The 122329-nt window shown below is 32.6% G+C and overlaps 5 protein-coding genes across 8 annotated transcripts; 2 read left to right on the plus strand and 3 right to left on the minus strand.

The window, feature by feature from the left end:
* The first annotated feature begins 559 nt into the window (after positions 1–559).
* Positions 560–36653, plus strand: LOC128167348 (cadherin-23-like). Its single transcript, XM_052833024.1, has 36 exons — positions 560–621; positions 908–972; positions 3065–3142; positions 3804–3961; positions 4087–4146; positions 4236–4325; positions 4417–4506; positions 4601–4612; positions 5151–5267; positions 6308–6433; positions 6565–6640; positions 6942–7078; positions 7174–7365; positions 7742–7885; positions 10456–10617; positions 10783–10844; positions 11097–11391; positions 11578–11802; positions 11928–12000; positions 12385–12824; positions 12942–13074; positions 23915–24124; positions 24338–24645; positions 24807–25328; positions 27845–28045; positions 28221–28437; positions 28524–28828; positions 29292–29546; positions 30464–30552; positions 30690–30776; positions 30923–30991; positions 31185–31254; positions 31414–31547; positions 34299–34333; positions 34440–34476; positions 34807–36653. The coding sequence occupies exons 2-36, from the start codon at positions 930–932 to the stop codon at positions 34934–34936; spliced, it is 5382 nt and encodes a 1793-aa protein (XP_052688984.1). The 5' UTR covers positions 560–621; positions 908–929; the 3' UTR covers positions 34937–36653.
* On the minus strand, positions 17165–18721 carry LOC128167350 (uncharacterized). Its single transcript, XM_052833028.1, has 2 exons — positions 17396–18721; positions 17165–17290 (listed from the first exon to the last, which is right to left on the minus strand). The coding sequence occupies exons 1-2, from the start codon at positions 18719–18721 to the stop codon at positions 17192–17194; spliced, it is 1425 nt and encodes a 474-aa protein (XP_052688988.1). The 3' UTR covers positions 17165–17191.
* On the minus strand, positions 18756–23366 carry LOC128167351 (uncharacterized). Of its 2 annotated transcripts, XM_052833030.1 has the most exons (2): positions 23117–23366; positions 18756–19749 (listed from the first exon to the last, which is right to left on the minus strand). In XM_052833030.1, the coding sequence occupies exon 2, from the start codon at positions 19746–19748 to the stop codon at positions 18783–18785; it is 966 nt and encodes a 321-aa protein (XP_052688990.1). In that variant the 5' UTR covers position 19749; positions 23117–23366; the 3' UTR covers positions 18756–18782. The 2 variants fall into 2 exon arrangements, with proteins under 2 accessions (XP_052688990.1, XP_052688989.1); XM_052833029.1 differs by lacking the exon at positions 23117–23366 and having other exon boundaries at positions 18756–20406.
* A 3236-nt stretch (positions 36654–39889) lies between the features above and the next one.
* On the plus strand, positions 39890–71024 carry LOC128167349 (cadherin-23-like). 2 transcript variants are annotated; one of them, XM_052833027.1, is made up of 33 exons: positions 39890–40005; positions 40681–40868; positions 44205–44291; positions 44471–44643; positions 51814–51873; positions 54844–54933; positions 55063–55155; positions 56374–56385; positions 56501–56614; positions 56748–56879; positions 57893–57965; positions 58135–58253; positions 58367–58552; positions 58683–58844; positions 59131–59292; positions 59630–59694; positions 59992–60280; positions 60398–60655; positions 60764–60833; positions 61026–61477; positions 61775–61913; positions 62106–62224; positions 62441–62668; positions 63174–63262; positions 63392–63478; positions 63624–63692; positions 63923–63989; positions 64098–64228; positions 65738–65778; positions 66821–66881; positions 68628–68708; positions 70343–70622; positions 70807–71024. In XM_052833027.1, exons 2-32 carry the CDS (start codon positions 40823–40825, stop codon positions 70617–70619), a joined length of 4032 nt encoding a protein of 1343 aa, XP_052688987.1. In that variant the 5' UTR covers positions 39890–40005; positions 40681–40822; the 3' UTR covers positions 70620–70622; positions 70807–71024. The 2 variants fall into 2 exon arrangements, with proteins under 2 accessions (XP_052688987.1, XP_052688985.1); XM_052833025.1 differs by having other exon boundaries at positions 70343–71024.
* A 58-nt stretch (positions 71025–71082) lies between these two features.
* LOC128167353 (uncharacterized) lies at positions 71083–86052 on the minus strand. 2 transcript variants are annotated; one of them, XM_052833032.1, is made up of 6 exons: positions 85903–86052; positions 76885–76965; positions 75827–75856; positions 75088–75182; positions 74503–74616; positions 71083–72430 (listed from the first exon to the last, which is right to left on the minus strand). In XM_052833032.1, the coding sequence occupies exons 2-6, from the start codon at positions 76925–76927 to the stop codon at positions 72203–72205; spliced, it is 510 nt and encodes a 169-aa protein (XP_052688992.1). In that variant the 5' UTR covers positions 76928–76965; positions 85903–86052; the 3' UTR covers positions 71083–72202. The 2 variants fall into 2 exon arrangements, with proteins under 2 accessions (XP_052688992.1, XP_052688993.1); XM_052833033.1 differs by lacking the exon at positions 85903–86052 and adding an exon at positions 77059–77127.
* Between the last annotated feature and the right edge of the window lie 36277 nt (positions 86053–122329).

Raw genomic sequence — 122329 nt, forward strand, 5'->3', positions numbered from 1 at the left:
CCAAAAGTATTGTTTATGTTTGAAACTTGATTTGCTCTTAACATTTGAAAAATATTCAATGACAGGTGTATAGAATTTATCTTGTTCAATGATTTTAATAGACACTGACAGAAATAAAATTAAATAACATTGTTCTCTTATTGTTGATGACAATCTAAACATTTTTTAAAGCATTAAAAAGGTATTTCATGTGATTTTTTTTATTCATTATAAATATTAAAAAATTAAACCTCCAAGTAATCATCGAGAAATTTATCTTCTAATTCCTAGAATACTTGGCCCCACAAGATAAGGAAATTTAGATAAGGGAAAACAAATTAAACATCAACTAATTCAACAATAGAATACTTGTTCAAACAAATTGACAATTTGAGTGCTTTTCGGAATAAAGGTTTATTCATGTAGTGTCAAAAGGACTGTTAGAAGATACCTACTGATATGCAAACACTTTAGATTGCCTATAATAAAAGAACTATGATAAAAGTCAAGTTTGATAAAAACAGTTTACTATCTAGATTTGAGGTATTGAGACACACTTGGACGGACAAACTAGTAGATTGTATATTCAAAGTTTTATCATTTATGTAAAGTTAGGCCTTTGTTACAATCCAACAACATTTGGTAAGCAGAATTAAATGACAATTTAAAGACAACAATTTTGTTTCTGTTTTCGAATGCTTAACTCTATAGTTATGAGTTTAGATGTTTAAATGTTAATAACGTTAATATGCTAAGTGTAACTGTGTTTTATAATTTTAAAATCCACAGCTTTGCCATTTTTTCAATAATATATTTGTTATCATAAAAAGGATTGGTGTGTAATATTTCTTTCAATATTCTCAAGAAAACATCAACGGGTTAACGGGGGTAAGCTCATTTCAACACCAATCCCCAACTTTTTTTTCAGGCCTTTTGATGAAAGCTACAAGATGATTTCAGGAATACAGACGTGCTGTTTACTAATGCTCATATGTAAGTACTCTATAGAATATTCTACACTTTACAAAAGGTGTGTCCTTTGGCAGCCACTTTTGGGGGAAAACCCATTGATTTTTCAAAGTAGCCTTTGTAGTTTAAAGGTTTGTAACTTTTTCATTAGATATCAAAATATACTTTCATTTCTACTTTGATTATCCCAAGATGGCGTAACTCACACGTTAAAGGAATAAATTAAATTCAAAGAGATTTTACACAAGACGCCAACATATTTGGTTGCAAAAAAGGAGAACGATAGGTTTTTCCTTTTTTGGTTGGCCTACAAGGGAAATAATGTTTGCCAAGTGTGGATTGGTCTATTACTTTTGCTCTGTAAACATTAAATTACTTGAGATTTTCAATTTTCAAAACGTAATGAGTGCTGAATGGTGGTCTTCTTCCCATCTTAAGGCTAAAATTACCTCCGTATGAAGAAGAGCTCTGTATAAAGATATAGGTTAATGTTTATCTTTAAAGCTAAACTATCGATATATTTTTAATAAATATTAGTTACATTTATTATCCCAAATCATCACATCTAAAAGTTAAAACAGATCCGATAGTTAATTTGTTGACCATTTTAACATCAGTTTTTTTATATATGAGAAATGAAGAGTACCAAATCAGATTCAGACTACTTTACTATGTGCTGATATTTCGTTGTGCGAATTTAATTTAAGTTTAAAATGTAAATTACACATTTTTATTTGTGATAGATTATGTCTTAAATCCACATAATCGCGTTCACTTAATTTGATAATAAAATACTAGGACTGTCTTTTTAAAGAAACAGTTTGTTTGCAGAAGAAGGTATTCAAAACATTGTAACGTGATTGGCAATCTTATTTATTATGACTGTAAAAATCTGTGAACATGACATACAAGTTTTCTATCTAATATAAAATTTGTATTTGAGATCATAACATTTTGTTCTACACCTACCATTAGGATTTCATATGCCTAATGTCTTTTTCATTCGTTTTAGATGATGCAGTATCTTATCATCGTTAATCTCTTATCCATCCCTGTACTTGTTTATCAGTCTTGCCTGTACTTGTTTATCAGTCTTGCCCTTACGTGCCCAGCGCATTGTATAAACCATTTTCAAATAGCGGAAAAACACAAGCAAATTAATCTTATATTAAACTATTGAACTTTTGTGACACTCAAATTAGACGATAAGTAATCGTTTAGCATCATATATTGAGTTTTTCTAAACTTTAAGGCCCTATTTATTTCAGATTTGTTTAAGGATTGTTTAAGTTTTTACAATTTATTCTTAATATTTATGTGTGGTTTTAATATTACTGAGGGTCATATAGGTGTCACTACAAAAGTGGCTATGATTTTGTCTTACTTTGTCCTTAAAAGTCAATGTTTTATAGTTTAGATTGAGAATGATCAATAAAATCAGTATCTTTTGTTGATGATTTAATTAACAGTATACATGTATGACATTACAAAACACCAAACAAATGTTTTCTACTTATGCTTTTTTTATCTTATTTTAAGCACCACTTTATTATCATTGTCTTATCACTTTGTTTCATCATTTGTTTAGTACCACATTGTTAATGATATTCTTTTGTCACTTTGTTTCGGCATTTGTTTAGTGCCACGTTTTTATAATATGTTTTATCCCTTTGTTTCGGTATTTGTTTAGCAGCACGCTATTTATGACAGTGTTTAATCTCTTTGTTGAGTTAATTATGGTGTACCACGTTGTTTATGATATTCGTTTATCACTTTTCTCCGTATCTGTTTAGTGCCAGAATTTTATAATATTTTTTATCCCTTTGTTTCGGTATTTATTTAGTTACACGCTATTTATGATAGTGTATAACCCCTATGTTGGGTTATTTATGTATTATCACATTGTTTGTGGTAATGTCTAACCCCTTTGTTTCGTTAATTGTTTAGTACCACATTGTTTATAATATTGTATTGTCACTTTCTTGCCTTATTTGTGTAGTACAACGTTGTTGATAATATTGTCTTATTAATTTGCTTCGTTATTGTTTAGTTCCATGTTGTTTAAAAAATTGTATAATCACTTTGTTGTGTTACTTTTTATGTCTACTTTTTACAGGCAACAGTCTTTCTTCATTGACGTTACCAAATATAAAACCTGACAGAAATATTACAGAAATCGATGAAGGGAATTCAAGTAAGTGCATTTTCAATTATTGATGTAAATCTAGGCATGATCAGATCTGTTGTTTTGTTTTGAAATATGCCTTTTTAAACCAATTATAGTTCTTTAAATTCATATCGGAGAGTTGTATTGTATTTTATTTACACAACAGTGTTTAAAAAGACATGATTTACATTTTTAAAGATCCTTTTTAATAAGAACACCTTGCAAACATTGTAGTCATTTTCATTCATATCGCTGTATTCAAACAATTATCGTTATACGTTTGTTTTCTTGATTGATCTTCATACTTTTTGCAACAATGGGCTAACGTCAGTTTTTTAAAATATAAAGTATGGTTCCCTTTCAATGCATACATGTATCATAATACTGTAGACATAGTTACTTTTGGCATGGTTTTTTGCCTTTAGCCTTTCTACACTTGCAAACGGTTTCATCTCATTTTGAACACTGATACAGTTGTGTCATAGATGCTACTTCTGATTTCCACAGTAAATTGCAAATTACATCGAATTGCCTAGATTTAAATCTACTTGTATCAATAACCACTTGCGCTTACATCCGTGCTAAAGAGAATTATTAATTTAAAAATTGTTATAACTTGTTTATTAGTCGCTGTAAAAAAAATAATAATGTTCATTTCAGTTCAGTTTCACTCTATTTTTTCCTATAGCTATGAAAATATTTACAATCAGTGCCTCAGAAGAAAATGGTGGAACTGTTCAAATAGTCGCAGCCGGCCAAACCAATGATATTGTAAATTTAAATTCAACAATGATCGGAAGCAACACCACTGTAGATGTTTACCTTAAAGAACCACTTGATAGAGAGGTTGAATTTTTAATGAACAACAAAGGAAATTTAATATTGAATACCCCCTAATAATTCATTGTTTGATTTTTTTTATTATAAACCTGCAAATTGTTTTTATACGTTATTCGACTGTTTTCTTTTAGACACAGTCGAACTACACACTGAGATTTATAGCAATAAGCAATTTCACAAGTCTTCGGTTGGTAAGTTACAATATTTCCTAAACAAAAGACCATTTCACTAAAATTATTCCCCGTATTTGATTTATCGATCGTTTATACCGCAATTACAGAGTGAAGTCGAGGTGAGTCTAATTGTACTGGACATCAACGACACACCTCCTAAATTCAGTCAACTGACCTATATATTAGAGCTTGAAGAGGTACGTTAATAACTGATAACACAAACAGATAATTAAAAAACAATGAATTTTTTGTTGGAAATATAAAGAGGTATTTATTGATTTCTACCAGGATACGCCATTTTCCAGTATTCTCAATGCGAGTATATGCGCCGATGATCCTGACAGTGGACAGGGAGGATTAGTGAACTATAGCTTACAGGTTATATATAATTGGCAATATAAACAAACGTATGGATTACTTAAAGAAAGTATATAGCCCCACAAAACAATAATTTCTTTTTATTCTTCTTCAGGCTGCTGGTCAGGTACTATTTTTTATTTCTAAAGATAAATTTGAATAATAAAAGAAAAAGTGAAAAAAATAAAGTTATAATGTGAATATGTACATTAATATATAATCTATTTTCTCTATTGATTATAGAACTTAATTTATCGCTGGCTTAACACAATTTGTTGATGAATATAAAATTATATCCAATTTCATTTTCGTTTTTTTAAAGCTCTAAGCAAAGCTCAGCGCTTTATTGTTGTTAGACTTCTACTTCCGGTGCATCGAATAACCGCATTCTATGAGCAGAAGTATAAATCATTTAAACTGGTTAGGGAACCAGTTTTAGGGTTTAATGCAAATAACTGCACGGGCTATAGTGCGTATACAGAAGCTAAACTGTTATATTCATATATCTGTTATATACATACAGAAGCTGGGTTAGCGCTTTTCAGTACTATCAGTACTTTGATTTTTTATTGTAGGCAAACTTTAACTGATAAGAACCAACCAACTATCAGCAAATCTCTTTTGATGTGAATGTCATGAGAATTAATTGAAAAAACTTTTTTAAGGATTCCAGATTTTATAATAACACCTTTGAAATCGATCAAAGAAATGGAAGTATACAACTGTTACAGCCTCTTGATTACGAGAAACGGACTTTCTACCGATATAGGATAATTGCAACTGTAAGTTAATGAAATGATGGTGAATACGGAAATGTTGATAATGTTGTGTTCTTTGCCACATAAACCTCTTTTCTCGCTTGACGTTTAACAGCGCCAGTCAGTGCAATGGAGTTATTTAATTTTCTATTATGTTTAATTCTATGTATGTAAATATGTCAACAAACGTTATTAGAATAAAAACTCTACAGATGATTTTACGATTCTCAAGTTAACTCGTTGGTGTTCAAACGTGTAATGCTTTTATATTTATTTTTTCAAATGTAAATATGTGAACAACGTAACAAAACGATTAAATATGATAAAAGCATTACAGATTTTACCATCAAAGAATCTACTTTAAAATTATCATTCACGAGAGAAAATGAATCATGAAAACATACCATCTGTGGAGTTTTCATTCTAATGACATTTAATGCCAGTATTAAACTTATGTAAAACATTGATTTGGATAAATTCCAATCAGAAGATTGCAAAATGTTATAAAACCCTGAACAAATTTAATTTATATTTTATAGAAAATTCTTGCTGTATTGCACTTTGCACACCCCTGCTTAATCAGATATGTCTGATCAACAGACTTTATAAACCTTAACACCTTAACATAAATTAACTTATATGTAGAACAACACAAGGAGATTCCGAAAAAATAGAATCGAATTAAAATAAAGAATGTATGCTACATGTATCATATAAGCACGTTACGTCCTGAAGCTATAAAACCGATTTGATTTTAGTTTCGATATGCATTTGATGATTTTAAACAAACGATGTACAGCTTTTTTTTAAGTTTAAGAAAATTGTGATTGCATTTTATGCCAGAAGCAGTTTTAGCTAGAGTTGTTGAGTGATAAAAGCAAAAGTTCGAAAAAATTTGAAAATTTCATACTCATTTCAACATTACAACAACCTGTAACACAAGCTAAAATGATCAACAAAATCTGTTTAATAAGATCTATCTATCTATCTATCTATCTATCTATCTATCTATCTATCTATCTATCTATCTATCTATCTATCTATCTATCTATCTATCTATCTAGGATGGCGGAGATCCTAAATTAAACAGTACGGCAGACCTTCTCATTATGGTGAAGGACGTCCAAGATACACCGCCCATATTTCAGCGACTGCCGTTCATGACAACCATTTCAGAAACCACGCCAATAGTACGTATGTCGTATTTGTTCAAAAACGTTACATTCATTCAACATTGCAAGATATCTGACTTTCCAGTTACATATGGTTTTATTGATTATGTTGATTAATATAATTATGTTTACCTATTACTTTTGCTTAGGGGACAAGCATTTATAAGATTTTTGCTACCGATGGAGATACTGGTATCCCAGATAACATTACATACAGCTTAACATGTAAGATATTACCCTTCATTTACAATATAGAGTTCATTAACTTATCGTTATGTACAAATGTGTGTATATGCGCGTGTTTGTTTTTCTATATGAACGAAAAATCATTCATTCACCCAGCTTTTTGAATAATTTTAATACGGAGAGAGAGAGAGAGAGAGAGAGAGAGAGAGAAAGAGAGACACAGACAGACAGACAGACAGACAGAGTGGGGGTAGAGGTGTATAGGGAGTAGGGAAGGAAAAGGAGATTAATAGAAGTTTATTCCTGACATAGCTCCTGAAACAATTATAACACATTTTAGATCAATCAAATGAGACAGCATGTGACAACTTTCTACGGATCAATAGCAGCACTGGTGTGATAAGTATCAAACAACTAATGGACAGAGATGGCGGAACAATTAAACGTCTTAACGGAATCTGTATTGTAAATGTTACTGTAGGTATATTATTTTGGACTTTCATCGGTTTGACTTTGTTAAAAAAAAAATCATTCGATTGATTTAAAGAACATATATCTGGAAATACTTTCAGGCATCGGAAATTACAAATGCAACTGCCAACAAAAACAGTCAAACAACGAAGCCATTCACAATTACTGTACAAGATGAGAATGATAATCGACCAAAGTTCAGCAAAAAACAATATGAAGGTTCCGTGAAAGAAAACATGAGAGATATCACAATATCGATTCCTGGAAACATACAGGTTTTTGACATAGACCAGGTACTGCTAGAAAGAATACTTTTATTTGGTTAGGAATATTGAATGGTTGAGCAAACATAGACAATTAAATAAATATATAAATCAATAAGTTAAAATATATAAAGATACATAAATCATATATTGATGAATAGATAGATATGTTTACATATATTGTATTATATATGTTACGATATTTTGTTGTGTTTGAAAATGTTAAGTCATCCCTCTAATAAAATCTTTCACAGGTATTCTGTATGAAAATATGCATTTTACATACAAAAGTTTGAGATTGTCACAAAATTTACGTTGCTCAAACAATAGATTACTAATACCAGAAAATGAAAATAGATGACAAGATTTAACTTTTAATCTTATGATATCCTACGATTATTAACAGAAGGGATATAACAATATAAAGCTGACGGTACTAAATAGGACAGACGTTGTACCCTCACCAGATTCTGTAATCTACAATGGAACAGTTCTTCTTCGTCTTACTAGTCCACTAGATTATGAAAATGAGAAAAATATTACGTTCTTGGTAGGTATTTTACTATTTTTTCTTTAATAATACAATAATGTATTGTTTAAAAAAAACCTGTAATACTGAATCATAGATTGCTTATTTGATATCAGAGATTCAAATTTATTGCAAACAAGGAAATGTTAAGTTCATGCTTACAGTGATATACGTGTGAATACAAATTGACTAACATGATTTTCAACGAATGATCTACTTGCATTTCAATGTAATATCTAACATGATATATCAAAGAAAAAAACAGAAAATCAGATTTACTAATGTGTTGTGTAAAAAATATAAATATTTTTTAATGTAGATATAATATAGATATAGATATAGTGTCTGATCATTTGTTACTTCATTTTTTAAGCGGATGCTTGGTTGAAGCACTTCCTATGATAAACCAAAGTATTGAGAGTACAGAAATCTGGGCCTGTTTGATCATAAATTTTATACAAAACAAAAAAATTAAGCTAAAAATAATGATTGCTATTTCAAAACAAACAAACGTTTACTGATTTTTTTATTAAGAGCTGGGCAATGAAACGATAAAAATAACCGGATCAATAGTTTGAACAAAAATTTAGAGAAAATTAATATGTTTGCGGCATGCAAGGACATCGTCCTCTGGATCTGATTGAAGTAAAAAAAAGTTTGTAATAAAATTAAGGTAATTTTAGCTTTAGTAAAATGGGCACACAATGACCAGCCTACCGTTTTAGCTCACCTGAGCAAAAGGCTCAAATGAACTTTTCTGATTAAATTATCCGTTGCCCATCGTCGTCGTCCTTTTTGGTGTAAACATTTTGCATTTTTTATCGTCTACTTAATTTTCCATTATAACTTAGCCAATCTCCACTTAACTTGGCATAAAGCATTTCCAGGTGAAGGGGATTCAGTTTGTTCAAAAGCCATGCCTACCTAAAAGGGGAGATACTTAATCATTAATGAATATGTAGTGACATTTAAAAATGATATTCTCCTTAACTACCATACAATATTTCGAAACTCCCTCATGTAGTGTAAATTTTAGTTTTTTTTATTACACAATGATACCCGGGTTATGAGAAGCTGCAATGCTACGATTGTTTCATTGTATAGATATTATACTTGCTCTTTTAAAAAAAAGGTCGGGTACATTCTTGTTGCCCTGTTCCGTCTGTCCGTCTGTCTGTCAGTCAGTCACGTTTTACTCTTTCAAACTGCTTTAACATCTTATAAACCAGCTCCTTGAGTTTGATTGGGGGTGTCATGTTGTTTTGTAAAAAGGTTTAACAATTCTCTGGTAGTCCTGGTGGTCAAATAAGTAATACAAAAATGACGGGTTTTTTTCACATAAAAACCTCCTCCCTCGAACTCCAATTACATTTTTAACAATAGACAAATCATCTCTTAGAATATGTTTTTTGGTATCGGTATCTGTCATGTAAATTTTGATTTACTGGGTGGCTGTAAATACAAAATTTACTACAGTAAATTTTGTATAACACCTACCCTGTAAATTAAAAATTTACAACATGACATATACAATGTACCTTAGATGCACAATAAGGTTTTGGAAATTTTGGTTTTGTCCTGGGGTCATTTGGTGGCTTAAAAATGACATTTTATTCATAAAAAATCTGGTTTCCAAACGTCAACATTTTTTGAAGTAGAAAATGATCTTCTAGAATATGATTGGGGGTAACATTTTTGAAGAGTGATCAGGTTTCAGAATTTTTTTTATCACGGGGATCGGTGGGCAATCAAAAAGTATGATTCGCAGAACTCCTCTTACAATTTTTGGAGTAGCTACGGTATCTTTTGGATTTGGCTAGGTGTTGTTTTATAAATAAATGTGCAATAAGGTTTCAAAAATTAAAATTTCATCCCGGAAGTCAAATAATAGCAAATAATTGACGTTTATCACAAAACAATTTCAGAACTCTTTTTATGATTTAATGATTAGACACATCATATCTCGTGATATGATAGGGGCTGTCTGATAGATGTGCAATAAGGTTTTAATTATCTAAATTTCATTCGGGGAGTCAAATAATAGCACGGAATTCATGTTTATCACTTACGAAAACCCTAGATACCAGAGTTCTTAAGATTTAATGAATAGACACGTCACATCTTGAGATTTAATTATGGCTGGCCTATAGATGTGCAATAATGTTTTGAAAAATTAAATTTAATACTGGTAGCCAAATAGTAGCGGAAAATTAACATTTATCCCATGCAAAGATTTGTAGCCGGTAACAGCCAAGGAGAAATAATTTTGTTTTTAATAATCATATAGACCATACTTTCTATGACATGAAATGTTCAGATTATAATTTAACTTAAAATTCACATGTAAATGAAGGTTCAATCCCAAATTGTACATAAAGGGCCGCTTATGTGTATTATGGGATGGAATCTCATCCTTTATGAAAATCATGATTTTTAAAAATTACCGGAAATTGCATTTAGCCTTCACTTTTACCAAACACTTGGTGTGGGTATTACTGTCTAAAGACAGCATTTGGTTTGATTTACAAAAGATGGATAAATGCAAACGTTTATGTGAATAAAATACATTGTAATTGTTAATCATTGTTTAGATTAAAGCAGAGGACACCAATAATCCCAGCTTTGTCAAAAATTCTACAGTCATCGTAAAAATAAACGATACCAACGACAATGATCCTGTTTTCCAAAGCAGAGACAATGACCTCTTCTTGCCAGAAAACAGTTGTTTTAACACAACAGTTGGAAAGATAAAGGTAAAAATCAACTATATTGAATTAATAATGACCAGAAATTTACCAGTTATCTATGTTACCTGTGTGCAAATGCTAACCATCATAGAACTGAAAATTACTTAATTTATGCCAAAAAAAAGATTGGATACTCTTTACTAAGACTTAACTTTTCTGCACAATTTGTAGGCGACTGATATAGACTCTGGAAATTATGGAAAAATAGAATATCGTCTGGATAGGAATAGCAGGTAGGGAGGAGAGTATCATGTGACACAAAGTCGTCATTATATGAAGCATGACGTAAAAAATACATAAAAGACAAAATGATTGCTATATTAATTATAGGTTTATTTTAATTTGGTATGGAGTATATGAAAAACGTATTATCCACTGTGTCTCAACTTGAATAATTATTTCAAAACTCTTAAGAACTCTTATATTTCTAATTTTTAAAACAAAATTTAGAAGCATAATATACTCAAGGTACCTATTTGTTTCAGTTTTAAAATTGAAGCCACCACTGGTCGTGTTTATGTCTCATGTAAAAACAGCTGCGCAAGGGGATGCAATAACTCTCTCTGTGACAACAGTTGTCTGGACAGGGAGAAGAAGGACAGGTACTACTTGACAGTTTCGGCGATTGATGGAGGAGGGAGAAGAACCTCCCTTCCAATCACCATATACTTGAACGATACAAATGACAATAGGCCAAAGTTTCGTTATAATTCCTATCAAATAGGACTTCTAGAAAACAGAAAGACATTTTCGGATGGAAAAGAGGACTTAGAAATACAGGTAAATAAATATATGTATATTGCAACTTACATACTACAAAATGAGGAATTCGCAATATATATTGCAATTTACATTGTAATTCCTGTATTGAAAGCAATGCTTGTGAATATAGACAATACTCTTATCATATATGTTTTATGAACTTGGATCTGATTTTCAATTATTTATTTTTATCGACATGAAAAGGCGGACGATGTAGACCTCTCAGAAAACAAAACGATCAGTTACAAATTACTTCAGAACTCTCCTCATTTTCACATCAACGAGTCAACCGGAAAAATAACAATTACTAAAGAAGTAGATTATGAAAACTTAACTGAGGCCAACGGCTATATCAACCTGACAATCATAGCCTCTGACCATGGGAAACCGCAACAAAGTTCGTCCGTTCAGTTAACGATTCAAGTCAAGGTATATTTGTCGAAATTAGTTTTTTAAGTTAACGTATATAATACATTAAGATCATTAGAAATATGAATGTTCCAAATAATATTGATATTCTTGGGTTTCTAAAAACCATGCTGTGTAATTTGTAGGATTTAAACGACAATAGACCAGAATTTAGAGGGAAAACATACAACGCCAGTGTATGTGAGAATGCTGCTAGTGGTAAGAGACATCTAACTTAAAATTCATTACTGTGCTGATTTTTAATCAAATGATGAAATGATGAAGATATTCTGTTGCCCTGTTGTCAGGTTTGTTGCATTTCAACACTAACGCAAACGAATTAAAACATTATAGAAGATTGGTGAACAAATACACGTTGGTTATACGATAATAAGAAAACAATAGTGATATCAAACTTTAAAGTTTTTAAAGTTTGATTGTTCAAGGATATACTAAGTTTTCAGGTTTGATTTGACAGCAAAGTGTAGAAAATGATAATTTTTTTTGATATTTTGTATTCTTACAAATATATCATTTTGGATGTAAATTATCTTATAAAATATAATGTCCAAATTTAACACATTACATTTTTTTTGATTTCAGGTACCAATGTTACAGTTGTCTCTGCAACAGATGCCGATAAAACAGCTCCGAATAATAAATATTCCTACTTTATTGAAAAGGGTGGGTCAGATCAATTCACTTTAAATGGCAAGACAGGAGAAATAAGCGTTCAAGTGGGAGCAAACCTTGACAGGGAAATCAAATCTAAATACACTCTAACAGTAATTGCAATAGACAAAGGGGATCCTCAGAATACTGGAACAACTACAGTGTTTATTAGTTTGACCGATGAAAATGATACTCCTCCTCGTTGGTTGAACTTACCCAACACAACTACCGTAAAGGAAAATACTACAGAACCCGCTATATTCAAATGTATAGGAGATGACTCCGACATCAACCATACTTTAGTCTACTCAATTAGGATAAAAGAAGCATTAGATAGCAATGGCAATCTTGTAAATCTCTCTTTGATTAAGGTAGGATGCATGGGTTTTATTTTGTTTTTGTTTTGCCTTAATATTTGAAATCCAGTAGAATGAAAGAAAAAAAGAAATATTGGTAATTATCTAAATTTTTTTTTACTGATTCTGCAGGGAAAGATCTCTATCAACAGTACCACGGGGATTATGTCTGTGAATAATTTAGATGCAGAAGTGGCAGTGACAATAAGGCTTACAGTTACTGTCAACGACACTTCAACAACAAAAAATGACCCAAATGCCACAAGTATGTTGAAAATGTTTTGATTTAAAACGATGAAGGGTACTGGAAACTGTTTATGCAATAGAATAAACAAATACTTATCATTACTATAACCGACAGTTAAATTAAATGGATATAAACTATAACATAAAATTTTATTCACCTCCACACCCGAACGTTTGTCGTTGAACGATTGATTTTCTAATCCTGATTCAATGTTCTCAACAAAATAAATTATTAACACACTTCTTAACAAGTATGAATATACTTACTTCATTAGCAACGATGAGTATTTCTATGTACATTTTAATATATTTCTGTTTGTGTTGAATCATTTATCAACAGAATTTAAGAGACCACATAGTAGGCTTTTAAGCAAAACATCAGACAATGCTCCTAGTTTATATATATATATATATATATATATATATATATATATATATATATATATATATATATATATATATATATATATATATATATAAAAAGCACAAAGAAATTCACTTTGTTGGAGCTCCACCTCCGCCCCGGTTGGGGCTTGAACTCACGACCTCTGGAACCCATTCTCCTAGCAGTGAGCGGCCACCGCGCTAACCACTGGGCCATCTAGGCAAGACAAAAATCTTGCTTTCGATGACGAAGGGAACCTAGCGCGCTGGTCGCTCACTACACGGTCGTTTGAGATACAGGTGGAATGCAGTTAACCGACAATTTGAGAGGATCGGGACGATACACATTGCATAGATATATACATATAATAAGCACAAACATTGCAATAACTCTCAAATTGACATATACCTGCCCATAGTGAATGATAAAGATATACATAAAGCACAAAGAAATTCACTTTGTTGGAACTCCACCTCCGCCCCGGCCGGGGCTTGAACTCACGACCTCTGGAACCCATTCTCCTAGCAGTGAGCGGCCACCGCGCTAACCACTGGGCCATCTAGGCAAGACAAAAATCTTGCTTTCGATGCAATGTGTATCGTCCCGATCCTCTCAAATTGTAAAATGTATATAAATGTATTACGAAAAACATTCTTCAAATCAATTGTATTATAAAAGACAACAGTATTTTTTTATTTTTATTGGCTAAAAGTACACCCCCTGACATTTGTCCATTTCTGATAACTACGCTAAAACGCGGCCGCAGAATATAATATTGCAGTACAAAATGGTAGCATATTGTAGAAACTAAATACCAAATGAAATTTCAAAAAGATAAACAGAAAATAATATTTAAGAAAAAAATTTAATATCACTTTATGTGCTCTTAAATCCTGGTAACCCTACATTACTATTACCGCTGAATATAACCTGAAGCACATTTGCAGCTCTGTTCTGCTGCTACCTTGATAAAGAAAAACTATGGCTTGTGTGAAGAGCATTTATTAAAAATGCCAGATGAAGTTATACTGAATATAAGAATGAAAATGTGAGACTGCATACATTTAGTAAATTATCAACAATGCAGCAGAAGGTGGGGCCCAAAAAATAACCCACACCTTTTACAAAAGGAAGTTATCCATACCAATCAAACAAAAATAATAATTATAATATTTAGTAAGGAGGATAGAAGGGGTGGAGGTGGGCAAAACTTCCGATGCAAGCTAATTTGGAGCCAAAATTGAAATATTTAGGATCAGGCTAATAGCCTGAAAATGCTCTTACCGGTATGAGTATAAAAACCCCAAAAGACCCTTTAAATCCTCATACTGTACAAATATGACTAATTAAATGTAACATAGTAGAAAACTATATAATACCTAAACTATAAGTATTTAGGTCACATAAATTCCTTTATATACATGTACATAAATACACTTATGTGCTCTTAAATCCTGGTAACCCTACATTACTATTACTGCTGAATATAACCTGAAGCACATTTGCAGCTCTGTTCTGCTGCTACCTTGATAAAGAAAAACTATGGCTTGTGTGAAGAGCATTTATTAAAAATGCCAGATGAAGTTATACTGAATATAAGAATGAAAATGTGAGACTGCATACATTTAGTAAATTATCAACAATGCAGCAGAAGGTGGGGCCCAAAAAATAACCCACTAGAGGAACACTGAACTGCATGAGAAGTGTCCCTCGCCCCACCCAAAAATGTGCTTCGTTTAACAGTAAAGATTCTAGTAGAGAATCAAAATTTAAAGTAGAAATTAGTCTATCCCAACTTATGAAAATATTTCCTAAGAACATTAAGAACAGTGGTTAACTAAATTTACAGCAAAAAAGAGATGCAATAACATGTGTTAATTTTGACATGCATGCTCACTGTGAAATGAAATACATTATTATTGCCCTAGATAACCCATTTCAATAATCATAAAGTTTATTAACTAAGACATATTTGGAATGCATCCAAATTTAAAATGTTCATGTTTAAACTGAAACAATTGCTGTAACAATGCAAAACAAGCCCCTAAATGTCTATATATCTAAACATGTAAACATCCATGTACACTTCCCTTGACAACCTTAGGTGCCACCTCAGTTAGTCACCTCCCAAGCAATGCTAATTAAGTGATCATGAAATATGTCAGCCCTTTTAAAAGCTGGAGGTAAACAATTGTTCTACTGAAAAATATTCTTCACACATTTCTTGCCAAAGAAACAAAATTAAAAACACGTGAACACACCTACATCTTGATGTTAAATACCTTGTAACACCCGTTACACATCTTACAACTTAATCCCAATTACTTTTTCGAATATGGGGGTGCCACCTCAGATAGTCGCCCCTTAATATTAAAATTAAACCTGGAACATGATAAATCTTTGTCATAAGACTTGTTAAAATAAAACCTGAAAAGGATATAAACTATCAAGATGATAAATCATTAACTCGCAACACTTAGGGTCTCATGCCCTATATTGTAAACATCTATTACTTCAATACAATGTACTTCTTCCCACTTTACTCTAATAAAACAAAAGGAAATTGCAAGATTTCAACATCATGAAAATAAAGAGCCACCGATAATGGATACTGCCTCAGTCAGTTATCCATTATCAGTAGACCCTATATGACAAATATCCTACATTGTATATGTGTTAATCTTGTAAAACAGCAAACCTGACAATATGAGATTTATTAAAACCTCATACAGACACCTGAATGTTAAAAAGACTCAAATACATAGCAAGTAATAATGGATACCGCCTCAGCCAGTTATCCATTATTACTGGACCCTAAAAAACAAATATCCCAGAACATTATTGTGATATAGAAACTACAATGTTGGAAACAAGGACACCCTGATATATCTCTAAAATGACTCGGAGTGCCATCTTCCCATAACTCTTATTTGTGAATCTGAGAAGCCCTGCAGGTGAGCCTGAGTTGCTGCTCCTATTCTGAAACTGTGTGCTTTGAATTTATGACTGTCCAACTTTGAGAACTTCAGAGCCGATTTCAGCACCTTGCAGAATTCTGAACGGGATATAGGCCTTCCAGGGCCATAGCAAAACAGAGGTCCATCCTTCACACCTCTCACTTTGAGATAACTCTTCATGATTTGCACAGGACAAAATTTGCGGATTGGGTGAGGTTTGATTTCCAGATGCACAGGATTTTTCCCCAGATTATGCTTGAAGTTGGTCATTGTTATGATCATACAACTTGCTTTGGCTATTGTCTTGAAGGATACATTACTCAAAAGCAGCAAGTTTGGGTTAGAATGGGAGCGAACTGTGATTTCTCCTACTCGGAGGAAAGCATAAAATGCTATTATAAACATAGCCATGAACAAACATCTTTGGTAACTAGAATTGGCTACATGAGGCACGGCTACTAAAAGGTTTTCCAGGATATCCAGAGTAATAGGCTGCCTCACATCAGGAGAGCTGGCCAGACGCTTTGCCCCACTTAACATTTTCTTTATCAAGAAATGATTTGAAAAGTCTGGAATATTAGACATTTTAAAATAATATGCCAGCGCTGCCAAGTATGTTGTTATCGAGCTTGGTGCTTTGCCTATACTAAATAGATAGGAAACGAAACTAATAATGTGTTCGAGAGAAACATCCTTAATACTGCATGTATTGTAATAACTTTGCATGAATGTCTGAAAACAATTTAGGGCCTGCTTGTAGACAATCTTTGTATTAGGGGCTAAAGCTGCCTCAATCAAGGTAACAGCTGTGTTTTGGATAGCTGCAAAAGGTGGCTTGGTATGGCTGTTGGTTCGTCCTCGCTGTCCAATGACACCTCCAGAAATTTTTTGACCTGTAACCGTGAAAGTAAATCAGGTAGAGTATTGAACAAACCTGGAATGTGTTCTGCAGAAAACAATATATTGTACTTCATAAGTGCCAACACTAGTCTTCTAACCAAAATCATGATTTTCGAATCCTTTGATGTCTGTGCATTTACTATGTTGACCACTGCAGCATTATCAGAATGGAAAATCACACATGAATTCTGCAAAACGCGGCCCCATACTTCCACAGCTACAACAATTGGAAATAATTCTTTTAGAGTAATATTATATTCTTTCATACTCTCTGGCCAAGCTCCATAGAACCATTTTCTTCCAAACACAGCTCCAAAACCCCAAGAGCCAGCAGCGTCAGTATATAAATGTAACTGCTCTGATGTCTTCCAAATGTGTTTAAACAATATGGATTTCCCATTGAAATGATTGATGAATAATGACCAAGCCGCTAAATCTTGCCTACTCTCTTTAGTAAGATCCTTGTGATGATGTGGCTTTGCAATACCTTTAGTAAGGTCTATAAGTCGTCTTAAGAAAGTGTGTCCTGGTATAATCACCAGACATGCAAAATTAAGCAGTCCTATTAAAGACTGAAGTTCTCTTAGGCAAACTTTGCGTTTGTATTTCACTGCATCTATCGCTTTTTGTAGCTTAACCAATTTGTCCTCAGGAAGCCTAATCTCCATCGCCACAGTGTCAATCTCAATACCCAAGAACACTAAATTTGTATTTGCCTGAAATGTCTTTTCCTCCTTTAAATAAACACCTAAGCTCTCACAAATAAGTCTGAAAACTAACAAACTCTGATTACAAATTTCTGATCCAGGTGGACCGATAAATAAGAAATCATCCAAAACATGTACTATGTGTGGAATGTGACCCTTTACCCTACCAATCCATTCTAGTCCTGAGGAAAATTTCTCAAAAATAGAACAAGAACTAGCGCAACCCATGGGTAAGCATTTATCAAAGTAAAAGCAACCATCCCACTGAAAACCCAGCAATTCATGATCCTCTCTGCAAACAGGTACGATGCGAAAAGCTGATTCAATGTCAGTTTTGGCAATCAGGCAACCCTTACCCAATGAAACAATAATATTCATAGCATCATCAAGAGTAGCATAATGGACTTTTGTAAACACTTCTGGTATAAAATCATTAATAGAACTGTTTTCAGGAAAAGATAAATGGTGTATGAGCCTAAACTGACCCTTTTCTTTTTTTGGCACAATACCAATAGGGGAAATTTGGAGATTATCAAAAGGGAGTGTAACAAAAGGTCCCACTATTCTGTGAGCCTCAAGCTCTTTTTGTAGTTTTTTGTTCACAATAACAGGGTTCTGCAAAGCCGACAAAAGATTTTTAGATGACCTGAATTGTCTTGGTCCCTCATAATGCAATTCAAACCCGTAGGTAAAACCTGCCACCAGATAATCTGCCATAGCAGTATCATAGCCCTTTAAAAAATACTTCAAAACTTCGGGTCTTACTGGGGTTACAATTTTATTGTTGTTTTGTTGTTCCCAAAGAGGAGTTGACACTTTGGTTCTTAACGACTGCTTGGGTTCTGCATTTTGTTTTAGGGTGGTTTTTCTTACATTCTGTACAGATGTGCTGAAATTTGCAGCGCTCAAGCTTGCATCCTCCCTCTCTATTGTAAGACCAGCAGATACCTCTTGGTAATTGGTTTGTAAAAGCTGATCTTTGTCCAGGCCTTGTACGAAAGGAACGAAAGGACTGCTTGTTTTCTTGTCTGGATCTCTGGGCCTGCAGCATGAACTCTACATTAATTTTACCCCATGGAGTACCCCTTATCTGTCTATCCATTCTTATTTGCTTATCATATGTTTGCCATGACACATTTCCCGATGCAGCCATGTCACGTACTGTCTCTGCATGTTTTATGAGATTTGGTGTTACATTTGGAAATTTCTCAGCATATATGGCAACAAAGCGCAAGAAAGCTGTCGTCCATTGAAAAATGGAGTTAATAGACTGTTTTGCCTTTTTTGGTACTACCGATATGTTGTCATTCTTCTCGAGTTTAAATGTATAGTTGCTACTCTCTGGACCAGGAACCAAGTTATTAGGGAGCAGTACCGCGAGATCAATAAACTGATCCTCCCATATTTTCTGTTTCAACTTCTGAGGAACCATAGCCGAAATAGGGGTTGACCAAGTAAAAGTATCTATTGCCTCACTGGAAGCATACTCATCATTTGACCTTTCTATCTCTTTAAATGTAATCTCTGAATCAGACTCACCATCCAAACTCTGGGGGGACTCGCTCCTGTCTGGAATGGCGGGGACAGCTCTGTCCTCTAATGCTTCCAACACCGCCTGTGTTACTCTCTCTACCAAAGTTTCCTCCTGATGATCAGAGCTCTGATCTTTTTTGGACTTTGCTCCTTTTCTTTCCGCCGAACCAGCTCTTTTTCTTTTCACACCAACTTTTGGTCTAGGCATCATGCTGTAAAAAACTGTACCCTACAGCTGAAGTTTTCTATGACTTAATGTAACCAACCCTTATTCTTGATACATTGCCTTATCAATAACAGTAAATTCCTACAGGATCTAAAACCCAACTTGAACTTTATCCTAAACCCCAGTGAGTCCTTCCAATGTGTGAACAGAGATTAAAATTTTTGGATTTATTTGTGCCTATTCATGCCTTTTAACAATTGGAATCACACCATCAAACCTAAATTTATAATACATCAAAAATTTTATGTCATTCAGTAATGACTTAAACCATTGAAAAATGTAATGTAAGTACAAAAGTAATGGCAAGTACATGTACATTGGCTCCGTTAACCACAAGTTTCTGACCTACAATCCAAGGCACAAATATGCTAAACCAAATATGCTATTAAACACATATCCCATGATTCAAAATAATGGTTACCAAACATATATATTAAACCAAACTTTTAGAAATTGATAACCTACAACTATACCATACATGTAGACCTAGCAGCTTACCATAAAAGAACTCAAAATTTAAACCTATCTATACATCTTTGTTCACAAAGCTAACCAAACTTGTACTGCAAACTCAATATGCATGCAAAGTATGTATAACTCACCCCACATTAAGGTAACCACCTAACACTCAACCATGTAGAAGCTAATTTTCTAAACACCTCATAGACTAGTCACACTGGATATGATAACTGATCACTAAGCCATATGGTGACCAATAAGTAAACATATCATAACACCACCACACTGGATATAACATCATAGGTAAACCGCCAAACATAATCCAACTACATCAGATATTACAACGTTGCACCTAAACCATAAAGGGGCTCCTTGGTAAGCCATATATCATAATCCAACCGTACTGGACATGACAACATAGCACCCAACCATAAGGGGGCTAAATGGTTACCAGAAGATCCAAGCATGCTGGACATAACAATATAGCACCCAACAATATAGGGGCTCTTTGGTAAGCCATACACATGTATATCATAATCCAACCAGACTGGATATGAAAACAGAGCACCCAACCATATAGGGGCTAAACGGCTACCATATGATCCAAGCATACCGGATATTACATAACATAGCACCCAACAAACTAGGGGCTATTTGGTTTACCAAGTATCATAGTCCAACCATGGGGGATATCACCATATAACACGCAATAGTATAGGAGCTAAACCGTCCATCATATATTAGTACATACAGATATTGGCCAAAACAACTAACCTACACTCAAGCCTATAGCAATGGACCATGCGCAACACCTGAGTCCAAACGATAGTAACTATTTTGTATCAACAACATGAACAATATGATTAAAGTCATTAAAATTTAACCCTACTTGGTATAATACCTATGTTCAGGGTATGTCGTACTAGAACAAACTGCGAATATCAACTGTGAATCTAAACTTATATATTTGAACCCTTTATGTTTGTGACATTTTATATACTATTTTTCTCCAGCACTAAACACTGAGCTTTCATTTTCCACAAACTAATGAAGCTATAGGCTATTAATTCCTGAAACCACTGATGCTCTGACACTGTTGTAATACTTAGGGTAGCCCTGAGTCTCATTCAAATGCACACCATCCTCACAAAAAACCATAGCTTTATTTTCAGGTGACCAAAAGCCAGCATGGCGCCAGAATCTGACTCCTGACAAAAAATCTCTTCCTAGCCTCTCATCCAAAAGCCTGTTAACTAAATCTACCCTAGAATTGAACCACTCTGAGTCAACAGCAAATCTACCTGGTTTAGTGGGAGGCTTCCTGTGCAGGATTTGGTATACGCATACTCTGCGCACTCCCCGACCTCGAAGCATCTCTGTAAAGTCAACTATTTTATCAACTAAATCATGTACTTCTAAATCAATACTGCAGAGATCGTTAGAGCCTATTTGCAAACACACTAAAGCTGGTTTAAACTTATCCACCTCCCGGATACCTCTCTGAGAAAGTCTATCAATCGTGCAACCCGAATAACCTCTGTACACAACGTGTTCACGGTTAAGTCCTAAGTTAGTTCTAAAATTCACTGAGTGATTCAAAAACCTATGCAAGCGCACGATGAATGAATGTCCGAGAAACAAAATTGTATTCTGCATGTCCCCAAAAAATTTAAATACAGTGGTAACAACGTTATTGTTGACCAGCCAATCGTGTTAAATAGTTCGTGTAACGTGGGTGATCGTTCGAGTAACGTGCGGGATCGTGCGTGTATCAGGAAAATTGGTTTGCGTTTTTCATCGTGCGTGTTCGTGCGTGATCGTGCGGTTTTTTCGTTTTGTAACTTTTTTTACGGAATGCCAGGATTTATTCTCAAAACAAAGACAAGAAGTTTTTGTAAAACAATGTGAATTTAATAAAAAAAAATTATATAAGAACATTGACAGTTGTTAACATTCATTCTCTCTTTCGTCGTTTAATACATTTTTGTATTTCCATAGCTCATTCAATCCTTTTTTCGGTCGAGTTAGTTTTGCTTAATTTTATAATCAGCCTATATCAAGCATCAATTGTGTCTTGACAAATAATTTCAATCATATAAGCAAAAGCGACACGTTGAATGAAAGTGGCCAGTCTTACCCATTCCCCGTTTTAAACTAAACGATTATTCCCAACGTTTTTCTTTCAAATGATAATACGATACGCATTATTATCTAATAGAGTGTATACACATTTGTTTGAAATAAAATTTATTTAGACGCTTTAAAATTTAGAATAATTAGAAATAAATCAGTTATGTACTGTAAATTATGAAAATAATGGATGTGAAAAATCGAAATTCTATGGAACAAGGTAACAAATTTACCTGTATCCCGCATAATTAAATCGTACGTAAGAGAATTAAATTACATAAACAGTCAACTCTTACGTAAATAATTTTGTGTAGTTTATGCATTATCTTCATTTCTATTACATGTAATTTTCTTTAACTTATGATAGAAGTTAATATTCGTTAAGGAAACAAAAAAATAATTTGTGTGTGAATCCTTTATATTTGTGTATGGATGTGTAAAAGTGTTAACTCGTAAAATACAAAACAGTGCATGACTAAAGTACATGCCGCTTTTCAAAAACATACAAATATAAAGCAATACAAATTAAAGTAATACGTTTCCTGAATTCAAATCTTAAAAATTAATTTTGATTTTGCGTGTTTAATGGTGTAGAATCGTTCGGTTGCGTGTTTAATCGTTTTTGTTCGTGTATCGTGAAGATTCAGTAAGTTAGTGATCGTCCGTGTATCGTGCGTGATCGTTCGTGTATCGTGCGTGATCGTTCGTGTATCAGAATCGTGCGTGTTGTTTGTCAACAATAACGTTGCTACCACTGTACTCACAAAAAAGAACAACACCTGCCAAAACTTCCGATGCAAGCTAATTTGGAGCCAAAATTGAAATATTTAGGATCAGGCTAATAGCCTGAAAATGCTCTTACCGGTATGAGTATAAAAACCCCAAAAGACCCTTTAAATCCTCATACTGTACAAATATGACTAATTAAATGTAACATAGTAGAAAACTATATAATACCTAAACTATAAGTATTTAGATCACATAAATTCCTTTATATACATGTACATAAATACACTTATGCATGTGCGTTGATATATCTTGACATGAGTCCACGTTACAACAATTTGACTTGCAATAAAGTTGATAATTGTAAAATATTATGTTTCAGTGTAAAATACATTGTTTTATACGATGCTCTTTCTAATTGGTCTTTATGCAATATACATTTACTTATTACAGCCAGCAGACTTATCCTACTGCAGATTTTTGAAAATTAAACAAACAACTAAGAACGCGTTAAAAATGCAAAATTAAATGCAAAATTAGAATTCAAAATGTAAGATCCTGTATGTTGTAATATACCCGCTAGATAATTGTTTTAATTTAAACATTTATTTCAATCAAGAAAGTTGTTGTAATTCCACTTTATTTTGATAAAAACATCTTGTATTCAGTTATCATGGATTTGATGAATGCAAATTGCATTTATTTTCATCTTAAAAGACAAACCTAACACATGTTAATTCACTTTTATGCAGATAATTGATGTAACAATGTTATCAATGATGTTTTTCACCATTAAAATACATAATTTTATTGACATTTTATGTTTCAAATTTCAGGCGAACTTATAATAAAGATCACAGACGAGAACGATAATCCACCAGTTTTTCAAAATGCATTATATACATCTGTTATTTTGGAGAATGCTCCTAACAACACATTTCTAGTATCCGTGACAGCTACCGACATTGACATCAGCAAAAAATATACAACGATTAGATACTACATAGATGACAAACAATGTCCATTCTCAATAAATCCAAAGACAGGTACTTTAAAAAAGAAAATATTCAACAATTACACAGTCTATGTCATTTGGGAAAAAAACCCATAATGGCTATTTGTGCTAAATTGTTTCAATTATTTGTTTGAGCAATGTTAACAATGGTAAACCTCCAAATAATGAAACACGATCATATTAAAAGATTACATTTTACATTTTCCAACACGTTGTTTTTCTATATATTATGTTTATGTCACAGGTGGTGTCATTAAGACACGAAAACTTGATCGGGAGACGAAACCATTTTGGATAATAACAATTCGAGCATCAGATGACTCCAAATATAACGCTACAGCTGAACTTAATGTCACTGTCTTAGACTTTAATGACAATACGCCGTTTTTTCTTAATGAATCATACCTATTTAGTGTGACGGAACAAAATTACAGTCAAACACAAATTGGACAGTTATATGCAAAGGATCTTGATGCCGGTCCCAACCAGAAAATTACTTACAAGATCACAAGAGGCAATGCTGAATCATATTTTCATATTTCAGATGTAAATGTAAGTAACGTTTATAATCATGATCTTTTGACTGTTAAAGAAATAACTTGTGAATAAAATATGAATATTTCAAAAATATCAACGATGATTATTTTTGAAGCAATATTAATACTTAAAGTGGCAAACAATAAGTTCATGTATGTTTCATATTTATATTTCAGGGAAGCCTATTTATAAACGGTAATATTGATAGAGAAACTATGCCAAAATATGAGCTAGTGGTTACAATAAATGACAACCCAATAGAGAAAGCAGATACAAAACTAAATTCAGCACACGTGATCGTGAATATTCTAGACGTTAATGATAACGCACCAGTTTTTACTTCTAATTCTAAACAACAAATTAGAGTGAAGGAAACCACAAATTTAGGAACCGTGGTCGGAACAGTATCAGCGACAGACAAAGACTTTGGCAATAATGGTACTGTGTATTACAGAATTGGAAGTAACGGGAATGTGTCTAATGGGTTATTTGTTATAGATAATGACACAGGTGTAATACATGTGGATGGAAGTATAAAAAACAAGGTTGGTATATACACATTGGAAGTCCTGGCTATTGACAAGGGGTCTCCGCCCATGAACTCATCTGTGTTGTTAGATATTTTCATCTTAGACGAAAACATTCACAGACCAGAATTCACGGTGTTACCAAAGAATGGAATCATCAGTATTAATAAGGTATGAATTCCAAAAAAGAAAGAAAAACTGGAGGACAATATGCATACAAAGACATTAAGTTCTTAAATCATTTTATTTTGAGTGGAATTGCAAGGGAAAAGGATTAACAATATTTTTAAACATATTTCTAAATAGCAAGCACCTTAAAATCGAATCGCGTTTACTAATCAAAGTACTGAAGAACTGACGGGAGTTGATTTTGTCGATGTTTGTTTATCTAAAATCAATGATATGATATTTTGCATGACAAGTACATGTAGCTTCTAATTTTTTTTTGAATTACGCACATTTTTTTAATATGAACTTTTGGACATTTTCGACTAGAATGTTGAGAACCCCCATATGAATCATGTTTAATAATATTTAGAGTAAAATTAATTCAATCAAACTATGTATCAGTAATACAAAATGTTTCTCAAAAATTGTATGGATCCAAGCAATATTGAACACTAGTCTCGTTCAACCAAACGCTCGGCTGACACCGTAAATCTCCGACAAGCATTTGCGGAGACAGCCGAGCGTCCATTTGAACGAGACTATATTGAACTCTGGCGTAGGAATACATACGACTACAAAAAATATTTAAATTGTTCGTACCATTTAAAATCTGACCATTTTCAAGGTATTTATAAATAAGTTTCCTTGAAAAACAATGCTTAAGCATACATTACATCGATCGAATTCATCAATCATTTTCAAGAACTAAGTCTTGTCAGGAGCAATGATTTGTGCTGAGGTCCAAACACTTTCACTTTGTGTTTGTCTGAGTAACCGCATAGGAGAGTTGATTAAAATCAACTCCCAAAAAGGGGGTTTATTTCAATCTTGAAGTGTCTGAAAAACAGATGAAGGTTTATAACATAGAAAAGTTTCAAAACTCATATTATAATTTTAATTTAAGTGGTAGCGCTTTTTGGCCACAAACATTAATCGTCATATGAATTATCAACATGATGATTGTGTTTGTGTTCGTGATCAGTTATCGTAAAAAATTTTTTAGGCAAGGATGTTATTTCAATTTATATTGCAATTTTTTGAGATTTGACAAAATTAAAATCACCAAAGGACTTCTTGTAGTATTTGTTGACAAGGATGTACTTTTGAAATTTATTTTATCAAACATTTCTCAAAATATGTGATCGTGATAAAAGGAACAAAATTGTTTCATGCATAGCCAGTTATAGATACAAATGAATATTTACTCATAGTCAACAAGAAAATGAATTTGAATAAAAATATAATTATAATACTGTACATAAGAAATTAATTGTAAACAACATTTTACCTGTGTAATTAACCCCAGTGGCAAGGATTTTATATTGGGTTATTAAGTAGACATAACACATTATCAACTCGGGTTCAGATGGTGATCAAATTAATGACCTCTTTGTTATTTATACTACATTAAAATTGATTGTTACTAACATTTTATTAGTAAGATATACTTTTATAATGCACATATTATTAAGTGTTTGTATCCAGAAGCAGACATCAACAGCCTTGTGATGGCAGCGTATGATTTTTACTCAAGTACATATCTCTCTAAATGTTGAAAATAAACTTTATAATGAATGGAAAACGTATCACCAAATTATGTCCTGATAAAATTAATGGTATACACTGTACGCCCATATCCACCAAAAACAATTGTGGCATGCTTTCCCCCTTCCCCAATAATAACTTTGGCTATTATGGAAAGCCAAAAACTTCAATATTTTTTCTATATTGTTATTTTTTTCTGAATGCGTTATTCGTTAAATGTAAATGTAAATGAAAAAGTACTAAGTTTTAATTCTGTAATTAATCTTCGAACATTTCTATGATTTCTGGGTTTTTCGGTATATTGTGTTATTATAATCCATTCAAATCAACTCTGGTATTTGCACTTACGTCATTCGTTATTTGTATTTTCTAAATTCTTGTAATTGTTTTGACCATGCTCGGTTGCATGAAATATTTTCTTCTTTTCTTTTTTACTTTTTCTCATTGTTTGCTTTACCTAAAAAAGCAATCGTGAAAAGATTCTCTATCTAGGGATGGGATAAACTCTACCGGTTATGGATTATCTTAGGTACATGTTTACATAATGCCTTGGTTCTATAGTCTAATTCCCGTAAGATTGGACATACTTGTAGTGTGCGCCCCCTGTCGTCTTAATTGTCGTCATTACATTAAAGTCACCTTTGACGCAAATACAATATTAAACTTGCATCGAATGGTTTGTGAATCAATATTTTACCGATAGCCAAGAAATCTTACAAATGATAATTAATAAATGGTTATATACATGTACAATGTCCGATGAATCAAAAATAAATAAAAGTTAACATTTTGTAATTTAAATTTAACGAACAACGCATTTAGAGATCACAAATACATAATTTTATAGATTGAGTACTAAAACCTTTTGCTTTACATAGGCTATTGCTAATATTTTGTATTGATAATATATTTTTTTTCTTTGATGTTTATTAATATTAGGCTATAATATATAGTAATTGAGGACTTTTTTGTAGTGTGTGAAAAAAGGAACAACTTTGACAAAAATTCAGGCAACAGACAAAGACATGGATTTTAATAATCAACTTGTTAATTATGAGTTCTTTTATTCAAATGCATCAACTGGACAGCGATTTGAGTTATTTCATATTGATAACATAACCGGAGAAATCAAACTCATAAGAGATCTAAGTTATGGAATTAAACAATTTTTCAAGGTATGTTATTGTGAATTATGAATACATTTTAATTAGTTTATAAATTTCACCTTTGACATACTAAATGTCTATTAAACTATATATAGTTTGACTGTTTTAAAACCTTTTTATTAATACACCATTTAAAGAGCAAATTATACCTGTTTTAAAGTTTATTGTTGTATATTAATTACAGATATACGTAATATGCACAGACAGTGGGTTTCCCCCTTTATCTAGCATAACGCCAGAACTAACAATCCAGATCACAGATGTCATTGATAATCCTCCTGAGTTTCTTACGAATATTACGAAAGTTGGCGTTAAGGAAAATCAGAATAGAACCATTCTCCTCACAACGGTTTCTGCTGTTGAAAAAGATTCAACGGCAGTGATCGAGTTTAAAATAAAAGGTAACATTAATTAGATTTTGAAAGTCAAAAAAACAGTTTCTTTAATAGCACAATACTTAAACACTTTAACACCTCATATTTTTCAGATGGTAATTATTCAAGTTTCTTTGGAATTAATAGCAGCTCTGGGGAAATATCAACAACAAAGCCTTTGGATCGAGAAATCATGAACGAGATTACTTTGGTTGTAGAAGCAACTGATGTCAGTAAACCTGAGATAATATCAGATCAGTGCAATAACACACATGTGCAAAATAATGCAAATTCGCTAATGAAAGTTATTGTCACTGTGCAGGATCTCAACGACAATCCTCCAATTTTCAGAGATACAGAGATTTCTAAATTTATTATGCATAACACAGTGATAAATGCAATTGTGATGGATCTTTCGGTGAGATATTTATGCTTTATTTTATAGAATTTGAACATTTCAGAGGATATATAACTTATAAATCATTTTATTAAATGTGCACGGAAAATATGTTAGTTTAGATATCGTATTATAACAAAAGCAAATAAAATGAGAATACTGTTCTATAATTCCATGGTTTTATTCTCGATTATAATTCTGTTTAATTAATATTTATCACATAAAGCAAGTAATTAGAACAATACCATTTAAATGGTCAGAATATATGTATTCTAATCAAATGACTTGTAGAAAGATGTTTTTGTCACTAAGATATAGTTATTCTTTATTAGTGGACCGAAAGTTAATAGAAAAAAATCTTTATTCTTTATTCTCAGAGAGTTTAACTTGAATTGACAATTAATGATTGAAAAAATATTATGAATGTAATAAAAAAAAGATACTATTAAATCTTTGGTAAGGATTCCATACCTTGTTTTAACAGGAAATCGTTGTGGACAAAGACAGCTCCATTGAAAACCGTAAACACAACTTTTATGCAACAAACATATCTTATACTGGAGCATTGAAAAATGAACTCAAAGACAAAATCATCAAAGCCAACTGCGGTCAGTTGTTCTGCGTTCATCCTAATGGTACAGTTGTGACCAATTTTGTATTCTCTAAAAAAATGAAAGGACAAGCGAAACTTCAAGTAGCTGCAAATGACTCTGCAGGAAATACAACAGCCTTATTAAAGGTAATTTATGCTTTCCAATTTAAACGGACTCACAATTTAAACTAGGAGTGGTGCCATTTATGTTGAGGGAAACGAATGGCCATCGTGTTTAATATGTGGAGCAAAATGTAAGCATTTCATAATCTAACGCAGATTGCTTACACAATTACAGAAAATGCTTTTGTCGATTGCTTAGAACTGTACAGCTGCAGACTTAAATTGAAGATTTGTTGAGAAAAAGAAAAGGGTACTTCATTCTTATCAGTTGACAGAGCTTTTATTTTCAAAACATGAACAACTCTTGTCTATACTTAGAACTCCCGTGTCTTTGACGTTTCATTTTCAACGTAAAAATATATGTCAATTCGTAAAAACATGTTTGGAATGAAACAGACATGTTTATACCATCATTGTTTGGGTTTTTTAACAGTTCTATATGTATAAATTCTTTCAAGAATCGAGGTTGGGGTCAAAAAATTAATTGATCTAAATATAAAATATCCATATATTTTTCAATGAAAAAATAACTTCAATGTACCTCCATAGACTACACAGACAAATATATCTCGTGCAAACTGATAGTTTCTGAGATCCATTTAACAATAAGATATCCTACTTTGAGCCAAAGCTACCACTGTTAATGAACAAATTTAAACGTTTTTCACAACAAATGGTTTTAGAAAAGACACCAATGCAAATTTTAGATATTTCGTGTTTCAGATCTTTAAATGTTTAATTTAAGTCTGCAGTTTTTAGTGAATAAAAATGCATTGTTATATTCTTATATATGTTATCTACATACAAAACAACAAAACCAAACCCTCATACTACTTGCTTTTTTTCTTTTGACAACAGTTTTGTTCAGTGTTTTGCCAGTTTAAGAAATGTTTATCCCCTGTTTATCCCCTTCAATGTTTCTCTCTTTACTAACTTTGCAGTTTTATATCTACGATTATTCGCACGTTGTGGCAATGCACATCATTAAGAAGGCATCAGAGGTTGATGGAATAAAACTTGAAATTTTAAGGTAAACAGAACTAGATTCTAAAATGAATTTACTGTAAATGAAATTCATGGGGATGTTACTTTTATAATCTAGGTTTGCTTATGAATTAATTCATGTTCTTTTAGAGGCTGATACATGTATTCTATTTGTATTGACAGCATGTTTTCAAATATAACTGGATATGATTGCATATTTCACAAAATGGATATCTATAAAGGAATAGATGGGGAATCTGACCCGTTCACGTAGGTTATTCATTGGTATTGAAATGTTCTAATGAGTGTAAATGGTGTAAACTTTACAATAGCCGAGAAAGTAATGAAGATTAATTCAAAGATTTGGTTTCATTCAAAATATCATTAAATTAAATCCTTATTTGTATTTCCTTTAGGACATTAGTTAAATTTTATGTTGTGGACCGAGAAACCGACGAGGTTTTGGAAGCAAGCGATGTGGTGACGTATGTATTTTGTGTTATATGTAAAACCGTAAACATTAGAAATTTTGAAATAAGTACACCCCTCCCAAAAAGGAGAACCTAGTTAAATTAAAATTGACAAGCGTAATTGGCAATTACTTGTTTATAGTTTACCGCAGCCTGTCCACCAAATTATTAATTTAATATCAAACTTTACATTTTTTACTTTTTTCAGACAATTTGACGATGTGAACAATGATTCTCTAGCAAGAGTCAGGAACAGATACTCAATCCGATCTTTAAGTGTGAGATATCGTTTTCAGCACTTTTAGTACAAATGCTTACTAGAAATGAAGAAATTGCGTTCAGATGAAGAAATTGCGTTCAGGTTATTTTTATACTGGTTTAGTCTAATATATATGTATTGGTGTATTAATATATGTATCACAACTTTCTTTTTTCAGGATTTGCAATATCAAAGTGAAGGTATTGACAAACCATCCACAGATAAGATGGTTTATATCCTGATCGCTGTCATAGCTCTGATGGTTGTAGTTCTGGGCATAATTACTTTCTTATATATACGAAATACACTAAGGTATGTGAAGTCACTAATAAAGGAAATGTTTCTTACCAATACCATTAAGTACTAACACTTAAGTTTAAAATTAATATTAAAATTCTTCTTCCAAAAACAACTTTATTCTAATAGAAATTACCATTTGAATAAAGCAATTGATAGAGAGAGTCACAAGATATTATCGTAGCATATTTTGCTTGATTGTCATAAAAATCATTCGAAAATTTCTAAAAATAGTTTAAAATAGATAATTCCTTTGAAACGCCCCTTAAATTTTCTGCTCTTCATACACAGGTACAAATAAAAAGTATACGTTGGATTTGCGTTGCAAGCAACATGATATTTCTCGGATGATAATTTTTCAATATTTTTAGCGATGTTTTAGCGACTAAAAGACGGGGTCTTGAAAGTTTGATTTTGTAATTGTCCTGTATTTCATCGAATATGCTTCCAAAATTTATGAGTTTGAATTAGTTGTTACAATCTATGTTAATTCGGCTTTTTTGCAATTGTCTGATACTTTGTCTAAATTTTACTCAATCCCGGACGGTATCCGTAATAAAGGTTTTATGAAAACCCCGAAAACTCTAAAACTGTTGAATTACCAAACAAAGTGAACATTTGTATACCGATAACAAACACAGGCACCTGACGTTAGAAATATTTTTTTTTACAATAAGATTCCAAGAACTTTGACAATAAAAAGATTTGTCACGGTCGCCATTTTGATTTTTAAGACCGACTTATCTGATATGATTTTCTTCATTTGCGACTCATGCAAAATTAATTGGTAAAAATAAATCCGTTCGCCAGTTACTACTTTTTGTGTAAACCAGTGCATCACCTACACGAATTACGATACAACCGTTCCTTTCATTAAAAATCATACTCCGAAAATCAGAGACATAAATAAAAGAGATTGTCAACTCCGCCATTAGCGTGTAAATATTACGGGACCAACCTTACTTTGAGAACTACAAGTGCAACATCAATCTTGTATAACTTATTTAATTTGAACCTGATAGTGAACATGAACATGAACCTGTAAATATTTTAAGCATATTTTATTTATGAAATACATGTATTTACAACATCTCTTTATTTAGTTTTTAAGTTACTTTTTTTAAACTTATTAACTTTTCACAAAGTAAATAAATGGTAAAGCATTACTTTACTCATGTAATGGTAATGTAATGCATTACTTCAAGAAAATTAAGTAATGGTAATGGTTATTTAATGCTATAATTCATGAAGTAATGGTAATGTAATGCATTATTTTACAATGTAATTCACCCCAAGCCTGATTCCAACGAAGCCAGAAAACATGAACATTAACATTTAACTTGGTTCTTCAATCGATAAGATTGAATATATTATATGATGAATAAGTCTTCCAAAATGTATAATCTATTATAGACTTTGCTTACAATGCATTGTTTAAAATTTAAATTCAGTTTAATCAACTAAAGAGCCAACGAACGATAAGGCAAATTCAGACTTGTTTTTATTTTCTTTGTACAAAATTCCTTTAGAGACGAACAGCAGTCATACTGCAAGTAGACTGGAAACACCTATATTTAATTTGTAAAACATCTGTGTATAATCCGTCCCGATTTTAACTTCAGCTTGCCTATGAAGTTTGTTCGTATTCAGGTGAAAGATTGTCAAAATAAAATTCACAACTTTCCAAAAATGGCACATTGCGTTTGGGAACTTTGATTTCGATTCCACCATCAACCTCTTCTATTGATTAATGAGATCGTACACCAACTGAATCGTCAATGGCCTGTACAGTCAGTTACGTAACTCATTCCACATTTGAAACCGAGCAAGAATATTTTGATCAATAAAACTATTTGTTTATTTTCTAAATAGAATTTTGTTTATACACAGAGGACTTGAAAAGATTTAATGCGTGTTTTTATGATACATATTTACTGAAATGCATTAAAACTTGCTGCACTATTTTCTTACGCGTAGACTTAATTCATGTGTTCTACGCGTGCCATCCGGTTTGAGACTTCGCCTGACAGTAAACCAATAGACGGGGTCACGTGACCCCGTCTAAAAACAATTTCAAAATTTCTATTAAGAACCACATTAAAAATCAGCTTTCGTTTCCGTTAGTATTTGTAAAAATATAAAATGAATCAGAAATAAATTTCTGATTTCATCCTTTCTATTGATTTTAATTGTATATATGTGAAAAATATACGCTTTTTTACTTTAATATCGTCAAATGTGACGAGAAACGATAACTTGGGACTGAATGTAGTTACATGAAGAGAAGAAAACAATTTGTTAGTTCAGTAATTTAAAAAAAAAGAACTCGTTTTGTACAAAATCGTTTGAAAAAAGTGAACAAACAATAACATATATAGTTTTATTTGTTGTATTTTGTCATAACTAAAGGCCAAGATGTATTGAATGGAAAAGCCTACATCTTTCCTTTTCTGTTGTAGCGACAGCTTATTTTTCTTTGGCAATAATGAAAAATGTATAATATTTCATTTGTTTACAATAATTTATTGATTTGATATAATAGTTTTTGAAGCCATCACAACTTAACGGAATTGTAATATTTGTAAATTAAAAGCACACTGGGTTCAATATAAAACATGACCGTACTTTTTAAAAAGTTAGGGTTTAAAGGCATACGTTGACAGAAACATAAAATCCTAACATAATCTTTCCCAAAAAATTCATCAATAACAACACCTAGCCTTTTTCAAAAAACACAAATTTAAAAAAGAAATCTTGAATTTGTAGGTACAAGATGGAGGTAAATCCAGAGTCTACAGTGGGTATGCATATTAAATTGATTTTTATTGAGAATATCATTTTCTATGAGTTTTCATTCTGTAAATTTCATTTATGATTATCTTTAACGCTATTTAATGTCAATTTTAGATCGTGAAGAAGACAAGAACAAATCTTCATGTCCAGGGTAATGTTGTTCATTTAGGCGAACTACCTTCATTTTAAAAGTGCTTTGCAATGACATTGATTTTTAACAAACTTTTGATTAAGCTATTTACTTCGTTTTTATTTTCATATTTCACATTTGAGATCCTAAGAAACTCTTCATATGTCCATTTATTACTTGATGAAGTCATTCCACAATATCTCATCCTGACTATGACAAACAAATTTGAAGAAAAAACCCCCACCAATTATCCTAATATTGTTATTTACAGGGAAATGTTTAATCTTTTAAATTTGATATTGCAGGCAAGCAAATGAAAGTAAACATTTTTTCTTCTTTTTTAAAGTACAGAAAGGTCGTCGATGAACAAAGACGAGGAAGAAACAGAAGTGATTATAGATTTGAAAGATGTTTAGTAAAGATGGTTAACTCTGGCCAAACAGGGTCTTTGCAAGAAAGAAAAATGGTAGAAAATTTGTGACTGTTCAATATGTTGAGAAAAATTTCCTATGGCTGCCTCTGCTGATTGATTTTGAAATTCATTTGATTCTTCTTTGGTTGTTTATTCAGAAACCTTTAAGATAATTTTTTGGTAGGATTTTACTAGAAAATATGTATCCTCTTTTACGATTACATATTTATAGCTGTGAATCAGGGAAATTGGGGATTATAACAAAAACGTACGTAGATTAATCATACGCATACATGTACGTGCTCCCGAAATGTGATGAAATTAACGCTATCAATATAAAATATCAAGATGATCGACGGTATTCTAATAGGGAGAAAAAAGAATTCTTTAAGTTTGATAATGGCAAAAATCTTTAATATTAATTTAATGCAAATTTATCATGTTTTTATAAAAACTACAACAAACAAACGATGTTTCGATGTTTTATGTACAAATTATGATCTTGAGTGTAGTAAAAAATTTAATTACTTAGCTCTGCATTTGAAACAGAACTGCATTTAATATATCGACTGTGAATTTAGAGTTTAAAATGCTATGTAATGGAAAGAAAGAGGCATAACAAACAAAGACACCGTATCGCATTGAGTCAAATAACGATTCTGAAATTCTTTTTCACTGTCAGCCTTTTATTACATGATTACCTCCCTTCCCAATCCAAATGAGTCACAGCTGAAATATTGAGATTGTGAAGTCAACTTCATTTTTATCTATTTATTTATTTTTTCTGCACTAGGAAGTTTTCACAATGAATCCTATTGGAGGAGGCTGTTCTTATTATAAAACAAAGATATATCTTTTAATATGATTAACATAAATTATTGTGTATTTAGGCATTTTGAATGAAGAAAATAATACATCTACTTCAATTAATTGTCAAGTTCAATTAAGTATGGACTACATGTATGTGAAAATAAACTTGCCGTTTCAAATGGTGAATTGGGAGCCCGTAATTAAACCTAAATAAAGGATCTATCTATCTATCTTTCTATCTATCTATCTATCTATCTATCTATCTATCTATCTATCTATCTATCTATCTATCTATCTATCTATCTATCTATCTATCGATACTACTCGCCCTCAATTCTGAGTACTCTGAGTAGGGTGCGCAGCTGGTTATTTAATCGTGTCTCTACTTATGTCATAATTCCATTATTATAATTACAAATTAGCTCTTAAGTCCTGTAATCGATGCATATATTGTTATATATTGTTATATGCTTGTAACGTCTGATGTGTGATGATAATTCTCTCTCTCTCTCTCTCTCTCTCTCTCTCTCTCTCTCTCTCTCTCTCTCTCTCTCTCTCTCAATGATCAATATATTATGTGATAACAAATGCTGTCAAATGAATATCTGAATTAAAGTGATTTTGATAGTGTCGGATTTAGTTTTATTTCAACAGGATCTAGTTTGTAATAATTCTTTCTTAAAATAAGATGATATGCATTTTGCAAATTTATTGCAAACGTTTATAATATTCTATGGTGTATTGTAAGTATTATTATTGTGGTGATTCAATTAGTGATGTAATGATAAAATAATGCATTTTATATTTTTGGTCACTAGTTTTGTTTTCTTTTTTTCTTTCTTTTCTTTTTTTGGCTTAAAATAAAACATATGATATAATATTAACTGAAATTTACCACTGAGTACTTTCTTAATTTGCGTTGATTTTTTTTCAATGTAGATCATTTTTATATGCTATATTTCGTTTAATCAAAATGTATACTTTTACATGTATACAAAAGAATTTTGTAAAGATGTAAATATTGACCATTATATGTAATAAACACATACACAACATTTTTTGTTACCCAGTATTTAAACGTTATCTATGATACACAGTATTGGTTGCTAAATCTAAAGATTTATAATCCTAATATAGGTGACATAAAAGTAGTCTTCGATTTAATTTTTTTTTTACAGTAAATAACAAATAACAAATAGATGCCACAATAAAACTCATCCCTTGCTTAAAGATATTCCCAATATAATTGTATTTTACGAAATTTCGTGTAAACTCAATTCCTTTTGAAGATCGACTAAACATTCCTGAGGTATCATCCTCACTTCCTATGAAGGCCCAAATATGGGATACAGGGTACAAGTCATCACGTTCACCTTGAAAGATATTCCCAATATCACTGTATTATACGAAATTTCCTATTTTCTCCAGGCTAGCTAAGCCTGTTAATGGTCGTGTTAACCCAATTCCTTTTGGGGGTCGACTGGACATGATCAGAGCCCCATCCCCTCCAATTATGAAGGCTCAAATATGGGATACAGGGTGCTAGCCAACCCCTTAAAGATTTTCCCATTATACAATATAATTGATTATACGAAATTTCCTATTTTCACTAGGCTAGCTAAGCCTGTTAATGGTCGTGTAAATATAGTTCCTTTTGAGGGCCAACTGGACATTCCCGGAGACCCATTACCTCCAGATATGAAGGCCTAAATATGGGTTGATACAGGGTGCAAGCCAGCCCCTGAAAAGATATTTCCATTATTATAACTGAATGTACGAAATTTCGAATCTATTTTCACCAGGCTACAATCTAGCTTAGCCTGTTAATTGCCGTGTAAACATGATTGCTTTTGAGGGTCGATGGGACATTTCCTGGGCCTATCCTCGCCAAATATGATGGCCCAAATGTGGGATACAGTGCGTTAGCCAGACGTCGGTCGACCCTTGAATACTATTCTCAATGAAACAAAATATGATAGTATTTATACCTTCTCGCCAGGCTAGCTAATTCTGTCAATGATTAGGTCAGGTCAGCGGGTAATAGTTTTTACTATTTAACTGTTTCTTTCGATTGAAAAGAGGAGTTAAAATATGGAATTTTGAATGTAAGTTTATTAGCATGTTTACGGCTATTGGAAAAGTGAATAGCGAAAAGCAAATAGAACTCCAAGTCGAAATGCCTTTTTATCAATGTTTCCATAAAACGATTAAACATGGTTCCCAGGCGTGGATAATCTTTAACAATTGACCATAAACAAACTGGGTGACTATATACAATCATAATAAATGACGTCAGCACACCGACCATTTAGCTTCCTCTTTTCAAAAAACACGTTATTTACTGCATGTAATTGTTTTAAATGCATAGTTTTGCTACAAACAATATTAAATGAAACTTTTAAAAATTAAATTTATTCACATTTTTTCTGAACAAATTACGAAACACGGTATATTTATTTAAGAATTGTATCAGACGATTAGATATGATAAATTTGTAACAGAAATGTTCGCTCTAACCGACCAATTTAGTTCAGGACGACATATTCATAATCTACATTGACCATGCGCCTAGAAGTTAGAGAAGAAGATATAATAATTTTTTGAGGAACCCTAAATGATCGTTGAGAAATGCTATATGAGTAAAATTGTAATTTCTTGCAGATCATTTTCGTAAAATTAGGCCAAAGTTTGCATGAATGAGAAAAAAGAATGTATTTGGGAACTTTTAACATCAACACTGCATATTTTTTAAAAGAGATTCCGTACGTATGTTTGAATTTGAAAATGTAAAAAAAAATACATTTTTTCTCATTTTATTTTTCTTGTAAAAAAAATAAAAATTAATGCTAAACATGTGACACGAGTAAATACATCAGTCTCATTCAGTGCAAAAAAGTACCTTACACAAATCAAGATTTGCCGAAAACCACGATCAAGCTTGATGTTTTAATAAAATACTTGAAAAAAGACGAAGCTTTGAGAAGCCTTTTTTTACAATTAAATTTCAGATCGATTTCATTATCACAAATTGAAAAAGGAACCCGCAAAACTAAATATTTTTTGCACACAATCAATGGATATGTGGAATTATTACTAAATTCTACATTTTTTATTCATTACAACATATAACCATGAGCTATCCGCCATACTTTAAAAAAAAACCCGGCGATTTAAAATCCACGCCGGTCTTTCAAATCCGAATGTTATCCGGTCAAAAGAAGCAGAAAGGCGGGTTATCCGGGCTCAATCGACGAATTCGGCTTACGCCGATTTAGCGGTCCTATTAATATTATTTAAGATAAATCAGAGGATCAGATACATGTATTAGCATGTATAAGAGCATTGGATACTGTGACTGTGTTGAAATCCATTTCTTCCAAACGATTTTCATTCCTAAGAACCAACTAGGATTATGCATATTAAAAACTTACATAAACCATGGATTGGCTTTTGGTATGTTAGTAGGATTATATAATGTTTTATTTACAGTCTCCATTATTTTTTTTTAATTTGACTACCGCGAACTTCTTTTAAAGCCAACCAAACTACCCCACGTCCAAACATAAAGCTCCGTGTTATAATTCTGAAAATAAACTTAAAGACTTGTCACGTTCAGAAGTAGATCCGAGATTTTTTTTTACGTAATCCTCTATATATTTACGTAACTTTATCTGGAAGGGTAAGAAGAAGCGAAAGGGAGTAACTCAACTGTAGAAGTTAGTAATTGAAATTCCGGTCCTCACACTCCTTCTTTAGATTCACTCATTCAATGGCGGCAAACATGGTCAACAGATACACTACACGGTCTGTTTTCTTACCTGAAAACATGTCTGTGCATTAACTATCAACAACGCTTAAGTTTTATCTTTGTTTATTTAACGAACAATTGAAATTTACTTGGCCTTTTTTATTTGAAACATTTTATTAAGGTAAGTTGATGTCTGTCATAAAAAAAAAAGAAAATATTCTACATTCAGTTTAGATAATGTTACAAAAATTAATGCACTGTTAGTATTTCTAACTGAGACTTTCTAACAATAATTATTTTTATGAAAAAATCCTAAACAGTTTTATATATGCGTGTGTGTATGTGAGAGAGAGAGAGAGAGAGAGAGAGAGAGAGAGAGAGAGAGAGAGAGAGAGAGAGAGAGAGAGAGAGAGAGAGAGAGAGCCTTATCAATCACGTGACTTTTAAAATCAATACCTCAATAGATTTTTGATATGTTCGCAACAGGAAGTGCAGATTACGAATCCACTGGTCATCACACAAATATGTACAAGTAGGTACTGTCTGATGAAAAGTTTTGAAAAACGATATAGCGACCAAGGTAAGAAATAATACTTTATTTACCATGCTGTCCAATTTTTCTAGGTATTTCCGCTGTTCATTTGATTCATGTGTTTAGAGCGGTGCGATATGACATTGAAGATAAGACCTTTATTTACGTTCATGCACGCTGTTTACAAAATTGGCTTTATTTGAATTGAATTAAGAATTGTAATATTGATTTCAATATTTAGAGGTTTTGCTGTTTACGTGTTCGTATACTCATGTATTGTTACATACCTGACAGATCATGATTCTCTCGTAATGCTTTAAATGAAAAAAAAAAAACGTTTTAGATTACTGCATGGTTTTATCGAATTTTCGGATCAATCACGGGAAATTCGATAAACTTCAAACTTGTTACCACTGTATGCCATCCATTTTGTCACAAGATTAACTGGTTGACAAGAAAGTAAATACAATACTTTGTTAAAAAATAAACAAAATTACCTTCTATCATTTCTTAAAAAAGGTTTAGCTGGGAAAGTTTTATTGCTTTATTGTTTCAAACTACATGTATTCGATTATATTGATAATGTGCAAAATAAATCGAGTCAAATGTTATATGTTTTACCTGTAGGTACTTATGCATACCTATAGATGTGCAATAAAACTACGAAAATATCTTCCTGATATTGCATTATCTTTTACGCATGTATTCCACCTGTGGTTTTAGGTAATAAATCACTGAATAGGAACAGACATTTACGATATCAAGAGTGGCAAGTGTCAGACTTAATTAAAAAAAAAAAATCATTGTCGATCGGCGGGTGGAGTCTTGAATCACTGAAAACGATAGACGACATCGGTGGACCAGAATGACGTCCATTTATCTCTTCTGTGTTGCGAGTGTGATCATCTCTTGTAAGTTAAACACTAATCAGAGCTCAAACTCATCAGGTAATTCATTCTGATGATGTTACATGTATGTAGTGTAAATATATATCATTTTGTATTTTTAATTATAATTTTTAAATTCTCAGCCAAAATTCATTTTAATTAAGAAGTTCCGCTTTGCTTCCTGGATTCATTTCTTCATTTTTTCTAATGTTGTGAAGTCGTGATTTCTTGTTTTATAGTTATAAATTTGCAACAATTCATTCTTCATATTTTTATATATATATATATATATATATATATATATATATATATATATATATATATATATATATATATATATATATATATATATATATGATTGAGAGTGTAAGAAACACAAATATAAACTAAATATTAGTTAGTTACAGCAAACTACATTGAAGCGTTTAATAGGGGCAAACTCCAGAAAAGTTTCTACGTAATGTTTTGACTGACCTTTGTCCAATCAGATCGTAGCTGGGCGGAGTTAAGCCATTGTCGCTCGTGACTTGGATGAGAGAGAGAGAGAGAGAGAGAGAGTAAATTATAAGTGGTGCAGATGAAGAAATTATCATTAGTTATAAACTTGCAAACAAATCAATTAAGGTCTGAATATAAAAACTACATGTATATCCTATGTTGGTATAAATTTAAAGCGTTTTAAAGAACGATTTTGAAAATTTCTTTTCTTGCCGCGCGCCGTCGACAACATGTACATGTATAACAAACCAACTAAGTTTCCTAGCATGGAGTCCGAGAATACGGGCATTAAATATTTTGAAATGCAAATGATCATATATGAATTTGGATGTAGTGAAAAGGAATGGTAACGGAGGCGGATGCTTAGTGGAAAAATAAAACAATGGCGGACTAATTCATCCTAAGGTAAAGAATGTTCCACACTGAGTAACCATGAAGAAAGTTTTTATACAAAGTAAATGTTTAATTCTAGGAAGATTCAGCAAACTTTGATTTGAATATTAATGGTAACACTTGCAATAAAAACAGTTTCTTAAATATTCGTACAGTCTTCGATGTTTGACAGTACGTACCTCATCACATTATCTATACATAGACATCGCTGTTTCCCGAATTTAAAAACCCTTCAAAGTTTCATGAATTAAATAGATACACTAGGCCTTGATTTGTCACTTTATACAACTATTTTTGATAGATAGTTCGCTTATCTGCTTCAACTAGGCTATAATTTACTCCATTAACCAGTCAACTCTCTCTCTCTCTCTCTCTCTCTCTCTCTCTCATTCAAGTCACGAGCGGTAATGTCTCAACTCCGCCCAGCTACGATCTGATTGGACAAAGGTCAGTCAAAACAGACACTTTTTTGGAGTAAGCCCCTATTAAACGCTTCAATGTAGTTTGCTGTATGTCTATTACGACTGATATAACCCTGTAACTTTCAAAAAAATGTTTCTTCGATAACAATTTCTTATCCAGGTTGCACAATTCGTTATTGTGAAAATAGAAGAAAAGTTTGATCATCAAATTTCTTAAAATTTCAATAATTATGATGGACAATTATTTGAATATAGTTTTGATATTTTGATAAGTAAAATTTTAAGCATCATACTAGAGCAACGTCGGAAAAGATTTACAGGCAAAGGCATGTTTATAATTTATAAACAGTTTGCATTTTAATTTATTTATGCAGGTATAGATTGCTCCTACTACGCGTTGTAAAAATTCGTCAACCTCTTGCCGAACGATTTTATTTTCTTAAAAAGTAAAAAATACTAACGATAAACAGATTGACCAAGGTACTCAGTGATAATGACAGTAAATATATGCATGCAATTTTTATGGTACGTGTAAGTTTTAATAGTATAGAAATCTATTGATACTTAGATTATATATTTGATAGAATACATACACGCTAAACATAAAAATTCATTAAAATTAGGAAATCAACACTTCTGATAGAAACCGGTGTTGATATCTAATAGCAGCCGTTACATACGATCTTTCGAGTAACATATTTATTGTTCTTTGATAAACGATTAAAATGGGAAAATTTGAGAAGCAAGCTATACAGAAATACTAATATCAATTCAAGTAATCTGGCGTTTCAACATCTTTGAAGTGTTTTTAAATATGGAGCATTCAAGTTCAAAAGACATGAATGAGAATCAACGACAGTTATTCGCTTAGTTTAATGTAAATTCCTTATAATGTAGAAAAATAGACTAATACTTTAGTGTTCAAATGCATTCTGAAAAATTTTGGAACGAAAAATAGAGTTCCCGATTTTATGTTGCATAAAAGCATCTGCATAGATATTACCTTATGTTGTGTTGCATATATATGATTAAAGGGATATATTTGATGAAGGGTTTTAAGTTTCTTCAATCGAAGGACCAGATCTTCTTTAAAGGGGAGATAATTTGGAATTTTTGAAAATTTGTTGGTAGTTTTGAAAAATCTTCTTACATAAAACCAATTGGCTAGACAAGCTGTAACTTTTTTGGCAACATCTTCAGTTATGTAGATTTAAGTTTATTTTTAAAAGTGATGATCACCGGAGGTAGTGTCGGGCCACAATGGGCGGTCAAATTTCGGAATATTAAGGAAATTGGGAACATATACAGAAAGATCTATAAAAGTCATCATCTCTAAAACCAATAGGCATGGCAAGCCTTAACGTTTTTGGAAGCAGCCTCTGGTAGTGTAAATTTAAGCTTGTACAAATCATGATCCCTGGAGGTATGGTAGGAACCATAATGGGGAGGGGGCTGAAATTTTACATAGGAATATATCGCGAAAAATCTTTAAAAATCTTCTTCTTAAAAACAAGTGGGCCAGAATAGTTTTATATTGTATGGAAACATTCTCAGGTAGTGTAGATTCGTGTTTGCTTAAGTTATGACCCCATGGGGTTAGTGTGGGGGCACAATTGGGAGTAATTTTTTTATATGAGAACATATTGAGAAAAATCTTTTTGAAAACTTTACAAATCTTCATTTTCTGCAATACTATATAAGTAACATGACTATCAAATCATCCAGTTTCAAAAGAGGCTCAATGTTCAATGTTAAGAAGAAGAATTTGTTAAGAAAATTTAAAAAACCTGATGTTATCATACCCGTCGTTGCTCAGGTGAGCAATGTTGACCATGGGCCTTTGTTTTAGATTAAAAATCAAAGCATTTTCCTTCGATTCATATTCCATTTTTCTAGAGAAGATGCACTTTGTGAGAACCTCAGTTTGTGTAGATTCAAGTTGTTCATATTGATTCCAAGGGATAGGATAAAAATAAAACATAAAACAACAAATTCATTTTTAAATGCAACATCACAATTAATTAACTAATATGCATTATTTTTTTAGGTGTCTATTCTCAATATGAGGATTATCCTCCCTATTTTAAGGACCATGAGCCAAGTATTCCGAAAGTTAAGGAGGGAAACTACACAGGTAATGCGCCGAAAAAAAAAAGATCCAAATCAAATCTTTGAGTGGTTAACTAAGATAGTACAATGTATATACGAATATCATATTTTGGCAAACGGTTAACTAGCCTGTTATTCATCATTTTTTTAACTATTTGCTCATGGTGTATATAGCATGTTAGTCGTGTTTGATGTGTGTTCTAGATAACCACACATATGTGTTTACTGTGACGGCTTCGGTCCGGAGCAGCCGCGTCAATGTAACCATCGAGCCAATGAAGTCTGAAGAAACAAGTGATATGATACTGTTGAACTGCACTCATAAAAATAATGATGTCACATGCCGTGTTTACCTGATAGCTGCAGTGGATAGAGAGGTATGTTGTTTTGTGTTTTGTGCTTGACATTCTTTTCGGAGTTTTTTCAACAGATCTAGAGCTCTTATCATCGCACACCTCGATTGAAGACTTCCAGTCAATAATACAAATTAAGTCGTAGTGTGTCTTAATTCACTGCTAGAAGAAAAATGAGATCATTGCATGAAACGTATAAAAAGTAATATTTACATTCTACTGTGTTTTTCCGTTAAATTCCCTGACGTTTAAATGCCTCTAAATGCAACACCTATTCACTGCGTATGAATTTACGATTAATTTACATAAGTAGTTCTCAAACAGTGATTTCTATGTTATTTGTTAAAAAATGTATTTCATGAATGTTGTAAAAACACCATGTTTTATAATTATTCAACAAAAAAGTCGACTTTATTGTTTAAAGCACCATTTCAAGAGTTATTTATCATGGATTATATTTTCATGCTCGTCGATCTCATTCCAACAGTCTATGTGAAAACCAGTTTAAACCGGTTTTACAAAACAGCTGTTCCTACTGTTACTTATTCACTCCCTCCGTGATCTGCACTTTATATCGATTTATTTAAGTAAACAATTGTTTTCTTCAGTAAGGGAATGTAAATATAAGCATTAAATGATTCATTTTTGACGTCGTCGTGTCAATAACTGCCGTCAGGTGAGCAGACAAATTATCATAACGCGCTAACGCGCGTTATTCAATTTGTCTGCTCACCTGACGGCAGTTATTGACACGACAACGTCAAAAATGAATCATTCAATGCTATATTCCAGCAAACGATCTAGAAACGCGCGAAGCGAGCTCTACCGGCAAGGCGTGTGTGAATAGAAAATTCGGACTAGTTGCACATTCATTCAACGGATTTTTTTGGCGTCAGTAAATCGGACCAGTAATGCATCGTTTTAATCGTCCTAGTAGTTCCCTGTAATCATGGCAATTTTTATCACTTCACACTCTCACGAGAATCAGCAAGACAAATTTAGACAGTAAAAACAATAACGATGTAAGCGACATACAGTCAATGTTACCTCTAAAGTTCACCTCAGTACACTTTCAATCAAAAATAATCGTGTGACGTCACAAACGTTTACACATTGATCCGATATATTTTTTCGGAGTCAGTAAATTTTGACCCACAGTTCATAGTACCAATGGTTTCCAACCTCACGTTCCAACATCACGTTCTCCCGAGAATCAAAGTAAAACCTTTGGAAAGCTTATAAGATGTGTAATTTTAAGAACATCATGCTTTTTAAGTAAATAATATGTTTTACGGTGTGACCGTTGGGGCGAGCGCAGAAGGAACCACACATCTGTCATCATTGTTAAATGCAACCCGTGGACTTGCCCTAACCAAAAAACTTTGGCTTTGTCTCGAAAACTTTTACCACCGCAAGGAACCCGAAATTATCAAACTTTTATTCCAATGGCCCCTTCCTAATCTCATACACTTAAACAAACTACCACTGAGCATTAATAAAATGTTAAACAGACTTACATGTTATTTCTCATTTTGTTCCTTGTTGTAACCCGTGTTTTAATTATTTTCCTCAGTGACATTAATTTTGTTTTAAATCTTTTTAATTTTTGTACGCTATATAAGCGTTGTAGACATGTGCCCTCACCCCTTTCTTAGTGTGTGATATCCGATATTATTTGACCACATATGCAACTATATAACAAATACATGTACCGGTAGATATTTTAACAGTTTAATTCTTTTCATTTATCTATTCATTACAAAATGACGTGGCTGCACGTAGATCTAATAATGATTAGACTTTTCTTTCTTAATAATTTTTTGTCACCTACCTAACGTATGCATATATGATTGGATCAATATGACAATAAATTTAGCATGGAACTTGCATGTGTATTTACTAAGCAAAAAAAAAATCATCAAAACAAAACTAATCAGCCATAGAGTCACCGTTAACACTGATAATGAGTACTTCCTACATAATCCAGTAGGCTACATATGCTTGATCCACCTCTAAATGTATCGCGGGAAATTAAAACGTGAGCTCTTTGTGACGTCATAGTTAACATTCTTTTGCGCTCGACAGTTTTCGGACAAATTCGGAGAAGGAAATGACGTCATATGTCAGCAAAAGTTCAGTTTATGTGTTGTTTACTGTAATGTTTTTAGAAGGATTTTTTTTTTTTATTGATAAATGAAAATGATGTATGAGGTAAGAATTTTCCGTAGAAACACTTTCTGTTCCACCATGTTGCTATGCACCGCAAAGAATCACTGGGATAGTAGAACGTTTTCACGTGGCCTCATAAAATTTTCTTTGAACAATGTGCGGATTTCAACTCGAATTTCCTCCGTTCGTACACGTTTGTCTATGGAGCTCGCTACGCGAGCGGCGCTTCGCGCCGCCTCGCTGCGCTCGCTAAACCAGTTTACTTCGCAAACTTTTATTTCTCAGGGGAGTTTTAACGTAGCTCGCGGGTTTGCTGACGTCACAGTAGGAATCAACGTAAAGAGTTGACCGTCATAATAAACTAATAGGCTACATCTTTTTCAAAATGACAAATGAGATATTTTGAAGCATAAAAGGAAATATATTAAAAAGCTAAAACGCAGCTTCATAAATACTGTTTATACTAACATTTATTATCATCAAGTGCTGAAAATTTAAAGATGTCACATAAATTGTCACATTTTGTTTTATGAGTATGAGTGTGCGTTGGAACTATCAATTTTCTGTATCTTTACAGCCTTACATCAATAGCATTTGTGCATTTGAAAACTTTCACAATAATGTATAATTAGTATTAATATGTTCTAAAATGTGTTAATCAGCTAGTCTTGTCAATAATGCATTTCAATTTTTGGGTTCTCAGACGTAAGGTAATAATGACGTCGGGCTAACGTCGTAATGAAAATATGAGGTTTTGAGAAATCTTTTAAATCTTAAAAGTGTTTTTGCCAAAAATTGGCCGAGAACACATAGTGATTATTTTTTATGAATTGATTCAAAATCATCTCCTCTGATATTGTGCTGAACATAATTAATTTCGTCTGAATCGTTTAAAAGTTTGGAGCATAGTTTTGAAATGCGTTTCTCGACTAAGATGTGCATTTTACTATATATTTCATTGAAATGGCGTTGCTTGACTTCATTAATGACACTGTATTTAAAACACGGTAACATTATTACTGCGCAGACGAATCTCAAATAAATTTTAGAAATAAAACTCTGAAACCTATGGATCACGTGAACAAATTTTCGAGGTAGGTTTTCTCACAAGCATGTAAACCCGCGAGCTACCTTAAAGAGTAAGACGACACTAAACCAACGTCAGCTTTGACGTCACAATAAACACTGATAAGGGTAAATTACTCTAATTGAAGTTATTATAAATCTGCTGAAATGACCAAAATCCTCTTAAAATCTTGCAAAGGCTAAGATAAAGAACAGCTGACAAATAAGGACATTTCTTCAGATACAGGAAACAGTTGTAAATTGCACTAATTTGGATGAATGCTCACAAATATTTTATTCACTATAATTACGGTAATTTCCTGAAACGTAACGTTATACGTAGCAGCGCCTTTTTTTAAAGGGGGTGGGTGGGTGGATGGCAGCCTCATCCAAACATTCTTTGCAAGCAAAAAGAAAAATAAATCATGAAAATTCTAATCCTTCAGCTCTTTAGCAGTTCAATGGTTTCTTTATTTTCACTTCCATTTATTACATGCGGGGGGGGGGGGGGGGGGGGGGGGCAACACCATGTTCTTTTAACATGATAAGCAAATATTTTTAAGCGTAAATTAAAAAATAAAATTAAACATTAATTATTTTTTTTAAGTGGAGGGGCAAATCCATGGTAAGTCGATTTTCTATGTATAAATTGACAAAAATGAAAAAACTTTTAGCATGGGGGGAGCTCTATGATGAGTCAAGTTTTATATGTAAGTTTAAGAAAAAATGTCTACTGCAAAAAAAAAAGGGGGAAATCAATCAATCAATCATAATCACAATCACTTTAAAAGAGGAGATGCAGTGCAATGAATATTTATATATTAAAATCTTTATTATTTACAACATTGTATCTGAGATTAAACTATTGTTCTACATATAAATAAATAAATTATAACAAATCTTATAAACTATGAATAATGAAAATTTACTGAAAAATAGGTATGTTATATTTTTTGGCATTCAAATTTCACGTTGTTAATTTTATTTTATTAATTTATTATAATTCATTGTTTGATCACATGCTGTGCTCGCCCCAACGGTCGCACCGTAAAACATATTAGTTTGTTTATGAGTTTTTTAATCAAAGTACTGAAAGTACTGAAAAGCTGCCAGAAAACATTTGAATAATATGATATTTTTGTAAACATTTTTTAAAAGTACTGAAAGGTTCTTACGAAACTTTCAATGAATAGTAAAACCAAATCCAATTTATATGCTTTCATGTTGCAGTTATTTATGAAAACAGAGTTTTATTAAATATTACAATGATCGTGCACAAATTTCATCAATTGCCCTGTACAAACATAAGAAATAAGAAAGATCGTATGAGCACACATGAACATGTGGTAGTTGAAACATGGTAGCCTGTATTTTTTTTAACAATAACTTGCATCAATTGCATCATGCAATTTCACAAAATATAATTAAAAGAGATAGTCCAATGTTAAAAGTATTATTAGTATTAATTTTAGAATTTTATTTCTGTTTAATATGAACAATATTCCCTATAACACACTAATATCTGTTCGTGCAACCGTCGTAAGGCAAAGCAAAAAGCAAGATACCTGTACATTGTATCAGTGCGATTGATTTGCAAGTGACCCACAACGGGGATGCCTACTAGTAACTGCTATTCGCAGGGTGAGCGTACGCCTGTTGAACGATGCTCGTAAGACGCAAGTGGAGTTCAAGTGACACCCCGTCTCCAAATAAAATCGCACGTGACACCTACGTATGGCACGCAAAACATTCATTTCTCTTACTTTCACGAAACCACGCGGACAATTATTAGTTTTCACATTAAAGGAGGAATACTTTTTTTTCTGTACACATGAACTGAAAAAAGTCTGGCCTAAGCAAATAACTATTGACACGTTAAAAGAAATCAAAGAAAATTGAGGATATTGTTCTGTGATTGCTGCTTTTATTTGTTATACTAGCTAAACTTGACGAAACGTTCCGGATACCCTTAAAGGTAGAACATTTCCTGGAATCAAAAGAGAAAGTCTGCGCAAAAATCTAATTTCAGCAAATTAATTATAATTTTTTGTGACCAATGTTATATCTTTGACTGCTTTTATTTGTTGAACTTTACAATATTTTCGAAACAGCTTATAGGAAACTTTCAACTGAAAGCGAAAATCAACATTTAATTACTAGTACCTGTACTTTGATTTTATAAAAATGTTTTTGTTAAAAGAGTGGCACCATTTGCATTTCATTCATTTTAAGAATCAAAGTTTACAAATTCATTTTCGGTATTCTGATTTCGATATCAATACGAAAAAAATTTCTAAAGTTATCATGGCCTTCAGATATGATAATCAATATATTCAAAATGGAGAAGTCTGTGTGCCCAATTTTTGCGCTATAAGTAAAACATGTATAGTCCTACAACAATTTCCTCCAGTAGGATGTGTTGGAGTTTTAAGCAGATTAGTTGAAATTTTCGTTCTGCGACTAATAATCATTTTCATACGATTGTATCTTAGCACGGGTGCAAGTCGAAGTGCATGTGAAATCTTTTGCCTTCTCTCCGTTGCAATCAACTTCATTATCTAGTTCCTTCCCGTCCTGTTTTTCGCCTTCCCTTTCCACTTTTTGTCAGAAAAAGTATGTGTTTGTTTGGTTGGTTTAAGAGGGGGATTTATATAAACTTTGGTTTTATTTCATTGAATGAAATAATTGTCGATTCTCTCTACCTTTTACGAATTTTTTCATTCACACTTTTTTTTCATTTAAAAATAAAAAGCAAGTTAAAAAGTTCATAGAGATATGAACTTGTTGGTAACGTAAACCTGTGAAGCCCGAAAGGCTTTTCAGATGATTTGATCACGTATCAACCAAGTTCATATCCCGGTAAGCTATTCAACATTACCGTTTAATATTTGTATTTAAGTTTGAAAAAGGCTAACCGTTCACAACTATTAAAATTGCTGTGTTTTATGTTTACAATAATCCAAGCGCCAAACGATAAGTTCATGCTATGATCATTGTGACGTCATGAAAAAATTCATACAGAATTGAACGTTTTCGCTATTCTGTAGCTTCATATAAGCATAATAGGGAAATATATTTGCTAATGTAAATGTATAAAATGTAATGTTTGTGGGCGTTTCGTACGCACTACGATACAGTGAAATCTCCAACCGCCATTCGTGCAAGTCAAATCGTACGGTTATTTTACGTGTTCCTTGGGTGAAATACATCTGACGAGTATGTTTTCAGTTCTCGCATGAAAACCGTGGTGATTGTTGTGCATAACTAGCAGTCACCGTGAGTGCTTACGGGAAGCGTTCGTCTTTCCAAAATCGTAAGATGCACTTGCGTGATTTTACCATACATGCGTAGAAGCACGTACGACCGGCTGTGACGGAGACATAAGGCTTGAGGCATTACTGGAGAGAAATAGTTATCGCCCTCTGTCGGTTATTCATTCTGTTGACTTTTGTTTTTCATATTTGTACATTATGATTAAGACAGTTGATCTAAAATTTGAGATGATTTATGATGATAAAAACAAATGATTTCAACGACTTGTTATATTTTAATTTGGACTGTCGTTAAAACAATATTTGTGACATTGTTTACATCAGAAAATGCATCACACGAGTGACTTGCACCGGACAAGCAAAGATAATTTTTTTTGACAAGTGTGCGCTAAAAAGAACAAGTTAAACATTCGTTATTAAAAACGTCCATTTCAGAATTCCTTTCCACCCAAACGTCCCATTCATCGATTGATATACAGTAGTTACCGAATGGGATATGCTTTAAAGCCAATAATCTTATAATATATGTAGATGTTTTACCACGTACATAGTACTACCATTCTTAACCCCAATTATTTACGCTGGGATTATACTTATTGTCGTTAAACAAATAAAGTATGCAGAAAAAAGCATGATATCGTTTCCTAGTTATGTCATTAAAATTATATAAGGCTGAATTTATTTTCAGAGAACACAAACCTTGACATTCAAGTTTATTGCAAAAAGCAGTAACGAAAATGCCCCACCGGTAAGTAGAAAAGTTCAATTGTACTTTAAACATGTAGTAGCACAACATAATAGGGAATATATTTCATATCATAATGTACAATCATGTAAATATGCCAAGCAAGTATTAAGATATATGTCATTTATTTAGATTATCGTTTTAAGAAAAAGGTTTATGCAATTAAGGAAAACAAGTTTACCGTCCATTGCACATAAAAGGTAGAGTTGTGTAATAAAGTTATCGAAAGGCAAAGATATGTCTCCACACCTTTGGGGAAATTCTGCATACGAATCCAAACTTCTGAATTATTTAAACATATAGCTTTCCAAATAGCGTTCGATTCGAAAAATTACAGGAAAAAAAGACAAATTTGGGGGGAAAATCAACTTTTAAAATTTACTGCTGTTCGTGAAAGGAAAATCCCTGCAGTAATCGAACCCGGGACCTGCGAGTAAGTAGAGCAAAGCTTCACCCATTGTCGCATTGCGCTACAGACGACACAATTTGGCGATTTTAACTATTTCATAATACGTCATGACGCACTATTAAAAAAAAAAGTTGAAGTCACTGGGTGTCGAGGATCCTCAAGTAAAAAAGTTGATTGAATGGCAAGAATTGATATCCGTTTCGAAAGAAAGACCTTATTGTTAATCTTTGGTTTCTTTTTCCCTATCATTATTTTTTCTTCCGATGTTTGTGCACGCGATTCTCAGAAACGGCTCGGCCGATCTCCATCAAATTTTCAAATGTGATAGATATTGGTCTGAACCTGATAGCAATTTTTTTTTGCATTGATGACGTCATATCTGTTTTTGAGATTTTTCCAATTTTAAAATGTATATTTTTTCTGCGATCGTTCTCCTAAACTATGAGAGATATTGAGCTCAAATTTTTACGGTTGGTAAAGAAAAGATTTGAAGTTTTGCATGGTTGTTATTTTATATGTGTAGTTCAAAAATTTAGATATCAAAAGCGTGGAAAATTTTCGTCCATTTCTTTGGTTATCCCTTCTCCGGTAAATATTTTGTTAAAACATGTAAAGAAAAAAGTTTAAATTTACAAGATCTTTTGTTTAATATCAAGGACAAGGGACTGGCTCCTCAAATTAGGGACCTAGAATGCTATAAAGTATTTCATCTGTGGCCCTAAACTGAGGGATATTTTGTAATAAGTTATAGAAGCAAATATATTTATCTTACAGTTATGTAGCCTAACACTATAATGATCTACTCATGTGTTACATAATTAGCGGTTTTAAGGGGTCAAAAGTCCAAAGCTTTGATCACTAATATATCAAAAGGAAAACTAGTTTGATAAGCAGTAGTGAAAAATGTGCTCAAAACCATCTACTAAACAGTTTGCAACTATCAAAATTTCGTTACACGGCCCAGATAAGACGATAAGGGGGTCTGCCCCTAAAACCTTCTTTCTCAGATATCTCAAGAAAGATAACTAATTTGTAAACACTTGTTGATCAATATGTGTGTAGTTTTGAAAGACCTTTCGATTAACAACAAGGACAAGGGACTGGCCCCTTGAATTAGTGACCAAGAGGGCTCTAAAGTATTTTATCTATAGCCCTTAACTGGGGGATATTTTGTAATAGGTTATAGAAGCGAATATGTTTATCTTACAGTTATGTAGCCTAACAATATAATGATCTTCTCATGTGTTACATAATTAGGGGTTTTTAGGGGTCAGATGTTCAAAACTTTGATCACCTATATCTGGTAAAGGAAAAATATTTGATAAGCTGTAGGGAAGAAAAGATGCTCAAAATGATCTTCTAAACAGTATGGAACCATCAAAATTTCATTAGACGGCCACGATAAAGATAATGAAAAAATGACAATAACAAACTGTCAACCATCTCAAAGATCCATAAAACAAAATACAAATTCAAAACAGAGCAACACGGACCTCTAAAAAGATAGACGTAGAATCAGGTGCCATGGAGGAGTGAGCATCCTCTGCTGACCGGTCACACCCGCCGTGTTCTTTTTGTCGCAATCGGGAAAAAAACGGAAAAGTCCGTAGACAATTAGGTGATTAATTATGGCCTTACAATTAGTATTGAAAACGCGACCCAGTGGAAGATTGTATTTGCTGAATAGGTCGTTGTATCGACCATAGAACATACGAAAAGATGACTTCAAACGAGACTGTTTACAATTAGGGGATCGATCCCTAAAGTTGTCTTCCTCTGATAACACAAGAACGATAACGAATTTGTAAACGCTTGTTGAATAAAACGTGTGTGTAGTTTTGAGTTACCTTTCAATTGATACTAAGGACACGGGCTGGACCATAAATCTAGGGACCCAAAGGGGTATAAAGTTTTTTAATAATAACTCTTTAATGACGGGTATTTTGTAATAAGTTTAAGAAGCAGAAATGTTTATTTTACCGTTATGTACTCATACAATATAATGATCTTCTCAAGTATTACGTAATTAGGGGTTTTTAGGGGTCAAAAGCTTAAAACTTTGATCACCTATATATGTTAAAGAAAAAATATTTCGATAAGCAGTTTGGAAGAAAAGATACTCAAAATGATGTACTGAACAATATTTAACCTTCAAAATTTCGTTAATTAGCCCAAATAAGGAGATAAGGGGTCAACCCCGAAATAATTTTTTTCCAAATATCTCAAGATCTGTATCAAATTTCTAAGCACTTCTTGAACAAAATGTAATACGAATTAAAGGCCCTTTCATTTGATATTAAGAAAGGGGACTGGTCCCTTAAAATTAGGTGTCAAGAGGGGTTTAAAGTATTTAAACCACCACTCTTACACCTGAAACAAAATACTCTTCGATATTAAGAATGAAGACTCCCATTTCCTCTATTTTCATGTTATGTTCAACTGTTTTAATGCAAAATCAAGATCTTACAAGTATCTCAACTTCTAGAATCGAACGGAAGACCTCATCGTTGCTCGCAACGAGATCGTGTCTAGTTATTAATATTATTTCCGGTTTTTGTATTAAGGGGTACGAATCTGTGCAGCTGAATCTTGAAGACGTGAACGATGAGAGTCCTGTTTTTGATTCTCCTTCTTATCAAATTCTTCTGCCGGAGGTAAGTATTATCAAAATCGGTATAATATTCAGTCTTGAAGAAAAACTTGGAGATGGGATGTAATTGCATTTACTTTGGATTTCATACTTGTGAATATACTTAAAACATATGATTTTTACTTTTTTAAAGAATTATACGGTGAATAGTGAAGTGACAGGAGTAACTATTACAGCTAAAGATCCTGATGCTGGGACTGCAGGACAAGTATTTTTCTCAATAGAGGTACAACAAAGATATCTTCAGTGTGGCTATCGTAATTTTAAATGCAATTTAAAAACAATATTGATAAATAAGTTTTAAAAATAAAAAAACCCAACATTACAGCTCATTTGTCAATTTAACTCCATGTATACAACTCATTGAATTAGCAATGCAGGTTTTGGTTAAGGTAGTTTTGTATGTTTATTGCCAAAACAGTCGAATTTGTAAGCTCAACTTAAAAAAAATACGCTACTATCATTATCATGTTAACAAATGCAGGTACGGTCTACGCCCTATGGTGGTATTTTTCCTCAAAAAATGAGGGTTTGAATTAGGTCTTGAGATCGTGCAATATTTTTATCAATATGGTTAAATCGTTAATACAATTTACATTTTTCGTTTCCATTTAGGAGAGTTCTATGGTCGTGGTCATGTTTTAGACTGTATTGATCTCCTCTAAAAGTAGGACTGGATTTAAAAATAAAAAAAACACCCAAATTTAAAATGTTAACTTAATGGATAACTAGATAATAACTAGATAATAACTAGATAATATTTATTGCTGAGCAAATCATATCTTTAAATTTAAGATAAATCTGATGGATAATTTGTTGACGATCCAGCCTCCTTAAATCTATTTGATAATGTGAAAATACAAGTTTGTATTAGCACATTTTCTGACTATATTCACTTTGAATATTTTATCAAACGGTAAGAAAAAAGACATCAAGTTTTCGTGCTATTGAACCTTCAACCTAAAAGGCCCTAGCTCTAAAAGGATACTTTCGGTCTACTGCACGATTTTAATCAGAACAAACTGCTGTTAATTTAAAAATGCTATATGCAACTTTGTCCAGGAATTTACAGACTTACTAAAACGTTTAATTGCTATGCAAAAAAATTGGAACTGGGACACACTTTATAAAATGAGAGGAATTGAAGTTCTATAAAATTACTCTATTTAGAGGTTTTGATATGCATACCATACACCAAATCAACATTTCCCAGGTATTAACATATTTTAGTGTTAGATCAATGTTATGTAAAATAAACCTTGATTTGAAATTTTTAAAAGAATTATCAGATTTGTTTACATTTTTATTTTTCAGTAACTTATCCGTCCTAATATAGGCATATTACATGTCTTATTTACCCATTTTTTAAATTTACGAAAATATTTGATAGTGCAAGTGAACGTATGATTAGCAATATAAAAATTGCGCTTTATTTCATTTCCAGCCCTCTGGTCAGGTACGTATTACAAACGTGGTTAATTTACGATATTCTTTTTTTGAATTCTGATTTTCCTAATTTGTTTCTTAAGTTTTTATTTACATTTTAATGAATGAATGCTTTTTGATTTTAGGCGGCCAATCTTTATAGTGGATATTTTAATATATCCGACAGCGGAACTTTGTTTTTGAAAAAGGAATTAGACTATGAGAAGTTAACGTTCCTACAATACACTATCATAGCTAAGGTATTGTCCAAAATATGAAGTTATTTGTTTATTGCATACATATGAATAATTCAGAAAGCGTTGGTGTTTTTAAAATATCACAAGAAGTTTAAAAAGTATTGAAAAAAGATATGATATCTTAATGAAAAATTAGGATGGGGGCGACGGTTACCAGAGACATAGCAGTACCGCTGAGTTATTGGTCAAAGTTGAGGATGTACAAGACAAACCACCAATTTTTATAGGACTTCCGTACGTAAAGTATGTCCTGGAGAATTTTAGTGAGGTATGTAAATCATATTCAGTCGTGAAGTTAAAATGAAAAAAATGTGTGTTTAGAATTACAATCACCATTTAGTCCAAATTTTTAACTCTTAAATGACTGCTGGACAGTGTCTTTTTGTGAGATGTCGATTACACGATGGATGTAAATAACCCATACACTGTATATCATGATCACCTTTTATACACGTATTTACAAGTTTAATTCGTGTATCTACATGTTCAAGAATTAATAAACTGATTTTATATAGCCATTGAAATATTCAAATGATGAGTTTTGTTGAGGTTTCATCAACAATTGATGGATATTAATTGTGATTGTACAAAACAATAAAATGGTTTTTGTCAATATGCATAGGTCAGGAGGATTGATACACAAAGTTTGAAACGTTCCTCCATTTTGAAAAAGGTATTTCAAGAGGAAAATGTATTATTTTGATTTTCATTACTTTGATAATTTTTACAGCATCAGGAAGGCGGTCGGTTTTATCTCTCTTCCTTGGAAGACGATACACAGGGTTGAAATATATTATAATTTTTGGGTTGTAAATTTCCTCTCTTGTCAATGGCAGAAAGAACATATGTAAAAATTTCTTATCATGATTAGTTTTTATTCTGTTGCCCTGAAGAAGGGACTGGTTGTCCCGAAATTTGACAATATTTACTTTATTGTTCGTGTCGTTGGTTATTTTTAGTGCTTGTTATATCTCATCTTACAACTGTGTATCTTTTGATCCGACACTATATAAAGAGTGTTGTTGGTTTTTTATTCCTCATATATATATATATATATATATATATATATATATATATATATATATATATATATATATGCGGCTGTTCTGTTCACGTGCTTGTTACAAAATTTGTATTATTTGTTATTATATTGAGTGCATGATTTATTTTATATGAAACCATGAAAAACAGAAATTGTTTTTGTGGCCTTTTCAAGAGTAACAATGATTGAATACCATATACCCTTTTATATCTTGAATAATATATTTTTTAAATTGAAAGGTAATCTTCGAGGTTCACGCAATTGATGGGGATCTTGGAATACCAAGAGATGTCAGTTATGGTCCTCTAAATGGTAAAAAAAAAAAATCATTGCATTACATTATTGTGCCCGTACCTTCAGAATTAACTTACCATTTGAGATATACGTTTTTGATTACTTAAAAAAAGATTGATTGTTTCTATTCATTTCATTCTATTTTGATTTTATCTTGTAAATAAAATTTATCTTTTGTATGGTAAAGGTTCCTGTGCAGATTACTTTAGTATAAACGACACCGGAGTAATCACAGCAAAAAAGAAGCTGGATAGAGACAAGGATGAAATAAAAGATAATAGAGGAGTCTGCTTTATTGAAATTGAAGTGAGTATAATATAAATGATATCAATAATATAAATTTGGACTTTTCAAACTGATTTAACTAATATCAAGATCAGCTTTAAGCTGTAATTTTTTCATCGATTTTTAAATAAAAGGCTCACGAAGTTGGAGTGACCCCATCAAATTTGACGCGGTCTACCACGAAGTTTGCTCTGACGGTTGAAGACATAAACGATAATGCGCCCACCTTCACCAAGGCGAAGTACAATGGTCGTGTAGACGAGAATGCAACAATTTCTATTTCATTCGACGATGATATCCAGGTTGAAGATATTGATCAGGCAGGAATTTATATTTTTCAATGATCAGTTCTACAGAGAACTTACCATATTGTAATATTTGCAGATAATGTCATAAATTATTATAAAATAACTTGATTTTTTCCCCATTTTTCTCTCATTTTGATATTAGAATAATCACAACAAAATTCAAGTAACTGTCCACCGTGACCGAAATATGACACCCTATGATGGAATTGAAGTTTCGCCATCGGAAATAATTGGAAAAGGAATAGTTTTACTCCGTGTAAACAACTCATTTGACTACGAGGAACAAAAGTTTGTGAAATTGGTGGTAAAGTGTCTACATTTTATTACATTAATTAAGCAGGTACAACTTTGCACCGCCAGAATTGTTACTAGTGTTCCAATATTTATTTCAAGAGTATTTGGTAATAAACTCACCAAATTTAAAAGAAAAGACTTCATTTGGTTAACTGATGATATTTTAACATCAACGTGGATCAAGAATATTCATTGATTAGCTTTCATTTTTTAAATTTACTTGATTGTTGAAAACAAGCAAGTTTTTTTTTAAAAAGTTTAGTAGGTTACTTAATACATTTCCAAAATGTTTATAGTTGAAGGCCGAAGATACACAAAACCGCTCCTTGCATTCCCTTTGTGATGTTCACATTGAAATAGTCGACACAAATGACAACGATCCCAAGTTTATTTCCGAAGATTATAAATTCTACGTCCTCGAAAACAGTTGTTACAATACGTCTGTTGGCATCATCAAGGTACGTATTATATGATTACGGTAATAATTAAAAATCTTACCACAATGACTAATTATAGGAGTTTTTTATTTTTTCTTAATTTTTCTTAAAAAGAAATAATACCATAAATGCATTATATTTCATCCATGATGAACTCTAACCCCTCAGATATAAGAACCAAAACAGTTGTATTTTATATATGCAATTGGAAACAGTTAATTAGATACATATTTCAGAAGCAGCAGTAGATAAAGTTATTCTTATTTCTTTTTAATTTCTTTTGCCTTATATTACATTTATGATCTCTTATTCTACGACTTTGAAACAATGATTATATCCACATGTACCCTACTTGCAGGCGACTGACAGGGACTCTAATGAGTTTGGAAAAGTATTTTACCATGTAAGCGGAACCAAAAACAGGTATTTATTACATACATGTATATTATTGTTTTTTATGTGGTATTTAAATATAACAAATCTAATGCCTCAAAAATAGGTCGAGTATCGTTACAAATAAACAAATACAATTTCTGTATGCAGACGTCTAATTACTAAATTACAAAAATCACACATCAATAACGTAGTATAAATATGCTACTCAATGTTTCATTTAGCATTAGAATTACCTGATTAAATGATTCTAGAATGATCAAAAATTTTAAGGGAGGAAATATTTTACATAGATCGTGACCATACTAATTTCATATTATTTCGCAGATTTACAGTTAATGCAACCAGCGGGGAGATCTTTGTAGCAACAAAAAAAGGCTGTAACTGCACTGGTTCGGAGTGTGAGGACAGCGATTTGAATTGGGAGAAAAATCCGGTTTACTATTTAACAGCTGAGGCCCAAGACGGAGGAGGCAGACGATCTTCTGTGCCTGTTGAGATTCACCTGATGGACATAAACGATAAAGCTCCTCAATTTAGATACTCTGATTATGAAACAAGTATCAAGGAAAACAGCACAACATTTTCCTCCGGGAAATTGGAGTTTATTGTTCAGGTTTTTAAAATTTACTGTGCATATTTTCAGTTAACTTTAAATTCAAACCTTTTATCATATCTTTTATCATGCCATTAGAAAGGATTAATTTTGCTTAATAATTTTATATCATTTAAGGCAACTGATGGGGATGAAATAAATTCAAACAACAGTCAAATCAATTATTGTATCGTGGGTGACAATGATGCATGCATGAGTCACACCCATTTCCATGTAAATGGAACCGGATCCGTTTTGTGTATTAAAGCACTAGATTATGAAGACTTACCCGTATCATCCAGAGGAAAAGCAGGAGAGCTTAGATTGAAAATAAAAGCATATGATAATGGAAACCCAATTCTATACTCCACAGTCAACCTGACAATACTTGTGCAGGTAACAGCGAAAATAATGTACGAAATTTCTTTTTTGTATTTTGCATTATTTCTTCTTAATTTAAGTTTAATCATAATTTAAGCATCATGAATATTTTTCCTTTAACAGGATGAAAACGACAACAATCCAACTTTCAACCAAACACATAAGGGTTATGTTGAAGAAAATTCGGAAAAGGGTACCATTCGTGTATATATATATATATATATATATATATATATATATATATATATATATATATATATATATATATATATTTCTTATACGAAACATTCACTAAATAATTCTACGACCAAATAATTCTACGACCATTCTTTTTGGCTCTCTTATGAACAATTTTCCATATAAAGTTTTTAAAAACTTTCTGTAGGAACATCGGTTTTAACAGTATCCGCTTACGATGCTGACGGAACATCTCCAAACAATGAAATATCGTACTTCATTTTTTCTGGAGGATCGGATCAATTTAGCATGGACGGCTCTTCTGGGGTGATATCAGTTCAGCATGGTGCGATGTTGGATACAGAAAGAGTGCCGAAATACGATATCACTGTCATTGCCATAGATAGAGGAAATCCACAAAGGAATGGGACAACAAATGTTACCGTTGTTGTTCTTGACGTTAATGATACGCCTCCGAGGTATTTGAATCTCCCCAATAAAATAGAGGTTCAAGAAAATGACACTGAAAAAGTTGCTGTATTCAACGTGTCTTGTATTGACAATGATACTGATTCAGAATTGGAGTACATTATTCAGGTTGCAGAGGTGTGTTATATCGACGGACGAAAGGCAAACGATACAGAACTAGTTAATTTCAAGGTAAGCCTTGGAAAAGAAATTATTTTGTTTGACTAAGATGGAGATACATCATAACTCACATTGAGTTAATATGGAAAATTATGAAATCTTTTGAATCAAGAAAACCTTCATACTTCAATAATAAGTTTTAAATGAATTTCATTGCATGATTTGAATTGTTTCTCAGCTATCAATTCAACATTTCCGAAATGAGACAATTGGTTGAGGCGTAAAGGTCATTCGTTTTATAGAAGTTTATTGACATCTTTATTGGGTTGGAATTGAAAAACCTGACATCACATTCGTCTTTTCTTTTAGAACTACTTTGTTATTGATAAATCAACTGGAGTTATATCAAGCTCTCCAAAGGTTGATGCTGAGACTGTGAAAAGAATTGTCTTAAACGTGACTGTCGTTGACATTAAAACAGCGTCTACGTACGAAAATTCAACCATGGGTATGATCTCTCTTTTTTTTCTTCGCCTTCCTCACTGTTACAGAGTTATTTTCGAGTGCGTCATTTGAGAAAAGCACTTACTTTTAATTTATTATGAAAATTTTTTAAAACAAAACCATCAATCATGCTATTTGAATTGTAATCAACATTGATATTTTCTCATTGCCAAATTATTTTTCCAAAACAATTCAGCACAACTTACACTCAGCATAACAGACAAGAATGATAATCCGCCTATCTTTCTGCAAAAATCATTGTCTGTTGGAATTTTAAGAGACTCTGGTATTAGCACTGTGGTCTTTGATTTAAAAGTGAGTATTCATCGTTAATATGTCTTGAAATTTAAAACTAGGTAAAAGCATGAAAAATGTCAACATTGTATAAAAACAAAAATGTTAAAACATCTATTTTGATAAATATACGCATTACATGAACATAGTTTCACAAAATTTAATGTTAATCAAGAAATATGAAAATTGGTTACTGTTGTGAGGCAACATTTTGTAGGATTACATATTTTTTATTAGGAAAAAGTCAGTGATGCTGATTCAAGTGTCCAGAACAGGATACATACGTTCTACTATAATGTATACAAAGATCTTGATAACAATAAAGTAGGATCGGGATGCAGTCATTCATTTTGTGTGACGATAAATGGTACCGTGTACTCCAATGTACTGTTTACGGGAAGGGGTTACGCCAAGATCAATATAACAGTGAATGATACAGCAGGAACCGATTACACAATATTGGACGTAAGAAAAATATTGTTTATCATTGTTAAATTTAAAAAAAAACATTTACTGAGTATTTTGCTTACAAAACTAATCAATATTTAAAAAAAAATGATACTTTATGTAGATGTCAGAGATTTAATTTTAAGGTTCTTTTGTTTCGAATTTATTATCAAAAAAATTCAAATTTCTTATAATGCAGTCTTGTGTTTTAAACAAATCTTTTGGGACTTCTGTATACATCTAACAAATCAGTAAATCATAAACTCGTTAATTTTTATATCTGAACTAATTAGTTTATAAGTTTGTTAATAATCTATCAGTTTCAAGCATTTGTTTTTGTTCTTGTTTTTTTTTTAAATCATCACAAAAATAGCATATTATTTGTTTGTGTAGCTATTATTGCAATATTTAACTTTATATTAATATTCAGATATTGATATGCTACCCGTAAGGTGTAAACTTATTATTTTCTTATATTGTTTATTCGGGACGTTTATTTTCATGATGAACAATTTGCTTTCAGATCTACGTTATAGACGAATCCCAACAGCTCTCAATGCATTTTCTAATGCAAACAAATGCGGTTTATCAAGTAAAAGATACAGTACTGAAGTAGGATGATCATTTGATTAAATAATATTGTCAAACACTTATGGTTATAATAACGTTATGTATGTGTTTACCTTTACATTATATTTAGATTATACGTGTGCTAACTTTCAAACTACACTTTTATTGCAGGAAACTGTCGCAAGTCTTAGGCTATAAATGTGTGTTTGATAAAATCGAGCAGTTTATGGATAATAACAACAATCTCAAGGAACACGAGTAAGCAAAGTCCCGATTCATGAAATATTGTACTGTAAAGACAATTTTTAAATTTATTGATTCAAAAACATTCCAGAAAGAATATTCAATATATATTGTTTTTTAGGCTGAATAATATAACTTATTGCTTTGATTAACGTCACAGGTCTTTGTTGACATTCCACGTTTTAGACGAACCAACGAATACAGTGTTGGAAGCCGCAAGTGTTGAAAGGTTGATTCTTTTCTTTTCCCTTTACATTTCATATTTTAATGAATAAGCAAAGACATTATTACATATTTTAATGTTATCTGAGCACAAATCTAAAACAAATAACACTTTCTAAATATATTGAAACATTACTAGCGACCATTGAAATTACAAATAATAAAACCATTAATGAAATTCTATATCAATTAAAATTTATTGATGAAAATCATTTTCAACCTGCAAAATGACATTAGCCTTTTAGATAAAAGAGGTGACAGTTTGAAGGGCTTACGTGACGAGTTTGCAGTTCAAGCAATTGGAGTAAGCTTTGTATTTACTTATTTATTTACATTCATTTGTTTAATAATGATTCTAGTTATTGATGTTTAGTTATTTTACAGAAATGTCATTGCATTGTTTTCCTTACAGGCATTAACAATAAAGGACCCGATAACAAATGAGAACAAAATCAAAGAGACATACATCCTGGTGGCAGTTATCGTTCTTCTTGCGCTAATTCTCGGCATCATTATTTACTTCTATATAGTGTCTAACACACGGTTGGTATATATTCTCATTATTTTGATTCCCTAGCATTAAACACTAAAGATGATTGTCTGTTTTCAAAGAATCCTTACTCTAGTCCATTTCTAGTCTATATCTAAATTTTGCACATCTCTTTGTTCTATGAACCAATGAATGAAATTATGATTGATTCTGTGACGTCATTTAACAAAACAATTTATTTTAAAAAGACATCAATAGATGTGATTATATTTTGATTTTTTAAAATATTGACATTTACTTATACTGCAAAATTATTAATAAATTAATTTTTGCTCTCTGTTTTTGTTTACTTTGAAATAAAAAAAAGCGAAGTTCTGAACATATGAAATAGGGAATATGTTTTATGCAAACAAAGAAAATAAAAGGTTAAATATAATGTAAAACATTTTGACCAATGACAACTTCATCATTAAATGCAGTTTATCTATTGGATTGTCCGTAATCTGTCCATCCGTCTGTCTGTAAACTTTTTACAAGTTTTAATTCTTCTCTAGAATCACTGAGCCGAATTAAACCAGATTGGTAAAATGAATCCTTATAGGAAGGGACTTCCTGTTTATAAAAAAAAAACTACGAACACCTTTCCATAAGGGAGATTGTCATAAAACAGTGCATATGGTGTGAGCCTTAAAAATGCATCGTCTCAAGAACCACTGCCCCAGAAATTACAATATTTACACAAAAGCTTGTATATAAAGTGAAGAATCTAAATTTGAAAAAATCATGACCACTGGACAAAAACTAGGGACCAAAGAGGAGTTCAAAATTTAACAGAATGGGTTTCAAAGTTTCACATAGGAGTGTATTGGGGAAATGTTTTAAAATCTTATTTTCAAGAACTACAATGCTGCAATTGTGTCACTGTGCATGCATTTTCAGATAGAGTCTAAATCGTGACCCCCTGCACTAGTACTCGGCCCCAGGAGGGGTTCAAAGTTTAACATAACAGTTTATAGAAAAAAAATTCTTCTTAAGAGCTACATTAAGACTACTATGCAAGAAATCTTTAGAATATGTAGATTCTTAATTGTTAAAACCATGCCTTCTGCACCAATACTGGTCACCCTGGTCGAAGTATATAGAAAAGATTATTAAAAAATCATCAAAATACAATACTACGTTTAGTTATTTGACTATGTATAAGCATCCTCACATCTTCATATCTTTATATTAAGATCACAGTGACCTTCCTTAACTTTTTATAATTATGTTAAGTTCAATTTACAATTTTCTAATTTTTGATACATAGAGGCCCAGGATAATAAGAATGACCAGTTAATGCATCTTAGATCTTAAGATATGATGTCCAAAATGGAAGGCTTCTTTTTATGTATTGTTGAATGAATTGTCAAATCTAAGAAAGTATGAAAATTTATCAACATTTTTAAAGAATTTCATATTTAAACATTTCAAAATGATAGAAGAACTATTGTTCAGGTGCGCGAAGTGGCCCATGTATCTCTTGTTACTCTGTGTTATTTATTTATTTTATTTTTTTTCAGATTTAAGAGAAAACTAAAAGCTGCTACTATACCAACAGCGGGTAATGTGCTATTTTTTTTTATTTTTTTTTTTTTTTTTTTTTTTTTACAGATATGCACTTCTTAATTTTCTTTTATTTAAAGTTAATCATATGGAGAAATTGTATACATTTTACTTGCATAGCGGCCATATTGTTATCACAATGGTGATTTTCCTTTACATATGAAATATATGTAAAGGAATTAGAAAAATTACTAATTTAAAAAATTAGTATTTCTCCTCATTTGGTTTTGTTATTGACTACATCCGTGATCGGAATGCACTTGTTTTGTCTAACTGAGATGTTAAGATGGCGGTTCCTTTTGAATTTGAAAAATCAAAGCGGGGCGTTGTAGGAAAATAGTGTGTTTGAGTGATGAAAGACCTCATGAAGAGGTTTTGGAATTATTTTCAAAATACTTGCCATTCATAGGTAAAGTTGTTCCTCAAATATTTACAAAGTTTATATTGCAAACTAATTATATATTGCAGAAACCTTGACTCAAATTAAAAACAAGTCTTATCGGTTTCTTTTTACTTTCAATTAAGCATTTTTTAAAGATTTTTTTCAGTAAGCTATCAAACTTGCAACTAGGCATTTAGGCTTTATATTGAATCATAATTGCATATTTCGACAATAATTATCATTATAAATTGAATGATATTTTTCAGGTTATGATTCTTTTTAGTTCTAAGCTGATTTTTTCAACTATTTGTTTATTTATTTACTCATTTTGGCCGGTAAAGTCCTATTTTTAGATAATATTATGGTTGAATAGGGAGGCATTTAAAGTGAATTGGAAGTGTGAATCACTGAATGTGGTGACAAAAAAACATACACAGATAATCTATGCATTGCCTTAACACGTGTTCTTTTTCAAAAAATTAAAGTTTTGAGGTAACCACACCAATTTCATACATAAAAGGTATGTAATTTTCATTTGTTAGGGAGACAACTATAATACATGAATATTAATGAGAACAGTGTCACATGGAATTTAGCTCATGAATAAAGTGTACGTGATTTCTCCATTTGTATTAATTAGATATTTCTCTGTTTGCAGAAAAGAACAAAGATAACCTTGGACAACCATATCTTCCGGGAAGCAATATATTTTCTTCAACGTAGGTTTTTAACGAATTCAGTGAACAAATATTTCCCTTGAAATCCCAATTTTATATAGTGATGAAACATAATGACATTTAAATTTGATAAAATTTTTGTTTTAAAGGTTTAAGACAAGTCCTCTATCAATTAATATATCTATATACATTATTTTATCTCAATTTTGACTATTTCTTTTCTTATCTCTCTCTCTCTCTCTCTCTCTGTCTCTCTCTCTTTCACTTTTATTTTCCGGATATATATTTATTACAAGAAACGATGATGAAAATTCGACATTCGCGATTTTTTGTCCTCACTATTTAATGAAAACGGTTGATTCGGGGAATGAAGTACTCGCGTAAAATAAGGAATTTACAGTTTCTATCTTTGTAATGGTTATAAGCCAAAAACTGTTTATTCTGTCAGATATTGTACAGTCCGAAACGAAAAAACAGAACGTTATATTCACCTGTATGTGACTTAAGAGGACAATATAACATTTGATAATCTCTACATTGGACTAAAATAGATTATCCAATGAAATATCGTGCTTCTCAGTTTGTTCGGCTAAGGCTTTAAACTAATCTCACTCATTGCGAGCGTCTGGATATTGTACTTCTCAGGTAGCCAAATCATTATATTGACCTTAAAAACAGCCATAATTTTTTTATTATTACATACGAACTTGTCTTTTGGGCATATGATAGAAAAAAGTTTGTTTTCAGACTGGCTAATTTCACGCACGTTCCCACTATCACATTGAAATTTTTGACGGTTAAAAAGATTTTGATCAACACAACTAATTTTCAAACTTAATTATTCTTTATTATCGTATCAGATGCACTGTATCGTTTTGAAGTGCAGCACAATGCATTTAATTGTGTACCCCTAATCATGTCAATCTGTATCAATTTTGGTGAAAGGAAAGACCGCGCTGGGTGGCATTCAACTTCAATGTGTCAGTGATCGTATCGTAGCTCAAATAGTGATGATTTTCCATCCGGGTCGTGAAAAGAAGCGCCATTATTATCATACCTCATCGCAAAAGAGTACATTAGTTTGCGATGAACGTATAGTTACGTATACGGTCGTACATGTATTTACACGTAGACAAGCATACCAAATCGGGGACTCGTGTCGTGATATTCGGATCAGATCGAGATCAAATCGGGAAGTTTCTCTTATCTAAACGTATTTTTTGTATCGAAACGGACAATGAGATCATGAAAGATCCCGTCAAATGAAATATGTCTTTTGTGACTGAAGAGTATCAAAGCTTAACAGATCGCATAAGGACGTACCGACTTGCATCACCTCGTATATAATACTAGAATAATGAAACATTCCAGGATTAGATACGATTTGTAGATTGTAGTGTTCATAACGGATTGCACATCAGTGGGAACTTAGCATAAATGAAGAAAGATTTTTATTCATAATCCGATTCACATTATATTTTATGGATTCAGCTAGTTTTTAATTAAGAATTGATTGAAATAATTTTGAATTTTCAAGGATATTTTGCTTTCTTTAATTTGTTTACAATGTATTAATTAATTTCTATGCCGCTTTCCCCTTTTAAATTGTGGGGTTTTATCCATGACTTAACATATTCATGAGTATATACATACAAACCGTTTCATTTATGTAAGGCAAAATGAAAAAAATGTTATTTATTGCGAGTTATTCTAATACATGCATTTCATTAAAATTCTTGAATTTCTAAGCAAAAACAAGTTATGTACATAATTTTTATTTTTTTCCAGTAAAAACCCCTTGGTAGATAAAGATGATGAGGTCAAGCGTAGAATAAATGACCTGGTGGATCGTGCAAGTCTAGCCGGAAGGTAAACCCAATTGTTTTGGGTTTTTGTTTTTGATTTGTCTTTTAATGATGTAGTTTAAACATTTCATAATTCATCAATGGTTTTGTCTCTTGGTAAACAAAATGTAACATTTTTATAATTACCTGTCTTTTTGCGTTTTTGCTTTGAACTAAGATTATGATTTCCAAGTAGAAAACTAAAAAGATATATTGTAATGAATATGTTTAAGCGGTGTAGAAATACAGCACTGCCTCAAAAGTATTCGCGGAAAAACAAAATGGCGGACTTTGTAAACAAACCCTGCTTCAAAGTTTAGGACTAAAATAAAAACGAAAAATGATAAACAGACTTACTTTAATACTTTGTCAAGCAACCTTTGGATCGAATCACTAGCATTATTCTCCTTGGAAGTGAATTACATAAGTTTTGGACAGATCGGGGTTGATAAGACGTCCACAGTTCGTTAATGGCGTTAAAAAATTCATCAGGGGTCCTTATGTTTCGGGCAGTATTTTGAAGCTCTCTTTTAATACGAAGCCATATATTCTCTATAACATTTAGATCTGGGGACTGGGCAGGCCAAGTCAAACAACTAATAGTATTGTCACGCTTGTATTCTTCGATAATTCTTGCTCGATGCACAGGTGCATTGTCGTCCTGAAATCTATACATTCCATCAGAGAAATGACGAGCTAAAACCAGCCAAAGGTTGTTTTCAAGAATTTCCTGATATTTAACGGCATTTATATTTCCGTTTACTTTGCATAAAGTTCCAACACCATGCCACGATATGCAACCCCATATCATTACTGTCACACGCTTCTGAAATGAAGGACACATGCATTCCGGACGGTAAGCTTCATTTGCTGAACGCCACACATACATGCGATTATTCTGTCCTATTACAACCCGTGATTCATCACTAAATATCACTTGCTTCCATTCATTCTGAACTGACCAATTCCACCTTGCCAGACACCACGAAAGTCGCTTTCTTCCGTTCACCTCCCTGACTACCATTTTCTTCCTAATAACTCGCCAAAAAACCTTATTTTTGTGCAATATTCTTTGGACAGTCTTGTGATGGACATTTGCTGCACATCCTGTGTTAAAATAACGTCTTATGTCCCGTAATGATCTTCCACGATTTCCTTTAACAAAGAGCAAAAGTCTACTCTCCGCTCTTTTGGTAACTTTCGGAGGTCTCTCGGAACGGGGTAAATTTTCCACATTTCCCGTCGTGGAAAACTTTTGCCATATAGATCTAATTGTTGACTCAGATATATTCAACAATCTCTCAATTTCACAGTTTCTGTGTCCTTCCCGTTTTAAATCTACAACTACTTGTTTAAGCTCAGTACTAATTTCTTTTGACTTACGCGCCATGTTGGAAAACACTGTTTGATAAAAATAGCAGACGACAACAATGATACGTCATATGGTCTGGGGTTAACACACGTGATACGTTTGCGGGAGATTACTCTAAATTAGTAAACAAGCGAAAAGTTTAGACGTGATTCATTTAATATACGTTGATTTTTTTTAAAAGTCCGCCATTTTGTTTTTCCGCGAATACTTTTGAGGCAGTGCTGTATATTAATATTGTTTCACAAATGTTGTATTAATACCATTTGATAACCATCTGTCCTATACAGTGAAAACTCCTTAGACTATAATGAAGTTGAGTATGCCAAACGTAACCGTGACAACGACAATCCAGTTGAGGAAAAGGAAGTGACCATGGATATGTATGGGGATGATGACGTTATCCAAAATGACTCTGACGATGACCTTATGCTCCTAAAGCAAGCAGTAAAGCAACATGAAAAAACAGCGCCGGTACCCCACGACATGGACTGTAACGATCGGTTCGATGTAATGAATGGAAAAGTCAATGAAAGCTACGAAATAGTGGAATCCACAGATGTCTAAAATGTACTTCATCAGATTTTGCTCTTGAAAACGACGTTGAGTTGATTTCTTTTCAACTTTTTTAATTTGAAAATAGTTTATGTTAAAAACAACATTATTTTTTTTTATTATTTAGTACTTTCACAGTGATGAATTTGTCTAAATTATCAGATATTGCATAGAAAATATCACATCATATATTATACAGGTTCCTTTGACGTGAAAACGGGAAGAACCTTTCCAAAGTAGCACAAACAGAATTATAATTTCTTTTAAATTCATTGCTTAGTTACGTGATTTAATTATTGTAAATGGAAGCATGCATGCATATTTTAAAGTGGGAATTTTTTACCATACATCTTTGCTTGGTTCAACTCTGTAGCATATTTCATGTTCGCAGAATAAACATCCTTCTTTCAAACAGTCTTTCATATATTTACGTGATTTAAAATCATATTGTACAATTTGATTTAAACACTTCACACTCAAATATGTTTAAGTTTATTTTTAGTTCAGCTTGAAAATAAAAACAAGATACATTTTTTTTAATTTTATGTAACAACGCTGTATTATATATTAAACAAAACAATCAAGTTCTTTTTAGTCACACATTATTTCCTTTTTACTTTTCTGTTTTAGTGATTTTCATAAACCAACATCTAAATAGTATGTTCCATGATATGACACTAACTTTGATTTAACTTCCAATATAAGATGAAGACAAAACTTATCTAATAAAAAGCATAAAACAACAGAGATACAGTTTATCAATACAATTGTATATCGTGCATAAATCAGCATATATCGTTGCAAACGTTTAAATATATAAAAACATACAAACATTAATTCGATTCCGTCATATATGTTTTCAGTGCAATAATTAGACTGACACTTCATAAAACTATTCAGGAATCTTTTGAAAGACATTCTTACAAAATTTGTCATTTTCATTGTTGTCAGGTCAACAACGTAAATATGTCCTATTAAGTTTAATAAAACTCTTCATTGATATATCAAGGAATATTGTGATTGCAGTATAGGTCACTAATTGCGCCATTCTTATCTTTTTCACTATTTTTAATCAAATATTTTTCGTAAAATGTTGCCAAAAATGTTGCCAAAAATATAAGCTACATACAAATCTTTCTTATTTTTATTAAATAAATTTTGATTTTGTTTCAGAAAATTACGCGCTGATATTGGTTTCGAAAACGATTCCTTGAGGAATTAAACGATGTTTTACCCCAGCCCAACGAAAAACGAAACAACTTGGACATTAAATCGAAATATGAAAAGAATATAACATTGTTAAAAGTATATAAATTAGTTGCATGCACTTGGTACTGCACCAATATAAAAATAGAAATAAGAATTGATTTCAAGTAAAAAAAATTTTAGATATTAATACTGAATTGGTTGACATTTAATTTTTAGACATTACTTTCATTAATTTATTATCAGCCAAATAAAGCAATTAAATAAATACATGTTTAAATTTCACATCATGTGTAATTTAAATAAAACCCTCTTTGAAACATAAAAAGGTAGGAAAGATAACAGTAGGGAGGGGGGGGGGGGGTAAATTATATCATCGATTCTATATTTCAAAATCTGTTGAGACACAGAATGAAGAAAGATATAACAATCGCAGTTTTGTATGACAAAGGTGGCGCGTTTGATTGTGACTTAAAGGCATTCGTATCCCCATTGCAATTTTCTGTGGTGCAGCAGATTTTCTTTTCGTCGCCGGTAGTTTGGATGGTAGTGGCGCATGCTGAAGTGTCACATCCAGCTTCTTCCTTGGTGTAAGTGGTGTTAGCTGTTTGTTTTACCTAAAACAGATACAATGCTGGGATGTTTATTAAGTTACACTTCTCGCAGGGACATCATTGTTTGTCCTCTGTGAACGTAACTTGGTGTAGTTCAATAGGTCTGAGGTTAACATACACTCAACAAAAGTTTCATCCAGTATAATGTATTTACTATACAAAAAAAGCTTATTTATTTGTCTTGTCGATTTCAACTTAGCTTGCAAATATTTAAAGACGATGTATTGACATTCCGATCCGAGACCTTGACCTTCGCTAAATTTGACAAACACGTCCAGTCTGGTTGAATTTCAGTGTTTTTGTCAACCATGTTAAGCATGCACAGAAAAATACCAAATATTAGTGTGACGTTTCGTCACGGGTACTGTAAATTCCTAATCAAACGCGAGGAATTAATATCCGCGTAAAATCGCGAGAAGCATCCTTCGCGGATTTTAAAATCTCGCCATTATTTTCTGAGAGTTGAAAACGATAAGAAATAAGGAGAAAAGTTCAACGTTCGCGATTTTATATTCTCGCGATTTGGTAGAAACCAGCGGGATCGCGGAATGAAGTATTCGCGTAATATAAGGAATTTACAGTAATTGATTTCAATCGAGGTTGTCTTATTTTATCTCTGCTATTGATGAGATGACATATCAATTACGAAATGTTGAAAAATTCTCTTTTTCTATTTTGTAATTTACAAATTATTTATCAGGGTGAACACTTAGAAGTTGTGTTGAGTGTAGAGTATAATCTAGAGATATGTTTAAGGTAAAATAGGATATGAATGAACAATAGGTTCACAGGCCTTGAAGGTCATCTGAGTACCAAAGCCATTAGATTGACATATCTGAGAGTCTCATGCTTGTATTTTAAACTTCTTTTTAAAGTCTAAATCCTAATCTGAGACTCCTCTGACTGTTACCCCCGCTTTTATCATAAGATGTTTAAAAACATTCATTCCGGAATTATCTATACCCAAGATCCAGTGGCCAAAAGTTGTAAACTTTTGGTAGTAAGAGAGCTACAGGTCCTCAATGGCCCTTAATAGTCAATCTTTATAATGTTCACAGTTTCATTGATAATAATAATGCACACAAAATGCATACAGCTGATTTCTACAAGCATACAATGTACATGTTATTAAAGCAGATTTCCTAAAAAAGACATTTAATTCAATATTGCCAAATGATAATATACTTTGTAGTTTCAGGAGGACGTTACAGTTGTTGGTAAATGACACACAGCAGTTATCTTAAGTAAAAATGCATGTTTACTATATGGCATGGCTATATATACTCATTTCCCCAAAAAAGCTCCATGGCATGAGGATTGAATTTCACTTAAACAATGCATGACTATCTCCAACGACTGTGATAGTACAAAAAACTATCATCAAATCTTGGCCCACCCTAGGGTTTGAACCCTTGCCCCAGGGCTCTGAAATTTATAATTTAGGCAGACAAATCTGCGGACATCATAACGATGCATTACATTTTTACTAAAATGTATGGGTGAAGAAAAGAATACTTTTTAAAGATTTAATAAGTCTTAATATCTAGCTAAATTAAACCCAATCATAGAGGCTGAATCCCTGACCTGAGAGCCATGGAATTTACAATTATGGCTGAGGGCTTCATGGACATTAAAACCATGCATTAGTTTTTCCTCATATGTTATGAAGTTGATTATTAGATTTTTTTTTTCAAATTGGCCTTTTGCATGTTTCACCCCTTCCCTATGAAAATTACGTTCCTATTATCCTAGAGATGCTTCACACCAAAAAATGGCAGCAATTGTCTTTGAAGTCTAGAAGAAATTTTAAATGTAAAATGGTTAACGCACGACGCATGTCGCAGAACGCACGACGCCGGACGTAGACGAATTGCAATAGGTTACCTGAGTGATTCAGGTACCTAAAAATACAGTCCCAGAAAAATAATGTATTTCTTGTTTTCATTCATGGAAAATCACTTTAAATCTGTAATACAGTGTCTGTGGCGCTAAGAAATAATTACAGTTGGTAAACATGCTTGATCTGTAAAACAAGTGACTGTATGCAATGCTTTGGTAGGGTTTCAAACACTTACAAAGCAGTTTCCGGCGGTAGTACATTTTTCCACGGTGATTGAAGTATTAGAAGTAGCTGCTTGTAAACAACCTTTTACTTCACAGGAACGTGAATAACAACTTATATTCCTTGCCTGTAGAGGAAAAAACACATTAACGTAAAGCAATAAACTAAACAATCTGATATAATTGTTTAACAATGATTTTAAGTTTTAACCTTTATTTTAATACAAAATACATCTGAAGAAATGATAAAAAAATATTATTACATTGAATTTGATAATATGATGTTTGGTGTAGCGTTCTATATCTCGATCTTATTACTTGTAGATATCTGTCATGGGTTACCTGTCACTTTATCCTCTTTAAAACAAATGAGCAACAACATCGTTTGTATACACATCCAAGTCATTTTATAAACTAACTAATTCAACCCTATAGCGATGTTATCTTCGGTAGGAATATACATGAAATACTTGTGAGATTTTCTGGCGTATTCATTAATTGTTAGAGATATCATATAGATGTAGTTTTACTCTGAAATAGATATATAGATTTAATTTTCAGCATGGATTTTATACTTTTGATTTATTATAAATACTCACAGCTGTCGTAGCTGCAGCTGCTGCCGCTGTGGTTGATTGTTCTGCCGTAGACGCCGCTGCCGTCGTCGAAGCTTCAGATGTTGCAGCCTCCGTGGCTAAAGACACAAAATCGTCACAAATAAAGTATATGATAAATTGCTTTGAGTTAAAAGTTTTGTTTGTTAAAATCCTAATCGGTTTAATCACTAGGAATATATCTTCATTTTGTTAAGTTCGTAAAAAAGATCGTGGACCCCTCTCTCCATTGGGGTGGATGACAAACAAGAAAAAACCTACACAACCGCTCTCTCCACCATGTGGAAAAAAAATTAATCTGCGCGAAAAAGTTAAAACTAAAGAATGATTCTGGATCTATCTTTTAAATTCAGTGTTTCCAGTTGATTATTTATAATAATTGTTTTCTACTAATACTGGGTGCTTTATCGTACAATTCAAAAGGATAATTTTTGCGGTTTCCATATATAGTTTTTATAACTTTACGTGAATATAAAGAGTTTACTATTTGTATCTGTATATCATAGTGCTAAATTTGTTCTGAATTGCACGTGTCTATTCTAATTAAACTAAACCTAGTAAGTTTTCTGTTAAAATCTTAATGGACAGATGCATTCCAATTAACTAATTAAGATATATATTTTTATACTTTCCAATCTAGAGTAATTTGAAATGACGAGTGAACAGTTTTAGAATGGACCAATACTTCTTTACATAATCAAAATGATTGATAAAAAATACTTACTTGATGCAAGTTGAACAGGAGTAAAGGTAGCTGCAACAACAGCAAAGAAATTTGTTGAATTTTAAGCGTCATATCAATTCAAATGAACAAAATTGTGATATAACAAACATACATTGACTTTTTTTAAAAAGAAACCATTGTCCTATTAATTTGTGTTTTATTTAAACAATTAATTTTTGACATTTTAAAATGATACTTGTTGTATTTTTACATCCAATTTCTTCATATTAAATTTCTTCCTATTTGATGTGATTTCCCTTCAAACAGCTTAGCTGTTCGATGAATCATTGTGACTGCTGCGTGATAAAAGGATGTCTGGACCGCAGGCAGGGATCTACCTGGCTTTTATTGATTTTGTAACAACGTGACGATAAGTGAGTTGGGTGTAACGTCGAGTTGTTGTTTAGGTGAGTGCGGTGATTCAGACCATGAATAAGAAGACGTCATTATTTCCCTTGCTTGTTTTTTCTTCATAAGTATATTTATCTTTCTTAAAAACTCTGATATCGTTTTTTCTGTTGTAATAATGATAATTATCCCATATCAATGTAAGCAACAATATAAATAGCACACAGTGACAAAATTTGAAGGCAATCTTCATAGTAAAGAATAACTAAATGATGAAAATGCAAGATTAAAATCCTTAAAACCTATCTTTACGTTGTACATAAATGTAAATTTCACATCCATTTGGTGTTCGTTATAGTTATTTTCTCTCTCTTAAAACTGTAATAGTTTTTTTCCAAGATAATGATAAAGTTTCATATTGAACACTTTTTTATATATTTTAAACATGATAAGTTTCCTGTAACCATCTAAATGGACAGATGCATTCAACTTAACTAAGATATGATTTTATACATTCCAATCTAGAGACAGTGGTTTAAAACGACGACTGAAAAGTTTAAGAATGGACCAATACTTTTGAACATAATCAATGATTAAAAAATACTTTGAGATGTTTTAATGTTCACGAACATTAGCATAGGTAGCCTACGTTTGATATTTTGTTTGATAAAGTACACCAACTTATGCATACATAACAGAAATATACTAACCTGCTAACAGGCAGATGGCGATTGCGTAGTTAGTCACGGCCATGTTGGTTTGATAGCTTCTAATACGACACAGGGCGACAGCTGCAATAAGACAAAAAATATTTGCAATAAATACTCAATTTTCTTTCCAACATCGGGAAAATAAATCGAGTGTGTCACCTAACAGACAGTTACCCTTCAATAAGTCAATTATCCTCTCAATGTGTGCAATCTTTTGTTTTAAAGGGGTGTTTCCCCAAAAAATTTATGATGCAAAGTTGTTTGCTTGATTGGGTGAACGGGAAGTACACGTATGTTAAAATACAATCGCGTCACATGCAGTTTAATTATCAACAGAGAAATGCCCTGCTTATCAGAAACGAGTATCTAAGGTAACTCGTTGTCCCTCAGTGAGTATTTTTACAATCATATATTTGTGTGAAATCAGAAGATTTTCACAAAAAAAATATAAGTGTCCTTTGATTTTTAATGGATATTACTGTCAGAAATAAAAAGGACTTGTTCCATCAACTTGCCGTACATTTCTTTTGTTTTATTTTTGATTCTTTAGATAACGTTATCTCTCGTGTAAGAGTGTCTATCACCAAACCATGTTTTAAGTTTTAAATGCATAATTGCATTTCAATAAATACAAAAGAAAAAAAAAAACCAAAAACTCAGCGATGAGATATATCAAAAACTATGAACACTACTGATGCTACTCAGGCGAGCACCATTATATTTTGCGTATCAAAAGAAATTCAGTATTATTATTTTTCTACATTGTAAATTAATCACCATCAATTCTAAATTCCTTTAAATTAAGTAAATTCAAATGCACAGTTGGATAAATAAAATAACTGAAGTTTTGTTTAACCCGATATTAATACAATGAACTTTATTAAGCACTCCACAGTATGGACGAACATGTGCATAATAATATTCGTTTCAAAAGAATGTCCATCTACAATGAAATCTAGAAGTATTAAACCGTATAAAATCCTGCAAAAAATGAATCTCAATTGTGATTAAAAATGAGCTTCATCCATATACAAGAAATGTAACTGATCGCTTTTGTAGCTAAACCTTGGCTGCCTTCCAGCGAAAATCGAAAGTTGCAACCGTATGATTAAATGAGACCTTGTCACGGTCGGAACTTGAATATAATTCACCATTCCCCTCTGGTACCTCTGAGTATGAGGACGATATAGTATATTATCGTAAGATAGGTTTATCTTGAACGTTAACGTCGTACATGTATATATTTGTTAAAGGAGTGCCATTTGATATGACCACTGGTACCAGTATTCACTGAGCCGTAGGAGTTACAGTGTGGAAAACGTGGCTGATTATTAGGTCAATGGCGTTCATGTCTCGTCTCTATCGATCATGTTGTAGCAATATCTGAAATAAGATGTCGTTTATGACCACTTCTAGGTACGTCTGGGATTTGGACGCTTTTTCCCCTGATTAGCGAAGTAATTGATTAATTGAGAGGAATACACTGGTCTGATTTATTATTTATTGCAGTCTGTTTGACTGACCATCATCCCTGCTTTGTTTGGAACGGGTACAGGCATATTAGTTTACGATATTGTTCTGGCGTTTCTGCTTCGGGTGAGAATCAGGGAAAATTTCTTGAACAGGAACACAAACCTGCCACAATTCTTTTGGTTTTCTGGGAAATAATGAAATACACGAATAATCATCAGTGTAGTCAATCTTTTCTTAAATAACAGACCATTTTTGTATGTTAAGTTTTAATTTATCATTACATGTGGTATATCAATATTTATTTGAATTGTTTCATGTGATTATGTTTTTTATAAATAAAAACTACAATCATGGATAAGATTGTTTCACGTATGAATGCTAGATGTCGAATCATATTTTGTTTTTCAATAACAATTCACGCCGGAAAGAAAAAAATTAATACGTCGTCCAAAAAAAAAACAACAATTAAATGAGTTTGGTCACATAAGAAACCGTTTATAAGTTAAATTTTAGAGTAGTGAAACTGCTTTTACATATTTGTGTATTTCACCAAGTTTGACAATGGAAACAGCTGCTATAATCAATTGGAAAATCGATTAGTTTTGTGAGCCAGAGTACGTATGATATGCAAATAAAGTAAGGAGCATTGTTAGAGCGGTAACAATTGCAGGCAACCTAATCAACACTCTGCATGTCAAACTGTAGCAGTCGTATTTCCCAGTATTGCTGTAAAAAGTAATATATCATCAGTTTTGGGCAGGTACAGATTGTGTATTATTAATTCATACGCTAAATGTAGGCATGTTCTAGGCATGAGAACGATAGATTGAGAGAGAGAGAGAGAGAGAGAGAAGAGGGAAAGACAGAAAGGTTTTAACTTTAAATCATATTTATGTTTTAAAATTAATACAGAACGGAAAATGTACAATAATGTAATGATTATTCGCATTTTGAAGGTCTTTTCATCACATTTGAATTCATTCAAATGTAGGGCTAAGCATAAAGAAACAATGTGGAATATACAAGTAATGTTCTACATGTTTGTTTAATTCGGCATCTATACTACTATATTAAAATAATGGACTCGAATTTTTTAGCTTTATTATCGAGAAATCGGAAGAGTGCTGTCTTTTGGTTTATACATTTTAAAGCTATACACGCTATAATTTGCGTCAATTTTGAATAAAGGGGAAAATGTATGTGTTTGAATACTAATAAAAGTTACCTTTATGCTGTTAATTATAATGCTCAATTCGATCACGTAACAAATATATCAAATATTAAACAACAAAAAATATTTAATTTCCTGCCAGGAAAGTAATGCCTCCTCGTGAATATCAATCTATCACGTGATATCGACAGCTAAATTTAGTCTATCATACCAAAACTGGTGAAGGGTCAACATCTTCATAATTGTGATAGTTTCACAAAGGAAAGGATATTTTCAGTAAAGCAGAAATTTGTCCGATAAACAAGTACAAACAAAAGAAAAAAATACAAGCCTGTGAGTAGATATGAATACTTCCTTTAAAAAAATGACGTAGACCTGTGTGTTTCCCCTATGTGCTATTTATAGATCATATAAGTGTAAATGCAGAAGTAAGGGTATCGTGAATAACAGACGTATTTTACTTCTTATACATGTATGTATTTCAAATTAACAACTGTTAAGCATATTAAAAATCAAGTTGGATATTTAATTAGGCAAACAATAACGACCACCTAGTTCTCCGCGGACATGCGCAATGAGGTCGGTTTCGCTCTTCCTTCATCAATATTCATGAAAAGGTATATTTTCCTGGCAGGAAAATAAACAATTAAAAATCTATATCTTTGTAACGAGATGGAATTCACCATTGTAATTTACAGATTAAGGATAACTTTTATAAGTAGACAAACACATGCGTTTTCACTGTCATTCAAAATTGACGTAAATTATAGCGTGTATAGCTTTAAACATAATTGGTACTTGAAGATTACCAATTTGTTTTTATTTTTTCTCAGTCAAGCTTCGCTAATTAATAATCAACGATAATTCCTCTCAAAAATCCGGAAATCATCTGGAATTTTTGGATTTAACAATCTTGCACATGCGCATTACTATCAAGCTAAATCACAAGAGGATCTTTAGTTTATGTTTCCACAATATCACATCTGCATAAATAAACTCAGAAACGATATTACAAATACGTGTAAATTTTCACTGAAAATTTGTCATATATTCTGTTCAACAAAGGAAATACAGGAGATAATTCTAACTCAGTGCATTTGATATGAAAAATCCCCGAGAGTTTCGAATGTCAACATGGTGTGTAAATTCGAAGCGAGTAAAAACGTTGGTGAAAAAGTGTTGAATTCTTCATTAAACTTTTAGATGAAAGATATTTACAGCCTCAAAATGGTTCGTTATAAATAATTTAACTATTATTTTTAATGCAGCTTCATAAATTTTCTCAAAAATCGTTTCGGAGCGATTGTGCAGTTTTTTGCTGCATTACAGGTATATTGAAGGCATTTTAACTGTGGCGACCTTTCCCGAGACACGGTTTTATTATTCTAACTAATCAGAGTGTAGTGAAATTAATAACATTATTGTAGGCTTAAAGTTTGGTTATGTGTTACATTAAAAGTTTAAAATCGAAGATTTCTAAACTTTTGTTATATATTGTTATAGATAAGTTTAGAATTCTTCGATTTTAAACTTTTAATGTAACATGTGTAAATGTCAACAATACGATGTGTTGATGCATCTATTTCGTAAATGTCCGATATGATAGCGGTAATATGCAATGTCAACCCGTGCATGCACGGGTCAAAGTCTAGTACATAATAAAATTTCTGATGTTACTGAAATGTAAATCAAATGAGGAAGATTATATGTTAAATGTTCGTGCTGTCAGTCCTGGCTAAATTTCAGAAAAACTTCAGAATAAATTTATTCATTGCGCTGTTTTGAGTTCACCATTTTAAGCTATTTGTATAGCTTGCAATTAATAACATCCAACACAATTTGACGTAATTAACCTACCGCTCGCATAGTTTAATAAAATTGGTCTCACGTTTAAAGGTATGTATCAAATAGCTTGCTCTATTGACTGCCTTTTTTTCTGGAATCCAATAAGGTCGTGTTTTGTTGGGTTTTTTATGCATATCATTTTTCAAGATAAACAGGCTTTGCTTTGTTTTGGTTTTATTTTGCACTTTGAGAAATTTAATTTTGATTTGATTTTAGTTTGTTTATAATATTGACTTTGTTTTAGATTGTCCAATTTTTTCCGATTAGTGGTCCATTGATTTTTTCCATTCCTTGAGATTACATTTTTTGTTTCTTTCATTTTTTGAAAATCTTATCTTGTTTTTAAATACATTTTTTTTAAAGAATACAGGATATACGACTCGACGGTCCTTTTTGAATGGAGTGCTAATTTACCGGCATAGCATGACAGACACTTTCTTTTCTTTTTCCTCTTAATTCAGTTCATTTTTACTTTGATGGTTTTGTCGACCTAATACGAATGGATCGTAGAGGGACTGAACAAAGCTCTGGAAGCATCCAGTATTATATGTACGGAGTTTAAAGGGACAATCTTCTAAATAGCTACTTTTTGTCCTTTAAAAGAAATATAAAATGAAAAAATACCCCGACCCCTCCTGAAACACTGCTTTCTTTTTATTTTGACAAAATTGCTAGAATGCATAGAAAATATCGATAGTTTTGACGGTCCTATAAAAACCTGACTATAAGTTGTTCTTAAAAAGTAAAAAGTATTAACTATACATGTTGCTTGACAATAGTTAACTTTATATAAAAAGAAGTTTGAATAAAAAATGCTACTTTTTTTGTTTTCTATTGATCTATTGATCTATTGTTTTCGTTCGCACGTTTTATTCTATTGTTGTTTAGTTTTGTTTATTCAACCATTCATTCATTTAATGACGTGCGCTTAAAAATGAAAAATCGGATCTCATATTTTTATTCCGATTTCATCACATCATGTTGCTGAAAATAAAAATAATTTTAAAAAACCTGGCACTGACGTGTGAATTTGCCGGATATCAGATTGAATAAGGATTAATTAGCAAACCTGTTTGTAACGTGAAACAGCATAAAAACATTTTATTCAAACAGGTTTGTCAATTGATCTTAGCATTTTGAAAACATAATTGCCGAATTTGTTCTCATGACCCTAAGAAAACACATTTAGCAGTTAAAAAATGCATGTTCATATTTCAGTAATCCTGTAACAAAAAAGGAAGTGTTTTTTACCGATATTTTTTTTCTTCAAAATTTTGACAAAGCTCAGAATTGGATAGAAATGTCTATTTTTACCGAATTTGTTTCTCTAAATCTCCATATTAGATAATCTTGTAACTTAAGTAAAATCAGTTAAAGATTTTTAAATGAAAATTGAACCTTGAGGGTTCTGTTGATGCTTAATATGCAACGATGAGACAGGAAAAGAATGGCGCGAAGTAAAGTGATAGGAAAAATAGAACTGTGTTTGCCAATTGGTAGGGGTTAGACCAAAGGATAGAAGGAACTCAAAAGCAATTCAGAAATAGTAAATAATACGGCTATTTCTTGTAAGTGCTGGTCTCTTATTTTCTTGGCTTAAATTGTTTTCCACATATTTGTGTTTTGGGATTGTTGTATTGAACGTGTTGTGGCATTGAATGATTATGTAAGTAGTCTAAGCATTGTCAATAGTTTTAATGAAGCTAGAGTGTCAACAAATAAACCATCAGATATACCTACAATTTCAAAATATGATTAATATAGATATAAACTATCGTTTTGGAAATAAAAAAATCCGAATATTAAATCTTTAATCTAATTTGAGTAGTTTCCAATATTGGTATGTTTAGCCCTTTCTCTACAGGAAATCAAAACAGTCTTTAAATGACCAAGACCATCGAACCCACTGAATATTGTTGTACTGTTATTGTATTTTATGATGTTTTTGTTGATGTTGTTGTGTTGTTGTGTTGTTGTTGTGTTGTCTTTTGTTTGTTGATTTGTCTGTTGTATTGGTGTTGGTGTATTTATGTGTTTTCGTGGCGTTTTTGAATTGCTGGCGATTAAATTTTGCTGTTTTTTTTTTCATTAATTATTTGTTGCTTTGTTTTTTTTACTTTAATCAAATGTGTACGTTGTTGATTGTCAAACAGCTACAGTTATTGTCCCTATTTTGGTCTTTTTGTGATCTATTTGTACTCTAAGTTTGCTGTTAATGCCGTGTTAAGTTTCAGTAACTGTAGTATCGTTCATACATCATAGTTGTAGCTGTGATGATGTTTTATTGAGTTCTCATGTTCTGACAGTAATTGAGAAGTTTATTTTAACGTTGATGTAACTGATCGTTTTCGGCATCATTTTTTAAACAAACTAAATCAATAAGTATATTATTCTTTAAGGTTTTAAGATGATATTCAACTTTGTCGATACAAAATAATGTAATGATCGTGCAAATGCGAACAGCTTAAAAGCTCCATAACCCTATCTCTTAAAAACACCCGACAAAAACCTTAACAAACATTAAAAAAAAATTAAATTAAAAACACCATTTAGGAGCTTAATGGTCAGCAAATCACCTCTCAGATCTACCTTGGTTTTTTAAAAATGGGTTAAGTTTTATACAATCATTTAGTAAAGTAAAATTCCATATATTTTATTTTTAAAATTTGAAGAGTTGTGTATATAATATTGGGAAATATTTCAATTATTTATACATAACTTTTTTTTCAAAGTTAATCAATATAGTCTAAAACGAGCCCCGACCAGCCAGCCACTTAAATAATGGAAAACTGTGAAAACAATTGTTATAATAACATGGTGCATGGGTAGATGCAAATTGTGATTGGTATTGGCTATACACAGGTATCTGATCTCATGCCTGGGTAATATCTAAGTCGATGGTTGGGCGAATAAATTTTCCTCGTATCGTCGGGTGAAGAAACATGATCACCCGACACTGGTATCGGACGACGCAAAGCTGTCACATCAATTTCTAGGAACACCGATATCTTCAAAAGTAGCCGGAGTATCCTCGCTCGATCATCGAACGTTGAGCCACAGTTTGATTTAGACGATAGTCGATTACATTAACGATTTCGCAATCGCTGAATATTCACCTATAACCACGTGGGCATTGCTTCAATTTACAGATAAAGAAAGTCTTTAGCATACCATCGTCCGCCTGGCCGTCACTCATGAACCGATCGCGATAGATAATAAATGTTAACGTAATCCGTATACGATCAGTCGTCCATCAGCCGATTGTCAAAATCGTCCGATAGACCCGTCGACCCTCGGTCGATTTCGGTCGTCAATCGGTGTATGCCGGTCGACATTTAAAACAAATCCAAATGTCGACGGACCAACGACAGACCTAACAAACTGTCTGCCGAAGTTTGGTTGCTCCACGAACTATTCAACGACTGTTTAAATTGAAGAAATCGGCCACCAACGCAGAAAAAAATTATAACTTGGCCTAACATACACACATTGGTTGGCCGACGAAAACAGGGGTCGATATCGGCCAAGACTGTCGACCGAATAAACCCATTTTTGCCTAGCTTAAAATCTGTCGACCGGTGGTCGTTTTTGGAAATGTGACTGAGGTTTTAGTAAGGGCGACGCCAACAGTCTTAGTTATTATAAAATTTAAAGACTGCCCAAAACAAAACTAATATTTTTCCGTTTTGCCAGAAGTTTTTTTTTTAATGAACTTCATGCAGTCTTCACCGGCAGAGAAATACATTGCATCATCTAAAGGAAAATACTATATTGATTTTACATTTATCCACGTCAAATATAGAACATTTATGGACCAATTTGGTGATAAATGACTTCATTATCACCTATGACAAAAATCTCATTTTTATATCAATATTCACTGCAAGCCACAACGATTGATTCGAATTCCAAATAATCTTTATGCTTAATTTGATATAGCCCCTCTCACATGGAACACAAGTAAAACTGATAATTGTTTGCCGTTGCTTGGCGATATTTTTTATTTCAATTTCTATATCAAACTACCTGATAGCAAGTGTTTCGCCTCTCTGCTATGGTAGAAGATTAGAGGATGTTTTCCCCGTATTTAACTGTTTACCGCCAAAAATGGTGGCGAAGTCTGACTTGCATAGTAAGATTTTTATAAATTGTACATTTTATAACCATCATTCTGCTTTATTTTCAAGGTTGCTCCTTAGAACCACGTTGTGAAAAATCTGCGTTTTTAAAAGTATATTTGTGTCAAGTTTGGCTGCAAATTTTCATTAGACTAAAAGCAATTTATTTAAAATCAGTTAAATACATTGTCCTTTAATAGAAAACATAGTTAACTTTAAAAACGGACCCCGAAAAGTTCTTTTTGTTTTGTTTTTTTTTTTGCTTTTTCTTTCCAATTTTTTTTCTAATTAATACATATTTTGTACAGTTTAACAACTAGAATATAACCCTTATATAGTTAAAAGTTTAAACTGTGAGAAATTAAGAGTTTCAGAAAATATTTAAAAGAAAAAAAACCTTTGATTCATTACCTGAGAGTCGAACTTGTGAGATACAGCGGCACCTGGGCTCTTCTGCGGAGTTCTAGCTGTTCAGGTGTTTGATTATCATCCCAGCGGTAGCTAGGAAACACCAAACAACAAAGCTTCCTCAAGTCTCCCATTGGATAAACGCTCGTCGCAAGCCTCTGCATGCTAACTTCAGCATTCCCCCGGACAACCACGTCTAGGTATTTATCCTATAATCTACGCTACCATAATACACATTAAAACAATAGTTGTAAAATTACTCATTTCTATTTATGGCAACACATGCATCGAACCAATCTCATATTATGAAAGACCCGCATCTTAACATTGCGACACATACTTATGCACATGTACCGATCGCCAAAAAAAAAAATGAAGTATAGGGATATACGATCTAAATTGCGAAGGCCGTGCTTTTTGCATATTGGATTAAAAATAACAGACACTCCCTGCCATTCATAAGATAATGGGATTGGAAACAATCAGACATGCTAATCTGCACACTGACTTGCTACCTAAACTTTTTCTAGACCTCATCGCCATGTGCATTTATGCGGAAACCATAAAAAAGACAAGCCACAACTACGCATATCAATATCACGGTTGTTAGAGTATTAGAGGAAACATCATTTACGTGTACATGTACCTGAGTAACACATAGCAGAGAGAGAGAGAGAGAGAGAGAGAGAGAGAGAGAGAGAGAGAGAGAGAGAGAGAGAGAGAGAGAGAGAATTTTTGCATTTAAATGCCATACATACAACCAAATAGACACCACACGTAGAGACTTTCCCGAAAAAAAACTATCATGCACGGTATGGTATTCAATACAAAACGATACAAAAATACTTCGTTGACTTTTGTCATCGTAATATGAGCACCAATTAAAGATTGTTTAAAAGCACGTCAATGACAACTTAATTTTTAAAAATTTAAGGGAAAAAGTACGAATTTTACACGGACATTGAGAATACTGTAGTTATAATTCATCAGATTGTGAAAAATGAAAACAAGATATTTATTTCTGTTATCAGCGTTAGAGGACAAAAAATTGCAAATAGTATAGCAATTTATCTTCAATCCCACATTAAACTCTATATTAATGATACTTTTTTGCAGTATTCATTATCTAATATATATGAATTACAACTTTTTGTTCATTTCAAGATTATTAGAGTAAAAAAAAATGAATTTAAATCTAAATTAATTACTCGTTTTACATTTCTCGCATTGTAAGACTCGGCCCTTTGGTACTCTAGCTCAGATTCAATTGAGATTCGGAGGGAGTAAATGCAGATAAATAAATTGCATATATTTACAGAACAACAATCTAATTCTTTTTGAAAAGTCATGTAATATTGTAAATTTTGATATAATTGTGTGGCTGTCGATACAGAATTATCTAATTTGATAATATTTATTTCCAGTCGCCCAGTAAATACAAAAATTACAATATGACATCAATAAATCCTTTATTTAATCTAAATTACAGATTAAACCAATCAAGGACTAATTTTTTCCCACTTGGCATGCTTTATGTTAATAAACAACCTAATTTTACATGACTCTTTTAATAAAAAAAAAAAAGTGTTTCTACAGTTATATGTACCTTGTCTATCAAGATCACACACCAATCTTTGTGTATTTAGCCAGCATGCGTTGTTTATGGAAATAAACTGCGTTTTATATCATTATGGATGTAACATAAGGTCGACTCTTAGTATCCTGTAACAGCAAATGGACACTTTAAAAATAACAATTTAAAAAACAAAACACTCGTGTGTGATAATGTTGAAATCAATATTGAAGCAGCAGCAAACAAATTGTGTAGAATTTTGGCATATAACACCTCTAAAATCAGTCTCTCCTCAGGCAGAATTTTTAATACATAAAAAATTATTAGTTTTAAGAGGGATGAAAGCTCGAGGTCAATATAAAAATATATCAATCTCCTTCGAAGAAGAGCTTTGTACAAAGATATAGAGGGTAATATTTAAATTTCTGAATATCAGGAATTGCTATTTATACTTACCAATACTTTTTGGTTAAAAAACAAATAGAAAATATTTAGGAAGATCTATTTGTTCTGTTGGGGTTTTTTTTGTGACCATCCAAGAGCCTCCCTAAATAAGATATAAGCGCAACACTTTTCCTTGAAACCTTTAAATCGATTCCAATAACTTATTGTTTGCATCCGCCAAAACACTATGACAAATAGTTTATTCAGGAATCCATCAGGTGCTAAATATCATGTCATCCCTTTGAATATAGTTTTTTACTTTATTCCTCTCGGTTATTTTAACAAAACTATTGTGTACATCCTCGTTTGTGTGACCTTGGAAACTATTGCATAATTTATTCGCAAACGTAATAAAACAAACAATATAAACTGCTGGAAATCATGATTACTGCATCGATGTAACTGACTGTACATTTAAAATTTATGCGGCAACTTTAAATACCGACAGACCATTAGAATAAGGCCTAAAATCAAATGGTCATAAACAAATAAATGATGATACTGCAATGTTGAATTAATGCCATATTTAGTTTTCTGCATAAAAATCATGAGTTTCTTTCTGTGAGGTTTTTAGGATGAATAAATTAGTTTTTATTATCGCTGTTATTCAGACAATAACGACAGAAAGCGCTGAAAATTACTATGTTTTTAAATTTACATTGTTGAGAAATGAATTTAGAAAGAACTAGTAAGTTCATGTACATGTATGATGCTATTTATTTTTTTCATTTTTTTTTCGTTCTCATTACGAGTCATTTTACCCGCTGAATTTGCACATCTTCTTATTCAAACTCATTGTTATAATAATTGAATCATTTACAAACATTTTAAGAGTTCATGAATGATTTCAATATTGCTGTTGTCTACTTTTGAACAGTTTGCAATTGCTTCGTAAACATCTCAGTTGTGGTTTTGAGCCAAGTCTATATATCATCATTCTATGGTGTACGCGTACCTTAAAACAATATCTGAACAAGTCACGCTCAGTCATAAGGTTTGTGATTGGAAGAATTTTACGATATAATTAATATCTTTAAGACCATCAAGATCAAGTTTTATGTTAGCATAAGCAGTGGGTTTTCATCACACTAAGTAAGGAAACAAAAGCGATGGGATGTTAGCACGCAATATTACGCCTTGTCTTGGATTTAAAGTTATCTTTGTATAAACAAATTATATTCTCTCTCTCTCTCTCTCTCTCTCTCTCTCTCTCTCTCTCTCTCTTTGTATTTTTCTCTCTTTTCAAAGAAGAATGCTATAATCTCCTTTACTTTTGACTAACAGGTGCTTGTCAGATGATATCTAAATAAATAGTAACGGCATAGTTTCATGCCGCGTAGAAACATAGACATGGAAATAATAAAGAGCCAGCCATCAAGATGGCATTGTTGTTCCACGTAAAAAAGATTGGTTTAAAAGATTTTTATCTAAATAAATAGTATCGGCATAGTTTCATGCCTCGTAGAACATAGACATTAAATGAAAATGATAAAGAGCCGGTCATCAAGATGGCATCAAATTGTTGCTCCATGTAAAAAAGATTGGTTTAAAAGATTTTTTTTTAACGTCTGTTTATTTTTCCATGAAAACTAAAGACCTTCAACCAAACAAAATAAAACTAGCGTCAATTAAAGTACCGAGTACAGACGGGAGGTGATTTTGTTGATCATTATTCATTTTAAAATCAACGATACGCAACATTGCTTGACAAGTAGTTTCTCAGCTGTATTCGTTTGAGCTATTGGGATTTTCTGACAAAATTCCCAAGCTGCAGTTGGAAAACCCTAAATGAATCATGTTGTGTAATACCTAAAGATAGAATAAATGCTACCAAACTCCACAATGCATTACGTATCAGTAATCGAAATACTTCTGGAAAATTGTATCCCAGCAACATTGAACCCTTCCGTAGGAATATAATATAAACTAGAGCAAAGCTCGTTGCAAAGCAACGAGTGGGTCTTCCGTTAATGTCGGAAGTAAAGCTGGAAGTTCCTGTAAGAAGAAGAGCTCTTAAACCAATAACAAGAGTAACCAAAATAAAAAGATGAAAAAAATCGAATTATACCTGGTACGACTTAACAAACCCCGAATGATTTTAAGTACGATTTAACAAAAACCTTTTTTGATTTCAAGAACGACTTAACAAAAAAATCTGAATGGGTTTAAGTACGACTTAACAATTATTTTTGGTACGAGTTAATTTTACTATAAACATTACGCTATTTTTTAAAACATTGACGCGGAAACAAAATTTCCGGAAAAATCAATTTTTAAACCCCGATATCTCTGTAATGCATCGTCCGATTTTAAAACGGATTTCAGTTTTTTATTAAGCGTAATAAAAGCTGCTTTGTTGCTTTATAATAAATATCGAATTATTGGTTAGAAAAGAGTTATCATAAAAAGACTCAGTAGCCCTTGTACCCCCTAATTTGTGGGGCCAGCCCCTTTTTCTTGATATCAAATAAAAGGTCTCGCTAATATAAACATATTTTGTTCTACAAGTGTTCATAAATTGTAAACCGTTCTCGAGATATCTGTACAAATGTGTTTTAGGGGCCGACCCTTTAACCCTTTACCGGGGCCACTAACAACAAAATTTTTGGTTTAATATTGTCAGGAACATTATTATGAACAACTTTTGTTCTACATTGCTTTTTAAAATATTTCTCCTTTTTCAGATAATAATGATTATAGTTTTGAGTTCTGGCCCCTTGGAACCTCTAATTACGTAATATATGACTTAGGTATGGTACTGTATAGATGAATAGCTGTACAATGGACATTTTTGCTTCTATAAATAATAACAAAATATTGTTCAGTTAAGAGTTATTGTAAAAGGACATTAAAGCCCTTTTGGCCCCTAATTTGAGAGGCCAGCCCCTTTTTCTTGATATCAAATTTAAGGTCTTGCAAATTTAAACATATTTTGTTCATCAAGTGTTCATGAAATGTTAACCGTTCTTGAGATATCTGTACGAATGTGTTTTAGGGGCCGACCCTTTAACTCCTAAATGGGGTCATAAACAAAAACATTGAAGGTAGCATATTGACAAGAACACCATTTTAAGCAACTTTTGTTCTACATTGCTTTTAAAAATATTTCTCCTTTTTCAGATAGTACTGATCAAAGTTTTGAACTTCTGGCCCCTTGAAACCCATAATTACGTAACATATGACTTAAGTATGATACTGTATAGATAAACAGATGTACAATGAACATTTTTGCTTCTATGATTAATAACAAATTATTGTTCAGTAAAGAGTTATTAAAAGAAGACTTTAGAGCCCCCTTGGCCCCTAATTTGAGGGGTCAACCCCTTTTTCTTGTTATCAAAGGAAAGCTCGTGAAAATTGACACAACTTTTGCACTACATGTTTTAACAAATTATGTGCACATCGAAAGGTATTACAGAAAATGTGCAAAATTTTCGTGGAAAAATTTGGTGCTAATTTTCAGGTTCAGGCGAGCTTCGAGTCCTTGAACAATTTTCATAATTGGAAGCATGGGGGTACATCTACAGACATTCATCTACAACCCCTGAAAATTTCAAGCTTCTATCTTGATTAATTTCGGAGGAGATGCGTGGACAAAATGACCCTTAAAAATTTACAAAATCGTCTAAATCTGAAACCGGAAGTGACGTCATCATGCAAAAATTTAATATTAGGTAGCGACGATGATGTTCTATCATACCTAAAAATTTCGTGGAAATTGGTTGGGTAGTTTTTGAGAAATAACGCTCCAAAAAAGTCAGAAAAAGAAAAAAAAGAATAATAAGAACTAGAGCTAAGCTCGTTGCAAAGCAACGAGTGGGTCTTCCGTTAATGTCGGAAGTAAAGCTGGAAGTTCCTGTAAGAAGCAGAGCTCTTGAACCAATAACAAGTGTAACTAAAATAAAAAATGAAAAAATCGAATTATTCTTGGTACGACTTAACAAAATCCGATTGATTTTAAGTACGACTTAACAAAAACCTTCCTGATTTCAAGAACGACTAAACAAAAAAAATCCGAATGTGTTACTGTACGACTTAACAATTGTTTTTGGTACGAGTTAACTTTTCTTTGAACATTACGCTATTTTTTAAACCAAGGACGCGGAAACAAAATTTCCGGAAAAATCAATTTTTAAACCCCGAAATCTCTATATTGCATCGTCCGATTTTAAAACGGATTTCAGTGTTAGATTTAGCTTGATAAGCTTGATAAAACACATATTCATTTTTGATTTGATCAGCAAATTCATTTTTTCGAAAAATTTGTTTCACTTCCGGTTTCGACCGAAAGTGACGGATTTTTATTTCCAGCCTTATTGCACATGTAAATCGACCAAATCATAACCACGGAAAATTTCGAGACTCTATCTAAAAGCATTTTTGAGAAATGTCGCGGACAAATTGACTTTTTTTAAAGTTTAAAAATGACGTAACGTCAAAACGGAAGTGACGTAGTTATGGAAACTTTAACATCTTTGAGGCAATATAATTGCACATAATCCCTGAAAGTTTCCTTTAAATTAGTTGAAAACTTTTTGAGTTATGAAGCCGAAAAGGAGTCAGAAAAAAAAGAAAAAGAAAAAAAATAATAATAAAAAGAAACCGAAGAATAACAAGAGGGTCTTCCGTTGGAAACGGAAGACCCTAATAAAGAAAAAGAAACCGTAGAATAACAAGAGGGTCTTCCGTTGGAAACGGAAGACCCTAACAAGTTGCTGTCCTTTAAAAAAGGACTACAATACGTGGACCATTTGCATGTGTTTCCAACGAAAACGTGAAAGCCTTAAGGTGTCTTAACAGTATTTCAAAACATGGCTAAACCAAAATAATTCCCGAGTTTTCCTTTGAATTCGGGGCGTTTCCGCACGCAACAGGAGCTGAATTTTTTTATGAGATGAAAAACAATGTGTAAGAGGTCTAACTATCCCATTTTTGTAATAATGCGAGGTCATTTGAATTTTTGATGCGTCTTGTTTCCGGAGGGGGGTGAAAAGGCCCGGGCTTGATTTTCAAGCACATGTGTAACTTCGAGGTAATAAAGTCTCACGCCTTGCTGGATGCACGTGTGTATTTTGCTAGAAAATTGTAAATGAGGCGTTGTTTAAAAAGATGTCAAGAGGATTTTTTCCAGAAGTTCGTTTTGAATTTTTAATCTGTATGTAAAGTTGTGCAATTTTGGTAAATTTAATACTGTAGTGATACCTTAAGATTATCAGAGATTCCACCTACTCTAGCCCTTTGCTTTTAACCACTAAATTTGTACGTTGTATTACGTATACATGTATGTATATAAAGCCCTGACTTTTTATCTCAGAATTTAAGGATTCAAACTTCTAAAAATAATTATGATCTATCTATGAATGAAGTTTGCATGTATAGTATCAGGTATTCAGTGAATTCTACTTTTTGCGCACACATTACGATTCGCACTACTTTGTTAACTATGCAGTGACAGCTTTGTGTAAATTAAAAATTGTCTATCCGTGAATCTTGAATTTTACAGGTACTGTTCTAATCTAGCACATGGGTTAGAGGTCATATTTTGATGCATTTTTCTTAAATTGAGATTTTAACTTTTATACAGTGACATAATTATTCGATCATACTTAAATGCTTAAAAAAATTTAATCGGGAAGTTCTCTAGCCTCGCTTACTATAAAAGTAAAGTTAAGTTACATGTGTATTCGGAAAACAACAAAACATTGCAAATTATGCTAGTTGATGCATGTTGTAGTTTCGGTTAACATTAACTTATTTCATAATACTGATAGTTCATATCATATGCCAATCATTTCTTTAAACGTATACTTTGTTTCTGTACTGTTTACCGACAACTTTACAATTACAGCGCCTTTGAACTTATGTGTGCATATGGCACGGAATCCCGATCCCGATTCAGATAAACGTGTGCTAGCCTGGTTCCCTGAGCTACCCATTACGCACAGGAACCAGGCTAGCTCATGCGCAGACTGAATTTTCCCCATAGCATCCGGTTTAACCTCGCTTATATATTTACTGCGTGGACCTCAGGGTCCACGCAAAGACTATTAAACTATCTAAATTGTTCGTACCATTTAAAATCTCACTATTTTAAATAAGTTTCCATGTAAAATGATGCTTCTGAATACATTTCATCGAATTTATCGATTATTTTCAAGTATTAAGTATTTTCAGTGATGATGATGCATTCTGGACTACTAGTATATCGAGCTACATAAAGCGGGTACAATTTATTGTACCATAAATACAGTAATATGATTACAGAAGGAATATGCTAATAATGACAAAGTATCCATTGCAAAGCAAATAAAATTAGTACATGTCATACCCAAACAGAAGTACGGAAGCGTATTAGTGCCACATATACACTTCACAATTTTTTTTTTTATTTTGCACTTTAATCTGTAAATTTTACACTTTAAAGTGTAAAATTTACACTCTTTTCTGTAAAATTTGATCTTTAATCTGTAAAATTTACACTTCAAACTGTTAAATTCACACTTTATAGTGTTAAATTCACACCTTAATCTGTAAAATCCACACTTTAAAGTGTAAAATTCACACTTTAATCTGTAAATATTTCACTTTAATCTGTAAAATTCACAATTTAAAGTGTAAAATTAACACTTGAATCTTTTAAATTCACACTTTAATGTGTTAAATTCACACTTTAATCTGTAACATTCAGACTTTAATCTGTAAAATTCACACTTTACTTGTAAGATTTAAACTTTAATATGTAAAAATCAGACTTTAATCTGTAAATTCTACACTTTAATCAATAAAATTCCCGCTTTAAAGTGTTAAATTTACACTTTATTCAAATAAATTTGATCTTTAATCTGTAAAATTTACACTTCAAACTGGTAATTTCACACTTTAAAGTGTAAAATTCACACTTTAATCTGTAAAATGTTCACTTTAATCTGTAAAATTAACTCTTTAAAGTGTTAAATTCACACTTTAAAGGGTTAAATTCACACTTTAAAGGGTAAAATTTACACTTTAAAGGGTAAAACAAACACTTTTATCTGTAAAATTCACACTTTAAAAGGTAAAATTCACTCTTTAATCTGTAAAATTCACACTGTAAAGTGTTAAATTCACACTTAAAGGATTTTTATCACGTTTTCAAAAAAGTTGAGAATCAAACAAAAATACCTTCTAGTAACACATAAATATTGATATAGCATAAAATAAGCATCACAAACGGCCGCAATTGTCTGTTAAAAGGGTCCTAAATTGGAGCTCTCGCAGTTAAAATTTCCGCTAATGAGATAGGGGTCACGTGGTACTGTGTGACGTCATAAGTGTCAATTCTTGAAAAGCTCATCGTAGTGTTTACATAGATCGAGATAACTTTGACAGAAATAAAACAAATCCCAAAAATGGATGACAGCAATTATGACTTGTAGGATATTCCGTTGGTAATGGACATACGACCTTACATGTTCGAACCTCCAGCAGAGTGTGTAAATCAAGAAAATTCTCCGCAAAGTAGCGAAGAAAGCGAGTCTGACACCGAGGACAACCCAGGTCATCGACGGAACGGAACGATTTGGTAAGTTAATCTTCGTTATTGGTGCTTATTATTATTTTAAAACTTACAACAAGAACTCATTATCCGTTATTCCAGCATAAATTTAAATAGTTATAACTTTCATTACGCATACTGATACAGTTTTATAGAAGTACTTGCGGGCTCTGTAATCTGGTAATCAGCTGGTAATGGCGCCGTAGTTGGTAAGTCTAAACTCTCTAAATGGGCTGGGTCCCTCTGAAGTTGATTCTTCGTAAAATGGTCAGAGCAGAAACGATGGTTTGTAGTAGGGACGAAGCTCTCACGTTTACAAAAAATCGTCCATATTTTCCTCCGACGAGCATCTTTCGGAAAGTTGAAAAAACTCTTTCCACAGCCTTTCGTATGCACGTTTGTACATCCATAGGCCGCACAATACACCATAATGATGGTCAATCATCCCCTTTTCACCAATCTGAACTGATAACGGCTAATCGCTTAATCGTGTTTTCTCACCTTCTCGCTTGAACTGAATTGACACCTATTACGTCACAGCAATGGCGCGAACAGTGGCCGGTTTTAAAATATGCATATTGCAAGATTTGAACTTTGACAAGCTGAAACTTCCAAACTTTTATTTTTTTATTATAAAATGTTTGAGGAATGACGGTTTTAGAACTCAAACTTTAATATATCAAAAAATTGGAAACGTGATAAAAATCCTTTAAATTTGAAAAATTCAGACATTTATCTGTAAAATTCACACTTTTAAATTTACAATTTAAAGTGTGAATTTTACAGATTAATGTGCAAAATTTACGATGAAAGTGTGAATTTTACACTTAAAAGTATGAATTTTACACAATAAAGAGTAAATTTTACACAATAAAATTTAAATTTAACAGTTTAAAGTGTTAATTTTACAGATTAATGTGTGAAATTAACTGATTAAAGTGCAAAGAAGTATATCATAATTTCTGTTTATTGGTAGGCTTAAACGTTAAAAGGCTTTATACCCAGGTTAAAAAGTAATTATAACAGCATTATCTATGACACATTAGTCTTTTATGGTATGTATTGACAAACCTCTCTCGACTCTAGAAAAAAAAGTAACCACCGCGGCCCTTATATATGCAAAAAGGAGAGTTATTCATTTAGTAACATATTGACTTTTATATAGCTTATACATTTATTTTGATTTTGGGAAAAAAATTTCCATTTAAATCGTGACCACTTTTGTCATTTACCTAATATCGCAAACAATCTCAATTAGGGAGTGGTCACCATACCAGTACAACAGGATCCGATTATTTGGATTGATTGCTGATATCAGGAGACACATTTACAAATTAACCACTTGAATATATAGAAGATAGTTAAAACACAAATTAAAAAGTTGCGTTGGGTTTATAAGAATGCCTTCGAACTAGGTAAACAGATGTGATGTTATTTGTATGTAAAATTACATCTCCTTAATATGGGCAATCTAATTATGATCAAAATCTTCATATCTACAGAGAAAACTAAAAGCCATTCCGGATCATATGTTTATTATCCAAGTATTGTGCAAAACAGATTTGGTGGTAATATATATTGATCACGGATAAACAGACAAACAAGAGATTCAATTGAAATGACACAAGTAATTGGATCGAACTTGATAAATTCAAGGTTTGAGCTAAATTTTCAAAATTTTCTTTATGTCATTGTTTATGTTAATAATGCTCTATTAAGGTATTTCTTATAATCAACCAAAAATTGAGAGTCTGTCTTTGAGTAGGCGAGATCAGATATCGCAGATCCTATCTTCTGCACTTCAGATCAACGGTAATAGCTAATAAGTATTGCAGACAGACAGACTAACAGAAGGGCAAACAGGATAAAAAATATCTTCCCAATCTGTCATCGTTTGACTCCAGCAGCAAGGCAATTATACCAGTTATTCAATAGTTTGAGGACTTATAAATTTAGAATTCGAACTGCAGTTTGTAAATCCATCAGATAAGTAACACGTAACCTCTTTATATATACCAAACCTGTTAAGAATTCTATATATATTTAATTCAAATAAACCATCTTCTTGATTGAAAGAGGGAAAATGTCTATGTGGGGAATCGTCACGAATGTGTTTCGGCTTACGGCTATTGTTGTAAACGTGAGATATTTTAAAATTCTCTTTAGCATTCCATACCGTCCTCATCAATTTTAATTTGTTGCAATGCTTTTAATGAGTTTTCCTAATAAGAATCATGAATAATTCATTACTGATTAAATGATCGCTCGACTCTAAAAAGCTGAACATCATCTCATACAAAGAATGAAAATTAAATAGATTACAATATAGTTGATGTCGGTTTGTCAAGATAAAATCGTATTAGATCTTTAAAAGATATTATGGTGGAAAAAAAAGGCTAATGCCACAAACCTTATACACAAAAGAAATAACAATTGAATTGTACTGGAAGCGCATCCTGCAATTTGCATGGTGAGTAAAAGTTTCATAAAATTTTAAATCGCTATCCAGCAGAGATATTTCAATATCGTTAAGCCAATGATTAACCTGATTTATATGAACAATATGCAATTTCCTTCAAACGCTTAGATGGTTATAATCTGTCACAATGTGTTATTCGGTATATTTTCTTTATTTGTTTGATAATATTCAATACTAGGGTGAAAACGATATCGATCTCTTTTTTTTAGAATAAAAAACAATTCCATTTTACCTTTTTGAAATCACCCCCTCTATCTCGCCAGGTTGTCAAATTTAGCTAAAAAAAATAGTCTTTAGGTGAATTTGCGATGCCAATGATATGAAATTATCTGGAAGATAACATTGAAAAATTTTGCTAAGGGTTTTGAGAACTTCCAGTTGGAAAAGAATATCCGATTTTTGCTTTATAAATATCCGTGAAATCTGTTTTCGTCTTTAATTTAGTAATTTCTTCAGGTAAACATAGATGATATAGTTGGTATTAACAAGCTTAAGTGTTCGGGTTTTTTGTAATTTTAAATTGAAAACCATACACAGATGTATAATTAACCAAAATACCAATAAATCACATCAGAACGACAGTGAATCAGATACACTTGTAGTAGTTAATGCCGTTATTTGTCAAACTAAGCCCTAAAAAGATCTACATTTTCCCATGGTACATGTATATATTAAAATGCAGAGTAAAGGCAATGTACCCTTGACCGTTTTATTTTAATTATTAAAATGTGTCGACCATTAACCATTCACCGACATTCGTTGACGCCTGAATATCAGTCTGTATCGATTTGTTTTGCTTAAAAAAAAGACAACTTTGATAACAACAAGATATGGTTATATAGTGTAACTCTAACTTGATATAATTGGTTATTTAAGAACACTTCAAGTCAGAACAAGGCCTAATTTTGGTGACATTTGATATGTCTCTTGCACTCTGTTTTTTTTTTTAAATAATTGCGCATTTATATCGCGTAAGGCATATAAGACACCGGGGGATTTAAACGTGCCTCCGTTTCGTGTTTCAACTCATCTCTGCTCTTAATTTAAGCAAATTCATAAATTCAGAAGCTATTCTACTATAAGGGACACTAAATAAACTCCAATCGATAGGTATTACGAGTCATATCCGTTATTTTCGTCTTTAATTTTTTCAAAATGTGATGTCTATTTATCTACATGCGTACTTATTTGGGTCGGATAGGAACAATGCAAAAACCCAACAAAGAGTTGAGAAAAAAAAGCTCTGTCTAACAACGCTATGTCGCGTTAAAGGGGCATGGTCACGATTTTGGTCAAAAATTATTTTTCCGGTTTTAATTTTTACAATGTTTCAGTAAGGCATTTTTAATAGGCAACCAAAATTTGAGTGTTATTTGTTGAGTTATATGCAAATTACAGAGCTTGAAATTCGTCGCTATGTAAACAAAGCGTTTGTTTACATTTTGAATGTTGAAGTAACAATTTCAGTTTTAAACCTAGAACGGATGTGTTAAACGTAAGGAAATGCTTATCTATGCTTAAAATAGATAAAAAGATAGACCAATAACCTGGAAAAAGGTTTTTTACTGGTTTATTGAACCTATGTAAAAAAAAAAACAGGGCACGAGCCTTGTTTACATGACAGAGAATTGCGAGCCCCGTATCTTGCTTATAACTCTACGAATGACTCTCAAATTTTATTTGATCATTAGAAGTGCATTTCTAAAGCATTGTAAATAATAAAAACATAACTAGACACGATCTCGTTGCGAGCAACGAGGAGGTCTTCCGTCTGATTTTAGAATTTGAGATATATGCTCGATCTTGAATTTGCTATTTGCGCTGAACCAAATTTTGAAGGCTGCATTTTGTAAAGTACATCATTTTGAGCATCTTTTCTTCTACACTGCATTTCAAAATATTTCTCCTTTCTGAGATATTGATGGTCAAAGTTTATGGACTCTTGACCCCTAAAAAATCCTTATTCCATAACAAATGACTAAATCATTACATTACTTGGATACAGAACTGTAAGATAAACATATTTACTTCTATAGCCTTTAATTAAATTTCCCTCAGTAAAGAGCTACAGATGAAAATTTTTAGAGCCCTTTCGTTCCCCAATTTTAGGGGCCAGCCCCTTTTTTTATATCAAATAAAAGGTCATTTAAATCTCAACACATTTTGTTCAACAACTGTTTAGAAATTCGTTACCGTTCTTGAGATATATGGGAAAGAACGTTTACGGGGCTGATCCCTTAACTCCTTATAGGGGCCGTTTAACGAAATTTTGAAAATTGCATATTATTTAGTACATCATTCTGAGTATCTTTTCTTCTTTACTGCATTTCAAAATATTTCTCCTTTCTGAGATATTGGTGATCAAAATAATATAATTTTGGCCCCTAAATACCCTTAATTATGTAACACATGATAAAATCATTACATTGCTTGGATACAGAACTGTAAGATTAACATATTTGCTTCTATAACCATTCACAAAATATCCCTCAATAAAGGGCTACAGATAAAAGACTTTAGAGCCCTTTGGTCCCCTAATTTTTGGGGCCAGCCCCTTTTTCTTGATACAAATGTATCAAATAACAGGTCATTTAAATCTCAACACATTTTGTTCAACCAGTGTTTAGAAATTCGTCACCGTTCTTGAGATATATGGAAAAGAACATTTTAGGGGCCGATCCCTTAACTCCTTATAGGGGCCGTTTAACGAAACTTTGAAAATTGCATATGATTTAATACATCATTCTGATCATCTTTTCTTCTATACTGCATTTCAAAATATTTTCCTTTCTGAGATATATGTGATCAAAATTCTGGAGTTTTGGCCCTTAAAAACCCCTAATTACGTAACACATGAAAAAATCATTACATTTGTCACGGTGTGAAATTCAATCTTTCGGACTATATTTAATTATTGTGTAAATTAACTTTTTCTGACTTTGTGTTAATTGCTACAAAAACTTTAAATCTATTTCGACAACTGTTTTATAAACGTTATAAATTCCGCGCAGCATTAATCCCACCTGAGGCACAATCAGTAATGGACAGCTAATCTTTTAACTGACTTCTGTGTATGTTTATTGACACTTAAGCTTCTTTCATCTTATTAATCCTTTTATGTACATGCTGCTAAAATGTCCAGAGTTACTCAATAGCTGTATGATAATTGATTTACTTACATCTGTACTTATTATGTTAATCCTTCATTGTTTTATTCCATTGCTCATTATATGTTATTCGGTTTTGATAATATAGTCAGTTGGAATCAGACCTTCGGTGCTGATACATACCAAACTCACGTAAAAGTATATTTCATGTAAAGTCTATATAAAAGTCTAAATCTAAAACGCGTGTTGGCTTGTTGGAGGTTTCATGAGGCTGGGTCCAACAATAAGAGAATAAGCTCACGATTGGCCCAGTATTAGTCCTATACGGGAGAGAGCCCTCCGTAATACATTGCTTGGATACATAACTGTATAATAAACATATTTGCTTCTATAACTGTTCACAAAATATCCCTCAGTAAAGGGCTACAGATGAAAGACTTTAGAGCCCTTTGGTCCCCTAATTTTAAGAACCAGTCCCTTTTTCTTGATATCAAATGAAATGTAGCGAGATAGCAATCAATGACTATCTCATTCGGACATCAATTTCAGCAATTGACGAACAAAACACAGAATTTAAGTTTCATAAATTTATTGAGTCTGCATAGCAAATCAAAATGAACAACACTAGGGTAACAAAATAAATCCAGGCCTTTTAACCACCCTTAAATAACTTGATCTAAATGTGACCCCTTAATTATAAATAACCAGATCTCAAAATAATCAAAATATGTGGTTATGTAGTGAAACAGAGATAAATGAAATTTAAAATAATGAGTTTAAGATCGAATCCTGATATAATCAGAATATGTGATCCTAAATAAAGTTTCCAAAGTGTTAAAAATTACAATTTCACTAATTAAAATTCATCCAATTAATAAAATTACGTAGGCTCAATTAATTATCCTTTATAGCAAAAATAAATATTTACCAAAATTTAAGAATAAGCCAAAAGAGACGTTAACCCGAAAATGAAAAAGATCAGACTGGCGATTTACGGAAAAATCGCCTCTTATATACACCCGTAAGAAATCTCATACAAAATTGTATAGACCCTTACGGAGTATTACGGAAAAATTGGGAAAAAGTATACGGAAAATAGTTCCAATAAAATAATTAACTTTATAATAAATATTTCATCATAAAATAACATAACTTTCATTCACAAAATAATAATCAATTAATTAATTACCTTATAATTAGCCATTTCCACTGCCGGTAAAATATAGGCGGGCGTATATATCTCAACGGCGGATCAAGAAAAAAACAACCCGGAAGTAAAGGGACGTATCCCACAATTCCATATTCATAAACAAAAATGTAGACAGAAAGAAGAAGACAGGCCGGGATGACGATTAAGAAACAAGAAAATGCATTTTATAACGGGCGAAATATGCCATAACAAGTATGTACCGCAATAATATTACAATATAGATTAAATATCGTAACTCTTTAGTAAACAATCAAATAGTTCACATGTACGTTCGTATGGAAAAGTAAAAACTGTACAAGTTCACAACACGTGTTTCAGTTACATGTACAAAAAGGAAATACACGGTACCTAGAACATATTTAAAATTATGGATAATTCAATGATGCTTTAAAAGCATTATTAAGTTACGACACATAGATAAGATATAGACTATGTATTTAAAACTCTCGTAATAAGGGGATCATTTCAAAAGAGGATAACAAAAAAGGAAATATTACATTACTCCCCCCTTATGTCATGTCCCCATGAATACCTACAGCAGTTTAAATAATAATTATTAACAATAACAACCCTGATTTAAATATCAACAATAAATACATATAATATATAACACGACAACAACTGACAATGCAATTCCCTGTCTATATACACTATAGTAATAAAAGCACTCTTGCATACTAAAGGTCTCTGTCTATCTTCTCCAACTAAACCACTTATTCTTTCTTGGGCTTCTTCTCGGCTGCCACTGATGGTATCCTCTTGCGTAATCGTCCCCTTCTCTCCTCTGTCTCTTTCTGAATTCCTCATCTTTGCTAGTGTCGCACCTTGGCCTTGTATGTTAGAACTTATCTCTTGCAGGCATGTACAGATCTTGGCGAGATGCTGGCTCGTCCTCCTTAGTTCAGTTAAAATTTCGTCTCTGCTTTCTTCCTGTCTGACCTCTTGTCCTCTCTCGCCTTCACTTTCGCTACTGCTCTCCTCATCGCTGCTGCTACTGGTGTTACTGTCCTCGCTATCGCTACTTTCTCTCCTCTTCCTTTTTGCTGACTGAACCTTCTTAGTCGGTGCTCTTTGGGTTACTTCGCTCTCTAATTCCTTTTCCACTTCTGGTATTGCTCTCTCCGTTCTAGATGTTACCGTCCTCTCTATTTCAACTTGCTGGTCTTTCAGTTGGTCCACCTGAGGAGCCTGTGGCTCCACCACACTTGAGACGGAGGTCCCAGCATCACCCTCAAGATAAGGGTCGAGAAAACTGAAGTCTTCATCAAGCAGATCGCCAAAAGTGAAGCTCTTGGGAGCCAAAGCGGCTTCTGGTAACTCCGCTGCAGGGGCTGGTGCTGGTGCGGCTATCTTTGGGGTTGGGTCTGGAGACAGAAGGGGCCTTGCTCCAGTCGAGCCAGACGGCTTGCAGTACCCTTCAACCAGTGTTGTCTGGACTCCTCCCTGCTGAGGCGAATGAAGTGGACCCCCTCAGTTAGATGGACTGGGTTTGAGTTAGCCCTCAAAAAATTTTCAAGGGGCACTCCACTCTTCTCTAGGGTCTTTGCCGCCTCCACATGGTTTGTGTATCCCTTCACATGTGATGTCAGCTTATCCTTCTCTGCAGTCAGAAAGTGGCATAAAGAACAATAATATGGTACTTGGTCCAAGGGAACGTGGTACCTATAAAGATGAGCAATGACTTGCCGTCGCTCTCCAATATATTTCATCATTGGTTCCTCGCAGTCGAGGCACTGGTAGGCTCCCCCCTCTTTAAAGCTTGGACCTCTGCTTCAGTCATTTTCTAAAAGGAATATGAAGGATATCATAAACAAATATGTTAATCCGGAAAAAAACAGAATGACGTGAAGTACGACAACAGAAATAATTTGTTTAATAAGGCTTCAATTTATCATGGTGCACAACTTTATAGGTGCCATTCGCTGATTTCTGTATTTTGAAGGTAACATCTGACAATTTTTGTACAATGGTACATGGACCCCAGTACAACTTTCCCAATTTCCCATCTTTGTGGCCCTCATTTAGAAACCAAACTTTATCGCCCTCTTTGTACTGATATATTGAAGTCTTTAAATTGTAGAAGTCTCGCTGTCTCCGATGAGAACTCTGTAAATTTTTCCGTGCTATACAGTGAGATGCTTGCAGCTTGTCTCTGAGATTTTCCACATATGTTCCATATTCTGTAACTGTTTGATCACTATTCCAAGTTATGGATCCAAATATTATTTCTGAAGGAACCCGAACCTCTCTCCCCAGCATAAGGAGATTAGGCGTTAGACCAGTAGACTCGTGCACACTAGATCTGTATGCTGCTCCTAAACAACCTAGGTAAAGGTCCCATTCTGTTTTGTCATCTTTAATATAACTTTTGATCATTTTAATAAGAGTCCTATTAAATCGGCCAGTCTTTCCATTACACTGAGGATGCCTTGATGTCGTCCTTGTCTTTTTAATTTCTAGTAATTTACACAACTCCTGAAAAATTTGACTTTCATAATTACGACCTTGATTAGACAAAATAGTTAGAGGACAACCAAAATGACCAATAATTCCGTTTAAAAGAACTCTTGCTGTAGTTGCAGCGGTCAAATTTGAAATAGGATATATTTCAACCCAGTTGGTAAAGTGATCAGTAGCTGTGAGAATATATTTGTTTCCTCTTGGTGTTTCCGACAAAGGCCCAAGGATGTCAGTAGAGAGTCTTTCTAAAACTGACCCTACAGTCATGTTTCCCATCTTTGCCCTAGCAGCACGATAGGGTCTTCTGTTTCTTTCACAAATTTTACAACCTGATACATAGGCACTAATGTCCTCCCTTAATTCAAAACAAAAGAAATTTTTAACAACCTTTTCCTTTGTTTTCTTTCTACCAAGGTGACCGCTTAAAAGATTGTCATGAGACAGGTTTATTACCTCTTTTCTCAATATCTTGGGAGTAACTAATTGTAAGTAAGAACCAGAATTGTCCTTCTTATGAAAATTCTTGACCAATAAACCATCTCGTAATTTTAAGGTATCAAAAATATGCCAGTAGTATCTGACAGCTGGTGATTGCATTACAATTTCTGACTTATCAGGCCTTGTCTGGTTCTTCACCCAGTCATATACGAGACCTATCTCTGGGTCGTTGAGTTGCTCTTTCTGTATTTGACTCCTACTATGCTTTATCAAAAACATAGAATAACCTCCCTTTTCTGTACATGTTTGTTGTCTAGTATTTACAACTCTTGTTTGTTGCCTTTGTTGTTGAGATTCAAAATTGCATGTCTCTAAATTATTACTGGGGGTACAGAGATGGGGATCTTGTTCTCTACTGGATTTCTGCAAGAAAGAGCTACACATTTCAAAAGACCTTTTTTGACATTTATTGCAGGGTCCGCATTTCAAATACTCGGAGTTGTCTGTTTCAGGACAAGTACAATCCGCAGGGTTTTCACATCTGCTCATAGAATCCGCATTCCCATGCTTGTGACCTGGGCGATATTCCACTGAAAAATTAAAGTAAGAGAGAATTTCTAACCAGCGAGCAATGCACCCTTTTGACTCTTTTAATTTGAATAACCAAACAAGTGCTTGATGGTCAGTTCGCACTGTTAATCTACGTCCAAGTAAATATTGTCTAAAATACTCTACAAAGTAACGTAGAGCAAGTAACTCTTTGTCCGTAATACAATAATTCTTTTCTGACTTGTTTAATGCTCTACTCCCATATGCGATAATTTTTTCAGTGCCATTTTGTATTTGTGACAGGACACCTCCGATAGCCATATCACTCGCATCTGTATCTAAAATGTAGTCACCTTCATCCAAAGGATAAGCTAATATGTCAGGGCTAGAAAAACATTCCTTTAACTTTGTAAATACCCTTTCACATTCATCAGACCAAACAAATTATCTCCCCTTTTTAGTTAGATCTACTAAAGGCCTAACTAACTTTGCAAAATTCTTTATGAACTTCCTATAATAACTACCCATCCCGAGGAGTTGTCTAACTTCTGTAACTGTGGTTGGGCGAGGCCACTGTAAAATCTTTGTAATATTGTCTGGATTTGGAAGAATTCCTTCAGAAGAGACGACATGACCTAAAAAAGTTACTTTTTTCTGAAATAGATTACACTTCTCTGGTTTTAACTTCATTCCAGAATCATGTATTCTGTGTAAAACCTCTTCAACTCTTTGCAGGTGTTCCTGAAAGGAAGAACCAAATACTACGATGTCATCAAGATAAATGATACGAGTCTGCCAATTTAGGCCTTGTAGAATTAGCTCCATGAGTCTCTGAAATGTAGCGCATGCTGTACTGAGACCCATGGGCATGGTAGTAAATTCATACAGTCCATATTTTGTAATGAAAGCTGTCTTGGGAATATCTTCTTCCTTTACAGGGATCTGGTGGTAACCTGAAGTTAAATCAAAAGTTGAAAAATAAATAGATCCACGGACAGTGTCTAAACAGTCCTGTACTCTAGGGAGAGGAAAAGCATCCTGTCTTGTGACAATATTCAAGCGCCTGTAATCGATACAACAACGAGTTTTACCATGTTTTTCTTAACTAGAACTATAGGACTTGCCCATGGGGAACTTGATTTCCTAACTATTACCTGTGTCTCCATCTGTTGAACGACTTTGCGTTCCTCATCAGCAGAGCCAGTGGGACACGCCTTGGAGGCTGTTTGATGGGTCTTGAATCACCTGTGTCTATCTCGTGCTGTACTAAAGTTGTCAACCCTAGATCTGCATCATTCTTTGAAAATGTTGTTTGGTACCTTCAAAGAAGATCTGAAATTTTCTGGCTCTCATCTGAAGTCATCTCTTGAACTGCCATGTAATACAAATCTAATAAATAATCAGGAACATTTGTGGTCTGAGAGGAGTTACTTCCCTGAAAAGTATTTGATTCCTTTATTTTTGAGTAGTTATCCCCCTTTTGTTAGCAGTTATCCAATTGTATTCGCCTAACTGCTTAATTACTCTGCTCACAGTCCTCTGAAAAAATAATCTTAATATCTTGGGGGTTTACCAATTCAGCCTTTCCTAACAAGTCATCTTGCTTTAAACAAACATCCATCTTAAAAGGATTCATGACTCTAATCTTGGTAGAGACTTGATCTTTGAGGTATATTACACATGAGGCCATCATCAATGAAAACCTGTTGTTAAAATCCCCTGATGGTTCGACACAAAATACATTGTTGGTCAAATCTTGGTCATCTTCATACCTGTCAATGAAAACATCAATTAATTTTTCACAATATGCAGGAATAACAAAGTTGTCAGCTGCCATAACTTTCCTTATTTTCTCTGTTGTCTTTTGAACTTCAATATTCTTTCCCCTGAAAGTAATGAAATTTTCATGTAATTTGATATCTACAGGTCTATTTTCCTCTTTTATTAAAATACATGTATCTAAACCCAAAAGAGCATCATCCTCTATTTCGGACACAAAGATTTCTTCTTTGAAATTTTCTTGACCCAGCTGAATTTCAAAAATGGCTTTCCCTAATTCCTTCAATGGTTCTCCATTAGCCCCTATCAAACAATTAGATTTTTCTAATTTAGGTCTTGATTCTTTTGGAATTCTCTTAAAACATGTTTGGATATAATTGATCGAGTAGCTCCAGTATCTGTGGTCCACTTGATTTTCACACCTTGCACTGAACCACTTATATATATTCCTTGACATCCATTAATTTGTCTCAGGATGTTCTCGGAACAGATGGCACCTTTCTGTGCACTGTTATCAATGAAGGTCTTTTCCGAACACCAGCTCTTGGATTCATCTGCAGGCTTCACAGAGTCAAGCGTCCCACTTGAACTCAAAAGTAAGTTACCATTGCAGTCTAACTGACTGCTATCTAAAGAAATCGTATCAGACTCTAAACAGTCTACCTGATTACTTATTCGTCTCTTGTTAAATGGTTCCACCACACAGTCAACCTGACTGCATCCAGGACTTGCATTACCAGGCACCGCCCCACAGCCTACCCGACTGTGTCCAAGACTCGCAGAACCAGGTACCACCCCACAGTCCACCTGACTGCATCCAAGACTTGCATTACTTGGTTCCACCCCAATCGGCTCCACACTGAGCATCTGTTGCCTGTCAGTGGGTATTTCTCCACTGACCTCCGCAACATTAATGTTGCTTGCCTTGCAGGTATTCCTAAGAAAGTTATTGTCTTCTTTGATACTAAAATCCCCCTCCTGTTCCCATTGGTTAAAACTGATATTGGAGTTTTCCCCCTTTGAATTAAAAATTTGTTGGATAGGGCCATTTTCAAAATTCATCTGGGTCCTCCCTCGGCCGGTAGAGCTGACCCTCTTTAGTTTAACTGTGGCTTGAATTCATTTGCATGCGCATTTAGCTGCCATTCTATTTTGACTTTCTTTTGAGTTTTCTCACTCTTGCAGCTATTGGCATAATGACCTGGTTCACCGCATTTGTAGCAGATCAATGGTTTTCTTTGTGAATTAAAATTTTCTGGCTTTCTCTGCCATGAATCCTTTTGATCTCTATTACTGGTCTGAGACCATCCTCTGGTGGCATCTGTTCTATCATCCGTTGAGGTGTCTGCAGTCTGCGCCTTCACTTGTCTAGTAGGTTTCCTTTTATCTCTTAACTGCTGTTCCTCTTCTGCACGGGGATATCTTGTAGCCTCTTCAAACTCTATGACATATTCTGCAGCCTCTTCAAGTATGAGGGTCTCTGTTAAGCTCTACATGAACTCTTGCTTTTTCGCTTGTCAGGCCTAGCAGAAATCTTGATACTAAATCCTCTTGTTTCGTCAGAGTGTCTCTTTTTGGGTATGCCTTGCTGTAAAGTCTCTTTAATTCTGCAGCATATTCCTGTGCATGTTCACCATTCTTTTGGTCTCTTCTTCGAAATTTAGTTTGGTAGGTCCTGCTTGATTCTATAATGCCAAATCTGCTTTGTAATTCCTTTACTAGTCTCTTATAATTTGACAGGACTTCTGGTCTCAATTCTTCATAAACAAATTCTCCAGCAGGTCCTTGTAACCTCGGTAATAGTTGAGCTAGTTTATCCTCCTCTGTCCAGTTATTGAGCTTGGCTACAGCCTCAAATCTGTTTATATATGCCTTCCATTTATCGTTTGATTCTCCTCGGAATGCTGGTAATTTGACGGAATTAGTTCTACTCCTGGAGTGAAAAATGCCCCTTGTAGATACTGAGCTGCCACTTGTCTTAGTTAACTCTTCATCTGAGTCGAATTCACTGTCTATTTTGCTGTATGTCGCAGGTAATCTCCTCCTCCTCTGCTTAACTCCAGTTCTCCTGCTCTGCTGAGTCTGATTTTTACTCACCTTGTTATCTTTGTTTTGGTTCATTTCTTGCACGGTGGTCCTGAAAATCTTACCTATAGCCACAGTCATTTTGTTGAGAGCACCATTGATCAAGACTGTTAAGCATGTAAGTATTGTTCTGATCTACATGTATAGGTTCACATTCTTTATCTGACAAATCTCCCTCAGTCTGAGTCTGAGGAAGAATGCTACTTTGAGCCTTAGTTGACTGAGTTTTATTCTTGGTATAAGATCTGTATTTTTTATTTACACTTGTAGCCGTAATAGGTGATGCACCTGAGCCTGAGCAAGTATCAGCTGTTTTTGGTATTTGAACAAGAACCTTGGGAGAAAATACTCCCTGTGTAGTATCTAAATGCTCTGATTCTGAACCACTAATGAACTGCTCATCACAAGCAGTGATAATTTCTTCGTCACTGGTGTCTCCACAGTGTTGTTCATTGGACTTTCCTCTAATACTTCTATTTATAATTCTCTCTTTTCTTTCAGTGTCATCCATTCTGTGCATTTGTTATGATTGAACTGCTGCCTGATGTCTTGTAAAATGTTGTTTTAATTCAAATAACGAGTTCGAATCTCTGGATCGACTCCTCAAAAATGTGGATCCCACTTCTGACACCAAAAATTTTATGTAGCGAGATAGCAATCAATGACTATCTCATTCGGACATCAATTTCAGCAATTGACGAACAAAACACAGAATTTAAGTTTCATAAATTTATTGAGTCTGCATAGCAAATCAAAATGAACAACACTAGGGTAACAAAATAAATCCAGGCCTTTTAACCACCCTTAAATAACTTGATCTAAATGTGACCCCTTAATTATAAATAACCAGATCTCAAAATAATCAAGATATGTGGTTATGTAGTGAAACAGAGATAAATGAAATTTAAAATAATGAGTTTAAGATCGAATCCTGAAATAATCAGAATATGTGATCCTAAATAAATTTTCCAAAGTGTTAAAAATTACAATTTCACTAATTAAAATTCATCCAATTAATAAAATTACGTAGGCTCAATTAATTATCCTTTATAGCAAAAATAAATATTTACCAAAATTTAAGAATAAGCCAAAAGAGACTTAACCCGAAAATGAAAAAGATCAGACTGGCAATTAACGGAAAAATCGCCTCTTATATACACCCGTTTGAAATCGTATAGACCCTTACGGTGTATTACGGAAAAATTGGGAAAAAGTATACGGAAAATAGTTCCAATAAAATAATTAACTTTATAATAAATATTTCATCATAAAATAACATAACTTTCATTCACAAAATAATAATCAATTAATTAATTACCTTATAACTAGCCATTTCCACTGCCGGTAAAATATAGGCGGGCGTATATATCTCAACGGCGGATCAAGAAAAAACAACCCGGAAGTAAAGGGACGTATCCCACAATTCCATATTCATAAACAAAAATGTAAACAGAAAGAAGAAGACAGGCCGGGATGACGATAAAGAAACAAGAAAATGCATTTTATAACGGGCGAAATATGCCATAACAAGTATGTACCGCAATAATATTACAATATAGATTAAATATCGTAACTCTTTAGTAAACAATCAAATAGTACACATGTACGTTCGTATGGAAAAGTAAAAATTGTACAAGTTCACAACACGTGTTTCAGTTACATGTACAAAAAGGAAATGCACGGTACCTAGAACATATCTAAAATTATGGATAATTCAATGATGCTTTAAAAGCATTAATAAGTTACAACACATAGATAAGATATAGACTATGTATTTAAAACTCGATCTCGTAATAATGGGATCATTTCAAAAGAGGATAACAAAAATGGAAATATTACAGAAAGGTCTTGCAAATATAAACTTTTTTGCTTTACATGCGTTTTCAAAATATTTTTCAGAAAAGAGATAAACTAAGAAAACCATGAAAAATTACGACGTTTTTTTTAGTCTCAATTTTCGGGACCAGGCGAGCTTTAACGCCGTTTGGAGCATGACAAATATGAATGCCAAATAGCACATCTACAATCTCTTGTTTACAATCCCTGAAAGTTTGAACTTAATATCTTTTACCGTTTAGGAGGAGATCCCTGGAAAAGCCGACCCTCTGAAAATCGCTAAAAAGTCATTATCTCAAGAACGGAAGTGACGTCATCAAAATAAAAAAATCTGTATTTAGTTCAAATAAATATCTATCGGATCTAAAAGTTTCATGAAAATCGAATGAGCCATCTCCGAGAAATCGCCTGCACAAAAATGAGTAAGAAATAAACCCAAGAATAACTAGACGATCTCGTTGCGAGCAACGAGGAGGTCTTCCATCCGATTTTCAGCAGAGGAAAAGAAATTGCCTTTGATATTCATTAACAAAACATATCAGGAAATGTGGAGGGGGGATCTAAAGTGCGATGGGTGAAGGATTATATACCCCTTTGGATCTTGAATTTGAAGGGGCAGCCCCTTTTTCTTGATGTCAAAAGAAAGCTCATGTCATGTCAAACACATTTTGTTCAACAAGTGTTTAGAAATTATATACCGTTCTCGAGATATCTGGAAAAGATCATTTTAGAGGCTGACCCTATAACTCCTTTTAGGGACCGGTAAACAAAATAAATGATGGTGACATATTGTTAAGCACATTATTTATAGCATGTTTTCTTCAATTTTACTTTTCAAAATCTGTCTCCATTTTGAGATATTGAAGATTGAAATTTCTGACTGCTGGCCCCTTAAAATCCCTAATTACGTAACAAAGGACTAAACAATTGTCATTTATAGGGTTGTAATGTTTCGATGAACATAATTATTTCTATGTATAACAAAATATTTCACAATTAAAAGTTATTATTAAAAGATATCTAGCCCCTTAAAATTCCTAATTACGTAACATATGAAAAACTTTTATCATAAAGGGATACATAACTGAAAGATTAACATGTTTGCTTCTTAACATATTACAAAATATTTCTCAGTATAGTGCTATGGATGAAAAACTGCAGAGTCCTTTTGGCCCCTAAATTGAGGGGCCAGCCCCTTTTTCTTGATGTCAAATAAGAGGTCTTTTGGTATCAAACACATTTGTTCAACAAGTGTTTAGAAATTCGTTACCGTTCTTAAGCTATCTGGCAAAGAACGTTTTAGGGACCGACCCCTTATCTTCTTATTGGGGCCACGGAACGAAATTTTGATAGTTGAATATTGTTCAGATAAGCATTCTAAGCATCTTTTATTCTATATTGCTTTTCAAAATATTTGTCCTTTTTAGGATATAAGTGATCAATATTTTGAACTTCTGGCCCCTTAAAACCCCTAATTACGTAACGCATGCAATTTGTTTTATAATGTATAGTTAATTACCTATAAGATGAACATTTTTGCTTCTTAAACATATTACAAAATATTTCTCAGTAAAGTGCTATGGATGAAAGATTTCAGAGACCTTTTAGTCCCTAATTTGAGATGCCAGCCTCTTTTTCTTGATAATAAATGAAATGTCTCTTAAAATTAAACATATTTTGTTCAACAACTATTAAGAAATTCGTTACCGTTCTTGAGCTATCTGGAAAAGAATGTTTTAGGAGCCGATCTTTTATCTCTTTATTGGGGCCACGGAACGAAATTTTGATGGTCGAATAAATGTTTAGATAAGATTCTAAGCATCTTTTATTCTATATTGCTTTTCAAAATATTTGTCCTTTTTGTGATATATGTGACCGATATTTTGGACTTCTGGTCCCTTAAAATCTCTAATTACGTAACGCATGCAATTTGTTTTACAATGTATGGTTGAATAACTGTAATATAAACATGTTTGCTTCTTAAACATATTACAAAATATTTCTTAGTAAAGTGCTATGTAAGAAAGACTTTAGAGACCTTTTGACCCCAAATTTGAGTGGCCAGCCCCTTTTTCTTGATATCAAATAAAAGGTCATTTAAATATCAACACATTTTATTCAACAAGTGTTTAGAAATTCGTTACCGTTCTTGAGATATATGGGAAAGAACGTTTTAAGGGCCGATCCCTTATCTCCTTTGAGGGGCAGTTTAACGAAATTTTGAAGATTGAATATTATTTAGTACATCATTTTGAGCATCTTTTCTTCCTTTCTGCATTTTAAAATATTTTTCCTTTCTGTGGTATGGGTGATCAAAATTCTGGAGTTTTGGCCCCTAAAAACCCCTAATTACGTAACACATGATAAAATCATTACATTGATTGGATACATAACTGGAAGATAAACATATTTGTTTCTATAACCTTTCACAAAATATCCCTCAATAAAGGGCTACAGATGGAAGACTTTAGAGCCCTTTGGTCCCCTAATTTGAGGAGCCAGCCCCTTTTCTTGATATTAAATGAACGGTCTTGTAAATATAAACTTTTTTTTACATTACATGACAAATATGAATGCCAAATAGCATATCTACAATCTCTTGTCTATAAACCCTGAAAGTTTGAACTCAATATCTTTCACCGTTTAGGAGGAGATCCCTGGACAAGCCGACCCTCTGAAAATCGCTAAAACGTCATTTTCTCAAAACGGAAATGATGTCATCAAAATAAAAAAAATTATTAAATTCGGATGAATATCTATCGGATCTGAAAGTTTCATGAAAATCGGCTGAGCCATTTCCGAAAAATCGCCTGCACAGATTTTGTAAGAAAAAAAATAATAAAATGGAAAAAGAAACCGAACGAAAACAATAAGGTCTTCCGTTAGAAAACGGAAGACCTTAAAAATAGGGAAAAAGAAACAAAGCAATAACAATAAGGTCTTCCGTTGGAAACGGAAGACCTTAAAAATAGAATTTGACCAAAATTGTGACCATGCCCCTTTAAAACAGCCTTCCACAGTGTGTCATCTATACAGTTGTACAGCTTAACACTACACCAAATGTACCATAACACACATCCTTCCATAAATTGGCTTCGAACTCGCATGATCTTGTTGTAATAACGTTAACGCAATTGTTTTTGGTAAGAATAACAGTGTGAAGTTTTGTAAGCGCTTTATTACAACGCACTTTGAAAAATTACGCACTTTAAAAATTTTTTTTTTTTCAAAGTGCATTGATACCGTCGATATTAACGCACTTTGAAAAAAAAAAATTCAGGATTTTGTTGAAATAATATATGATTTTAGATACAATTAATAATTGATTTAACTTTGTGTAGCTTAATGGGACATATTTTAGAAAGAACCTACTGCATTCTCAGATAACTTAAAACACAGTTTCTCGATTAAATTTTTTTTTCTTTTCTCATAAGCTTATGTAGTTTGATAATTTGCATAAAGAACAAGTCGGGAGATTTGAATTATCCAAATATGTTAACCCCCACTCCAACCCGATTTTTAAGACGGTAATTTAAATAAATCAGTTTTGACAAATCATCATATTATCAACAAATTAGGAGTTTAATTCCAGAAATTGTGATTTATACATATTTTTTCAAAGTGCGTTAAGTGTCTCGACACTAAAATATATTGATGTATACCCTCATACATGTAACACACTTTAAAATTTTATTTTTTTCAAAATGGGTTAACTTGGTTCAAAATTTAATGCACTTTTAAATAATTTTTTAAAGTGCGTTGCCAAAGTGCTTCGCTGAAAATTCCGCGACCCTGCTGGACCTATTAGTTGTTAATAATAAAGACGTTATTGAATTATCAGGTGTTGAATATAATATTCTTCCGACCAATATAAAATACGATTGCCCAATCGTTTGTGTACTAAAACTACCGACATCTCATACAAGAACATATAAGAGGAAAATTTGGTCCTTTTCAAACACTGATTTCCAAGATTATCAATTCCTTTTAAAGAATCAAAACTGGGATAGTCTGCACGGTAATGATATTGATCAAACTTGCGACAGTATTACAAACTGCATTATTAACTCAGCCAAAAAAACAATTCCAAATAAGATTATAAACTCACGCCTAAATGATCCACCATGGGTGCATTATAATATTAGGAAATCTATTAGAGCTAGAAAACATCTTCATTTTATTACTAAACAACAAATTCTCCCTATGACTGGACAAAATATCGAAAAATAAGAAATGTATGTATAAATAAAATAAGGAATGTAAAACAAACATATACCGATAAAATTTTGAACGTATTAAAAACAGGTAACTTAAGCTCTAAACAATTTTGGACGATATTAAGAATCAAAGTACTGAGAGTACTGAAAGACGGGGTCTTGAACGTTTGAATTTGTAATTGTCCTGGATTTCCTCGATTATGCTTCCAAAATTTATGAGTTTGAATTAATTATTACAATCTATGTTTATTCGGCTTTTTTTGCAATTTTCTGATACTTTGTCTAAATTCTACTCAACCCGGCCTTCATAATCGTAGAAAATTGACACAACGGTATATTATGTAAAATAAGACCCCAAGGAAAATTTTTAAAAATTACTACTAACCGGGAAAATCAAACAACTATATCAAAGTAGATAATTTTAATTATTAGATTTATTCAATTTTGTGATTCAAGGGAAAATCCCCAAGTCAAACGGTATCCGTAATAAAAAATTTATGAAAACCCCGAAAACTCTTAAACTACTAAATTAACAAACAAAGTGAACATTTGTATTCCGATAACAAACACAGGCACCTGACGTTAGAAATACTTTTTTTACAATAAGATTCCAAGAACTTTGACAATAAAAAGATTTGACACGGTCGTCATTTTGATTTTTAAAACTTATCTGACACGATTTTCTTCATTTGCGATTCATGCAAAATTAAAATGTTAAAATAAATCCGTTCGCCACTTACTACCTTTTTGTGTAAACTCGTGCATCACCTACACGAATTACGATACAACCGTTCCTTTCATTAAAAATCATACTCCGAAAATCAGAGACATAAATAACAGAGATTGTCAACTCTGCCATTAGCGTGTAAATGTTACGGGACCAACCTTACTTTGAGAACTACAAGTGCAACAGCAATCTTGTATAAGTCATTAAATTTAAAGCTGATAGTGATCATGAACATGCAAATATTTTAAGCATGTTTTATTTATGAAATATTTACAAAAACTCTTTATTTAGTTTTTAAATTACTTTTTAAAAACTTATTGACTTTTCACAAAGTAATGGTAATGCATTACTTTACTCATGTAATGGTAATGTAATGCATTACTTCAAGAAAATTAAGTAATGGTAATGGTAATTTAATGCCCTAATTCATGAAGTAATGGTAATATAATGCATTATTTTACAATGTAATTCACCCCAAGCCTGATTCCAACTAAGCCGGAAAACATAAACATTAACATTTAACTTGGTTCTTCAATCGATAAGATTGTATGTATTATATGATGTATAAGTCTTCAAAAATGTATAATCTTTTATAGAGTTTGCTAACAATTAAATTCAGTTTAATCAACTAAAGAGCCAACGAACGAGAAGGCAAATTCAGACTTGTTTTTATTTTCTTTGTACAAAATTCCTTTAGAGACGAACAGCAGTCATACCGCAAGTAGACTGGAAGCCAATGAAACACCTGTTTAATATGTAAAACATCTGTATATAACCCGTCCCGATTTTAACTTCGGCTTGCGCATGAAGTTTGGTAATATTAAGGTGAAAGATTGTCAAAATAAAATTCACAACTATTCAAAAATGGCACATTGCGTTTGGGAACTTTAATTTCGATTCCACCATCAACCTCTTCTATTGATTAATGAGATCGTACACCAACTGAATCGTCAACGGCGCTGTTCATTCACTAACGTAACTCATTCCACATTTGAACCCGAGCAAGAATATTTTGATTAATAAAACTATTTGTTTATTTTCTGAATAGAATTTGGTTTATACATAGAGGACTTAAAAAGATTTAATGCGTGTTTTTGTTATTCATATTTACTGAAATGCATGAAAACTTTCTGCACTATTTTCTTACGCGTAGACTCAATTCATGTGTTCTACGCGTGCCTTCCGGTTTGAGACTTCGGCTGACAGTAAACCAATAGACGGGGTCACGTGACTCCGTCTAAAAATCATCGGTTCAAAAAATTCAAGTACTTATCCTCCATTTAAAAGTGAGGAACGCAGCTTGCAATAAGTGACAATAAAATTAAAGCAGATTTAGTTAACAATTACTTCTGTTCACAATCAGTAGTTAACGACGAAAATATTGAGTTGCCAAACTACGATAGTTTTAGTGATACATGTACCAGCAAGCAAGGCTACCGGGCCAGATTGTATCAACCCAAAATTACTAAAACAAACTTCGCCAGCTATTGCTGAACCACTAAGCAAGTTTTTCAATTTATCGCTTCGTAAGTCTACAGTTCCAGCCGAATGGAAAATTGCAAACGTTATTCCTGTATTCAAAAAAGGCGCCAGCAATATCGTTAGCAATTATAGGCCGATATCATTATTAAGTGTTCTTCGGAAATGTACGGAAAAGTGTATTTTCAAATACTTACACAACTTCATCCCACCATCGATATTCTTACACCGCACCAAACTGGCTTTAGACCAAATGATTCTGCAGTCAATCAGTTATTAAGTATGAATAGTGATTTTTACAAAGCAGTCGATCAGGGTAAAGAAATTAGAGTTGTATTTGTCGATATAAGCAAGGCTTTTGACAAAGTATGGCACATTGGTCTACTGTACAAGCTTGACAAAGTTGGAGTTCGAGGAGAATTACTCGAATGGTTTAGAAATTGCTTACATGATAGAAAACAGTATGTCGTAATCAATCAGCAAATCAAACAGTGGCTATATTAAGGCTGGGGTACCCAATGGTAGCATACTTGGTCCCTTACTTTTCCTTATATATATAAATGACTTGGTCACCAATATCAAATGTATGGTCAAATTGTTTTCTGACGATACATCACTTTATATTGTTGTTGATAATGCTGATACTTCAGCATGTTTAGTAAATACAGACCCTGAAAAAATACATAAATAGTCAAATCAGTGGCGTGTGTCTTTTAACCCAACAAAAACGGAATGTCTAACCATATCTAATAAAGTCAAGAAACCCTTTCATCCCTCACTAATATTTAATAATGTTTACCTGAATGAAGTAGAAACCCATAAACACCTAGGAGTTATTCTTAGTATTAATTTGTCTTGGAATTTACATTTAGATGAAACATTTAAAAAAAGCCTATTCGCGCCATGGTATGTTGCGAAGACTCAAGTATATTCTTAATATTCTTGATAGAAAATCTTTGCAAAAACTGTATTTTCTATTTGTAAGACCAGTCTTAGAATATGCAGACATTTTATGGGACAAAATACCAGAATACTTGGTCAATAAGATTGAAAGTATGCAATTGGAAGCAGCCAGAATAGTTACGGGAGAGAATAGACTGGCATCTAGACATATGCTATATAAAGAAACAGGATGGGGACCATTATTCAAATTCACAAAATATTTCACAAATGGCTCCTAATTACTTATCTAATATCATCCAATCATTAAAAAACTCAAGGACATGACTACAACACAAGAACAACGAACCCACTGCGAGAATTCAATACAAGAACTAAGCTTTATTTTAATTCATTTTTCCGGCTACAATAAGACAATGGAATGCTTTACCCAAAAATGCACAATCAATTCCTTCATTACATTGCTTTAAGACATACTTACATACCAGTTGAATTAAAATCCCAAATTATCTTTATTTAGGTACCAGAATAGGCCAAACTCTTCACTCTCAACTAGAATGTAGTTGTCTTAATCTTCATTTGTTTCAAAGAAAGTTAATCAACTCGCCTCTGTGTATATGCGGCGAAGTTAAAAGTACTGACCATTTTTATTACACTGTAATACATATTCCAGAGATAGGATCAATATAATCCTGACACTTCCATATTTTCTCAATGTTGAATTATTGTCATAAGGTAACGCCAATTTATCTGAAAGTGAAAACAATATTATCTACCTTGTCCAGAAATTTCTTGTTGAAAGTAAAAGGTTCTGAGTACACCTGTTGATTTACTTTAAGTTGCACGTATGAAGCACGCGTACGACCGTATGTGGTCGAAATTAGATACAATAGTACAAGATTTGTTAACACGATGGAGAGTTGGCCAAAGATACATTTACGTGATTGGTTATCGCGTCAGTGAATTGAGCAAAAGCTTAACGCTAAATTAAATGAGCATGTTTTCATTAAAAAAAAAAATTTAATGAATTTAAAATGCTTACCTTAAGTATTTTCAATGGTCAGTTAAAAGTTAAACGTTAATTTTGTTAAGTTAAAAGTGTGATAAAGAGCTGATATATCTTTGTTGTACAAACAATTAATTTTTTTCACCCTTATTCAAGGAAATATGCAATTTTAAAATATACATATATAGGTCGTTTAAAGAATAAATTCATACCAAATGTTTGAAATGGCGATGAAGCAACAGGAAGATGAAAATATGTACGGATAACTTTGCTTCACGTGATTACTCTCTTACTGTGGAATCATTAGATTTCGTGGTGGCTCAATTTTCGTGGAATTCGTGGGTACCTCTCATCAACGAATTAACATTCTCCACGAATTAATAAATTCGGGTAATAAAGTCATATTTTCTCTGTAGGTTTGAGAGAATACACGAAATTATGTCCCCACGAAGCTGTAAAATTTAAGCAATCCACGAAAATTGGCCCCCACGAAAATTAATGATTCCACAGTATTTATTATATTGATACATTTACATAAGTTATTAATAACAGCTGATTTTTACATGAATATAGTTTTTAAAAGATTGAAATAATTTGGTTGTCTAAAAAGCATTGATGGTAAATAGGTTTTCCTATACTAGAAATCTTTCAAATCTGGACATATCATAATTAATCTATAGTAATATTCATCGACAATATCATTTTTGCATAAATTACAAAATCGTTCATTTTCAGGTACATTGTTCCGTCTGCCTGTCTCAACAGGAACTTTATGATTGCTTCTTCTAAATCTAAGTAATGTAGTGATAGTATTCATAGAAATGCCAGAGTTGATGTAATACAATTAGAGTCCCGTTTTTGTTGGAATTGATCAATCAAACTTCGCGTAATGTCATTTAAAATCCATTTTTCATTTTCTATGAATAAGATTAGGTTCATTTTTTTTCACGGACTTTGTTATCTATAGTTTGTTTAATTCTTGATAAATTTAATATTATATTTTGATAAATTCGTTCGACTTGGTTGAATTCCATTTTCTAATTTTTACTGTCAGATCGTCATTACAATGATATAACTTTAGCATATTCTTTAATTAACGACATTTTACAACTTACACGACATGTTAATGGCCTGTGGATATCAGAGTACAAACAAGTAAATTCTAATATACCTCAAAATGTTAAACGAACTTAAAAAAAAAATCTGCATTACAAATTAAATAGTCAACAGCACTTGCTCTTGTAGTGATGCACTTCCCACTATCTGCATCTCCGTGAACTCTTCTATACATTATATATAAGCTATTTGTTTTACAAAGATTCAACAGCTGTTTTCCCAAAAAAAGTTTTTATCACAACTTTTCTATCAATATTAATGTTAAAAGTATTCAAGTTGTAAACATCAGTTAGGATATCACACTCTGTATCAATCTGTACTTCAAAATTTGACAAAGCATATCATAAAAAGAATCTTTCTTGTCAGATACCCTGGCGTTGAAATCGCCTTTTAAACACAGATAATCAAACTGAGTTATTAATTAAGTACTCAAGTTCTATTTCATGAAATGCTACTGATGAAGTATAATTTAAACATTGAGATGGGATGAATACAAAACCAAATAAAACACCATTCTCACAATCAAGCATTTCACACATTACCATAAACCAGAAAACATATTTACATTCTGTTTCTATTGGCATAATTAAATAAGTTTTTTAGGCATTCGACGACGATACTATCCAACTGGATTCGCGCAAATACCTGTATACGTAAATGTCAAGTTCGATGATGTCCAGGTCGTCTGTTTTTGTTTCGGTGAAACACATTAGATCGTAACGGTTCACTAGTTCAATAAACTGTGGATAGTTGAGACGTCTGTTGGTACCACAAACGTTTATAGATAATAGTTTGAGAATATTTTCAGTATATTGTAGATTAATACCATCAGAAGTATCAGTCTAACAATAGTTAAGAGAGTCGGTGTCATAGAAATTATGCTGATCATCAATCGCGTTTTCATCACACCCTCAACGGTTTCCCTATCTCCTTTGTTCTCCGCCTCCTCGACCTCCGCCCCTGGATCTTTGTGTGAACGTCGGTGCCGCTTTTGATAATCGTCTCGAATAAGCACTCGATTAATAATTGATTACGTAGTGGAATTTGTGGAATCGAGTATTATTCGATTAACTCATTTTTGTACTGTAATCGATTGTCTTCAATTATTTCCCCCTAAAATATGAATGATGCCTCTTCTAAACATAGTGTATAATCTCTTCCAGTTGATTTGGATTTAAAGCTAAAAAGGGATTTTCTTTAAAAATTGATACAAAAATCTGAAACTTTCTTTTTCAATCTTAAGATAACATTTTATATTTGTTACTGCTAATTTAAATTCAAATGTCAAATTATAGTTGATATAGAGAGATCAGTCTTTTAGATTAAGGAAACGAGGTTATCTTTTGTTGGAACAAGTTTAGGTAAAATCTTGACCTTGCACCTTTATCCATCATGATTGGTCTGTTGTTATTGATTTCTTAAAAATTAGAGAGATAGATCTTGATAGCTAAAATATTGCCAATATGTAACACAAAAATCATGTTACCTTGC

Source organism: Crassostrea angulata, chromosome 10 (genome assembly GCF_025612915.1).
Source record: "Crassostrea angulata isolate pt1a10 chromosome 10, ASM2561291v2, whole genome shotgun sequence".
In the NCBI taxonomy this organism is placed as follows: domain Eukaryota; kingdom Metazoa; phylum Mollusca; class Bivalvia; order Ostreida; family Ostreidae; genus Magallana; species Magallana angulata.

Coding starts and splice junctions, on each gene's coding strand:
- LOC128167348 (XM_052833024.1), top strand. CDS start 930: ATGATTTCAGGAATACAGACGTGCTGTTTACTAATGCTCATAT. Junction 11,392..11,577: donor AAGAGGACTTAGAAATACAG/GTAAATAAATAT, acceptor CGACATGAAAAG/GCGGACGATGTAGACCTCTC. Junction 29,547..30,463: donor ATACAACAGCCTTATTAAAG/GTAATTTATGCT, acceptor CTAACTTTGCAG/TTTTATATCTACGATTATTC.
- LOC128167350 (XM_052833028.1), bottom strand. CDS start 18,721: ATGGCAGATTATCTGGTGGCAGGTTTTACCTACGGGTTTGAATTGCAT. Junction 17,291..17,395: donor ATTCGAAAATCATGATTTTG/GTTAGAAGACTA, acceptor TCACGGTTACAG/GTCAAAAAATTTCTGGAGGT.
- LOC128167351 (XM_052833030.1), bottom strand. CDS start 19,748: ATGATGCCTAGACCAAAAGTTGGTGTGAAAAGAAAAAGAGCTGGTTCG.
- LOC128167349 (XM_052833025.1), top strand. CDS start 40,823: ATGACGTCCATTTATCTCTTCTGTGTTGCGAGTGTGATCATCTCTT. Junction 54,934..55,062: donor ATCAAATTCTTCTGCCGGAG/GTAAGTATTATC, acceptor ACTTTTTTAAAG/AATTATACGGTGAATAGTGA. Junction 61,914..62,105: donor GTACGAAAATTCAACCATGG/GTATGATCTCTC, acceptor AAAACAATTCAG/CACAACTTACACTCAGCATA.
- LOC128167353 (XM_052833032.1), bottom strand. CDS start 76,927: ATGGCCGTGACTAACTACGCAATCGCCATCTGCCTGTTAGCAG. Junction 74,617..75,087: donor CAGCTGCAGCTACGACAGCT/GTGAGTATTTAT, acceptor TTTCCTCTACAG/GCAAGGAATATAAGTTGTTA. Junction 72,431..74,502: donor CTACCGCCGGAAACTGCTTT/GTAAGTGTTTGA, acceptor TATCTGTTTTAG/GTAAAACAAACAGCTAACAC.